The 121,896-nt window shown below is 36.3% G+C and overlaps 1 protein-coding gene across 12 annotated transcripts; it reads right to left on the reverse strand.

Annotated features, from left to right (window-relative positions):
- Positions 1-59,675: 59,675 nt before the first annotated feature.
- Positions 59,676-114,271, reverse strand: PCMTD1 (protein-L-isoaspartate (D-aspartate) O-methyltransferase domain containing 1). 12 transcript variants are annotated; one of them, XM_088130995.1, is made up of 7 exons: positions 113,955-114,254; positions 101,719-101,814; positions 101,107-101,530; positions 100,243-100,345; positions 69,401-69,572; positions 63,289-63,412; positions 59,676-61,996 (listed from the first exon to the last, which is right to left on the reverse strand). In XM_088130995.1, exons 3-7 carry the CDS (start codon positions 101,411-101,413, stop codon positions 61,626-61,628), a joined length of 1,077 nt encoding a protein of 358 aa, XP_087987121.1. In that variant the 5' UTR covers positions 101,414-101,530; positions 101,719-101,814; positions 113,955-114,254; the 3' UTR covers positions 59,676-61,625. The 12 variants fall into 12 exon arrangements, 11 of the variants coding, with proteins under 11 accessions (XP_087987121.1, XP_087987124.1, XP_087987123.1 ...); XM_088130998.1 differs by lacking the exon at positions 113,955-114,254 and adding an exon at positions 113,384-113,877; XM_088130997.1 differs by lacking the exon at positions 101,719-101,814.
- Positions 114,272-121,896: the final 7,625 nt, after the last annotated feature.

The raw sequence follows: 121,896 nt of genomic DNA on the forward strand, positions 1-121,896 counted from the left end.
AATAAATAAACTTGTTTTCAAGTCAAGTTAAACCTACTTTTTTTAAAAGAAGAAGAAGAAGAAAAGCGAAAGAAATCAGTGGTTATTTTAAGACTCTTAGATCTCCAATGTAGTGCTGTCAATATCTGTGTCTGCAGATATCCCCTGTGGATACTCTAAGCTTTATGACCCATCTGATTTTATTTAGTTTTGTGTTATTCTTCCAGTTTTAAAAAATTACATTCTACAATGCAAATGACAGATTCAGATAGTATCTTTATTTGTAAGACACATGACTAACAGGTGATTTTAAAAATTAATTTTTAAAAATTCTTTGTTTGGAAGTAGACCCACATACCAGAAATAGACAAGGGCATTGAACTTAGTTGACAAAGAGTATCTGGGAAGGCCTACATGACAACTTTACCTATTCATCCTCTGGTAAGTGGCTGTATTGTGATTAGTCAAACCTTTCATGGCAACAAGTTTTGACAGTGCCCATAGCATGTTCTCAGAACTGCAAATATTTCTACAGGCCTCAAAGTACTTAAGTTAAAACCCACCCACCCCGCAACTCCATATTCAAAGTGGATTTTTTTTCTGGCACTTAATATTCTCACAGAAAAAAAATCAACTCATCTAAGAAACCTGAGACATTTTACATCTGCAAAAGTTTGAACTCTTTCATTCTTACACAAATTTACCTGGTGAAAGTCTTCTGAATTTGTTTTCCAACTGAACTTGGAAAATCAGATAATATCTTCACATATTACTCTATCAACCAAGCCTAAGGTGGATTGCGCTTGTGCAATTTATTACTTGAATGTGGGGAAGTGGGGGAGGACTGCAGAGAACTGAGAATAGTCTGCAAATCCCACTTTCTAAAACCTGATTGGAGAGTGCTACGTCTGAGAGAAGTAGAAATAGCTTTGATCACAGCTGCCAGGGAAGTAGCGTTTCTTTCTCTAAGCCTATAATGATTTTTTTTCATTCTATTTCATTGCTGGATTTAAGCTACATGTGGATTCAAGGAGGCCTGTCACCCTTTAATAGCCTGCTTTTTTTTCTTTTTGAAGGAGAGGAACAAATTATTTCACTCACATTCAAGAAGAAGGGAGCAATTTACAATCTACAGCAATATACCAAGGCACTGGTCCCATACACAGGAAATGAAGGAGAAAGCACTATTTTTAAGTTAAAAACAGAAGATTATGATTTTCAAAACTGTTTGGGGGGCAGACTTAGAAAAATGGAAAGTGGCAGACAGACCCGTTGGAAAGAATTCTTACTAAGTTTATTTCCAAGCTGGGAATAAAAATTCGCAGGCAGTTGCCTGAAACAGAGATAAGGTTTATTTCTGAGAGCACGACATGCAAAGTCAGCTGTCGGATGTGGCCACGCCTTCAATTTCCTGGAAGCCCTGCCTTTGTTCTTTTGGAAGTGAGTGAAAGTGTGTCCGCCAATTCTTAGAAATTGCACTTAGCCGGAGTTCCAAGAGGGAGCGCTCTGAAGTCAGGCACCCTGCTGAGTTGTGGTTTCCTGTAATTAGGTATCCTGTTGAGCTGAGGTATTTGCCTATCTGGTGCTGCTTGATTGAAAAGCTAATCTCTTCGGGAAGAGATTTATTATTATTCAATTAAGGACATTTTTTAATTAAGTTCAAGGAACGTTAACTCTTCCTGCCACGTTTTAATATTTTGTGTGAGCCCATTCTAATTGTAAATTTTAAACTTTTGCCTTGATTGAGGGAGGAAAACTGTAAGGCAGGAAACAGCAACGAGGAAGACAGTATGGTGGGAAGAGGGCTTGATTTCCTTCTCACAGACCAATGTGAATGGAGTTCTAGATTTAAATAGATCTTTGCTTAATTCCTGCCTATGAAATGCATGGGGCACAGTATTCTGCTTGTGGGTCACTTAAAATGGATCCTGGACTAGAAATCATCCCATTCCCATGTTTGTAATTTTTGTTTGTTTGCTTGCTTGATTAATTGATTCTACTTTGCAAGAAAACTCCATTTTCTTATGCTAGTGCTGCTTCAGTATCTTATATCTCTCTCTTAATGGAATAAATTCAATCAAATTAAGGACCCATGAAATGCATGGGTCCCCGCTAAAGTCCCCACACAAAATCCATATTATCCATGAAGCTTTGAATAAAACCTAGTTCCCATGCCCTACTAAACCTGTGAAAATGAACATAGGCACATAGTGATTCTTCATTTATCCTTGTTGCTATGGCCTCCCTTTGTTATTCCCTATATATCAAATTGTGAGGTATTGTGTGCTGTGTGGGATAAAACCTGTAATTCTGTAGCTTCTAAGCTATTGCATTATATATATATACACACACACACACACACATACATATACATACATACACATACACATACACATACACACATACACACACTATACACACACACAGACATACACACACTATACACACACACACACACACACTTTTTATTTTATATTATATATATAATATTACAATATGACATACCAGTCAGTCAGTATATTACAGTCTTAGACCATTACAAGCCAATATAATATGCTTGCCAAGGCTGCCTACCTTGCCAAGGCTGCCCAATATAGTTTCACCAGTCTTGCAAGATGATTTACATGTTTTTAAAAAATGACAGATAGCTTTAACTCACAATGACAACTTGGTAAAACTCTAAGAAAGGAATACACCAGTTGCAAACATGTTTTCCCCCTTGAAAGATCAAATAAATATATGTAGTGCCAAATTATTATATTCCCCATCTCAATCCATCTCGCCTGGGACAGCTAAATGAGAGAGAGAAAAGAGTCTGGACTGATTTACTGAGAAATAGACTTATAAGTTTTCCTTATTATGTTTTTTTTTTAAAGGCTTGACTCAGCCTGACCTCCTTACATATCCAGGAGTGATTGAAAATTGATACCAACAAAATTGGCAGTTAAAACCCAGGTATCCAAAAGTTCCTCATAGAATCTACTGTCTGGCCCAGAACTTCCTTAGGTAAATATATTTACAGTCATGGTGAAACCACTAACAAACATTTCTCCTGACCTTCTCCTTACCTGAGTTTGTTACAATCAGAGATTCCCTGCAACAGTAAACCTCTGTCATGATTATAACACAAAGAGTGACTGCTTCTTGCCTCTATCCTGGACCCCTGGCCTCCATTTCATCCAAGGATCCTCTTTTCTGTTCTTTCTTTGCTTGAAAGTAAATAAGAGGCTTCATGCTGGCAATAGCAACTAAGGCAACTGTGTGTGTGTATGTATATATGGATTTTTTTTTTTAAAAAGTGTGTGTATAGGGGCATACTACAAAGCAGACTACCTCTACCTCTCTCTCTCTCTCTCTCTAATCTATCTGTCACACAAACAGTTAAGGCCAGCACAAAGACAGAAATACTTCTGGTATAGCTAGATAATTTATAGCTAGATTATCTCACTAGGAAAAGCAACGTGAAGACTTAACAACATAAAAAATAAAAATGCTTCAGCTGCAAGTATCTGATCAATGTATAAAGAGCTACCAGAAGGGAGGTGTGAAAAATAAGATGACCACAAGAAGATAGTAGAGGAATAGAATTTTCTGTATCTCTTTGCTGTCATCCAGTGGTCATCCAGATTTTCATAGACCAGAACTGCTAATGCAACCTTAAATAAAAGTTAAGGAATTTATATTTTGCATAATTCTAAAATGATGTATCAAGAGGCTATATAAAATAGAATCCCATATTAAGAATTAGGATTAATTTAAGAATGTAATGTGAGACATAAATAGTTCTTTTTTTATCTGATTGCTTAAAATAGTCCCTTTTGTGTCTGATTACTAAATATGGAGGATAAGAAGTTCTATTATACTGCTTTATTTCCTGTTTTAGCCCAGAAATTGAGTGACCTTGGAAGATGTGGTCTCACATTATTTTGAAAGTCTATACTTCTACAATATTCTCTTTTCCTTACTGCTTTTAGTGATCTAACTTACATGAAAGATGTCCCGATGGATTAGCATCCATTTATGAAAGCCTCTCATCTTCCTAAATAATCTGCATACTAAAGAAAGAGTATAAGTCATCTGGAGCTGCATGCTCTTTAGATACTTTGAAGTCCACTGGAGATTGTTTTGTGGGCATCTTATATGTGTACGGCCCATCTCTCAGCTGGAGACTAAAATTTATTCCTTTCTTGCTCCATGATTCTTTGAAATGTTAAGTAAGAGTTATAACAGGAAGCAGCATTAATGACTATTGAAGGACATTTGACAGAACACACATTTCATTTTGGCTTTTTAAAAATTATTATTAATATAAACTTTCCCTCTTACATAGATGAAATATGTTGGACAATATAGACCACTTCTCATCCTCATATACACATTCCCGTGGCTCCTGGCTGGCCAAAGAGCAACTCATGCTATCTAAGGCAGAGCAACAGGCAGTGCCATCAACCCTCTTCCCATAGGAACATGTAGAACTATATGGCAACCAAGACATTTCAGCACTTCATTGATTCCCCAGCAATAGAAACACAATGAGTATTTCATGTCACCTGTGCTTTACTCTGTCCAGTGGTGGGGTTGGCAACGCACAACCTTTCAGTGCTGCTTCAGGATGGATATTTTCTCTCTACTCATACAAGTTGTATGTACAGTACATACAATGCATCCACCTATAAAAATTACAAGATAAAAATCATATGGATACAGACTGTATACGAAAGAATTTTAAAACATTTAAGTTTATTGATTTTTCTGAGTTTTACAGAAGAGCTTATTAATATATGGAGGCCAGAAGAAATCAATGAACACAGTTCTAACCATCCATTAGAACTCTGATTATCACTAAATCAATATGAATATATACTTTAACTGAAATAATACGGATTGTAAAGTGCCAATTACATTACAATAAACACCACTTTATACTTTTATAAAAAGTTACATGGTTAATGTAGCTAAGATCTTTTACAGAAAAGGTCAAATCTAAATTAAAAATTAAAGAAAGTAAAGGTATGAGAATGAAATCAAATTCAAGCACACTTTGTATCATCAACATACTCTAGCTAATATATACTAATAACTAGTATATATAACTAATATGAGTTATATTAGTTATATATACTAATTAGTTAGTTAACTAATAATTAGTTAGTTAACTAATAGTTAACTAATAGTTAATTAGTTAACTAATAATTATAACTAATAATTAGTTAGTTATATTAGTTATATTAACTAGTATATATAACTAATATAACATAACTAATAGGAACACATCATACAAAGCAAGCATGTGGTGCCACAGACATATAAATAAGAGAGTAGTGTGAAGAGCTGGTTTTTGAAAGGGCATCAAGGTTCTTAATGAAATATCAACAAAAAGGTTCTTCATAAGAGCTCAATACGAAAAGAAAGTGATCGCGGCAATGGAAAAGTAAATGCCAATTTCCAATGTTCTCAGCAAATAAAATGCATCAGCTTTAGGAAATAATGTAGCATTACATGATACACTAATGTTTCAGACTTTGGAACTGCAGGTTACTGTTGCAATTGCTATTCTTGGGTTGGCAGAGTTTATTCCTGTTTTGTTTTGTTTTGTTTTCACCATGAGGCATTAGAGTGAAACAAGCTAACTACATTACTACATTACCTTTGTTGACTAGAAAGGTTCCGCAAAGTGAAGATCTGAATATGCACTTGATTGGATGGAATTGCAAATACTTCATGGGTTCAAAGGCTTCTTCGACCAATATAGCATTCTGAACACTGAACTACTTGATCCACTTGTTTATCTAAATTATTTATTAAATTGTTACCACCAGAAATAAAAGTAATTGTTTATGAACCTCATCATCATTCGACCAGTTTGTGACTAGGTATTTGCTATATTGTGTTGCCTAAATGCATCTTTTGTTCCCTCCAGATCAACTTTCCCCAGTCTCCTGTCGTCAGCCTTATCAAGTAGTCCAGACAAGAAGCACATCCAGAAGTACTAGCTCTACTTTATTCTAAGGCTACATTAACAGAATCTTGCAAGTGTGAATGTACATTTCTCCCCATCACCTTTACAGCCCAAGAAACTAGGGAGGGTCCCTTCTGAGACATTTGCCACACATATTCCTTCTGCAGGCTAAGTTACCTCTTATCCAACCATTGGCCTGGCTGTGGCTCTTCCTCCTGTCCCCCAAGATCATTCTCACATACCATTACATGTGTCTTGCAAATGTATTGGGACTGAAGCCCCAGAATTCTCAGGTAGTATGGCCAAAAGTTACTATACAGGTAGTCCTTGCTTAACAACAATAATTGGGACCAGAATTTCCATCACTAAGCAACACGGTTGTAAAGTGAGACATCAGTGACTGTGCTGCTTAGCAATGGCGGTTCCGGCACTTCCAGTTTCTGCCATTAAACAAATCTCACACTGTCATTAAGTGTGACATCACATGGTTGTCATTTGTAACCTCCTGCCAGCTTCCCCAATGACTTTGCTTGTTGGAAGCTGGCAGTGAAGGTTGCAAATGACAATCGTATGACCATGGGGACACTGTGACGGCTGCAACTATGAAGACCAGGTCATAAGTACCATTCATTCAGCTCTATCATAAGTTTGAATGGCCACTGATTGAGTGGTTATTAAACAAGGATGACCTGTATGTCTTTTTCTTTCCTATCATATACAGTATTAAGGAAAAAAAACATTGTCAATAAACATACCATATACTGATGTTTATGCATGACAGAATGCCTGTGAACAACTATGTTTAAAAGAGACCATTCTTTCTAGGAGCTTTGATATATAGGAAATCTGATAATCCAGAATGTAGTTTGGGAAATGAAATACATAAAATCACACTGTCTCCCTAAATAAGGTTGTTAAGAATTGATCTCCCAGATTACAGATGAACAATTTTGGATAAACATGGGTGGCACTAAACTATTTTTAGGGCTAAGGGTTGCATAAAGTTAGTAGGGCCACATCATATATGGCAAACCTGGATTTCTGAGGCTTGCCAGAAAAAGTATGCCCTCCCTCCCTCCCTCCCTCGGGGTCACAGATTGCCCATTCTTTCCCTACACCTGTAAACTTTCCACTATGAACAAAAAGACAATCGTTTGCAATATCTTCTATTCCATTACAATGGGTTATTTCAGGAAAAAAGTAAAAATAAGAGTATGGCATTGTAATGAGTAACTGTAACATTGCTGATTATGATGAACATTTGCTCAAATATTATAAGAACTAAAGTTTTATTCTCAAATTGTCCTTTATCTACATTCTGCTGACAGCTACTGTTATTTTAACATCTGAACATTGTAGTGGTTTTTTTTTCTCCCGTAGGCAAGTATTCCATCTTGTAGAAAACAATGTTCTGATGGGGTCAGCATGTCTTGCTAGTAGCAAAAGTCACATTCTCCATTTCAAACAAGATCTAGGTAACTCAAAACAAACATGAAAAGGAGAAAAACCCTTGTCTTACTTTGCCATCCCAAGGGAATTTAGACTTGGTAATTCTTATCAGCCAGATAACTTAATAAAATGAATCTTATTGACTCTTTTTTGCTTTTGATCATCCATTTGCTTCTGCTGCTTTGAAGTGCAAATGTAGTTCTTAGCCCTTCTCTTCTTCTTCCCACTCCCCCAGATCCGTTCCATCATTATCTTTGCACTGATCTTTTTTGCTTCCTAATCTGTGAATATGTCTGTATGTGTACATAATCACCCTTTACATAAATGGTTATACTTGTCTGGGGAAAATCCTTATACCAACAGTACAATTTAAGATAATAATGTTTTTGTTTATTTAGAAATAGGCTTCTTACGTTTTATGGCAAATTGTGCCTTCATACTAAACGATGTGACATCGGGCTGCTTCCAAACTGATGGTTCAAATATATTAGTTTGCTATTCTAATGTACAATTAAAATTGAACTGACCGTACACACTTCTGGGAGTCCAGTTGCTTGTTTGTTTGTGTTGTTGTTGCTTTTCTGGGGAGACATACATGTCTTGCTGTGTGAAAAAAGAAACAATGTAATGTGACATATTATTGTTGCTATTCTTCTTAACATTTGTCCAGCTTGGTTGCAGGATCTGCTGTTTTTTGCACTAATGCATGCTGCAACAAGGAATTCTGTTTATCAGCCATCTTATTGCTGAGTCTGACAGCGGTTAGGGCTGAAGGAAGTGACTTGCCCAGGGTCACCCAACTGGCTTCTGTACTTAAGGGAGGAGTAGAGCCTGGGTCTCCCTACTCCTACTCCAGCACCTTAACCACTACCCCACGCTGGCTCTCTATGTGACAAAGTATACAGTTTTATTGTAATATTCTAATTTCACAAATAGCTGAACAACTTCACAAATTTACATATACACAGACCTCCTTTCAAGGTTAATTTTGCACAACAAACCTAAAGACATTTTGCTTATTTCTTTACTGCTCTCTGCCTGAAGCAATCCAGGAAACTACTTTTGTAACAATAGATCACTGTATTGGTGAAGCAGCATAGATCATGGTCCTTGCATAAAGATATGCTTTCCAGAAAAGGAAAAAAGTGTGTGTGTGTGTGTGTGTGAGAGAGAGAGAGAGAGGGAGGGAGGGAGGGAGGGAGGGAGGGAGGGGGAGTGGAATGTAATGACCAAGACTAGATGGTCAAAGTCTCCTTTGGCATGAAGTCTTTCATGCACAAATAATTTCTTAAATTCTTAACTCAGCCTATGAACAGAATAATGAGAATGAGATATTTTAACAAAGTGGTGCAACTAGAATGGGACAGAGTAGGTCTACCTGTCTGATCCACATGATGAAAACACTCTGAAAGTTGCCAGGTTTGTTTTGTGTGCATGTTGCACTCATCAGGTGTGGGTCAGAAAATGAATAGTATTGTCTGAATTTTGTTCATACAATAGAACATATTTACTTTTTGGGTTTTATATATGATTAAGGACCAAAATAAAAATTGATTTCATTTGGTTTTAGTAACTTGGACAGCAATAACTGCAATTAAACGTTTCCAAAAACTATTGATCAGTCCTGCACATCGACTTGGAGGAATTTTAACCCATTCCTCCTTATAGAACAGTTCCAGCACAGGGATGTTGGTGGGTTTCTTTGCATGAACCACCCACTTCAGGTCCTTCCATAACATTTCAATAGAATTAAATTCAGAATTTTGACTTGGCCATTCCAAAACATTAACTTTCTTCTGCTTTAACCTTTAATTCTTTGGTTTGGGTTCACAAACTTTTAAGCACCACTGTAAATAAGCTTAATTGTTACATTTGATGTTTGAGAGTAGGCTTATAAAAGAGATTTTTAAAATAATAAATGGCACAGCTAAAGGAATAGAGACAGCTTTACATAGTTTAGGGCCCTGCAGTCTAAGGTGGGTGGAATGATAATCAAGACAGTAGTAAGCTTACTGTATTTTCAAGCAAACTGGAACAAAGATCAGTGGATCTATCAAGCAAAGCTGGGAAGTGTGAGCTTTAGCTGTCTTCAAAACAGGGAGTGAATTTAAATGCCAAAGGAGAGTGTGATTTTAATCATCTGGTAGGCATCAAATTGGAAAAGCTGTCTTTTTTATTAAAAAGAATCTATGAAATGAATATTTTAATTTATTTATGACAGAAAGATCTGACACAAAATATTTTCTATACTATTTTTTGTTTTCCCTCTAGCTCTTCACAGTTTATTAGAAAAAGCCTCTTTTTCTCCTGAAGGTTTTAAACTGTGCTCAAATGGATCTTGTATAATTTATTTCTCTGCCACTTTTCATCTTTTTTTTTTATTCTATTATTATGGCCTACTTTTTATTAATCATTCTGCTGGCCCATGGAGAAAGTAACTTCATGGAAAAACTGTGATGCCCTTCACAGTTTTATTACTCCTTCAGACATTTGAGTACAGCCTGTGCCACAGGAATTGACAGTTTATTAAAGTATCCTTGATGTCTCATGCCAAAACATTAAACAAATGCAGTTTTGCATCTGGTCAGGGCTCTGTGTGGCTCAATGCCTCACAAAACAGGCTGAGTTTACATTACCAGGTTCTTTCTTTTTCCCATATAAATAAATAAATAAATACATCAGACAAAAGTCTTTATAGCAAGTTGGCTGTAACTTAGCTGTGACAGGTAGATATAATCCCCTCTTTTTCTAATACTCAGGCTATGAATCTGAGTGTTGTCCACTAGAAAGAAAAGAAAATTCTAATTCAGCTGAACAGTTGTTAATTCTTGGTCAACAAACATTCTAGGTACGCGCTGTTCCTTACAATGCTGATCTGTACTATATTTTTAGTTTAACTACAGATGTGATTTCAATATTTGACAATAAGCAGAAGAAACTGAATAACTCTATGAAGTAATTTTATATGCAGAAGCAAGTTTGCAGAAATGTCTCCAGAATCACAGGTCTTCTGCCTATATTCAAGATGAACTGTAGAAATGTCAGGCATTGACATTATCACTTTAAGAATGTCTGGTGAAATAGATGCCATTCTGAAATTCTGACACCAATAATTTGCAGAATGTAGCTGATGACTTGCTGAAAGTACAATATTTTTGGCCATCTTTCAATACGGTATAGCTATCCTGGATGTTGAGAAGCAAGGCATCAAGGTAAACCATAAAATAACCCCCACACCGTAAGGCATCAGAAATGTTGACCTCAATGGTGGTAAAGTACATCTGACCCCAGGCTTTGTCCTTCAGCTATAATATTTAGGTTGGACTTGTGCTATCAAGTCAAAGACATCATTCACAGGTATCCATAGTATGCCAGCACATTTATGGTTAAGATAAAATAATGTTTTGTCAGCTTTCTCACTCAAAACTCTTTCCTCTTTCTGAGTTTGATGTATTACTCCTTTATTATCTGAATCCTAGGCAAGTGGTTCTTGAGGAATTTCATCAAGTAATCTTCATCCATCTATCTAAGCCCAGAACAGCCAATAGAGCATGTTCATTTTGAATGCTACTGTGCAAATAAGCAATGGGCATAAATTATATCAGAAAAAGATGCTCCTGGATTCTAATTTAATAATACTGTAAAATACTTTGTCTATAATTTCAGATTAAGTCAGAATCACTTTTTTTAGCAGGTGAGTCAGAAACTCATATACTGCTATTAATCATTTCTTAAACTATAATGTAGAATCCACCCAATAAAGTGAGGAAAAATAGCAGTAAATCAGTACACCAAGATTAGCGCCCAAGAATAATCTGCTACTAGATTACTGAATAAATCCAGAAAATAAAATGCCATAATAATACTTGTTGCTATATATGATTCTCTGCTAAGGTGCATGATCAATTATCTACAAACTGTCATGGGTAATGGTATTTTAGTCTTATAAGTCTTGGAGAACACACCTGTCATCATTTATTCAAATTTCCAAATCAAAAGAAGGTTGTAAAGTTCTTGGTGCTCTCTTCTTACAAAATGTTCCAAATACTAACCCATCTTGGTGCTCTCTGAGCTTGGTTATTTGCTTGCAGATGTTTCATTATCCAGCTAGGTAAAATTATAGGTGCAAGCTTGAGCTTGGTGCTCACACTGATGATGTTACATACTGTAGTTGGGTACTGAAATGTCTGCAAGCAAACAACCAAGCTCAGAGAGCAGCAAGGGCTCCATAGTTCAACCCTGAGCTTCTCTTCCATTCAAAAGAAGGTTGTCACCAGGAACAGCAGGCCATATAACAAACATAAGCAATAAACATGAATATGTATATTTTCTTATTCTACTCATGTGTTGGTATTATAAAATGCAAACAGAGTATTGTTTGGTGATTTGAGGGAAGGCTTTTATTTTTGTTTTCCTGAAACCTGAATGGGGCTAATTTCAGCCACAATTGTATCAATCTTTTTATCACTCAAAATAATATATGCTGTTTCCTGGCCATATCCTTCTGCCTTCTCCATAAAGATCCATCTTTACCCAAAAGATTAGATGAACAGAAATATGACATCTGACATGGCAAAATTCTAGAACAAATAAGAAAACATTTCTGTTTTGTGGGAGACACTGCCTCCTCTGAAATCTACCATTTTATGACAGGGGAGTTTCAGAGGACTCCATCATGTAACCACTGAATTGAAAATAATCAAGAAGTTGGATTTAATAAATCATGGTACAATAAACCATACCTTAGCACATTATGTGAACCAGGTCACAGTCTGTAGGTGTTTCTTGAAAAAAAAAGTTTCTGAAGTGCTATTGTTATGCTTTTCACACATTGTGACTATTTGCATTCTAATTTCTACAGTAAACTTACCTTCAAAAATGGTAAGTTGATTTTCATGGTAAATAAGCCCAAAATAGAGAGTACTACACTCAGTCAATATTTTCCCAGTTTATGTTGCTATTAACAATATTATACTGAACTGCACGGCCTTCATTTTTTTTTCTTGTTTAATGATCATTAAAGTGCACTAAATTACCTCCAGAACATGACAACAGAATCAGTCAGGAAGATAATCAATAGGACAATCCATCAAACCTTTAGAAAACTGAATTTGGTTTAATGGGGACTTGTTGTTTGTTTAAAATGCTGAGAATGGAACATGAATGCTTTGACTTGTACAACTTCTCTTTGCCAAGTCACTGAGACCAGGGCCAGTTATAAAAACTATTGAGAACTCCAGATAGGAGACTTCCGGTGGAGAACAAAATGGCAGAAGATCCCTCCGGCTGAAGCTCTGAAGCTGGAGCGTTAAACATGGTTAAACATCTCAGGATTTTTTTCGGAGACATGAAGCATTCTCCAGGCAAGGGAAAACTATCGAATCGTGTCACGTGTCTTCTGGTCAGCTATAGCTTATCAATTGAATGTGGGTCGCAAACAAACGGTGAGCAATCAGCTGGGAAGCAGGTGGATCAGCTCGTCGATGCCGCGTTTAAAGCCTCTTAAAGAGACATTACTTCCGACCACCCCACCTCTAAAATCACTTTTGTTGTAAGTTATTTAAATAATTTAAAGAGGCTATCTCCACTACAAAAATATTTCTTCTCTTATTTTCTGGGACTTTCAAAGTGCATTGTACTGGATTTGAAGGATTGAAATAAGAGCTTGCAAGTTTTAATGTTTTCAAATAAGTTTTCTACGCTTTCAGGAGACTACTTTTATCTATATTTTACTGTTGCTTTTAAAAAGGAAGACTTTTTCATATGTTTTCTTTTTCCTCTCTTTCTTTTTTTCTTTGTGGAATTGAGAGAGATTTACTATTAAATTATGGGAAAGTTTTGGTTTGGTGATTTTCACAAGTTATGATTGGCTGCAGATTCAACCCTCTTTTGTTTGTTGCTAGTCTGTGAGAAAGCAAAATCTGATGATTTCTCTAAGCTGGGATTGGCTGTTGATTTGCCCCCCCCCCCTCACCTTGCTGTTTGTTGTGGCTATCCAGTTACGTTTGCATTTGGGAATTATCATTTTTTGCCATAAGAGGGAGCGAAAACATTAAATTGGACACTATTGAAAGGAAGAAACAGCTTTCCTTTTTTCCTTTCTCTAATATTTAACTAAGGGTGGAAAGGAGAAGAAAGAGAAATAATAGCCACCAAAAAGTATATAAGGCATGGATTTGGTGAACTTGACTGGATGAAAGGCATGTTTGAAGAATATACTCTTAAAATCACACAAACCATTACTTAAAGGGTTAACCAAATATTTTTTGGTTAACACTTTGAGTAATCGTTTGTGTGATTTTAAGAGTATATTCTTCAAACATGCCTTTCATCCAGTCAAGTTTGCTGATCTTGATAAAAAGCTTGACCTAAACTGGATAAAATCGAAAAGGAATTGGAAGAAGCAAATAAAAAAGTTAATGACACAGTTAACTTGTTGGAAAGTGAGAGGGACAAAGAGTTGGACAAAGTTGTACCACTGGAACTGAGAGATAAAGAACTTTGTTTAAGATCTAGGGAAATTTTTGAGACTAGAGGAGAAAATTTAATAAATATGATGGATGAAATAGAGAATTTTTTTTGTATAGATTCTAAGTATGCAACTGTATATGTTAAATCAAGAGATATGTTGGTCTTTCAGGTACACTTTGATTTTAAATTTCATACTGAAAACATGGATATAACTAGGCCTAAAGAAATATCAGTGAGGATTTCAAGGAAGGGAAACAATTATGCTGTTTTGATAGATACTTTGAAAAAGAATAAAATCCTCTTTTGTTGGGAAAAATTAGAAGGGATTGGGTGAATTAAATTTTAAAATAAAAGAATAGTTAGAATTAGAAGGCTTTATATCTTAGTGATCTACTTATATGCAATTGTTTAAATGTTTTTGTATAAATAATGAATATGTTATTCTTAAAATGTATAAGATGTTGTTATAGATGAATCTGGAAGATGAACAAGCCAAGAAAGATGGAAGGTCCCACAAATACCTACAGCAGAAGAATGGATTATCTAATGGACTTGGTTTAAATGGCAAAATTAATAGTACTAATACGAGATAATATTGTTTTTTAAATTTGTCTCCTTATGGCAAACCTTCTTACATTACATGCTGGGGGGGGGGGACGGGAAACAAAAGTGCTGATTGTGGGTTTTAATGCTTAGGTGGTTTGTGTTGATAGAAATAATATGAATTTGGATTAATTAGTGGTAAGAGATTAATTTTTTTTTAAGTTGTATTTATATCTATGGGACTATGGGAGATAGTCGGAAGTCGCTTTCTATTCTATTCTATTCTATTCTATTCTATTCTATTCTATTCTATTCTATCTATCTTCACTATTTTAGTTTTGTCTTTTTTCTTTTAGTTCTATTTTCTATCTTTACTGTATTCTCTTTTTTGTTTTTAATTGTATTCATAATATAATAAAATTCTTATTTAAAAAAAAGAGAGAGAGAGAACTCTGGATATACTTCTTGAGACCAATAAACCTGATCATGAAGTCACTTTTTCAGACACTGTTGGTTGCTGAGATCATCAGGAAGGGCCCTGCTACATGTACCTAGAATTTGAGCGTCTGTTTTTGTACTTGTTTGCAGGTAAACTTTCTTTGTGATGATGCCGACACTCAGGAATGCTTTCCCCAGTAAAGTTCATAAGGCATTACTATTGCATCTTTTAGGTATCTATGTAAGATTAAAAAACAAACAAACAGAGTTTCTCCATAGGTTTCTGTCTCTGCTTTTGTTTCCTTTCTCCTCTCCTTTTTATTGTACATGGTTTTATATTTTAACCTATTGCTATTTATTATGCATTTTAGTAGTTTACAAATATAAAATGAATAATGCTTTGGTATAGGAAATATGTCTTAAATATAGATGATGATGATGATGATGATGATGATGATACCATCTAACACATCTGATAGATATTAGGTTGGGAAACACTGATCTAATTACTGTATCTGTTTATCTGGTCAGGTAAGCTCCTATTAGAACAAAAATTCCCAGTACTTGTTCCTCCACCTGGCCTTTGGCTTCTTATAACCAATTAATGCATAGAATCTCATAATTTTCGATCCACTGATTGAAGACTCATTTCAACAAAATGAGAACAAGTGTGTTTTTCAGAGATTCTTCTCCCGGTGTCCTTAATAGCTTTTCCAGAAGATGAGTCTAGGGAAAGTTTGGCAGAGGTTATGGGAATTAGAGGAAAGGGAAAATAATTGTTTTGCAAATAGCTCCTATGCACATGGAATAAGTCTTCCAACTTGTCTGAAGATGGAAAACCTCTATATGTGCAGGAGAATGTGGGAGTCAATGGCTAAAGGCAAGGTTTAACAAAAAAAGGGGGGGGCTTTTTAGGAAGGAGAACTTGACCTATTATTGTTGCTTTGAAGATGGAAAAGCAACTGATCCTATACGGCCTATATGCCTGTTCTACTTTACCCCCAGGATATTGTATTTAGAAATTAATGGTAAAGTACATTACAACAGATAATTGTAGAAATTCTCTCTCTTTGCATATCTTATTTTTGTTTGTATTAGAAAGATTCCCCCTTTCTTTGTGCAAGATCAAATCAATTTTAAAAATTGTTATAAAATCAAATAAAGTTCAGTGAGAACCCATATGCAGCTGAACAGCAAGTACCCTGATCAAGAATACGGTTGTGAAGTTTCAGATACTAGACAGTATTATTCCATAATCATTAACATTACTGTCCTGCACAGCACAGTTGTAACATTTCAATACTTCTGTTCAGTCCATTCACAATTAAATTATGAGACGTTCTGAATTTATATCCAACCAATTTGCACAGCAAGCTTTCATCAGACAGGGCAGCTTCTACTATTGATGCATGCTTAGTTCATGCTGAACTGCACCCATTATTCACTCTCAAATATTGTCATTCTTTCCTGTCTCAGACTTATGGTCCAGCTATCATTGAAAGAAGAATGGCTCAATGTAATGACAAGAATAATTAACTTTTTTGCCAAACATATTGATTGTTTCACATAGATTGTATCTTTTCCTAGACATCTTTGTGAATACTTCTTAGAATCATGGGTTTCCTGAGGCTTCAATCAGTTTTCTGTCACATATATTATGGGCAGAAACACTCATCTGTTCTGAACTGATTCTCCAGCCAAACCAAGCATCTATTCTCCATATCTTGAATGGATCACAGATGAGCAATGAATGGAAGAAACTATAGCAGCAGGAATGGTTTCCAATGCTCTGGGCGTGCTGGCATTTCCTATGCAAATAATCTGGAGCATCATGCCGTTGCCTAGTCAGCATAATGTTTTTCTCTGTCCCCACTGCAAAGCTCAACAGTAGCTATTTATTTGTTTTAAGGTTGCTAAACTAATGGTAGAGGGAGAAAGGATGAAACAAATTGTAAAAGCCGTTTCAAAATATCAACATAGTCTCATAAGCCTTGGAATCAACAATATTTCTGCAAGCATTGTATGAAATTCTGATACTGATTTTCTTACCAATTACGCATTGGTTTCTGAATCTTTGCCCATCTATATTTTATTTATTTATTTATTATTTGAATTTATTGGCTGCCCAATCAGCCATGGTTAAAGAAAGCCTTGATTGCACAAAAGAGAAATTCTGAAAATTACAAACTGATCCTGGCAAATATTTTCAGACTGTGACAATATTTCTTATTATATGATTAGTAAGTGCTGGATAATCGGGCTGTGCAAAACCTGAAAAGGGACTCTGCAAAGTGTATTGGCACAAGCAAAGCAGTCTTCCTTAAAACTTTAAAGCATTTGAATCTTTTGCAAGTATCTTATGGCTCCTGCTATTCCAAGTTGTCTGCACATTAGCCTTTGCTTCTTTGGCAAGAAGTTCATGGACATAAAGAGAACTGAAAATAACCTTCAAAACAGCCATTTCAAGCTTTGAGGAGAGGTGATACAAAGCTAATGTGTTTTGTGAAGCATCTTTTTGAAAGGATGCCACTATCTTATTGGCTACTTAGACAAACTCTAAGACAAGGAGGAGGGGCACTTTTGATATTACTGAATGACAAGACCTAGTAGTCACAGCCACAAGAATATAGTGAACTATAGTTCACTAACATCTGTAGGAATGAACATTTCCCACGTCAGATCCTTCAGAATTTTTGCTTGATTTTCTCACCTGATAAAATGTAGAAGTTTCTGGTTATTACTTTTTCATAGGACAGCAAAGAAACCACACACATTTTTATGAAAAATGTGTCGGGTTCTGAAGCAGCATTGTAGTTACCAATCTACATGCAAGCCTGGTTCCATGAGGCAATGGATTTGTTCCATTTATTTAGTAGGACAGTACAAAGTACCAATATCAAGTGTAATCTTTGTTTATAATAAGCCTAGTGTTTTCTTTGGAGGTATATCCACCTGCCCAGAAAAAAGGCAGAGGTAAGCATATATGGTAGAGTATATCCTGGGAAACTAGAGAAGGTGGTTGAAAGTCACCTCACAGTTTGTACTCTGTGGCAGCCATTTTGTGAGAGTTCTCATAGCAAGTTTTCAAAATTCCAAATCAGTCCACTATCACCAAAATAGTCCTGATCTACCATATCTCAAGGAGTTGAAAATAAAGCATGTAGTCCCAAGGCATATATAGAAGCATACTGAAGCATGACACATTAATTTTACTGTGCGACTATGATTTAAATAGGAGTGGAAATTGGTTTTATTTTAAAGAATAATTTCTTCTTATAAAAACATGAGATAAAGTTTCTATAGTATGATACTAATTCAATGAAAAGTTGATATGCAGAAGTGATTAGTAACTACTTCTTTGAAAGGTCATATATAATGTAGCACTTGACATTATCTAAAGTATTTCAATATCAGCACTTTAGTAAGAACTTGTTTAGTTACAGCCATTTTACCCAGACCACTGAATTTATTTCCTAAACCCTTTGCAATTTCCTCCTTCAGGAGTAATAAACCAACTGTATCTACTGACATTTTTCTGGGAGATTGATCTTTCCAGTCATATGGCTCTCAGAAATGTAGTACTCATAGTTACATAATTTATTTCATGCAGAAACATTTTCAGAAGTCAACTATCATTTCAGCCTGTCTTGGACCAAATCAACCTATGCAATGCTAGGCAACAAAATGTCAATTTGAATATTTTGTCCTTCTAAATGGGCCATGACCAAGATGATTTTCTAGGTTGTCTGTGATTAAAAAGAGCAAGATTATTCAGGAGTAAATCCACAGCAACTATCTAGCTTTGAAAGAAAGTTTCGTAATCAACATATCAGAAGCTGGTGAAGGTCAAGAAGGATCTATTCAGATGAGTTAACATTGTCAGCCTGTAGATAAAAATCATCCTTCTCTGTTACCAGAACCATCTCTTTGCCACCACAGAGCCTTACAGGAATGGGCTAATGGAAGATATTAGATTTTCCATAACATGCAGTTAAGGAGGAAGTTTAAATTGCAACCATTATTCTTTAGAATAGGACAGTTATTCAGCAAAAATACTAGATTGTCACCAACAGACAACAATGGAAAAGTTACAGAAACATACATCTATTCAGTTCACATATCATATCAAGCAATTGTTTGATTATGCATACTTTACTGAATAACCATAAAGCTATAAACCATAATCCATAAAGCTATGAAACTAGGGTGAAGTTCTTGGTGGCCATAGCAAACCATTTCTGCATTATTGCAAAGAACATTGTATGGACATGGCTATAATATTCAGATGGGTTTGGGTGCTAGATGATGAGATCCAAATTACTAATTACCAAATAAGGGCATCACACTTCCACAAGTAGACCTGGAAGTGATGTGGTCATGCCAAATCTGCAAGAAAGTCTGCTCACTGATGGTGCTAGCATTGAAAGAGCAGTTTGTTGCTTTACAAGGACATACACTGTCTGAATGTGGAATATGAGAAGCATGAATCAAGGAAAACTCAAAGCAGAGAATGTAACATATGAAATTGGGTGTTTTAGGAATAAGTGAATTTTGATGGACTGGAATGGGCCACTTTCCTTCAGATGATTACATGTTATAAAATCAGCATAAGGAATTATTTAATATATTTAAATTACTTGAAAGAAAAGCTGTGGATTTATGTAAAGACTTAAATGACATTGTCAAAACTAAACAGGGGAAAAAAAACCCCAAAATTTCAAAGTGGAAAATATTCAAACAAGAGTATCTAGAGCAAGCTGACGTTTTGACAAAATGATGAAATGTGTGTTGTTGTGATGTCACAACTGAAGTTCTACCTCTTACAAATTTATGTACAACATTCATTATCCGCCATCCCCTCCAACTTACCTTGCTTGCAGACAGCCATAGATCCAGGTGGCTTTCAGAACAAGCTATCGTGATATAGAAGAAGGAGGAGGAGGAGGAAAGTATTGGACAAGAAGAAGGATGCCTGATGATTGAAACGAACAATGACAAGGAAAGGTATCAACAAATATTGGAATAGTACAAGAAAAATAAGTGATGTTTTTAAGATCAGGGAAATCACAGGAAAATCTACATCTAAAGTAGGAATACATGGGAGTCATTAATGGAAGAAATCTGCCAGAGATAAAGTAGCTTAAAGGAAGATGAAAAGAGTATACTCAAACCATAAATGGTATTATTGAATGACAGAAACATGTAGGAAGAGTGCATTCAGAAGCCAACTAAAAAGTGAGATATTATAGACAATAGATACAATAGATGTCAAATAGAAAACTGCCAAGGATAAATGAAACACCCACTGAAAGCTGCATGAAAAGAAACAATTAAAGTTCTAATTCAATATCAACAGATATGAGACAAGACTGTGTGCTCTATTATGGGAAAAGATTGGTCTATATACCTAGACCATAAAGTTCTATGTCAAAGAAGAAAGATGCAAGGAAATAAACAAATTACTAAACAATTGCACAAATTCATCATGTAAGCAGATGTTAATATCTTAGAAAAACCAATAGAGCTATACATGGCAATGTCAAAAGGACAGGCAGTTTCAGAAACAGACATGAAAGATCAGATAGTTAGCATAATGTAGCCCGTCTCTTAAGCAAGTACACTGTGATATCTAATAGGAAATCAAACAATGAAAAACATTTCCAAAGCATTATCTTGCCCCTGGTATTAGAGTGCCAATAATACAAAGATCCTTCTGATGAAACAATGCCCTAAAATAAGCTTTCAGAAGAGATGCTCATCTGATGCCTAGACTGACTTTTTGCTTACTGATGGAACAGTGGAAGGACATTTTTTAAAACATTTCCTTTACTGCTTCTGTGTAAAAGCATATACTATAAAAATATTATATAAATATCTTATATACATATTTATATATTTTATATATTTATAAATTTTATATAAATTTATATAAATATTTTTATATGAATATAAATAAAATATAAAAAAATATTCTGCTTTCTATAAAACCTCTAGGGTAATTTCTCAGCCATGTATGTAGTGAACTTCCTGTCAACTACTAAACATGGTCGGATGCTTCATGGTTAGACAAAGCTCAGCAAATCTGTCCCTAAGGGATTGTCCCCCTGTCTTCCAAAAAGTGAAAAGCTAAAGATCTAAAAAAAAGTTCTGTTCCACACAAAGCTGCATTAGAAGAAGAATGAACTACATTGTCTTTAAACATTATTTAGAGTTATGACATGTTCCACAGATGTACAATAGATGCATTCTGTGGAAATAGTTTCAGATGTTAATTATAGTTGATCAAACGTGTTTCAAACAGTTGATAAAAAGTATTTAATCAAGACACAAAAGCATAATTTACACTAAAGAAAACAGCCAGTGAGCGAATCCCAAACTTAGCCATGACTAAATTGAGTTGATTTCAGTAGAGACGTTATAAGGATTTACACTGAATTTACCCATATGGTGATGAAATTTGTCTTACAGATAGTCCAGAAGTTAGCAGCTTTTTGGTGGCTGATGGTGATGATCCCTCAAACCCCCACTTATACATACCCCCACACATGTACCTATACATATATACCTAGTCATGTAAATGGCTGTGCCTCTCTGCGTGTATGGGGGCAGTAGTAAGGGTATTCTTTCCTTCTGTTTGGATGATGATAATGATGAATTAAGTAGAAACACTGCCTCTTTTGGGGGAGTTTTTCTAATATGACGTATCAGTAGTACCCAATTCTAGTATGAAAAGATACTAGAATTAATTATTTGATAATGAAATTGTCAGTTAAGCAGACTGCCTTAACAACTGGTCAAGCTGATACAAAAGAATGTTTGTCAAAGACAGTTAATATGAGTTATATCTTTGTTCTGCATGTTGCATAGACTGCAATTAATAGGGGGTTGTCTGAAATTGCTCCTTAACCTAGCTTTTTTGTAAAACCATTAATTTCGCTTATACAGTATCTTCTGTGTAATTATGCATAAGTTATTTAGAAATCTTACTAAACTGTTTTAGCTCTCATCACAGAAAATATAATAGTATAGCACAAACACTGTGTTATCTACTGAAGAAAGAACAATCATACTGAATGTTCCACCTAAAAAATTTTGAATAGTTAAAAAATAAATTTTAATCACACTTTATGTATTTATTTTTATTGCTTTTAAAATAACAGAAAAAGAAAAAAAGGGAACAAAACCCCCAAATACATACATTATTAAATAAAAACACATAACAAGTACTTAAAAAAGAAATAAGTGAAAAGAATACAACAGAAAAATATATATAAAGTATAATATGTTGTTACAATAATAAACAGTTACAATTCTATATATAATTTTCTAATATAAACATTATGTTAATAAGTGTGTGTGTATGTATGTATGTATGTAATGCATTTATATAACTACCATGCTTTTTTTGTTTTAATCTACTCTATTTTGTATAAATGAGTCCCATATTTCATTGTACTTGTCCATACAAAGTCTATGTCTATGGGCAGTCTGCTTGTAAATAGCAAGTGCAATCAGGTCTTTAATCCATTGAATAAATGGGGCCATACGTTTATCTTTTCAATGCTGCAATATAACAGCCATAGTAAGGGCACAGAGAATCCCTTTATGTTGTCCAGTTGTCAAATTCCATGTACTAGGTATGTAATTCAAAATAATATTATCTTCTGAGAATTTTAGTTTTTGTCGCACAGTCACATTTATATGATCTGCTACTCCCAAAACTTAATAACTATAGGACATTGCAAAAACATATGTTTTAAAGAAGCATTGTCCTTATTACATCTGCAACAAGATGCTGTCTTAGACAATCCTTTTCTATACAAACATAATGGAGTCCAATAAATTCTAAATGTTATTTTTTTGTTGTAGGAGTCATAGTTTAAGGTCCATTGACACTCCTTCTATGGATGTTAAGACACTCTCCCATTGTCTAGGCAATATAGGAACCTCTAATTCTTTATTCCACTCATCTCTTAGCATCTACATATCAAATTGATTTATTGATAGCAAATTTTTATATAAAAATAATAGTAGGTTTTTTTAGTTTTAAAGGATTTAACAAGTTCTTCTAATATCTCAGGTGTCTCAGAAGCTGAAAATGCTGCTGGTCCAAACAATGTTGTTAATAAATTCTACTCACACTTTGCTTGTCATCTGGGTATCCTACAAACAAGCTTTATGAATAGATAGGGAAGCAAGAAGAAGAAAAAATAATTAAAGTCACACAAAAGCTCTGTCATATGAACCTGGTAAATCATTTTACTCAGCCTCACAGTGGCCAAATAATGTTATATGATGTGAAGAGAATGTGAAGGGAGCTGGAAAAAAGAGGCAGGGATCCAGGATGGGTGCATTTGCTTTTTGCTTTTGTTTTCTTACTTTTTTTTCTTTTCTTTTTTTTTTTTTTTTTGCTAATTCTACCCCATAATGGCTATATCTGATGGCTTTGCCCTGTCTTGGTTCCATTTATGCCATCTGCAAGCCTTTCTTGGCTCTTATGCTTCCTAAAGCGATTATGTACCATCAAGTCAGTGTCAGCTCTTGGCGATCACATAGATAGATTTTCTCCATGTCTATCTGTCCCTAACCTGGTCCTTCAGGTGCTCCAATGGGGCACCCATCCCACTGTAACTGTTTCTATCCACCTTGCTGCTGGTTGTCCTCTTCTTCTCTTTACCTCCATCTTTCCCAGCATTACAGCCTTCTCCATAATATGACCAAACTAGGATAATTTGTGTCTGGTTATTTGTGCCTCAACTGAGAACTCTGGATTGATTTATTTGGTAATCCATTTGTTTGATTTCTTCTCAGGAGTCTTCTCCAACACCAAAGTTCAAAAGCTTCAATACTCTTTCCATCTTGCTTCTTCAAAGTCCAACTTTCACTTCCATAGAATGTGGAATACCATTGCTTGTGCTGTTCTGATCTTTGTAGGTATAGATGGCATCTGATTATCTTTTCCAAGGCCTTCATGGCTTCTCTGCTAAGCTAGTTTGCAGGGTATGTACTTGTTCCTTTACTATTGATGGTTGATCCTAAAAGGCAGAAGCTATCCACCATTTCAATATCTTCATTGTCAATTCTAAGGTTGGACCTGTTGTCATTAGTTTGGTCTTCTTTATATTTAATTTTAGTCCCATTTTGTTACTGTGGACCTTGATTTTAATTTCTAGAGCTTGCAGATCCTTTGAATTTTTCAGCTATGAGAATATTCTTAAAGTGGGAGAATATTTTTTATTTAAAACAAAGAATCAACATTTACTCATGCACTAGAAAGATGAAATAAAATGCTTAACATCCACAGTCCCAAACTTACTGTGCTCCAGTTTAGAACTGGGCATAATACATTGACATGTTTTCCTAAAACAGCAGGTAAATGCATCATTATTCTGAGTTCAATCCAGATGTGCAGAATTCATGAGCCAGAGACATACAAATACACAGTATACACACACAACACACACACACACATACATATGCATGTATAGATAATTTATAGCTTCCATTTTTTCCCTAAACAGCAGCCACTCCCCCTTTCATTTAGAAAGAAGCTTTTTATAGATTTTATTCTTCAGTTCCATTGTTCCTGAGGAAGTCAAGCCAATTTAGTCCAGACAAGTTGGCATGTGATCAAGGGCACCCATGGAATATGGTAAACTCGAGATGGTGGTCATAATGGTGTGTTTGAAGCATTTAACCTGTGTTGCACATAAAAAATAGGCACAGCTTCAATTGCACTGTTACAGCTTCCAACTTGTCTTTTCTTTTATCATACCCCAAGGACACCCCTGCATGGGATACTGGGGCATGAGCAGGATTTTTTTTTTTTTCTATCTTGAATTATGACCTAGGATAAAAATGAGGTGGGGGGGGCGGGGAGATTGGTTACAATTGATAATTAATGCTAATGTGGAATTTGGTATATTACTGAGTAGTTCCAGAGAAATTGATATTCATAGCCATGGCTGCTACTCTTAATGTCCACATCTGCCTGATGCTTGTCTTGTTGCCTCTTCCAGCAGTTTGCAAGGCAGTCTTTCTAAATTATGGGAATGCAGTTAGATACTATTGTCAGCTCTCTCCTAGCCCATTCTTAACTTTATTGATATGAATTTCTATATAATTTATAGATATGAATGATACGAATATGATATCTGATATGAATTTCTATATGATATATCTATTATTGTGATTTTAATTTTAATTTTAACTGTAATTATTTTATCCATTGTATTTTTTCTTATTTAAATCACCATTGTTAAAATAAGGAGAAGCATGGAATGCAAACTCAACAATAAAGACAATATTAATATAATATGGGGATTTTCAGTCTAAGTTTACAAACAAGAAGCAAACTTTTAGCACAGCAATTAATGATTTAGCTCAGTAGAATTATTAAGCTTTTGAACTCATTTCAACCAAATGCAACTTAAAGCATGCTGTTTCCTTGTAACCGTGAAATAATAAAAATTCAGTCTTATCCAAAGTATTCAAATTGGATAGTCAAATGTTTAGAAACAAAATAAAATTATTCGTTGCAATTTGAAATGTCCGCACTTTAAATGTTGAAGAAAATGTTCATGTCTGATTCCATGACCATAAACTTACCTGCATATCTTGCTTTGAAAAATCAGATATAATGCGATTGCTAAGAGTGAATGCCAACTTGATGGCACACAATCATAATCACATTTTAGTATTTAATACTTAATATTTTAATTTGGCATTTTATATTTAAGTGCAAGATCTATTTCAATGATGTCATTCTTTACATGCATTTAATACTTATTGTATCACATTAATATAATGCTAATTTAATTTGTGTCTCCCCTACGTAAAATTAAGATTCAGACACTTGAAACAGTGTCCCTGAAAACTGTTATAATAAGTCATAATTTTCATAAATCTAGCAATAACATGTGGCAGTTGTTCCAATATATTTAGTTTATACTCATGATTCAATATAACTTGAAATAGCTGTCAAGGGTGAGCATACTATTATGATGGCAATTGCTACTTAGAAAAGAACTTGTGGAAATATGAAAAGAGCAGTAGGTTAAAAGAGTTTCAAGCAGATTTATTGTAAATACCCTAAAAGGATGTTTTATATCTGAAAGTCATTATGGACTCTTCAAATGCTGACTAATTGCCTAGCTACTTTACATATGGGAGATGAAGGGAATGGCTCATCACTTCAGACGCCTTTTTGTCTAGATAGAAGAGAGGATGATCCCAAGAGCAGCTGCATAGATTTATTTCAGTTTAATCTTTTGAGCTCTAGAAAAGAAACACTGAAAACTCTCTTTCTAATCCCCTAATCAAAATGAATATTTTTATTTTATTTTATTTTATTTAGCACAAAGTGAACAATATTATTAAAACACCCTTAAAAGTGTTCCACCAGTGTTCTGAAACTCTCTCTTAGGGTGACATCACAAATTCCAAATCAGATGTGACTTTCCTCCGCCCCCCCGCCCCCAATGGACACTGCTCTTTCATTCTGCTTTGTTCAGTTGGAGATGTTGGTGAGATGTAAGTAACATTTTTCTTAACTATATTATGTTCTTCATTTCCAATTACTCCCTCTGGAGAAAGTGCTGATTTATTTTTCTTTCCCAGCTTGTCTGGACAGACCAATTAGCATACACAGAAGTACTAAGAAAGTGAAATGCAAGGGCCAGTTAATGCTTCCTTTAACCCACAAAATTCATCCCACGTGGCTCCTGAAGGCCCCATAGTCTTTGCAAAAGTTTTAGCCTTTAAGGGGACATTTAAGAAGTGGATGTGTGTTATCATCCAGAAGCCAATCAGAAGCCAATGTGTTCTTTAGAATTTGAAGATAATAAACTCAGACCAAGGTAAAATGCAAAAAAAAAAAAAAAAGGATTTTATTGAATAAATATTAAAAGACTTCATACAGAAGGAAAAATATACCAATCTGTACCCCTCCAGCTTGCCAGGAATCCAAAGAATGGCAGGAAGCAAACCCCTGGAGCCAGCAGTTCCACAGCACTCTCATAGGACTTTGGGGCTATGCTGAGATTCAAACAGTCTGGGAATGTTTGCCACCTTTTTATTCTAAGAAGGGAAACAATAGTACCTGCACATGGCTTGTTAATACATCTTACCAAGCACTTGACATAGACCAGTGTTTCTCAACCTTGGCCATTTTAAGATGTGTGGATTTCAACTCCCAGAATTCCCCAGCCAGAATTAAGAATAAAAATACTAAATTCAAAATAAAATACTATTGTAAGACATTCCAAACCTAGGTAATGGTGCAGTGTGTCATACAAAGGGTAGCACAAAGCTGGGCAACTTGGGCAGATATTGTTTGAGTCTTTGAAAGAAGTAACATGAAATAGAAATCACATTTCCTACTTGAATGTTTCTTCCAAAATCTGATATATAAAGGTCTGTCTAGAGTCCTTATACAGGGAACAATTTAATAGCATATGGCTTACAGTTTCTATTGAGCCACCACCACATGGTCTCGACTGAAGGTGCATAGGAGTGTCGTTAAAATGTCAAAAAAGGGCTGTTGAAGGCAAGGCATCCAACCTGGCTAAGGCAAAGGCCTTATGAAATTTCAAAATAGTAATGGATGATAAATAGAAGGCTGGAACACACCCTTTTGGGAGCAAATGAGAACTATTGGGGTCTAGCACCTTACTTAAATTTGTTTGGAGATCTATATCTCAAATTTGTTGTTTAAGGACAGTTTTAGCATTATCAAAACCTTTCCTGAGCTGCTATTTGCACCCTACATGACAGAATACCTATACCAGTATTTTAACTCCCTGGGGAAATAAGATTCTCCTCGAGCTGGCTATGCCAGCATATGCCCATGAATAATGGAAACAAGCATATTAATGAATTATATCATTTGATATGCAGTAGCATTACTTTGTTGTATACGTTTCTGATGAAATAAGTAACATACAGGTAGTCCCCAGTTTAAGAATGAGTTCTGTTCCCAAGGTCTGTCCTTAAGTCGAATTTGTATGTAAGCCAGAACAGTATTATTGAAGTAAGATCATAAGCACAGTCGTGATTTCACTTAGTGATCACTTCACTTAATGACTGAGTTGCCAGTCCCAGTTGTGGTCACTAAACAAGGACTACCTGTACACACACAATTTCACATGAACTCTCTTCTGGGACATTGTCTCGGGTTCTACTTATTTAACTCTAAGATACAGTATGTAACTCTAGGATATACCTACGCATCCAGGCTCCTCTTGCATGGTGTCTGGGTCAGTGGCCCTTCAGGATCCTGGTGGTGGCAGATGGGACCCTGAGCCACAAGCATGGTCAGCCAAGGCAGCAGGCGGCCACCCACCTCAATCAAAGCTTTAAAGGCCTATGCCTGTGCCCCACCCTCTGCAGCCGCTAGCACTGCCTCTGCCGCGCACGCTGGGGGAGTCCTTTTGTTTTTACAAAGCGGCTGGCCGTTCGTGAGGCAAAGTAAGCAAAAAGGTGCAGGTGCATTTTTTAGTTAGTGAGTTCATCTGAGGAGGAGCAGGAATAAGTCTACACCACAAATCCACCACAACTGAACGCTTTCCCAGATGTGAGGGAGTGAAGTTGGAGTAGCTGCCTGTGCCTTGGAAAGGTAAGCTGCAGCCAGGCAGAAATGCTTCACACCCCATTTCCCTTGTTTTCCTGACTACTCACAAGCATCCAGGCCAGCTTTCCAGCTGCCTGTGATATTGAGCCACACCCTGGTGTTTTCAAGGATGTGCTGACATCCACAACCAGCCTCAACCCCACCCAGGCTCTTAGTTTAGAAGAGCAAACATTAAGAGAGGGTAGTGGTGGTGGTGGTGGAGGAGGAGGAGGAGGAGGAGGAGGAGGAGGAGGAGTGTGTGTAAGAGGAAACATAACAAGCAAACAGCCTACAGACAGGGAAGTCTATTACAAGCAGGCAAGAGGACTCGTATTCAGCTACCAAGACCACAGCTTGTGGTGAGCAGCTTATCTTGGTGGGAGTCCTGCCTGGAGCATGGAGCTTTGCTGGGAGCTCAGTAGCAACCAAAAGAGGAACAAGCACACTGAAGCAGCACCTTATCTCAACTAGTGCAGGAATATTTGGAAAAAGCTTAAAGGTTGTATGCCACTCTACAGACTTTAAAAACTTTATATATTTATACAGACTTTATCCATTTTATAGACTTTTGCTTGAACTAAATATTAAAGGACTGAGTATTAAAGACATATGTGCATGAGAACATCAGCTTGCAAGTCCTAGATGGGTGAAGAGCAGTAGTCTGTTGTTGGGGAAAGGTGTGTGCTGTAATAAAGCATTTTGTACAGATAGGCTATGCTGTGGTGTGTCCAGTCCCTGTATAACAAAGAACTTTCACACCAGACTTCACCATTCAATCCTACCCTGCTTTTCCTAGTCAGTATTTGTGAAGAAAAGACTGAGCTTTTACTAGAGGGAACAAGGAAAGATATAAAACACAAAAGAGGGTGCGGGCTGATGCAGAGATTTTGCATTCAGCTTTTCTTCTCTGCAGTGCCCAACTCAAACACTTATCCACCAGTCACTCCCACATGTATAAATAAACAGCAGGGTTGGGGAGAGTTCTTGCATGCCTCTCCTCAATTGGCTGGTGTTGCGCGCTGCTCTCCGGATTGGTAGGAGTATTCCATGTGCCCATCACTGGGTAGGGCATTCTCCCCACCCCACAGATTTTGCTAACTGTTTTGTCCCCTGGTAGATTAAATTTGGCCAGCTGGCCATTAAACTTTTAAGGTCTTTTCTGATTGGCCAAGCCCTCCCCTCCATCATGCGGCTTGCCTTCCCATTGGCCAGGGTGGTTGTGGAGTTGGTAGCCTCATAAAAATGAAGGAATTCCCCAGTGCATGCTTTTGTGGATGGGCCCCCCCCATGCCTGTTTTCCAGAAGTGCTTCCAAGCCAAGCCCGCCTCACTCTACTACCTCCATTTTCTGCTGCCACCCCAAACAGCGCTTCCTGCACAGCCTTTGCCTGGGGAGCTGCTGCTGACTCTCCTGCCTCACCTGGCAATGGAGAGCACCACATCTCGCTGTCCCACTGCCTCCTACCTGGCCAGGCCCGGCAAGGTCCCTTCAGCAGATGAGGTTCTGCCCCCTTGCCATGCTTACTGTGTGTGCCCCAGGGCTGCATCCTCACCCAGCACCTTGATCCTAGGCCAACAGCAGGAGGAAGAAGACGCAAAAATCAGCTGTGGGCAGCAGGGAACAGCAGGGGTAGGTGGCAGAGTGCAGGGCAGCCAAAGGAGCAGAGATGTGGAGAGAAGATAGGCAGGTGGGGGGAGTTGAAGTGCCCCCCTGGGGTTGTAAGTGTGAGCGCACTGCCAAGTGCCTGAATTTTTATCACGTGACCATGGGGGTGCTGCAGTGGCCATAACTTCAGGGACCATTTGTAAGTCCATTTTTTCAGCACTGTTGTAACTTCGAACAGTCACTGAATGAATAGTCATTAAGTCAAGGACTACCTGTACTAAAATTCTAACTGGCTTACAAGAATAAAACAACTAAAGAATTCATAGATTTTTTCCTTTTTAAAGGAATTTAGTATAAGAACCTTTATTCCTCTTCATTCTGTAAAACCTCATACGTACTGATAAAAGTTAGGAGAATGTAGGAGAGATACAGTATGAAGGAGTTTTGTTATTCTGACATTCAGTTTTTAAAATGGAACAGTCCATTTTTAAGAACACTCACTTCAATTTTGCCAGCACTCTGTCATAAACTCATTTAATCCAATGTCTACATAATTCTATATTTTAAAATAAGAACATTTATTCATTTTGATGCTAAATGCTTGCAATATATGCATATCTATACAATTTTTAAGATGAGATATGCATTTCAAATTGTAGAGAAATATAGAATCCAAAAGATAGCTGCATTTCAAAATACATATTACTGCAAAGTAAACGTATGCATTTATAACACAGACTACATAAAATTATCCAGTTTCCCAAAGTGTGAGCTATAATCTAGGCAAAGGATCAATAATAATAGGATAGAATTAGTCTCCAAATTTGGACTGTCACTATACCCCTGAACTTTAATTAATTTTCTTTTAAACTGAACTAAACATCACTTGGTTACTTTAGTACCTTGAAATTTCCTTTCTGATTTTCCTTTCAACTGATTTGGCATTGTTGTTCTAGTTGCTCCTGCTGCTGATCCTGTTGCTTGTTAAAAATTTGGGGCAAGGATTGTGTTTTCATTTGCACATGTCCTATGCTGCGTACATCTTCTTCAGTTAGAAGTACTGTCAGTGCCAGGCATGCTGAAAATGTATGACTCTCTGACAGTATTAGCTCTAAATAATTCTATTCAAATAGCAAAAAGAGAGACCAGGTAAGGACTTTAAAAGGAAACAAAATTACCTTTTAGAATGCAAGCACTTAATGCTCGCATTCACTCTAATCCAATTATTATTGAGAGCTTCACATGGAGACTGAAGCAGGCAGGTAGAAGTTTCAGTGTCGAAAACAGCTCATCAAATTCTGTGAGATGAACGAGACCTGAGGAACAAAGCATTTGTAGCTACATGAATTCATCTCGGCATGTGATATTCTTAGTATTCACCATCTACTTGATCTGCTTTTTTATAATTTTTGCAGTATGTATTTGGCCTGTGTAGATCTTCAAATGGTATTTCATTTAGTTAACAGCTTGAATAAAGTGCACCTTCAGAGCACTTGCTATTTGGTCAGATCCAGCCTGTTCTGATCAAAATGAAATTTAAAAGGTGAGTTTCATTCAATCTCTTATCTACCTGCATCTTTTTTGTTTTGAGCAAACAATTTGCAGGGAAGTTTTCTTTTAAATATATCAAATTATATAGAAATTAGTGCAGGATATGTCTGCTATGCTGTTTTAAAATTTGGTTTATTTTAAGTTCTTACAACTGCATTGTTTTGGACATACTATATTATAATTTATATCAATACAGTAGTCCCTTCTGTGAGGAATATGTGTGTCAAAAACCTCTGTTAACATTTTTTATGCAAAGGAATGGATACTTCAAAGGAATGGTTACTGCCTTTTGTAAATATGCTAAAGTTTATTCGGGGGGGTAGAAGCAGAAATATAAATATTAACACATTGGTTTTTTCCATCTACACCTGCTGAACGTGAAATTCTAGAAATGCTGAACAGAATTTCTGAATTAGACTATAATTTAATATTGATTCATTGATTCATTCATTGATTCATTCACTCATTCAATTTATGTGGCCACACACTTATCAAGCAATTAAGAGAGTAGTTGGTAGACTAGCACAAAGTAGATTACTGAACAGAAGGGTCAAATGATTAAATCATCAATAACAACAGTCAGTAATTAGGACAGGTTAGGACAAGAATGAAAGACTGGTAGCAATAAAACAGGTGGAGAAAATTAATATAAAAAGAAAAAAAATGTATCTCCAAAATGTTGCGACTGGAGGATAATGTAGCCCAGTGTAACGATCTGCCACCCACTGCTCCCAAGTCCAGTAACTTTCCTTGCAACCAATATTGATTCAAAAGAAAGTTCATTTATTGAGAACAAGTGTACAGTTCCAAAGCATTGCTAAGACTGAGCATCTGCGTGCCAAAAGCTGTTTTTTCTACTTTTTCCCTCCTTCACCCCCCTTGCCTCCTTAGTCTCCTGATTCCCCCGCTGGTACGGCCTTGAGCATTCCAACGCCTGCGATGAGGAGCCATCGGCCTCTAACGGTGCTTCATACATTTTCCCGCCATCCCCCCCCCGCACCTTTTACAATGGCAGAACCGCAGCATGTAAAAAACAACTACCAACTACCCAACTCTAAAATCTACTATTAAATCTTGCGAGGATTCTGACACCCAGATTCCAAGGATCACTCCAATTTTTTAAAAAATTGTTTTATTGTATGTTTTTAAGTCATAGTACATTACATTATTTGAGTACCGTGGTGTCTATTTAGTATTGACTAGAAATCATTAACACTCTAATATTTAGATAACTTAAACTTTTAAAGATAAAGAAAAAGAAGAAGTTGATAGAAATGCTAACTTTGATTTCAGAAACATCGATGTTAATAAGCATAAGGTTGTTTGATTTTTACATCCAGGGATAAAGGTTACATTAATAAACAACTGCATATTACATCCAAATATTTGTTATACAATAAAGGTGCCTGTCTTAAGCTGAATTCTTAGTACTAAGATCTCCACTGTACTGTTGCTTATTATTGTTTGCACATATTAAAGAAAAAACTAGACAAAGCAAAATAAACAGCAACAAAAGGAAAGGGTAAAAAAAGAAAAAGAAGGAAGGAAGGAAAAGGAAAAGGAAAAGGAAAAGGAAAAGGAAAAGGAAAAGGAAAAGGAAAAGGAAAAGGAAAAGGAAAAAAAAAGCTTGCTAGTTTCTAACTTCCCCCCTTTTTATGCCTCTATCAAACTGCAATATTTTTGAGTATTTAGGCCTACTTAGAAACCATACTGTAAGTGTTCATATTTGCCATGTTGAGTAATATATTGTATATATGGGAACTATTCTTCCTTGAATTTGGTTAAACTTCTGTTATGAATAGATGCTGTTAGTTTTGCCATTGCTGCATATTCTCCAAGTTTAAGTTCCCAATCCAGTATCATCAGAATTGTATATTTCTTCCAATGTTGGGCAAAATTCATTCTCCTGAGTTAGAGGAATTCAAGAAAATATTGTCACCAAAATAAAACACAAATTACAGGGACACACAAATTGTTTAGAAAGGGATTTCCTAAGAAAGAAAAGCAGAGACATCAAATTGCCACTGCATAAGAGGGAAAAGAAATGCTGTTTGGAGAAGAGCTATCAAATTACATATATCATGGAGGTGATAACATAATATAAAAATAAATGTAGCAAAAATTTTAATTCAGCAATTTATAACTACATTTTTTTTTCTTCCTAGCATTTTTCCTGCAGATGCAGGATTGAGTTTTGGTTTTTGCTTTTTTTTGGATCAACCAAATGTTGATCCATTGTTTGTGACAAGAATTGACTGGCCAGCCTGTCACCTGAGCCTGATATCATGGGCTGAGAGAGAGAGACTGGCCCAAAGTCACCCAACTGTCTTTCATGCCTAAGGCAGGACTAGAACTCTCAGTCTCCTGCTTTCTAGCCTGGTGCCTTAACCAGTAAACCGAACTGGCTCTCAAATGTATAACTACAGTATTGAATGGAAAATTGTATTTTAAAATAACTTTTGAACATAACTATTATGTTCAATTAATTATGTTATTATCAGCACAAATCAGTCCATTGCAGGATCCTTCTCCAGCGCAGTACATTGTTAGATGGATGCTTTTCAACTTCCCAATCTAGGGTTAATACAGAATAACGGGCCCAAAGTCACCTACTGGCTTCCATGCCTAAGGGAAGACCAGAACCTGCACCTCTTTGTTTACTAGCCTAGCACCTTAACCACTAGACCATATTGGCTTTCAGTTCAGATAATATAGCTCATTTAACAGAGGTGTACAGATTACAGTCAGTCTGCCTCAATAAAGATTAGAAGCATAACACTGCTTTGCACTGCAGGGACACTGGTCTTGAACTTCCACAGGAGCTGTACATCATGCTATGTAATATTCTAACTCTTAAATTCAGAAAGAGTCACAACATATAAATCCTGTATCTTTTGTTTGTCCTACTAATAAGAGTCCAATTTTCAGAGAAACCTTTTCTTTAAAAGACTGAATTAAGAATGCAACCCCAAAGATACTTATGGGAGGGAAACTCTCACTGAATGTAATTGCATTTACTTCTGGGGGGAAAACTGCATAGAATTAAATCTAAGAGAATTGAAATATTAGTAACTAATATTCATTGAAGAAAAATCACCTACTTAAACAAATGTTACCTGCCAATTCTCTCTCTCTCTTCTTTCCTGCAGTGACATCCCACGTGCAGCCACACTGATTGAGGTACAATTATATGAAGACTCCAATTTGCTGTGCATTCATTCATCAGTGTCAGAATGACTTTCTGTGAGAGAGTCACCTCCAAAAAGCCATTGAATCTCATATAAAAGAGTCTATTAAGCAAGAGGAAGGTTCAAGTGTAATGAAGCAGCTTTCTTTCACAAATGTTAGCTGGCAACTGAATTGTCCTATCAGCTGTGCCTTATTCTCTCCCATTATTGCATACTGGAATAAATGGCACTGAAACACATGGAAAGAATAGAGTTTCCTTTCCTTTCCTTTCCTTTCCTTTCCTTTCCTTTCCTTTCCTTTCCTTTCCTTTCCTTTCCTTTCCCCACCTCCCCTCTCTTCCCACAAACACACCCACAAACACACCCAAACACATGCACTCTCAGGAACTCCCCCTCCACCCCCACCCCCACCGCTGTCACCTGCTGGTTAGGGTTCCCTTCTATTCACCCAACCCACCAATCTCCTCCTCTGGCTGTTACCCAGAGGGGAAATCAGTACACAGTGGGAAACCCACAGTCCACAATCAAAGCACCTAACCAGCAGATGGAATTACACTGAAATGAATGTCTGCTCCCTCTCTGGAACTACCAAAGAGAAAGGCAAAGACTCGGGGGGGAGGGGGCATGGTAGTCTGCTATTCTACTGTTACTGCCCCCCCCCCCCACAAGCCACCATCAATGCCTCCAAAGTTCCAGAGTCCAGGTAGGCATAGCTCTCAACAGTTCTTGGCAGCGGATATCAAGCTCATACAGTCCCCAGAGGTAAAGATTCTGGCAGCAAAAAGGATTACAAATCCAGGCCTATCTTCCAGTCTGCTCCTCTGGCCAGTACCAAGCCCACAGGCACAACAAGCACAACAAGGGCAACAAGGCGCGACAACTATGACCAGTGCCAGACTCATAGAGATGGCCAGTGTGGCAAATGCAGCCAGCATGGCCTGGGATGTAAATGTGGTCCATCCTCCAGCCCATCTGTCCTCTGGCCTGTCCTCTGGCCCAGCCTAGCTCACTCCTCCAGCTCATCCTCTGGCCCATTCCTCCAGCCTCCAAGCCCCAAATGGTGCCAGGTCTATGGGCATGGTAAATGCCACAGCCAAATCAGAACATGGCCAGTGGAGCCAAGAACAAAATGCAGCCTGTCCTCCAGCATCTTCGGCCCCTCCAGCCTCCAGGACAAGGAGAAGGCAGGCTTGTCCTCTGGCCCACTGCTCCTGCCTCTGAACAGGAGTGATGCCAGGTCTATGGGCATGGCAAATGCCACAACCACAGCTGAACGTGGCTGGCATGGCCAACAGCAAAAACAGCCCATTCTCCAGGTCCTCCTTTGTGATCCAATCAGCAGGCATAGGGGATCAAAAAAGTCAAGCTGAGGGCCATGGTTGTATGATCAAACCCCCACCCATTTCTAGATACATTACAGAATTTTTTTCTTGACCTTTTTTTGACAGATGCCCTTGGATTTAGTAGAAGTAGAAACACTGTTCAAATATTACTTTTGTCTGTCTATTGTATTTAGTTATCCTATTCCAAAGGTCTGGCTTAATATATTTTCTTTTTCTGAATGCTGTATTTTTTAGTCATCACTAAGTCAGTTTTCAATTCTTCAAGATTTGTAACAAAAGAAAGAAATGTGACACAGGCCATTTCTACCACTCCAGCTGAATCTCCTGCCTTTACCTACATGTCAGCTTTGCCTATTCCAGCTCATAGCTAGATATAAAGAAATGCCAGACTCCTGAAAAGCTTCAAGTTCCTTCGATCTGTCCTGTTCAGTTTACCTAATTTTGATAGAAGATTGGACAAAGGTTGCATTTTCACAACATGGTTAACTTAGCCATTTTTTTCCCCACTTAACTCTATTTTCTGTTTTGGATGACACTAATACATAAAACTCTACTCATAGTCTGCATTCACTCAACCTACTCGGCTAAAATGTGGCTGACTAGTTTGTGGATAAATGTGCTGCAACTGATCTTTAGACCTTTTGAGACATTCTAGACTAGATCAGCAATAGTCAACCCATTGTACCTCCAGATGGACTGTGATTCCCATCAGCCCCAGCCAGTATGTTCAATAGATATGGATCATAGGAGATCACGTCATCAGCGTGACAGATAATTTAGAATGAACAGGGGGCAAATAAGATAAATCAGAAACAGGGGAAGATTTGTGGGTTGTTAATTTTTTTATTCTTTCAAAAAAAAAAGAAGCAGTATGCTTGTGTTCTGATGTTTGCAAAGAATAAAAAATGCACTAAAGTTTTAAAATGAGGGAATATTAAAGGAAAGAAAGAAAGTTTCTTTGGTATCGATTAAATAAGCTGACTTTTAGAAATCAATCCTTCTCCAAAGTTGTTAGAATGTTGAGAAGAATAGAGGATGGGCAACCTTACTGACCTGCCCATTCCGTTATGCTCTTGTTATCCAATCTCGTGACTCTTCATGGTGGAACAATAACTTTTGCAGTAGTGAGCCTCCTCTACTTTCATGGATTCTCAAGTGATTAGGGCAGGTGTGAGACTTTCCTGAAAATGAAACCTTAAAGGAACTCTATGAATAATCAAAGAATGCATAAAAATAATAGAAGCATATGAAGCACTAAATAGCTTAGTGCAGATCGACAGAAATTAAAAACCTGGAAACAAATTAAAAATACATCAATGAGAGACACAGAGAGAGAGCGAAGGAGAAAGAGAGGGAGAAACTGATAAGAACAGATATTATACTTAATCTTAGCCAAAAGGCTAAGAAGCACTTCTTCCCAGGGAGAAAATTCCAGGGTGTCTCCATTTATTACTTCTTTTTCTCAGTAATCAACTTCCCAAATGCATCCATTAATAGAAAAAAAAAATGGTGGAAGAGTTACATGGATATGGAGAGGCCACTTAGGACTGATACTGTGATCTACTCTAATGGATTCTAAAGGCTAAACATCTGGAGCACACCAAATAAATCCAATATTTGTTTCCCCTCTATAATCATCTGTTATGAAAATGTATTAAGTTTCTTCTTAGTGATCACCAACCTAAAATAAAAACAAATGGTCATTGTGTGTTAGAAATAAACTTAAGGCTCTCCTTCACATATACTGTCTTCTATGAGTCTTGTGGAATAAAAGAATAGGGTCTTCCATAAAAGATTACCATTGCTCTAGTATAAAGCTAGAAATGTATAGGAATGCCCTTGGAAACGAAAACTGAATGTGTTTTGCAGTACTTGAATGTAAAGATTTTATGTTTTATGAAATATCACAACTAATAGTTGCGGTGACTCCTGAAATTCATCCTATTAATTATTATTTTTTGATATCTATTGATACTTTTTATAGGACAGTTTAGGTCTTGAATATATTTCACATATTTATATTTTACATAGTCATGCTATTAACTGAAACTTTTTAAGAAAAAGAACATGGAAATGTTTTCAACAAATCAGAAGTTCAACAAATTTTACATGTCTTCTTATTAATGGAGTTCTTTTTTAATTCTCAGCTTGCTACTACTTTTATTACAGCAACTACTAAGCCACATTGAAGTCAGAATCAAAAATGTCACTAATTACATAGTTTTGTACTGGAGATGGAACTATAAACTTATCACAGTCCTTCTGGATCTAATCTCAATTCTATGAACATAAAAGGAAAGGCAGCTGTTGCCCTTTTTGATTCAGACTGTTAATTGACCTACTCAGTGTATAATGAAAAGTATAACACAGGCTTTTAATGAAATTCATCAGTTTGACAGTAATATGTAGACTTGATTCAGAAATGTTCCCAATCCAAATTTCTTCCTGGATTTTAGTGGTTTGAATTATCTAGTCTGCATTTGACAGTACCTTCCATTATAAAATTATTATTATTATTATTATTATTATTATTATTATTATTATTATTATTATGTACTACAGACTTTTATTAGCGTACAGTTTCTACATCTTTCTGGTTCCTCTCTTTCAGAAGTACATTTTCTTTATTTATGTTAGAGGGGCATATGTTCAACTAAAAATCTAAGGGGTGGGGGGAGGATCAATAATCATGCATATATTTTTATTGCGTTTATACCCCATTTTTGACTGAGAATTCAAAAGAGAGTATATAAAGATCATCTCTAAGTCCAAGTCCAAGTCCTGTCTGTCTGCTGTCTGTCTGTCTCTCTTTCAGTTTTCTGCTTGACTGAGCAATGACTCTGGGCAGCATACAATATTAAAAACAGTTTAGGCTCTATGACTATGGAGCTCAGAGTGCTCCCAGGATCCAGTTGTCAGTCAAGAACATTATAATCAGCAGAAAAGAATGATATACAGTATGTCCAGAGAGCAATAAAAGCATAACCTTTAATGCCACATATTCCCAAAAGGGGTCTAGCACAGTGCCTAAGGGAAGAGCCAGGTTTTCAAAGTTCATTTAAACAAGGTCAGGTTAGGGGGCATTCAGTGTCTGAGAGGATGGTGTTCCAGAAGGCAGGCACTGTGATAGAGAAGGCCTGCTTCCTAGATCCCATCAGGTGACACTGTTTAACTAAGGAGACCTAAAGCATGTTGACTCTGTCTGATCACGCAGGATGGGTAGAAATGAAAGGAGACCGATAGTCTCTCAAAAATATAATGACTTTATAGATCATAACAAGTACCTTCAATGTCACCCAGAAGCATCCAAATCAGAGCTCCTCATAAAGCAAAGACTACATGATCATAATGTGGCATGTCCAAAACTGCTTATGCCTCTGCATTCAGGACCAGCTGCAGCTTTGGAGTGGTCTTCAAGGACAGACCCATGTAGACCATGTTGCAATAGACCATATGCAAGATGCCAAAGCATGTGTGATGGTGAGGAGGGCCTTCTAGTCATGGAATGGATGCAAAATAAATTTGTTCAAAGGGTCTCTTGCCAACAGCTACCCCCTGCTCCCCAAGTTGCACATCAGTCCTAACTGATGCAGTGTGACCCCATTCAAAATTTAAGATGGAGAATCACCAGATCTGGATAGTTCAAATATCCACAGCAGAGATTTCTCCTGCCCTACCAGAACTTCTCAAAGGGGAAAGACAACTGGCATTTCTCATAACCAAGCAATGGACAGATATATTTTATCCCCTTATGGGACAGTCGCATACATCATTATCTACCCACAAGCGTAATTCCTGTGAAGCATTATTCTGTAAATCCATGACCCCTATTACTAGCTTTTTTTTAACGACAAATCATTTATTACTTGTTAGAATAGGGCATTAATCAAATAATGGCACAACAGACTCACCTTCTTCAGAAGAAAAGAAAATGTCTCATTTGTTTGTTTTGTTTTACTGAAAGTAAATACTGGATGGGAGAACTGGAACAGAAAACAGCCAGAACATCTAACAGCACTTTCTTTCCCCCCAATGTGATCTTATTTTGCCCAGAGGTAATAATGGAATAAGACTAATTAGGAAAAAGATACATAAATATGGTTATTTTGTAAATTACCCTAATTAAGAAAGTCACAAACAACTGGAAGCTTTTGTCAGCCTTTATTTCTCTCAAATAAAATGCATTCGGAATCAGTTTGTCTAGAGGAGGACATTCTTCTAATGCTCTGTTAAAAAAACTTTTTTGTCTGATAATGACAAATGTTGAAGCTTCTCTTTTGATATCACCCAGGCAATAAAGTAAATATTATGGGGTTTGTAACAATGCAGGTTGCTTTTCATAATACATGTCTTTAAGGAGACTTCAGTTCACCACCCTGTTTCAAACCTGCATGCAGACATCCCTGGAGAACATTGTAAATTCTGAAGCTACTTCCATAGGAAACTTCATTATTTGGTGTTCTTGTATATAAATTAGTAATGCTGTGAGATTGTCTCCTCCACTATCAATCTATCATATTTAAGCAGTCTTTAGGAACTTCAGGGCATATTGTCTTGAGATCTCATCATCCCCAGTTAATATAGGAAAAGGCCACTATGAGGTTAACTATGATTTAACACAACTAGAGAGCAGAAAAGAGGGGAAAACTGCCATAGGATTTCATTTCATCTGCATTTGAAAGTGAACTAACCTGATTTGTGCCATCTGAACAGAAGTGCAATATGGAACATAATTTTATTTTGTTGTATGTTGGGGTCCCTGGTAACAATACAATTGGTTGGAGAGGTAATGTCAGGCTTGTGTATTTTAGGGTGTCCATAGAAGGGTGGGAGAATGGGTCCACTGCTTTTCATCCACCACTTTCTTGTTTTGTGATCTGACCTTTCTTGGTTAGGTCATTAAGGATTCTCTTGATCAGATTGTCTAATTTCTGTATTGGGTTGTAATTCTTTGGCTTTTTGTATGTATTGTTATCTGTCCATGATAACCATGGTTTGGCCTTTGTCTGCTGGGAGGATGATGATGGGTTGGTCCTTCTTTAGGTTTTTGAGGGCTGCTCTGTCCTCTGCTTTGAGTTGGTTCTGATTCTATGTTCTTCTAGTATGGTTCTCCTGTGATTTTAAATGCTGCTTCTAAGGCTGCAAAGAATTTTAACTGTTTAGCATCACTTATATTATAGTTGAGGCCTTTCTGGAGGATATTGTGTTCTGTGGTAGATAGTGGGCAACTGGACAAATTGACTACCCATCCGAGTTTAGGTATATCTGGGGCTTAGCTTGAGCAGTTTGGTTTGGAATTGCATATAAACAGGGAGCAAACTCTATCACGCAAGCACTGATGATGCTCCCTAGTTGGGTAATGAAACCTCTGCAATCAAACAACCAAGCTCAGAGAGTGCCTCTAGTATTGTTACCTATGGTTTATTCCAAACTTCCTCATCTTCTGAGATTCTGCTGTTAGCTGGGGAATCCAAAGCAGAAAGTAGAGGCCATTGGACAAGAGTGCCAGTGTCAATTAAAATACATAGTAGGTACAGGTGGAATGATTTTTTTTCCCCCTACTTTGCTTTGTTGTACTGTCCAACATTCCATGATGTTCAGTAAGCATATTGTATAGCATTATGTAAAGTTGTTTGGTGTTGTATATGCTATTCTATTATTTAACTGTACTAAATCATAAACTTTATAGAAATGGAATTGTATCTTCTGACTGTAGTTCAGAAGAGGCTCCAGTAGCTGGAGGCAGTCCAGTTCCCATGGCTTATCTTTATTCCATAGCACAGAGAAAGTTTCAGTTTCTGGTTAACGGCACTGTGAATAACCTAGGACTTGCTCAATTTCACTGTAAAAAGTTGTTTGGGGATGCAAGAAGCTTAAAGGGGAACAAAGAGGATAAATTATTTCATTAAATGGAGCACCAAAATATTTTCCATTGTTGTAACTGCTATCTATGGAGAAAGAGTATTTAGTAAACAATAGTACCCCATTCCAGTGTGGTTTTTCAGGGCAGAAACTAACAAGTAAAAAAGTATTGTTCAAGTTATCAGCAAATCCGTCTGAAGAAAGATGGTGTTCCCCTTTATTTAAAAATGCATTTTTCTCCCTTTCCATGAGCTTAAAGCTTTAGAAGTTCCCTTTCCATGTTCTCTGGGGAAGTAAGCAAAGAAAATTAAAATAGTATTGTGATAGAAGACTTGAACGAGGAGGTCCAAGGACATAGGGAGGGGGAGAGGAATCTAAAACATCTCCTCAGCCCACAGCCTAAGCATGTGAAAACTAAGAGGATGAGACTGGCACCACCCTAAGGAATTCAGAGTGTTTAGTTCATTGGTTCTCAACGGGGGCGGTACCGCGCCCCGGGGGGCGGTGGGAGGATGCTGAGGGGCAGTGAACTTGTTTTGGGCGGTAGGGGGGCGGTGGGCATGTTTTGGGTGGTAGAGGGGCGATGAGCATGTTTTGGTATTCGAACTTAATTTTAAAACTCCCCAAAAAATTTATTAAATCGATTATCCGGTTTACACCATTTGTACCAGCAATAAAACGAACTTACGCAACGGCTGCCCTCACGCACTTCTAAGAATGGTGAGACGAATTTGTATTCTAGGTAGGCTGACCTTGAAGAACTCGACACTACAATTCTTCTCCGAACCCAACCAGTACAGCACATGCGTCAGCTGCTTTCCCGCGCGATTAATCGCAGTGCGTGCGTTGAGCGTCCTTTCAATATGAATGTTTGATTTGACCCGTGTTTCTTGAGTTGCTTTTCGTTCGCTTCATTTCTGTTTTTTCCCCTCAGTTTCGATTTACTTTCATTGTTTATTTGGCCAGTCGGCTAGGTAAGTGCGCTTATTAGTTCTTTATCGTGGTTGTGAATTATTAATTTTGAGAAACTAATGAAACTTTGAAAGCCAGCTTCCAGAATGGTGATCGTCTCACAGAATTTTGGCTTCAAAGTAACATCAATCGCCTCTACCCAGGACTGTGGACTATCATCAAAAAAAATGTTAGCGTATTTTTTGCTGTTTTTTTAATTATCTAATTAAGAATAAAGAATTTTTAAACATTAAAGAAGCATTTGCAAAAAAAAATTAAAAAATAAAATTAAAAATTAAAAAAAATAAAAAAAATAAAAAACGAGCATCAAAAAAATAAACGTATTTACAGCATTTTGAAATAAACCTATTTACATAAAAGAGCATTTAAGCATTTTTTTTGCATTAGTCATTTTAATTTTAATAAAAGGAATGCAATTACCTTCCAGGGCAAAAGTATCAAGTTAAATCGAACAAATTTGGTGTGTAAGCCTACTGAAAAAAATTACTTAAAATTTTTACCTTTTATAATTCAGTAACTCCCCCCCCCCCATACCCTAAATTACAGGATTTTCACAAAGGGGGGCGTTGAAAATTTTTCCGCTCCTTAGGGGGGGCGGCAGCTTCAAAAAGGTTGAGAATCACTGGTTTAGTTGCTGTCATTTGGGGGTTAGAGTTAGTCTGGCAATATTCTGTCTAGTAGGTGTAAGCTAATAAAATAACCGAACTGTTCCTGAATTGTCCCGCTGAGTTTCTTGGGCTAAACCTGACACCAATCTCACCAGACTCCTACTCCTGTCGAGAGGGAAAAATTTTTAAGTATGGCAATGGATCCCCGGGGGCTAATTTGACACTCCAGCTTTTGGCGGTGGCTTTGTTACAACATCAACAGCAGGTCGGTGCGCAAATTAAAAATCTACAACAGGCAGGGGTCAATTAGCACAGCAACTCGGACAAGTTGACCAGCAGCTTCCCGTTCCACTGCTGGTGTTGTTGCATTCTCCTGGAAGCATGCCTGAGAAGTATGGAGGCGAGGTGGAACAGATGAGAACCTTCCTGGTGCAGTGCAAGTTGTTCATGGACAGCAGACCGGTGGAGTTTCCTACGGACCACATGAGGGTGTCCTTTGTGCTGAGTTTATTGAAGACAGCTGCTACTAAGTGGGTGACCCCCCTAATAAAGGCAGGTGATCTGGTGCTCAACTACTATCAGAATTTCATTGGTGCCTTTAGGAGGCAATTCAGGGATCCAATAAGGAGACTAAGTGCCTGTTGGGACATTCACAAGCTCAAATCTTCCATCACAAATATATGTTTTAGCTTTAGTTTCTTCTCTGATTTATTATGAGGTAGTCAGTTAATGAATGAGAGAGTTCTTTTCTTTCCTCTTACTCTGCAGGATCTCACTCCAGAGTGCCTATCATTTGCTATAGTTGAGGGCCATCAACTTCACTTGCCTGCTGAAAATGAATTCCAAAGCTTTTTGCAGTTTGATGGTACTGCTAAATAACATCCACTGAACACTGAATAGGCATAGGCATAATGATGGGAGCTTGCTGGTGGCTTATTTTTTTGAAGGCATCTAAATATTTTATTTCTTTGGGAGAATATACAGGTAGGGATGTCAGTTGCTCTCGGTTATTAGAGGAGCAGCTGAAAAGGCATTTTATAAGCCAAATAAATTAAGGCTACTTATGTGGTTTGCAAACTAACCCCAGCATCTAATGTGAGCTTAATACACTAGCTACAGTAAAGATAATGACTTGTATTTTTGTTGCACATAACAAGCTCCAGATTGAATTAAATGGCTCACCAGGAAAAAAAAAAAAGATTTACCATATTGAATCCCCAAAACAATATGCCAGCCTCAAGCTAGATTTGATTTCATTATTTTTAGTATACATAATAGAACATGTTCAAGTAGAAGTTTATTTTTGAAAATTGTGGGGGTTTTAAAAAAGGTGATTTTTATAGTTCCCATAAGTGGCAAATCTCCCACTTCCTCCCCGCCCCGAACCCCCCAAATCCTTTCAGGATGAGCTTGTATATTCTGCAACACCATCTGGAATAATGGGCAGACTGGGCTGTCACACCTAGAAATGTTTTGAATGGCAAAACATAAGTGAGTTCTTCAAATATAGCATCACATATTATAGTGTTGATGCCCAAGGTCTACATAGCGATGATCCTTTTTAGGATCCATTACTTATTATAACAGATTCTCACCAAATTTAGCCACAATGCTTCACATTTCAAACACTTTATTACAAATGGGCAAAGTGGGCAAAACAGTGCAAATAAGCAATTTGGAATTGGCACCATTATGTTACATGTCATGAAAGATAGTAGCTGGTAGCTTTTGCATCATTCTCATTCACAGTTGTAGAGGAAGAAAGTGCACAAATAGGGAAGCACTGAGTTTAGTTTAGGGAGTTAAACACTATAACTAATACTTGTATGGAAAATGTTGGGCTTTGTACCTTGGAGGACACAGACACAAATCAAATTAAAAAGGACACACAATCCCACAAATGTGCATAGGTTGAGATGTTTTCTGTTACAAAGATTGAAAATTTCCCCATTCCTGTTCAGATCATTCAAAGAAAAACTAGGAGACACCTAACACTGTCTCATGTCTACACAAATATCTAAAATGGCTGGAATATGTAGCAAAACACACTGTTTATGGAGTTTTACTAGTATGGTGATAAACTTACACTTCATATTGACTGTATTATGTGGAAACTGTGAATCATCATACTGTCCAGACTGAGAGCTCAAGTGTTGAAGGAGCTGCGTAAGACATCTCATAGTAGTAAAGATGAAGAGGTTAGCTAATAGTTTGGTTTGATGGCTAGGAACAGTCCAACATATTGAAAAGCTTGCAATGAGCTGTTAAGGTTGCCAACATGTCCACAAGATGCCAAAAAAATTCATGTAGGTTTTGTCAACAGTAGGTTCACAGGACCATTTATGGACTGAACTTTTTTTAGTTGTGGTGACCATAATGACCAGAAGGGTTTCCAATGAGTTCAACAATTTATACCATTGGTGCCCTAAGACAACTCTTTATGAGGACAGATGTTAGTGAGTGATAATGGAACACAATTTGCAACTGAACAATTTCAGACATTTCTAGAGAAGAATGGAATCAGACATCACCATATTATCAAACCACAAATTGACTGGAGGAAGAATTCCAGTGGGAAAAGCTTACATATAAACATTTATCTGACTCTTTAACTGCCCCTTTTCCATCTGAAATTATTTGCTTTACAAACATTTCAATGTTATTAGACAGAATTTCTTCTGAGAAATTGTGGTCTCAAGGATTGGGGTGGAAACTTCAAAACATATGCAAGTATATGAGCCAAACATAGATTTCTCATCCTCTGTATCTATCTACCCTAATAGTCTTACTAGATCACATACCCATACTATGTCATTCTATCATACATGCACACCATATTGACAGAATTTTTATTAAAAATTCAAATCTTGCCATCACCCTGACTGGCATGCTTGTTATACCTTTTCTTTCAATTTCCTGCTTGCTAGCTAGCCCCACAGCTATGTCCACTAGGTGTACACTGTAAAGCAGAAGCCACACATGCACTGTACTAAATCAAACTGAAGAATGAAGTTAATGAATGAACAGACAAAGGAGACCACCTACTGGGGGTTGAGTCATGGCAACTGGACTTCTTTTCTTTTGGTTTGATATGTTTCGCTGCTTGTCCAAGCAGCTGCTTAAACAAGCAGCAAAATGTATCAAACCACAAGTAAAGAAGTCCAGTTGCCATGACTCAACCTCCAGATAATTCCATCTGGATGATGGAGAATCTTCATCAACATGAGACCACCTACTGTTGACAAAACTGACCCTCTTCACAGTTGCCTAGAAGTGAGTGTGGTAAGGAGAGAACTTTAAAAACAGCAACAACAGCCAAATGAGTAGTTTCCTGGCCTGTTGTTGACTGTGGTAGGTGATCATATGTTTAAATGTTTTGCCTTATGGATTTTACAGTGTTGAAAGGTATGACAACTTTCCATGCTTGACATCCTGGAGGCCTTGGAGCATGATCACTCAGAAAGGCTGTACTGAATTCCTGAATGTAAAATTCATACCTAAGTTTGGATGAAAAAGTTTTCCAGAACTTTTCAGAGCAGAAGTTATAGGTTCTGCTTACAGAAAGTAGTTCATTGCTTGAGTCTCGCATAGCCTCTTATATAAAAGAAAGAAAGCTGCTATTACCTGTTCATGTAAACATGTGGCAAGAATAATCAGTTTTGTGTCAAAAAGGAAAGAGAAAGATTCAGAGAAGAGTTGCAACAATGATCAAGTATATACATACAGTATTTGAGGCTAAATAATGTAAAAAAAATAGCAGCATGAAATGTACAATGTATTTAGGAAAAGAAGATGGGTTAAAAACTTGAAATATTTTAGTTCTTTCTTTAGTTCTTTCATCCAGTTCTTTCTGTTTAGTTAAATCTGATCTCAAGGAAAACTGCCTCATTAATTTATGACTTTTTTTATCTGTAGTCTAATTCAAACAAGTAAATGTTGTGTCATCTTTCACCTTCCCTATACTTGACAGCTACCTTGAAATATTTTTTTTCTGTTGACAAGAATTACAAATTCATTTATTACTGAATTGGCACTAATTAAAAAAAAAAGTCTGCCATATAACCACATAATATAGAGTTGATCAAGGCAAATATTGGGTTCCTGGTAAGACATAGGAACCAAGATATCTTAAAAACAATTTTTTATGTGATGGTAACCTGTCAACCTAACTCATTATACTATGTCATTCTTCTCTAAACTGGTGTTTTCCAAATCTGTTGAGGTATCAACTCCCCAAATTTTGGGAATTGCAATCTCAGTTTACAGGATATCAATTTCATAAGTGGTGTGAATAGAAAAATAAGTCAATTTTTACTTTGCTATCAGTGGTATGTAGTGAGCAGGAATGCATATGCATATCAAGAACTTAGTTATTTGTGAATTTGTGACTTAACTTTTCCTTTGTTACATCAAAATACCCCAAATCAATTGGCTTGTTTCATTGGTTGTTTACTATAAGGTATTCATTGGTTGTTTACTATAAGGTATACATGATATGAGAAGTCATTTGCTTCAGGGCTGAATTTATTTTCCACTAAGCATTAGTTAATAAAAGGCTAAATTGCTGCTGTTCAAATTTCTGATCAAGAAACATAAACTAAAAAGCACATACAAATTACAAAAGTAAAAGAAAGAGTACATCTGAAGTGTTTACTCTTTCCTAGAGATTAGAGATGTAGAAGATGCAAGCAGTACCTTTTCTTTAAAAAACAACAACTCCCTCTACATTACTATCAAAAGGAACGCCTGCCCATGTTAACAGATTCACTAATAAACTCCACTGGCAGTTCACCATAGGTTTCTTCCAGTATAGGCTTGTAAAACTAATTGTACTGCACTACTGGGAAACTCTTATGTGCCAGGTCCTGCTAGAGAGTTTAAAATTGCTGCTTAGAAGAGAGCTGTCACAATAAAACTGCAAATAGTACAAAGGTTTACAATATGAAATAATAAAGAGAAAACCTTAAGCTATATAAAAAAAGATTCAACGTTTCAGATGTATTATGAATTCTGCAAAGTTAATAAAAAGCGTTTAGGATATATTTATTTCTTTAGTGCCTTCAAGTCATTCTTGACCCTTGGCAAGAGTCTGGGAAAGTCCCTGCAGTTTTCTTGGCAAGATTTCCAGAAATGGTTGGCCATTGCCTTCTTCCTAGGACTGAGAGAGAGCAACTGGTCCAAGGTCACCCAGATGGCTTTGTGCCTAAGGCAGAACTAGAACTCACAGCCTCCCAATTTCTGACCTGATAACTTTAACCAGTTTACACCAAACTGGCTCTCTTTTGACATGCACCTGCTCAAATTTCATTCTTTTTATAATTGTTTTTCTCCCATTAGGTTGGCCATGGGTGTGACATTTCATATTTTTCTCAGCTGTTGTCTTATGATTAATGAGGAGGTTCTGTCATTTATTATTTTAAATTTCTAATGGTGTGATTGTATTCATTGTGATTTAGAAAGGCCTATGGGTTTCAATGGAATTTAATCAGTTCATCTTTTCAACTAAAAAACCCAAAACACTTTAGTTTTGTTTATAAAGAATGAAACAATAAAATGAATGCAGTAAAAAGAATGTGTAACAGTCTAGAATAATGAACAGACTGTTGAACTTGGCTGGAGAGACTTCTTAAAAATCTCCTGCATAAAATACATGTATTCAGCTTGGGTTAATCACCACTTATTTCTTCATATAAGCTCAATTCTGGATCCAACCCACTGAAGATGCAGGTGAATTCTGTATGTTTTCATCTCATTCTTAGTCCTTTTTGCATAGACATAGATCTAGCTATTATGTTACAAGTATCATGCATACACATACACTATGCCAGTCTGGTTATAAGAGCACAAATGACAAAACCCTCAAATGCAAACTGACAATGATGATAATGTCTTTAACAATGCTTCATGAGCATAATACATCAATCCTACCTATAATGTGTCACAGATCATTGTTTACTCATACAAGAGAAACTTGAATCCATTCATAAAAATAGACTGAAGTTCAAACCAGTTTTTCACAAGGATAAGAAAAGAAAAAAATGAAGGTAATGAAAAGAAATTGAAAATAGTTCACATCTCTCCATCATAGTGATTCATCAAATGATACTATCACAAAAATGACTCCATAGAATTAGATACCTAGAATTCATAAAAATGATATATTTGTATGGGCCAACTAGTTTTGAGCTTGTAAAGCCTGGCATACCTTGAGACATAAAGGATTAAGAACAAAAATAAAGTGCAGTAAGGTGAAATGAGTTCTTACATGTTTAGACCTGCATGTCAGTTAGTCCACCTGTCCTGAGAATCAAGAGTTGATTTCAGGTATCTAATTCTATGGAGTCATTTTTTGGGTAGTATCATTTGATGAATCACCATTTATGATGGAGAGATGTGAACTATCTTCAATTTCTTTTCATTACCTTCATTTTTTTCTTACCAGTTCTAAGCCACCTCCTCCCTCCCTCCCTCCCTCCCTCTCTCCCTCCCTCCCTCTCTCCCCTTCTTTTGTAGTACAAATAGCTGGTCCAGGAAGATATAGTTGTTGTTTTTTTACAATTCCCTCCTTAGGCTAATTGGGAAACTATCAGAAACATACAGAACTACATTATCCTTCAATCTAGAGGTAGCTCTAAATTAGAGATCTTTATAACTTATAGTGCATCCTATAGGTTAATTAGGCATTGTGCGAAGGATTTTTTAAAAAATCTCCTTTGAAGATAGTCCAAAGTTTTAGGACATAACTTCACAATATCTTAGCAAATGAGTGTTTTATTTTTAGATCTCCAAGTATAACTGTAGAAAACAATAACACAAACAGGGCCAAGGTTAATGGAAAAGAATTGCTGAAGAGGAAGGAGAGATGCTAAGCCCCTCCTATTTTAGCTGATTTCTTCTCTATGAAAGCCCTCCAAAACTAATTTTAGATTCTAGTTGGCATAAAAACAAAACAAAACAAAAACAGTAGAAGGAAGAATTGGCAACAAAGCAAAACTTAAACAATACTTTGAAGTCTATTGAATTTTCCCTAAAAATACTATTTGCCTTAAGAGGGACATTCTGCATGCCGAGAAAAGTGTTTTCTTCACAATGTAATTGACTCCAAACTATTTAAAGCTTTAAAGGCTAATACCAGTATGTTAATTTTTTAAACATACCATGATCTGTCAAAGTGAATAAAATATTATTAAAACTCTATACATGGTGCCGTATCTAGTCAAAAGATTGCAAAATTGTTGTTGTTGTTTAGTCGTTAAGTCGTGTCCGACTCTTCGTGACCCCATGAACCATATTGCGCCAGGCCTTCCTGTCCTTCACTGCCTCCCTGAGTTTGCTCAGTTTCATGCTCATTGCTTCAGTGAGGCTATCTAACCATCTCATCCTCTGCCGTCCTCTTCTCCTTTTGCCTTCAATCTTTCCCAGCATCAGGGTCTTCTCCAAAGAGATCTCTCTTCGCATTAGGTGGCCAAAATATCTGAGCTTGAGCTTCATTATCGATCCTTCCAATGAGCAATCAGGGTTGATTTCCTTTAAGATTGACTGGTTTGACCTCCTAGCAGTCCAGGGGACTCTCAAGAGTCTTCTCCAGCACCACAGTTCAAAGGCATCAATTCTTCAGCGCTCGGCCTTTTTTATGGTCCAGCTCTCACAGCCATACATTACTACTGGAAAAACCATAGCTTTGACTATGCGGATCTTTGTCGGCAAGGTGACGTCTCTGCTTTTTAATATGCTATCTAGGCTTGCCATAGCTTTCCTCCCAAGGAGCAAGCATCTTTTAATGTCATGGCTGCAGTCTCCGTCTGCGGTGATCTTGGAGCCCAAATAAATGAAGTCTGTTACTGCTTCCATTTCTACCCCTTCTATTTGCCAGGAATTGATGGGTCCAGATGCCATGATCTTAGTTTTTTTAATGTTGAGTTTCAAGCCAGCTTTTGCACTCTCCTCTTTCACCCTCATCAAGAGGCTCTTTAGTTCTTCTTCACTTTCTGCCATTAGGGTGGTATCGTCCGCATATCTGAGGTTGTTGATGATTCTCCCTGCAATCTTAATTCCGGCTTGTGATTCTTCCAGCCTGGCATTTCTCATGATGTACTCTGCATATAGGTTAAATAAGCAGGGTGACAGTATACAGCCTTGTCGTACACCTTTCCCTATTTTGAACCAATCGGTTGTTCCATGACTGGTTCTGACTGTTGCTTCTTGGCCCGCATACAGATTTCTCAGGAGACAGGTAAGGTGGTCTGGTACTCCCATCTCTTTAAGAATTTGCCACAGTTTGTTGTGATCCACACAATCAAAGGCTTTTGCATAGTCAATGAAGCAGAAGTAGATATTTTTCTGGAACTCTCGTGCTTTCTCCATGATCCAGCGAATGTTGGCGATTTGATCTCTAGTTCCTCTGCCTCTTCGAAACCCAGCTTGTACATCCGGTAGTTCTCGGTTCATGTATTGCTGAAGCCTAGCTTGTAGGATTTTGAGCATAACCTTGCTAGCATGTGAAATGAGTGCAATTGTGCGATAGTTTGAGCATTCTTTGGCGTTGCCCTTCTTTGGAATTGGAACATAAACTGACCTTTTCCAATCCCGTGGCCACTGTTGCGTTTTCCAAACTTGCTGGCATATTGAGTGCAGCACTTTAACACCATCGTCTTTTAGTATTTTAAATAACTCAGCTGGAATACTGTCATCTCCACTAGCTTTGTTGTTAGCAATGCTTCCTAAGGCCCACTTGACTTCACTCTCTAGGATGTCTGGCTCAAGGTCAGTGATCACACCAGCGTGGACATCAGGGACATTAAGATCTTTCTTGTATAGTTCTTCTGTGTATTCTTGCCACCTCTTCTTAATCTCTTCTGCTTCTGTTAGGTCCCTGCCTTTTTTGTCCTTTATCATGCCCATCTTTGCACTAAACGTTCCTTTCATATCTCCAATTTTCTTGTAGAGATCTCTAGTCTTCCCCATTCTATTGTTTTCCTCGATTTTCTTGCACTGTTCATTTAAGAAGGCCTTCTTATCTCTCCTTGCTATTCTCTGGAAATCTGCATTCAGTTGCTTATATCTTTCCCTTTCACCCTTGCTTTTCGCATTCCTTCTTTCCACGGCTATTTGTAAAGCCTCATCAGACAGCCATTTTGCTTTCTTGCATTTGATTGCAAAATACAATATATCTTAAGACAAACATTTTATATACCTGCTTCATTCCTGCATTTGAAACAATGCAATATCATCTCTAGTTTCTAGGCATTCACAGAAAATATTTTGATATTATTCTTCTCAGACTCAGTTCATGAAAATTTCAAGCAAACTTGAATAAATGCAGTAACATTATTTACTCATGCAGTGACAGTGTCATCAAAGCTGAACTACAATTGTGATAACTGTGATAAGAAAGTAAAATGCTAGCTTTACTGTTAGTTGTTAAATTCTCCACTTCACTGGAGTCCATCAAGTGAAAGGAGTCTCAGATAATATTACAAAATGTTGCCTCAGTCGTTACTCTAACTCTATCCATGAGGAGTTAAGACTGAAGCAAGTATGAGTGACTTTGTCAACAAAATGGCAAGTGGAAGGGTGGCAAATATTCTTGCCCATCCTTCCCTAGCAAGGCCTGGACATACAGGCAGTCCTCATTTAGCCACCAGAATCTGTTCCAGCAAAATAGTTGCTAAGCGAATCATGTGACAGAGAGAAAGAGAGAGAGAGGTGCTATGAAAATTGCTGGTTGTTGCCATCTCATTTAGATAAAGTTCTGTCATGCAGCAATGCCAGCGTTATTTTCATTGACATGCATTGTTTTCAGAGACAGAAAGTGTACAAATTGGTTGGTATTTTTTTTTACTACAGTTTATTATAATTGTATTTGTGAATGGTCACTAACTGAGGTAGTTGCTAAACAAAGACTGGCTGTATTTAAACAAGGGTGTTAGATCAAAAACCTACCAATAAGGGCAGACAATTATGGATTCTTATCTGGATGCTGGTTCTATCACTTCATCTCCTGGAGGTCTTCAACAAATGAAGAGGTTCCTTGGTATTGGCTGACAGAGGCCTAACCCAAACTAAAGTCTGTGAGTTGTTTATTTCTACTTTAGGTAATATGTGTCTCTACTGGTCATCTAGATTTTTGCAGCCCAGCTATAGCACCTTTATTAGGCACCAACTGTGACTTTTACTACTTGGTGTGTCCTTGATAAATGGCACTATGAAGAAGAAAAGTCATTTCATGCTAATCCACACAAGAAATCAGCATTACTTTTGTAACATGATGTTTATCCTAATACTTGACCATGCAGAACATATTTCATGTAAATTTGTTATTTACATGGCAGTAATTTTTGAGCCATCTTTTTGCAAGTTATAATCAGGCTTACAGGTGGAGATTGAGGGGGTTGCTACCTCTACATTTTCTTCAGTTTCCCTTTTTTTTTTTCACCCTTGTTAGGCCCAAGAAAGAAGCCTCCAAATTCTTCAGCTGCTCTCCGAGACTTTGGGACTAGCAGTGTACCTGGCTATAACCACTATAGAAATTATAGCCATTTTTTGTTAAGTGTCCCATTTACACTTCAATTTCTCATAAAATTCATGAACACCTGGCAGCAGTTTCTGCAAAGCAGCTTTAAAAACTTCCTTACATTTCTCATTAGGGTGAGTAGTAATTCACATAAATATAAACAGGATGGGACCCAACTATTTCCCACTTTCCACTGCAATTAAATTTTTTTAAAAAAATAATAATAGGAACCCAGTATTCTGCAGAAAACATTTCCCTATTTTTTTCTATGCATTTTGTTCAGTTTGATAAGAATCTCATTCAGAGATTGCTTTCAAAGAGTTAGGTAGAATGCACTTCTTTAGTTATAAGGGTTTCTATGAATGTTCTTGCATTGTCCTTATATAATAAATCTTGTTGTTTAGTTATTTTCCTCTCTTGCTTCCTCTCTTTCTTCAATTAAATTCTGAGGGAATTCATGAACTGCACTTGGCATTGGACAGTTTCCAGCTAGAAATCATGGGACTTAAAGATTTCAGAGTTGTGTAAAGATTTTTACTGTTATATAATACTTATTATTATATTATTGCAATACTATAATAGTATAATAATACTATAATATAATAATACTATAGATATGATATGATATGATATGATATGATCCTAATAATTGCAGATAAACCAAGAATTTTAGGTATCCGAATCTATCCAAAATTTAAGTTTGGCTTGTGCATGGGCTTATATATATAGTAATTGAACATAGCAACATCGGAACATAGCAACTTCAACAGTAGCATTCTTTTCCCCTTGCAACAGTATAGCAAGGTCACAAACAGCACCAAGAGAAATTTAACATGAACTCTCAATCACTCTGATAATATATTTTGTAAACTTCTCACCTCTTTTTGCCTGGCATACTCAACTCTCATTTCCATATACTGAGGCAGGGAGAAGCACAATCTTAAATAAAGCCATTTTTGCTTCTTTCAACTAACATTCACTCCTCAGAAAAGACCACCTACTACCCACTATCTTTTGACCAGCAATTACACATTTTCCAATCTTTAGAAAACATTCTACTTGCTTTAGAAAACATTCTACTTGCTCTAATTTTTCACCATTTATATATAACTTACAATTGTTCTATTTTCAGTGCTGCTGGCTGAGAACCCAAATGATCTGCAGCAAATGTTAGATTGTATAATCTGACAGGGAATGTGCTTCTGAAAACTGATGTATCCAACTCTGATAAATCAATTTTCAGATCCATCTTCTATGCTGGATTATACAATCTAAATTTACTGCAAATCATTTGGGTTCTCAGCCAACAACCCAGCATCGTCTATATACTGAAGTACATATACCTTCATTGTACCATCACCTACACCATAACAAGCATTTCTTACACATTTATCCAGAAATATATTAAATAACAAGAGGATATAACTCTTCCTTAGCTTACTCTCTCGGCATTCCGTTTATTCTCATGCATGCTTTATTTCCATCATATACTTCTCTTGTTCCATTTAGCAATTGACCTGAACCTCCATATCTGTGCAAAACTTTCCATAATTTTAACCTATTCATTTTATACTTTCTCTAAATTAACAAACATGCAATAAAGAATAACATTAAAAAATCAAAATTTGTTTTTTCTCTTTAGCCCATATGACGTACGACTTGAATAGATAAATTAACTCTGTGTGAGAAAGAAAGAGCTACAAGCTGGCAAATAAAGATATACCATCAAATCAAAGGCCTACAAGAAAACGTAGGGGCTGTACAAATGGAAGAAAACTCATTTTTTCCCCTCCAAAGCAAAGGTAAATCACGACAAAGAAATAAATACGACAACCATTTCCAAAGTTTGCCATGAATGGTCCCAGCCATTTGTTTCATAAAATGAAGAAATCTGGAAATAAATGACTATTCAAACCCAACATGATTCAGTGGGAACAAAGTCAGGCAGTGATTATGTTCTCCCTTTTTATTGACAGATTATTGCAGTGCAGTGATATTGGCTATGTAACTGGATATGTATTTGCACAAATGATTTTTCCAACTGTTGAAATCTGCAGTTACGGTAGTTTTATTAATTATGCGAACCTTTCCTTGCTCACTCAGTTTTTCTTGACTCCATATTCTTCTGTGTGGCAACATTGCCCCCTTGTGGCTTTATAAAGTTTTAAAAGGCATTGTTTTTGCTTTGAAATAACTGTCCTCAACTAACTGGAACACAGAATATTGTTCGTGGCTTGAAGGTTCACTCTGCAGCAGAGGCAGCATATGGATGCATTAAACCAGAAGGATCCGCATCCACCACAAAGAAATGAGAAACGTTTGGCAATTATTGTGTTATATTTAACAAAGGGAATGAAAATGATCAAGTCCATTCCATTGGCTTGGCTGGGAGACTAACCGTTAGTTGTTCCTCTCTTTGAGTCACTGTATTTATTTTTATTTATTCAGTTGATAGGGGCATTCCTATTAGTTGCAATAAAATACTATTATTATTGTTGTTATTGTTATTGGGTTTTATTGTTTTTTTTTTATTTTATACTATTTTTACTGTATTTTAATTAATATTTATTTGTTGTTTTTGTTGTAAACCACCCAGAGTCACTTCCTCATGAGATGGGTGGTGACCAAATTTGAAATATGTATGTATGTATGTATGTATGTATGTATGTATGTATGTATGTATGTATGTATGTAGGAACTCCTGGCTGCATTATAGCCATTGCAGCATTACATCTACATCCTATCTATAATAAAATCAGTATATTTTACAAAATCAAGTACTGATTTTGAGTGTTCAAGAATCCCCCTCCCCCCCTTTTTTTTTCTTTTGTTAAGGATGAGAGCAGGAATTATCTCTTTACTGATTGCATTTTACAAGTCCTGGAGAATCAGTTTGAAAGTAATGTTAACACAAGATACATTAAATCTTGCTTATGAGACTGCCAGCCCTGGTTAAGTGGCAACTATATCTGCATCAAATAGCATTGTCAGAAACAAAACATTGAAAGCCAATACTCTGAAATGCACATATCATCCTTCAATAAGTAAATATGTACAAAGAAACTTTTTTTTTATTGGACAATATTTTTTATCCACTCTTGCAGCAAGCTGAGGAAGATTCATTCTCAGAACTGCTCAGTAAGGCAGATAGGAGAGTCCAAAGCCACTCAGCAAACTTCAGGGTGAATCAAAATTAAAAATAGGACTCCTTGATAGAGAACAGTACCATCCTTCCCATCCAAGGCCAGTGAAATATACGTACATAAAACAGACCCCGCAACTCGGTTTATTTTCACCTTTATCTGGAATGATGGTATTGAGTTATAGCCACTTTCAGCAAAACTGGGTTATACCTTTTTTCCCCTGCTGGCAACATAACTATAAAATTACTACATTTTTGAAAGAACAGCACATTTCAATTTCAGCTTCAGATTAGTTTACAGAAGAAAACCCCACAATCATGAATACACAAGTCTTTTCCTTTACTCATTCACTTTATTACTCATCAGGTGCTTCTGCTTACCTACCTGGACTGCCACCGTTCTTTTGGGAAAATATGTACTGTGTTAATATAATTTACCCTGAGCACACACAACCTAGAACTGACTTCCATTTTAGGAGTCTGAAGAGTGTTTAATATAAACAAGATCTGGAAGAATACTGGAAGAAAACTGCTTTTAAATATATTTTTAGAATATCCTTGCTGTTGAATACAAAATTATCTCATTATATGACTAGTGTAGAATTCAGGTTCTTTGCAGAAAGCCTGCAGGCCAAAATGGAGACCATGGAGGAGATAATGGCTGACATTAGGACAATTGCACCCATTTATCCTAAAGTGTATTTTATGGGAAATGTTTTCTTTGGGTATCATTCTCATCTAAGTATCATAACAAGTGGCAGCACATATCTTGCCTTTAAAAAAAACAAAATCCCTTTTGAGATCAACCAGAGGAGCACATGAATGGGAGACAACTAGGAAAATTAGGCTATGGACTATACTGGAAAGTAAAGTAAAATATAACAATCCTGTAAGTATGCAATTACAACACTTCTGTATTGTTGGCAAGAAGACAACATGGATATATTGATACAGTGACTAGTGCAGCTTGAAAGTTTATATGAAAGTAAAATAAGCCAAAAACATATTGTGATGAGGAGGCCACTTGTTCAATTTAATTTGTACAATACTACTACTGAATCTAATATAGAAAATATGCAAGAAAGGCATTTAGCCATATAGACCTAATCAGAAGAAAAGAAACATACAGGTAATTTGAAAGCAAGCATGTTACAAGCCTTGGCTTGGCTAGAATCTGACGATCTATCAGTAAAATCCGTTAACTAGAATCATAAAATTTGATGTATCCAAGTATGCAAATCTCAAGAAAGTGGCAACAGTACTGTAAAAGGTATTTCACAGGTACTCCAAATACTGGAAAATTTACCTATATACAGTAAATCTACTTGAGAAATGCATACAATAAAATGTTTGACACAATGTTTAAAATAAATGTGTAGAGAAGATTGTGTTATCTAAGATTACTTATGTATGGTATTTGTCAGATGTGTGACATTCATTTAGACAATTCAATTTTAAAAAGTATAGAGGGAATGGATTGCAAATCTCTGAAATTAAGTTGTGCATGGTTCAGATAAACATTGAGGTTGATTTATTAATGATTTGATGTGATTATATCATACTGATCTAACTTAGTAATAATCTATACTATTCTAGGGGACGCGGTGGCGCAGTGGCTTAATGCCGCTGAAAGTTGCCGGCCAGAAATGGTCGACACTTCAGTGGTTCGAGCCCAGCTCCGCGCGGCAGAGTGAGCTCCTGCTTCCTCCCCAGCTTCTGCCAACCCAGCAGCTCAAAAACTTACATGAGTAGATAAATGGCGGCGCCTTGCACAGGAGATGGGATCAGTTGCCAGTAACGTGGAAGCTGCGCACGCCCGAAAAAAGCCGTGAAGCAACGGAGACCCTGCCTCCTGTGCTTGCCAGCTGGGCTCTGCTCTAGGAAGGAGGCAATGGCAAGCCACTTCCGAAACACCTTGCCTTGAAAACTGCAGGGACTCGTCCAGGCAGTAACTGCAGAGTCGGTAACGATTGAGTGCAGATTAAAAAAAAAATACTATTTTAATTTTATTTAACCTGTAACAGAGCTCACCTTTAGCAAAAACAGTGACATTTTGCTTCAGAATATTTTAATTATTAAAAATAGCTCTCCCTGCCCTCCCAGAGTTTGGTTTAGTTAAGGAGTGGACAAACCATGCCAGTGGCCCATATGATTCCTAGCCCCAGCAGTTTGGCAACTTTTGTTAGTGATAAGCTATTTTGGTTTTGCTACACAAATAAACATAGCATCTTTGCTGCTCAATTTTCCCAGTAACAGGGTTATGTTATCACACTGACATTTAGATTTCTAAATGAGCATTTCCCAATGTGGACAGGTAGTTCTGCACAGAATTAAACATAATTGAAAAATAAGGGAATCCTTGTCAGCACAAACATGCCAGACATTTTTATTGGAATTATGACAAGAAATTTAAGTTTAATTCATTCTGAATTTTATTCTTTTATTTTAAAATACAAATCCAAAAATGGGAAGTAAACTTATACACACAAAAAAATGCTTCCGTAACTAAAAAATAAAATAAAAACAAAAACAAAAAAGCCCCATAATATTTATAACTCCTCTATTGCCTATCTGAACAAGTTTACAACAGAAAATACATTAAAACCTGTATAAATTTCTGGGAAAAGTTTTTTACATTTTGCACCCTGAAAATTGAGAAAATATGAAAAACCAAGACTAGAAGATAATTGTTTTTCAAAATGCCTTAAGCTTCATTCCAGATAATAAAATACATTGCATCTATCAATGCTTCCCACCACTGAACATTCAGAATTACTGCAGTAGTTTCACTATATAAGCCTGCCATTTGTCAGTTTGTGTTGCTGTGAAATAAGATTGGCAAACGTTTCCAGTAATATATGCTATTTGTTAGTGTTAATTTTCTGAAAACCACTCTAAATTATAACCCCTGAACCTTTTTCACCTGTGGAATTTAATTTGATAATTGCAAAGAAAAAAAAAAGGGGGGGGCATTATTTGTATATAAAGAACAAAGCCCATATATTTCACAGACTGCTCAAGATCTTTATAATACTATGAAGTGAACACTAGAAAAAAAGACAGATTGAATTACGCAGTTGAACTGGTTTATTTCTATTAGTTTAGAATGTGAGAACATCTATAGCATTTATCATCTATTTAATCTGGTTTATGTATGTACAATAATAAACTGTATAGGAATCTTCTCCATAAGGAATGCTTTTAATTGGCCCCAGGGATTAGGTGTTCTCAACAACAGTAGATTTTAAAGCATATTTTGAACTCCATTTTATTTCATTCACTTAATGCTAGTAGAAAGATGCTCTAAAAAATAACCCCTTTAAATATTTAATAAAAAATGCAGATGGAACATTATAGTCAAGCAACGTGAGTCCCCAAGCTTGCAAAAAGGAGTATCAATATCAAGTGTAAAAATGAAATACATCTTCCCTTATCTGCAATAAATAAGGTACAGAATCACTTAAAGTGCATTGCTGAATAAATCCTTGAATTCTAATATTACTGCTATGCAAAAAAGCAATACAAGTAAAATTTTTACATGTTCTATTCTACAAAGACATACATATAGTAGCTGAATCCTAAATTACAATCTTTTATAAATGAAATATGTTTTCTGTACCATTAAATTTAAAAATAAGTTACATACTTTTTCATAAATGCTGGAAAGTTAAGAAATCAATCATTGGCTGGTGTTAAAGAAAAGAATTTTTAGAAATGTTATAGTCAATATGTTTCTTTAAGGCTCAGAGAGAGAAAGGGACAGAGAAGCAGTCACTTTTTTTGACATTTTTTGGCAAGAGATATAAAAGAAAATATCTGTCATTTCTAAATTTGAATGCTCATATTACACTAAAGCCAGCTCATTCAGTGTCCGCAGCTATTGCACTTGTGTATTCCTCTGAACACACTCACTTCAACACAGTAACGATGATTGGAATATAACCATGGTAAAATAAAATGTTCTAATTCAGTGAGACGACAAATGTCTGCTCATTTAAAAACTTGCTTAAGAGAATGCAGATTGTTATCTGTATACACTTGTTTTGTTTATTCACTTGTATAAAATATCACTAATCCTCATCAATACAAATTTGTTAGGGAACAAAAAGATTTATCATGCAAACTCTTAATTAATGCTATATACTGCTGTGGAACACATTTCTATCCAAGTTAAAAGAATATTTTCTGGAAAAAGAAAAGGTAACAAAATAGGATTTAAAATAGGAAACTACTGCTGAATCCAAGTCCTTGTAGCAAAGTTAAGACAAGTTATGTTTCGATTCATCACAGCTCTATAGCCTTGTTGAAAGATTACTGTACTTAAGTAAATGCTACATTTCGAGGATTAAAAAACTATCAAGTAGGCATTATTATTTCTACTTAAAAGCAAGGGTTATTTTTCTCTGTAGTATGTCAAGTAGGCTTTTAGAGATTCAGGGAGCGGTAGACTCATAATCTTTTCCCGCAGCAGGTTTCGTGGAGGTTCCTCTGCTTTCAAGACTTCATTTTGATCTTTATCATCATCTTCTTTGTGGTCTTCTTCCATCTTTTCATCTTCTTCACTATCTAGAGGTTGAGGAATGAGTTGATTGCCAACAAACACATAGGTATTAATCCTGCGTCTACGACATCTTCTGCGTTTACGCTTTGGTGGAGGCTTCTGTATAATACCTTTGGCTTGCATTTCATCATTTACAAAGTTTCTAAGGGTGCGCCTAATGTAGATCCGAGCCAAATCCTGTAGATTCCTAACAGCACAGGGGGCTATAAAGAGACGGAGAAAAAATTAAATTAAAATAAAATAAGTCATGGTGCATAAATTATACCATAAAATGTTCTGAAAAAGTGAATCATTAAAATATTGAACTAATTTAAAATATGTAAAGGCAGCAGTCACTTTCCTGATATCATTTCTTGATAACTTTGACAGAAGTTAAAGGAACTTGAAAGGTGGTAGCTCTTTTATAATTTCTTCCAATGGCTTCTTTTGCTCTTTGTATATTATTAAACCAGACACCATCATGAACATTTTGAAATAGATGTCTCTCTATACCCCAAAATATTTGTAAACATTTTTTAAAAAATGTGTCCAATATAAAGAAGTCTGTAATATCACGCTTGATCAAACAAAAAATCTGAAATAGCAGAACAATAAACTATAGAAAACTACAATAAATCACATAGTAGAACTAAACTATAGTAAAACAAAAAAAAAATGGGTAAAATTTTATATTCATTTATTTTCATCATCACCTCTGTCTACTAATCAGTTACTTGCTATAAATTGTTTAGCTATCCAACTCAGAAAGAAGTAGACTGACTGCCTGTAGAATTTATTCTAAACTTTCTCTGTTATTTTTACATACAGAAACAGGCAAGAATATGTCACAGTAGCAGCTAGGTCATACTGTGCCATCCATTAAATTATGTTTTAAGCAGCTAAATGTTATTTAATTCATATCAAACTACTTTTAGTAACTAAATCCCAGTAACAATGAATTCATAAATTGTCTTTACCCAGAAGCAGGCTAAGTTTACATGGTGCATTACCCTCCCCCATCAGCAATCCCTAACTACTTCTGTTAGCACATTATCAACTGAGACTTAAAATTAAGAATCTAAAAATAAAGCTACATAATGGAACCAATAACAATATGGATTACAAATATGGTATCCTAGTCAGCTAGAGTTGTTCAGCTTCAGGAGGAAAATAATATAGACACAGTTGTTAAGCTGGATGGGTGGGTTCCAATGGATTGCTTGCATAAGTAGAAGATATGTTCATAGGATGTATTATCAGTTTTCTTCCACCAGCAGAGCCCTCTGTAATATTTATCCAATTCTTCAGGATCTCAGAAATATTTTGTGGTTAAAATCACTTATTGGTTAGAATGTGGCCCAATGTAGAGAACAATTAAACTGAGATTAAATAAGTGTCAATATGATTTTTTTTTTATTCTTTTCCAAAGACTCTGAGTTGCTTAAGTACAGTACAATGTTTACTTTTAGTATATATTAGTTGTACTACAAGGAAACACATAACAAATAGTACTTACGCAGCCCCACGCTATCATGTTTGCTGGTGTCACTTTTGCTTGGCTGTACAAGTGGAGCAAACGATACAGCAAGGATGTTTTTGCTTTCCCAAGTATTCTGTCCAGTTCTCAGGATCTGGGTTAGCTATATAGAATTATTGAAAATTAATCATACAAATTTAAGCTGTTACATCAATACCTGTATTTGCTTTTCATATAGTTGCCTTGCTCTAATAGACTGATAAACAATAACTTATCATTATGTAACTGAACCTGGTAAATCTTAGAGTCATGGGTCAAACATTTTGAAGAAGGGTTGTGGGTTCCAAGAAACATTTTACTTCTTAAAAACTTCTCCAATCCACCCAAAGTTTGGTCAATGATCCCTAGTTTTCAGGGTTTTAGGAAGTAAACTGGATGCATTTAATCTCTGCAACTATTTTGCTCTGTTCCTCCCAGAGGGGGGCCTCAAAACCCTCCGAATAAATGAGGGTTTTTTGTTTTGCTTTAATCACTTTGGTAATATGATATCATGGCCTTATCTCTTGCTGGTCCTTTTTCCCTTAAAAAAAAAAAAAAGGACAGCTGCCATCTGCAAAAAAATTGGCTGTAGTAAGCCAATTTCAAATCTTTGTTATGAAGCTGAATAACCATAGCTATTTAGCATAATAACATGCATACCACTCATAATGGGACAACAGAAACCTGCTAAAGTACCAATGATTATCTCTCCAATAAGAAGTGCCATAACACCAGGAAGGGTTATACTAGGCAACCCTTTTAGTCAAATTCCATCTGTGATTACAGGCAGTCCTTGTATGTAATCCAACTTATGAATGTCCAACTTACAGACAACTCGTACTTATAGGCTGCCTATTACTAAAAATGGCAGACGACATTCTCCTTCTTCGAGCTGCAAACCACTGAAGCCACACAATGTTTTCATGAACTGTTGAAGCTACACGTTTTTAATATACAGGCTGCTTTCAGCAGTTTTTAGCAGTTCATGAATACATTGCACAACTTCAGTGGTTCATCAGCTTGAGGAAGGAGAATGCTGTCTGCCATTCTTAGTAATAAGCAGCCCATTTCTAAGTACGAGTTCTGACTCACATACAAATCTGAGTTAAAGAAAGACTTAGGAACAGAACTTGTTCTTAACCCGGAGACTGCCTGTATAGTTACAAGGATCATATTCTCTAATTAAACATGAGTTTAGTAAGGCTACCCATTTAGAAAGGAATATATTATTTGATACTTTCCAAATAACTTGAACTTCAATTTCAGTCAGCCCTAGCTATCATTTCTAATGCCAAAGATTTGAGGAAATTGCAATTTAAAATAAATGGAGGGCAAAGGTTGCCTCAATCTGGATTAGAATTTGGAGGAAACCATAAACTATGATGAGTTGGAAATAGCCATGCTGCAGGAGAAAGAAGGATGTATAAATGTAATTATTATGGAGGTTCATCCACATAATAAACTATAATGTACAATTATGTTTGAATCTGGCAGTTAGTTGTTTTTGGAGAATCATACTTTAGTTTAATAAGCCTCATCTTTTGCTTGTGGCCATAACTCTTCTGCTCTTCTTACTTACTTGGTAAGGAAATCAAGATTTTTTTTTTTTAAAAAAAATGTTTATGTGTAATTGTGGCTATCATAGTTATCACAACTATAAACTCTGTGAGAAGCCTCATTTTGGAACTTTTTAAGACCAGTCTAGAATATTGGTGCCCGCCACCCAATTTTCCTTTAGTTGCTCATGATGTGTAAATAATAACTTATATAAAGGATGGAATTGCACTGAGCAAAAGGATAAAGTGTTGCTTTGTACAGACAATTGCTCAAAATAAGCTTTTTCTTCCTTTGTGCTCAGTTTCATATATGGATGACTCACGTACCAAAAGGGGAAATGCTGAGGAAGCCAGGGAATTCAGCATAGCCTTCTATTAGAAAGATACGCTATGGGCTGAACATATCTCTAGTGTCCAACAGACATAGAGGGCTGTGATCATACTACTACGTAGAAACACTCCAGCATCACTCCAAGAAAATCTGTAGAGGTAGTAACTGTTCTGGTGGAGTGTTCATGGACCTTACATGGAAAAAGAAATGTGGTGGGTTTGCAAAAAAACTGCATGGTTGAGAGAAAATCAGGACTTTACTACAGGAAAAACTCTCTAGTGTTTGTTGTCCTGCATATAAAAAGCTAGAGCATTCTGAATGCCCATAGTCTACAAGACATTTCAAGAAAGAAGGGATTAGAGAACAACACAGATTCTGAAAAGTATAAGAAAAAACAGTGAAAAATAAAAACTAAATTCGTTAGAAAAAAATAATCAGAGTATATAGGACTATCTTGTCTCTATAGAAGATTGGATATGAAGAATCAAGATAAAGGATATAGGCATAGGCTTATATTTGGACAAGAACTTTGAAGTCTAATATAATTGGTGAAAAACCAAGAATAAAAATGGCTTAACCATAAACCCTTTGAAGAACCTGTAGATTCAGAAGACTTTTCACCATTTGGTATGAAAATACTGAAAAACTCTTCATAGGGCAATGGAAAGTTTAAAGAGCCATGAAATAAACCTTGATGCTGAAGCTTCTCTTGGAGAAGAGGTTTTTTCAATATATTACATAATATTGTAGTACTATTGAATATTTTAGGAAACTTTCCTATTTTGCAGCACAAAAAGCTTAAGTAGATTATTTAGACATTTCTTTTACAATCTGCTCTACCTTTTATGAGAAACAGAATAAAAATGTAGCAATTTGATGTTGAGGATGTCAAGATAGGTAACCCTGCTTTCTTTAAAGGCAGTATTTTGTCTGACAGCTGAAGGATATTCAAACAATTTGCAATTTAAGATTATCTGATTTACTGCAAAATTATCAGAATGCAATTTGCCTCATTTTGCTCAGCAATCACAGAAATACCATGATGCTAGCCAATACTATCATCCAAAACCTACTGAGTATGACAAAGGCATTTAAAACCTATTGCTTAGGATTCTTCATTTTGGGGGGAAAACTGTAGAAGAAAAAATAAATAAAACAAACAGGAATTTTTCAGTTCAAGCCAGATAAGTACCAGCCCTATTTTTTTTAAAAAAAAGGTTTAAGATCTTTTCTAAAGGACAACAGAATGGTGGTATTGATCTGGAATAAATTTCTGGTGAAATAAAGGCATATATGTTGAAAATCCTATACAAATGATGGTTTATATACAGTTGTGACAGGTGTGTACCATTAATCTGGTAAGTTCTCTAGCCACATCTCAAAAATGCTGGTGGTCATGACCCACGTGATGAGACACACACACACACACACACACAGACTGGCCATATAAGTGCATTTAAAAATGTTATTTCAGTTAAGAAACTGTCTGGCAGTATACAAAAATATGTGTTGGGTTCCTAGATTGCTGATATGACACTGCTGAGTGTCTAAAGTGCACTGAGTGACATGCAGTGTCTATTAGAACAGTCAAATGTAAACTTTTAAGTCTACAGTATGTGCTAAATGAAATCCCATTCAACAAGCTGTATTTCAGAGGATTTGTACTTTATTCTGGGAATAATTTGTTATCTTTCTGAAAACACATTATAATAATGCTCCCATGCCAGTTTTGGTCTTTTGTGCAAGCCAGAAATGGTAACTAAGCACAGTCCCTGACTATGCCATTGCCTTTGGTCTTAAACCAGATATTGTATATCAATCTGTGGATATTCAAACACCAGACAAAAACTTCTTCATAAATAAATTCCCATCTTTAAACCTGGGAGATATTCAGAGGAAGCTAATGTATTATAAAAAAAGCTAGTTTTCTGCATGCAAAACTTTAGCCCATAATATTCTACTCATCCCATTAGGATTAATAAAGTGAATCTGCTAAGTGGATTTGTTCTGAGTGGCCCCAACAATAATGAAGTGAGTAAAAAAAAAAAAGCCACATCCTTCCTCAAGAATATTATATGTGTTCTCTAGGCTACTCAACTAAAAGGTATAGTGTGAAGGGCTTTTTTTTTTTCAACAATTCCCTAATCACAATAATAGAAGAACATAAAGCTACTGGAACAGAGTTGTCAGCAAAAGCTAACTAAAAGAATCAGTCGTTTTGGAAGGTGAAATTTGCTAATAAATGTGATTCAGCATCATGGTTGTACTAAATATTGTTCCAGAAATGCACTAAAGATTGGTCTGAAAATGTGTGCCCTCTTTGGAGAGGAAGATGATAGGGTTTCAATTCCCAACATTCTTAACAGAGGGTGAGATGAAAACTACAGACAACATAGCTTCTAAATAGCCAGACACCTAATGATGGGACCAATCTTGCATTAAGGTATGTTAGGCTTGATAGTAAAGCAGGTGTGGACAAGGACTTTGGCCCCAGAGTAGAAAGGAAAGCAGTAAGCTAGAGGAGAGAAAAACAGCAACATCAAGGTTGAAGGAATATGACACTAGAAACTAAGAATACTGGTACTGACATTGTATTAAGTTTCCTTAGTATGCAGGTGTATGGGATTCACTTAAGCTTTCTCGCCCTCTGCTTTAGTAAGTGGATGAGAACTAAAAGAAACTTCAGTATACATTCTTCTGGTTACTTGGGACTCCTAGGTACCATTGGTGGAATACAATTTATATCCTAATCAAGACTGAAGAAGGATGAATTCAAGAAATTGTTCATCTTTGCTGCATATATAAACAAGACTCATTCATATCTTGGCTTATTAAGCCAAGATGAGATTGCCCCAAATAAATTGCTTCTTAAAACTTTTAGCTTAAGAAAGAGAAAATTGTAGATGCAGAACACCAACATTACATATATTAAAATAAAACACAATCACATTTTAAAGCATTTCCTGAATTTTGAAAAATATCTTATATACATTAATATGTAGCACTTATGAAACCAAGACAACTCAGATATTTTTCAATGTTTTAGTGTGCTTATATTATTGATTGAAATTTGATGCATGGCAATACATGAATCATTCAAGACAATAAATGAATACACATCTACACAAAAATATGCATGCATGCGCACATACACATAAAATCCAGAATATAATTACATGTAATTAAAAATAGCTGGTAAAGCTGATCAAAATAAAAGTACAAGTATTAATTGTTTGCCAGATTTGATACTTGTCACAGATGGAATTAAGAGCATGTTACTATAATTCTCATCAGTAATTTCCTTCAGTTTTTTAAAATTTAAATATTTTAAATTGGTGAAATTTATTAGTGTAAAAGTATGGTTTACTACTGAGCTATAGTAGTTATAGTTCAGTTAAGATTAAAGTCTAATCTATAACTGAAGCAGCCCCAGTTTTATTCTTTTTCTTTACAATATTTGCTCATGAAAAAGTGTCAGCCCAGGTGACCACAATCTTTGCTCTCTTTCTCACTGTAATGCACACATTGGGGAAAGAACCTGGTGGATATAAGCAAGTGGTAACAATGTTTCCAGCTACTTCACCAAAGGCTTTTGTTTACAGCACTGTTCAGTTTCTGGCTTGGCCTACCCAATAACTTTCTCCATCTGCCTACTAGTACATTTTGGGGACCATCTGAGAAGCCAGGTACAGATATGAGCTTTAAAATATCTCAATTTAAAAAAAAGTAATCAAAATTACAAATTAGTAGCATCAATTTATTTTTAAACTGCTGTATTTTCAGCATGTTAATAGCTAGAAGATAAGTAAGATTCATTTATGAAAAACAATGGGTGATTTCAAGTGTCTGAGAGAATGGGACATTTAAATCCTGTTTTCCTAAGCTTTTTCTTTTGGGGGGCTGGGGGAGTGTGCCTTGACAACTCAGTTCATGGGTCACACAATATTGTATAACAGACTAAATCTATCAAAACTACACCTGAAAATCCACTAAAAATCAACTACAAGTGGGCTAGAAAAGCTGCCCTGAAAGATCAAGCTGTGCTCAACCAGAACATTTCTTGAACATGAAAGGGAAGACTATGAGTTTTATTGCTTGACCAATTTCTCCACTTTAGGGTTTACATTCTGTTTACAGTAATGAGGCAGCTGACAGTAGAAGGATTAAGAATTATTTAAATGGGCCAAAGGAAATGTATATATGCACAGAAAAAGGTTTAAATCACCTGATCCTCTATAGGCATAACCAGAATGCCTCCAATTTTCAATAAAATTTTCATGTAGTTTTCATGGTCTTTTTGCACACCTGCTCCACAATAAATCCGGTCATACTGATGACTGTCTGAGGCTATCTGCAAGCAATTGCCAACTACAAATGCAGGTTCACAAAATTCAAATCTGTGGATAAGCAAACATTTCATTTTAAAAAAAAATCAAGTTAGAAAGGTATTATATTCTAAACATTTGCTGAAAGTGCCACTGAATTCACTGAAATATATCTGCAATTAAATATACAACAAACATATTTCATGTTCTATATCTTTACATTATTGAAATGTACAGTTGAATGTGCTTTAGTATTGTTTAAATAACGTGTTATTTTCCACAAAGTATTTTGCAATTTAAAATAAGTTAAAAGAATATAAAAGATGGATTTTTTAAAAATAATGAGAGAAGAAAATAAATCAAATGCATTACAAAAATTTGTCGTTGCCATTCATACAGGGAAAACCAGGATGAAAAGATGGGTCTTCAGTAGACACCTAAATGAACATCTGCAAGGAGAACACTCTGAAGAAAAGGTGCCACCGCTGAAAAGGCACATTGCAAATGACTTCAACATGACAATCTACCAATTCATGGCATCCACAGTAAAGTCTCCCTAGGCAATCTTAGCAACTATGCAGGTTTATAACAGGGAAGACAATCTGCTAGGTAACTCAGTGCCAAGTTATTCAATGCTTAATATGCCAATTATAAAATGTTGAATCTATCCCAGTAGCTAATACGTAAACAGTGAAGTTTGCTTTAGTATGTAAATAATATGGTTATGGTTAGATGCCCACTGAAAAGCCTGGCCATTGCATTCTGCACCAGATGCACCTCCCAGGTTAGAAAACAAGTGTAGAGCACATTTTAATAATACAAGTGGCTATCTTTGCTCAGGAAAAAAACTTACCAAGCCAGCAAAAGCTAGACAACTATAAGTATCAAATCTAATCAAAAATTAAAATCATCCCATATTCTAGAGCAGGTAGTGCACTGAATATCTCAGATATTATATGAAAAGCAATGTGCAAGGTGGCATGAAACTAAATTATCTTATAAATGCTTTACAAAATTGTTATCGAAGGCCAAAATGAAAATAATATTAATACTATTAGAAAATTCTTATAAGATTCAACATTCTTATTTCGTGATTGGGTAGTGAGAATTATAGCATTTAAAGGAATCATAAGACATCCAAAACATTTGATACTGTTAGCTTCCTCTTCCCCAATTTTGAAACCAGTCTTAACCATTTATACATTTAAAAAAAATATATATCAAGTTTATTTCCAAAAGAATAGTAGCACTAGAAGTAGTGATCCCAAATTACCTTAAAGGAACACTGATGCAAGCAGTATATTCAAACATGATGACACCCCCAGTGCTAATGCTTGTATTGAAAGTTACAGCTTTTTCCTGAATTACATTAAGATTTCATATCTTCTAAAATCATTATTGCAATGACTTGTTAGCATGAAAACTACTTTCAGAATTAGAATCTATAAATATCTAGCAGACATGGAAGTCTAATATTTCCACCAGTATTTGGAAAGTATGGTAAAATTTCAGTTTAACAGAGTATTTGGGGGAAAGGGTATCCATTAAAGCCAAACGTCTGTTAAGTTTGAATTTATGAAATTGATGCAATTTATGTAATTATGTAATTGATGTATTTACACAAATGACATAAAATATTATGTGGTTATGCATGCAATTTGTATGCAATGCAAATTATGGCATTGCCCAAACTACTTTGGAAAAAACAGTCTTTGTTGTTTAGGGGTAATTTTTTTTCCACTGAATCCAAAGTCTGCTAAATGGAGGTCCAGAGACTTGAAGTTTTACTGTAGATAAAGTAATTAAAAAATACCATTGTCTTACAAAACAAATTAGAAATAAGAGTTCTGGCCTAAGAGAAGACTAATTATTGTAGTAAATGCTTCTTTCATGTACTGTAATTGTATTATATTGGAAATGTATGAAATAGCCACATTTACCATGGACAAAATTTAAAATTCAGTATTTTATATTTATTCATTTCAATGGGCTGAAGTCTGCTAAATTAAGGAGGCATTAAAGAGATGGTGACAAAGTGACATGTTTGCATCCTGTCACTCCTTCCTTAACTTAAGCCCATATTATCCTGAAACTGCATCGTTACCATGCAACCTAAGAAAAGTCATGATTTCTTTAAAGAGCGGCTGTCTGGTACAGAAAATATGCTTTTGTTGGATCTTAAGCACCTTTCTTGCTTTGGATCCAAATAGCACAGTCCTTCTCCCAAGCTATGGAATGGCCTCTCTTAAGAATTGTGCTTAGTCTCTATTCTTTTAGATTTTAGGAAATGACTCAAACCTTCCTGTTTAGCCATAACTTTTCAGTCTAAATTAGTGATTTTAACTGTTTATATTCTATTTTCACTGTTGCAGGGGGTATGCCACACTTCTAAACTGAAACCACAAAGGTGTTTGGAGTGTGGGAGTGCTGATACAGAACCTGTCTGCAACTCCTTAAACCTGCTGCTTTTTCCCCACATGGTTGCCCTCTGCAGATACAGCACAGTCCTGGAAAATGACAAGTTTGGTTTAAGGAATTGCAGACAGATGCTCAGTACATACTCCTGCATGCTACAAGACACCTTTTTTACTTTTGAATCTGAAGCACTGCACAACCCTATTTAGTTGTTTTCAGTGATCTCTGGGTAGAAATACAGAATAGAATCATCATCATTATCATCTTGTACAGTACATGTAGTAAAGATACATTTTGCCATGCATAGGTAAACTAAGAAGCCTTGTTTCACAGAACACTTTCATAATGTACATAATGGCAAACAATACAGATATCAGATGATATATTCACAGTTTATACAGAGAAGAATATTAGTGCAGGAAATTCATCATGCATGAACCTCCCTCAACCAGCTGCGCTGACAATTAAATTGGTTCATACTGTAATGTAAATCAACTGCTGACAATACAAAGCACAGATGTTAAGCAAATTAACTTGCCATATCCTCAGCAAGCTTCTCTTTTCTTTCATCAAAAGTTCAAAAGATTCAAAAGAGTGACAACAGAAGAAAAACAACACTTCCTTCCAACACTGAAGGAAGATAGGTGAAATTCCTCACTGGACAAACACTGTTTGGCATAATGGTATTTAGTGATTTTATTAGATCCAACAACTATAAATCTATTTGAAGGATAGCCTCTAATATGACTCCATGTCTGCCAACTGCATACAATAGGTGTATCAGTCCCTAATCATGGTTGGAGTCTTGCAGCCCACTTAAGATCTCTTACAATGCCCCTATTGGGAGTCAGGTGCTCCAAACAACCTCCTCATCAGAAAATCAATCTAGGCAAATATACTTACTTATCCAGTAAAATAAGTTGTTACATATTAATGCAAAAATAATGGCAATCTCAATGACTTGCTATGAGAAAGAAAAAAGCTCAATTATAACCAGCTGCAGTTATGCCACTGGGTAAAACTGAGCTGATTATTGCCCAATAAAGAAATCAGACAAAAACACAAGAAAATGTATGTGGTAATATAATATAAGGACACACATTTATGCTCCAAAGGCTGATTAGAAAAATGGATTCTCCTGTGTCCTCTTCCCATGGTGTAGCTGCATTCAGCATCCTACATAACTGTGTAGTCTTATGGACTATGCAGCTGCACATTGGATGTTCTTCCCAAATTTCCTAAACTCCCATGATAGTGCAAATGAGAGATTATTCAAATCTGTATTTAGACTAAATGAACACAAGATACTAGACTGTTGTTTTTAACATTCTCTTTTTCCTCGTGATCAACGAAACTATGTAGAATTAGATACAGTATCTGTGAGAGCTACTTGGCAAAGCTGATTGATTTAGTGCGACATGGTCAGGTCTTACCGCGTGCCTACACTTTGTAACATTAAGACTAAAAGTTAATGCTAAAACACATGTATATTCATGTTGCAATTGTGCAGATACAAAAAGTAACAAAATTAATGTATTTACACTTTTGATTTAATCTCAGCAATCCAGAGAAATGACTTATTTAAAAGAAAATGCTACAGAAGTAGGGCAAGAACTTTCATGCCCTATTCACTGACCTCTTTCTTTATTTAAATAATTTATTAGAGCACAACCTGCTTTCAAACAACTTGCTTTTAAGAACATAGTCAAAGATTGATAAAATGGACAAGGCACACTGCAATCCATTCTGTGACATGGAATAGACAAAATAAAAATAAAATAAAAATAAATAAAAGCAGAAATTAGCCAAATGACCAACATGAAACACACTTTAGAAAATTAAGCTGGATTTCTCAGATTCACAAGTTCAGAAGAATCTCTATTCTTTATATAAAGGCAGATGCAAGTAAAACAATTACCTAGGAGCTCCTGAAGCCAAAAGATGACCTGTCCTTATGGCTACCACTGAGTAAATATAAGTTCATTAATCAGTCAGAACACATCCATTTTTCCCCACTTTTGTATGCATATGAATCATTAAATGTATCCCAGGGAACATAATTAATTTCGTGCCTTATTTTCTAACTCATTCATTGCAGCAAATTAAAAAAAAAATCTTGATCACATGGCCTTCTGAAATACTATAAAAAATGGATTGAAACAAATTTCAACATGTATTCCTTCAAGACCTCTGGTGGTAGGTAGGTAGGTAGGTAGGTAGGTAGGTAGGTAGGTAGGTAGGAAGGAAGGAAGGAAGGAAGGAAGGAAGGAAGGAAGGAAGGAAGGAAGGAAGGAAGGAGGATTTTATAGTCTGACAATGAAGAACCTATAATCTGACAATTCTAATCTAGGAAATATAACATTAAACATACAAGAGAGCACTATGAATGTCTTTTCCTAGACTGTCCTTACATACCTTTCTACCAGACCAAAAGAATCATATTTCTAATGCATTTCCAGATACAATTTACCAAGTCTATTCTGATTTACTTTAAATGCTACTTAAATTGACAGGCTTGGAAATATTCTTATAACTAATTAATGCCATACCTATACTTTATAAGCCTCTGAGAGTCATCAGACTGTGACAAGGTACAATATATTAAATATATACATAAATAAATATTTTTATACTCTATGATTTATATGAGATATATTAATTTAAATATGGAACTCAAACACGTATTCACAGTAATTTCTATAGTCTTTCATGAAAGTGGCAGCCATTGTTATACAACCTCTAATTAAATCCTCCCACTGAAACAGATTAAATTCAAGAATATTATTTTTTCTGTGACTTAAAATTCTACTAAAAATAATTCCTACTGCAAAATTCCATATTCAGCTGTTAGGATCCATTACTAACAATATAAAACATACTGAACACATGGACACATACCACGTGGTATGGACACATACCAAAACCTATGACTACTAAAAATATCTGAATTTTAGCTTGATCTTTCAATCACTAATTGTATGTTCTCTAAAAATAATAAATATTTACTTTGTAGTCTATACTCAAGTACCAGATAGAGATATTACTACAATGCTAATCTATATTATATTAGTAAGTAATCTTATCAGTGTTAGTGCACTTCAAGGACATCAGCTACAGTAATCTTGAATTCTCAATATATTCTAAAATAACTAGAACCCAAATTTTCTATAAAAGTATCATTCGCTAAAGTGGTCCTGTTAGGACTGATTAGCCCGAGGCTACCAGAGGAATTCTATCTGGTCCATTATTTTTGGAATAAATTAATGGCTTCTGATGGGTGATGATTTAGGATGGTCTAGTATGTCAGGAAGATAAGATCAAATCTACATACAGTCTATTGTCTTTAGGCAGCATGAATACATGGTTCCATTGATCTACCACAGAAGGCTGTACAAGATTTAAAAAATATATATTGTTTGTCTAACATAGAAATGCAACACTTTGCTGCAAGAGGAATGAGGCTTTTCTCTTCTGCCACTTCAAACTGTTTTTCACAGCTATAATCTTTGTGGACTACAATGCGTTCAAATAAATTGTTGTTGATTTCAGACTATACAGTAAGGATTCTTTTTGAAATATGCTATCTTGGGAGCCAAAACCATCAAACTAATTTAGTTTTCCTCAAGATGTATCATATTTTTAAGATTCTCAAAAGTCTGCAGGGTACGAAAAGTTTATCATCAAATAATTTCTTGTGCTATGTACATAAACATTTTTCTAACTATTCTAAACAAAATGGAAATTTCAGTTACATAACTGCTTTTATGTAGCTCATTTAAATAAAACTGCCATATTGTGTGCTTGCTATTTTTCCTGCTTGTTAATAAGTCACAGCATTTCTAAAAGAAAATAACCTGCAGTGTCTGAATACAATAGTATAATAAACTATATAATAATTGTACATGACAAGCTCAGTTTGAGAGAAAAAAATAACAGCAAAGCAGATGGCAACAATGACTAAATGGTTAGTATACTGGCATATCACAATGACTATTGTGCTGAACCAGAATTTTGGTGAATGAAGCTTAAGTATTAGATTATCTTCAAAGATTCCCACGCAACACTGGGCCAGTTACTACTTACTTCTATTATTTCATAAAATGATAAAATAGGAAATAGATAACCTTTTATACTACTTTAATACTTTATACATTATTTAAGTATTATTTATTAGACTTATGTTCCACCTTTCTTCTGGGAGTTCATGATGCTACCCTCCTTCATTTTTTCTATAATTGGCCCAAGTCACCCAGTGAGTGTATGCAGCTAAGGATGAACTTTATTGAGACTCCAAAGTCCTTAATTATACCACACTGGCTCTCAACGGAATATTTGGTATAAATATAGTAATAAATAATTATTGTATTTGGATACGGAGGCAATACTGTTAAGAGTTCCATAGATTCTATAAAGATAATTACCTCCCGTCTTGGTAAAAATTACATTTCATATTAAAACATGCTAATTTATATTGACACTACCCTCATCTGGTTAGCTCTTTAAATGTTTTCAAAACTATTCTGTCCAACATGAATTTAAACTATGTATTTGTCAATTTTTCCTCTAGATATATTCAAAAGCTGCTATTACTGATGCTGTGTTTGAAAAGTTCCAGTTCTAAGTACCGTAAAATACTGGCTTCTGAAAACATCAAAATGTATTGCTTGCCAATTAGCTGTAGTACATATGCTGATTTTTATTTCCATATTTAATCTGTATTGACTGCATTTTGTAGAGCTTTGTCCTGAAAACTGAGCACTCTTTCTTTCAGTATGCTAACAGTGCCTCATCTTTGGCTAGGTTCCATCACCATCATGAGCCAAGAAAAAACTCTTAACCAGAGAAAAGGTTCCACAGGCTTCCCCCCCCCCCCCTTTTCCTGGCCAAAAAGGGCCAGCAAAAATACTGAAAAAGCATGAGAGGATTTGAAATAGAAGTTTATGGTATCTGTGGTAACATTTTGCACACGAAATACTGGAAGAACTTTATTTTATTGTGTTCAATGATTCAAGCCACAACGTATTTAGTCATACAATTGTATACAGTAATGTATTTGTTGACTGAAGAGGTTTGTCACATGGAGAACGTATTTTTTTAATCCTGATTTCAATGCCTTTATGTAGGAATTTTGAAAACTGGAAAAAACAATTGTAACATATATAATTCTGGTTTGCAGGGTGTCCAATTATTCTGCTGTTCTTCTTTATATCTGGGTACAGACTTCCTCATTTTGATTAAAACTGGTAAGTCCAATGTGCTTGCAAATCATGATGTAAATATAGGCTTCCACCACAGAGTCTTCTAAGAGAATCCCAACTGAATCTTTCCAACTGAAGCAACATGGAAAATATTCCAAGGATTATCTTTTGTTTGCTTCTATAAACAAATAAATTTATCACAGTTCTCATTTCATCAATAGCAGAAGCTTCCCAAATGTGAAAACTGTAGATTTCCACTATTTTTTCCCTCAAATAATCAATAAATTAGTTGTAAAATGGCAAATTCATTCAAGTGAAATTGGATAAAGGGCCTTTCTTTGCAGTTAAGCAGAACTTCTTTTTCTAGCCTTCACTGTATTAATAGAACTAAAACATACTCCTGTTTTACTCCTTGGAGACTGATGAAAATAAGTGGACTTCCTTTCCTACTGCAGATATTAGCGATTAAAAAGATTATCTTATTAGTAAGATTTTTCCAGTAGTAAATACTACAATTGTTCTCACTTACCATTGTAGAAAGATGACTCTTTCATACCCCAGAGATGAACTGTTGCTTTTCTTGCCCAGAAGGGATCATATCAGCTTTTGCACTTGGGGGATTGGTAGAGTGCTAGCAGGTGGGCAATCTAGCACTACCCCGTGGCTCTCCCTCCAAGACGGATATTCTACATCTAGAAGCTGACTGGGAGCAGAAAAGACAACACATTCCCCTTCAATAAACAAGTGAAGAGGAGCCCTGGCACTGCAACATTTGTGCATTAGATAGCCATAAGGTTCCTTCCATTTTCAAAATTTGAAGTGGCTCATGTCAATTAAAAAAAGAACAACATTGCTTATTAATTCTCAAGATGAGGGCAATGCAATTACCTAAATTTACAAAGTATTTATCTTAAGGACAGTCCAGATAAAACAGTAAGTTGTGTTTTGCTGCCTAAGGCAATGTTTTTTACTGAAATTAAATTTAAAAAGGAAGAAAATATAGTCTTCATACGTTTTTAATGATATCTCCATTTCAAAAGGGAACTAATTATTTGAAGAAATGGATGTCAAGCATAGCAACTAAAATTACTGCTAAAATGCCCGCATCTCTTGAGGATAAGTATACAATTTTGGAGATTTTTGTAACTTCTATGAAGTTGAACATGTAGAAAACTTTAAAACATAGATTTAAATGTCAGAAAAAGACAAAAAACATTATTTGTGAATAGACATTTCTGACACTGTTTTTAAAACCCACCTTGTTTTTTTAGGTACCTATATTTAGTATATTATTATCAACTAGAAAAGGATAATAAAAATTAACTTAAAAATACTATTGTATTGTTGCAAAGATCATGAAATCTATACCAAAGAATAACACATTGCTTCATTTTCTGATTAGTTGAAAATATTGCTTTTTATAAAGCAGCAAAATTACACATTTCCAAAAGTCAGTCCTTGATGTTTGGAATAATTCACATATCCAATTTCTCAGAATTATTCTTTTTGCAACCCCCCCCCCCCAATATCTGATACAACCATAATTTTTCAAGAGCAGTCAGATTATAATGTTTTGGATATAGTTCAACATTACATTAACATCTTTAATATTTAGGGATTTTGCCATAGATCTATTTATGTACATCAAAGTACTATTCCAAAAGCATACCAATAGTTCATAAGATCAGATCTTATGGGTCAGTTATCCTTCAAATTGTTTACATCTCCAACAAAGAAAATATGATGTCCAACACATTATTTGGAGAGTCCAATAGATTTGAAATACAATTTAGTCTCAAATCCATTAACACCAATTTAACATTTTTAAGGACCTGCAACCATTTATGTCACATTATCCGAGATTCCAATTCTTTAGTCCAGGATTGATAAATTCTGGTAGTATCCATTTTAAAAACATTCATAAAATTTTGGTAAAGGTATGTTGTGGGGTTAACTTCCATCATGGATTCCATCAGATATGAAAGCACCTCAGGTATCTTTGAAGTGGCCAAGGAATCTGAGCTATATTATGCCATCAAACTATGCTTAAGTTCAAAAAATATTGCCACTGTTGTGAGTTAAGTAGTCCAAATTTGATTTGAAGCTGAGAAAAGCCTTTAAAATAATTGTTACATAATAATTAATATAAAATACTATCCCAGCTTCTGCCTATACTTTCAAATAAAACATTTTACCACCTATTTTTTAACATGGAGCTCTTCCAACGAGTTAAATATTTTCTCTTTATTTTTTTTAAAAAAGATATAGTTGTAGAAGAGATAATATTAATAACTGGACAAAGAAAATCTCTCAAGTTATACAATTCATGCTTAATATAACATTAATAAAAGATAAACATACCAAAGTACATTGAGTTGTTTTTGTGATAAATGCCAAATAACCACTGTATCATTATTTATAAATACTAAAAAAGAAGAAAAAGAAAAAAAGACCACTAAAAATAACATAGACAAGTATTTAATTTCCAACTTTCCCCTTCTTCCCTGTGTTCCAACCGATTTACAGTATTTATTAACATACATTTTAGAAACCATACTCTAAGTGTTTATATTTGCCCTGCTGCATGATATATAGTACTGTATATATGGAAGCCATTCTTTCTTAAATTTAGTTAAACTTCTATTATGTATATATACTGTTAGTTTTGCCATTGCTGCATATTCTCCAGGTTTAAGTTCCCAAGCAGATATTTTGAGTACTATGTCACTTTTCCAATGTTATGCAAAGTTTGTCCTCAGAGCCATGAGCATGTATATGAACAAATTGTGGTATTTTTAGTGTCATATTATGTAATTATACTTAATAAAAAGAGTTCTGGTTTCATTTCAAATTTGATTTTTAAGATTTTCTAAATGGTGCTGTTCATGTCTTTCCAATGCTTTGGGGTGTTGTTTTTTTTTCCATGTTCACCACGTGGTAAAATCTTCCTTCTGCCTCATGGCATTTCCAACATTTATTGCTGCATGATTTATCTATTTTGGCAATTATTGACAGAGTTGTATGTTATCTATAAAACATTTCATACCAGTTTTCTCTTAAATTATATTTTGGGGTAAATGTTATACATTTGTTCCATAATTCTTTCCATTGCTATATTGGGACTATTTTGTAAAATTCTGTATTCAATTTTTCATGCTTTTTTTTTTATTGTTATATCTATATATCATATCTAAATAAGAGTTTATATATGCGCTTTTAATAGGTGGTTTTAATTCTGAGTGAGCATTTCAAATTCTGTTCTAATTTTTAAGGTCAGATTTTATTCTTTTAGCAATTTGTAGGTATATCAACCATTGTTATGTTCTAGCTTTCACTAAGAAATTCTTCCTGTGTCTTTAATCTATTCATGAGGTCTGGGTGGACCATATTTGTATATGTAATTACACTTTTTCTGTAATTATCTCCAACATGAAAAGCATTTAGAGGAGAGATTAACAGAGAAATTGTTGGACTTACTATTTTCCTCATGAAGCTCCATACTTTTATCAAGCTTTGTCTTATAATGTGTCCTTTTAGGTTTTTGACCTCTTTTGTATCCCTATACCAGAAGTATCTATGAAGCCTATTAGCTAGGCCAGCTTCTTCCAATACTGACGTTCTACTGTTCAGGAATTTAATAACCAAAGAGTTAAGTATTCATGAGTCTCAATATCAAAATATCAAAAAATACATCCCAATTAACCCCAAAGATTTCTTGTAGCATGCACTCCTAGAAATAAAAACCTGTTCTATGTATGTTGACTGAAGAACTTGCCATGACCATAATGGGAATAAATAATAATTTTCCAATAAAGCCCATAAAGGATGATGTTCTACTAAATTTTCAGTTAACAAACCTGGCTGATAAAATATAAGTTCTGTGATATTTTTTGCAAATCTATTAAATTAAAACCACCATCATCAGATGGTAATCTCAATTTGCTGATGAAATCCTTGGTGATCTATTTTCCCAAATACGTTTCCTAAATAACTTTCCACTCTGAAGAAAACATACATTTGGAATTAACACTGGGATGCTTCTTAAGACAGAAATCAAATGAGGTACAATATTCATTTTAATAACACTAACTTTGCCCCGCAAACTTTTAATCCATTTACTAATATCCAAATCAATCTTTTCTAAATGTTTCAATACATTTATTTCTACATATTTAGAAATATTTTTAGATATATAAAGTTCCAAATATTTAATATAATCATCAGAAATCAAACATTTAATTCTTTATATACATGTGTTGATATATTAGACAGTAAAGGAAGATTTATCCCAATTAACCTTATAGCCAGAATACTTCCCAAAATAGTGTACTGCCCATATAGATTAGACAAAGAGATAGAATATTTATCTAGAATTGCTAAAATATCATCTGCATATAAAAATAATTTATATTCATAACCTACAAATTAATACCGATAATATCAAAAGATTGTATTACGGTAATAGACAAAGGTTCAAGAATTAAATAAAAAAGTAATGTGAAAGCAGGCAACCCTACTAGGTGCCATATTATAATTCAAAGGAGTCTGAAATCATTCAATATGTTATAACTCTTGTACAGGGTTGCAAATTTCAATCTAATGAATGACATACTTTGGGAAATCATATCTAATCATTACATGCTTTAAGAATTTAATCCAAACCCAATCAAAGGCTTTTTCTGCATCAAGAGATACAAGTACTGCAGAGTCCATTCTATCTTTATCTGGGTCCAGTATATCTAGTAATAAATGTGAATTATCTGATACTGGTTGATTTTTAGTGAGCCCAGACTGGGAAAGTTATATTATATATAATAAAATCTTCTGCAACCACCTAGACAGTAAGGTAGTTAGAATCTTTGTATTCACATAAATTAGCAAATGGGCCTATAACTAACACAAAAATTAGGATCTTTACCTAATTTTTAAATCAATCTTATATAAGGTTCATAAAATGATAAAATAGTTTACCAACATGAAAAGATTCATTGTTGTTTAGTCGTTAAGTCGTGTCCGACTCTTCGTGACCCCATGAACCATATTGCGCCAGGCCTTCCTGTCCTTCACTGCCTCCCTGAGTTTGCTCAGTTTCATGCTCATTGCTTCAGTGATGCTATCTAACCATCTCATCCTCTGCCGTCCTCTTCTCCTTTTGCCTTCAATCTTTCCCAGCATCAGGGTCTTCTCCAAAGAGATCTCTCTTCGCATTAGGTGACCAAAATATCTGAGCTTGAGCTTCATTATCGATCCTTCCAATGAGCAATCAGGGTTGATTTCCTTTAAGATTGACTGGTTTGACCTCCTAGCAGTCCAGGGGACTCTCAAGAGTCTTCTCCAGCACCACAGTTCAAAGGCATCAATTCTTCGGCGCTCGGCCTTTTTATGGTCCAGCTCTCACAGCCATACATTACTACTGGAAAAACCATAGCTTTGACTATGCGGATCTTTGTCGGCAAGGTGACGTCTCTGCTTTTTAATATGCTATCTAGGCTTGCCATAGCTTTCCTCCCAAGGAGCAAGCGTCTTTTAATTTCATGGCTGCAGTCTCCGTCTGCGGTGATCTTGGAGCCCAAATAAATGAAGTCTGTTACTGCTTCCATTTCTACTCCTTCTATTTGCCAGGAATTGATGGGTCCAGATGCCATGATCTTAGTTTTTTTAATGTTGAGTTTCAAGCCAGCTTTTGCACTCTCCTCTTTCACCCTCATCAAGAGGCTCTTTAGTTCTTCTTCACTTTCTGCCATTAGGGTGGTATCGTCCGCATATCTGAGGTTGTTGATGATTCTCCCTGCAATCTTAATTCCGGCTTGTGATTCTTCCAGCCTGGCATTTCTCATGATGTACTCTGCATATAGGTTAAATAAGCAGGGTGACAGTATACAGCCTTGTCGTACACCTTTCCCTATTTTGAACCAATCGGTTGTTCCATGACCGGTTCTGACTGTTGCTTCTTGGCCCGCATACAGATTTCTCAGGAGACAGGTAAGGTGGTCTGGTACTCCCATCTCTTTAAGAATTTGCCACAGTTTGTTGTGATCCACACAATCAAAGGCTTTTGCATAGTCAATGAAGCAGAAGTAGATATTTTTCTGGAACTCTCGTGCTTTCTCCATGATCCAGCGAATGTTGGCGATTTGATCTCTAGTTCCTCTGCCTCTTCGAAACCCAGCTTGTACATCCGGTAGTTCTCGGTTCATGTATTGCTGAAGCCTAGCTTGTAGGATTTTGAGCATAACCTTGCTAGCATGTGAAATGAGTGCAATTGTACGATAGTTTGAGCATTCTTTGGCGTTGCCCTTCTTTGGAATTGGAACATAAACTGACCTTTTCCAATCCCGTGGCCACTGTTGCGTTTTCCAAACTTGCTGGCATATTGAGTGCAGCACTTTAACACCATCATCTTTTAGTATTTTAAATAACTCAGCTGGAATACTGTCATCTCCACTAGCTTTGTTGTTAGCAATGCTTCCTAAGGCCCACTTGACTTCACTCTCTAGGATGTCTGGCTCAAGGTCAGTGATCACACCAGCGTGGAAATCAGGGACATTAAGATCTTTCTTGTATAGTTCTTCTGTGTATTCTTGCCACCTCTTCTTAATCTCTTCTGCTTCTGTTAGGTCCCTGCCTTTTTTGTCCTTTATCATGCCCATCTTTGCACTAAACGTTCCTTTCATATCTCCAATTTTCTTGTAGAGATCTCTAGTCTTCCCCATTCTATTGTTTTCCTCGATTTCTTTGCATTGTTCATTTAAGAAGGCCTTCTTATCTCTCCTTGCTATTCTCTGGAAATCTGCATTCAATTGCTTATATCTTTCCCTTTCACCCTTGCTTTTCGCATTCCTTCTTTCCACAGCTATTTGTAAAGCCTCATCAGACAGCCATTTTGCTTTCTTGCATTTCTTTTTCTTTGGGATGGTTTTAGTTGCTGCCTCCTGTACAATGTTACGGACCTCCGTCCATAGTTCTTCAGGCACTCTGTCTACCAAATCTAATCCTCTAAATCTATTCATCACCTTCACTGTGTACTCACAAGGAATATGATCTAAGTCATACCTGAGTGGTCTAGTGGTTTTCCCTACATTCTTCAATTTAAGCCTAAATTTTGCAGTAAGAAGCTCATGATCTGAGCCACAGTCAGCTCCTGGTCTTGTTTTTGCTGTCTGTATAGAGCTTCTCCATCTTTGGCTGCAAAGTATATAATCAATCTGGTTTTGGTATTGACCATCTGGTGATGTCCATGTGTAGAGTCGTCTCTTGTGTTGTTGGAAAAGAGTGTTTGCTATGACTAGCTTGTTCTCTTGACAGAACTCTATTAGCCTTTGCCCTGCTTCATTTTGTACTCCAAGGCCAAACTTGCCTGTTATTCCGATTACTCCTTGACTTCCTACTTTAGCATTCCAGTCCCCTATGATGAAAAGGACATCTTTTTTTGGTGCTAGTTCTAGAAGGTGTTGTAGGTCTTCATAGAAGCAGTCAACTTCAGCTTCTTCAGCATCAGTGGTTGGGGCACAGACTTGGATGACTGTGATATTGAATGGTTTGCCTTGGATACACACTGAGATCATTCTGTCGTTTTTGAGGTTGTACCCCATTACTGCCTTTCCCACTCTCTTATTGACTATGAGTGCAACTCCATTTCTTCTAAGGGTTTCTTGCCCACAGTAGTAGATAAAAGATTCATTACTCATACCTAAAAGCATAGGGGCAAACAAATCTGCAAATTATGTATACTATTCTACATAAAACCATCTGGACCAGGAGCTTCACCATTTTGCAACAACTGGATTGAATTCAGTTCCTGCTTGACTCAAAAATTGATCAGCTTCTTACTGATCCCCCTTTATCATCCAGTCTATATAATGATTTATAAAACAGAAATAAAAAGCCCTGTTTATGAATGGATCCTGAAACTAACAAAGTCTGCCCACTGTCAATAAGCCCTCAATTCTGTTACTTCAAACAATGAGCCAACAACTTAACAGCTTTTTCACTTGACTTCCAATATTTTAACTTTAGTCTGTTTAATGATAATCCTTCCTTACTTACATAAAAATGACCCAACTGTAACTTGGCTAAAATAAATGCATAAACCTGTCCCATACGATTTCTGCATAATCCAGCAAATGTTTTTTAATCAAATTTTCCAAATGTTCATACAAAAGAATTTTTCTTGTTTCCTCTTGGAGGTATAGGCAATAACATAATCTCACATACAGACCTTATAATATCCCTATAGTATGTAAAGTGGGTGAATCATGATTAACTGTGAAAAATTGTAAAGTTAATTGTCTAATATAAATTAGGAATCTACCATTTTATAAAGAGAAGTATCAGAATACCTCCTACCATAAGATTAATTTGCCATTTTTGAACTGAAGAGTTAATTAATTGGAACATTATCAGATAAAATATAGGATAAATAGAAGAATCTAAAACATATTCCAGTAGTGGAGAAATGAAAAAAAAAATCTAATCTAGAACACATTATAAGGGCATAAGAAGCAAATATATAGTATGGAAATTAAGTTTACACCAACAGCAATCAAATAAAACTCTTGTAAATAAGCCTGGAGCACTTTTCAGTTCTGATTATAAAGGTATTTTTGGGGTGGAATAACTGTGTTGAAATCACCTATCACAACTAAAAAACAACACATTGCTTGAAGCTTTGAGAAGCATCTATGAAATAAATCAGAATCATTTTTATGGATTGATAAAATTTAACAAAAAACCAAAATTAAAAAATTAAAATCAAATATCCTCAGATTAATAATAAAATGCCTACAGGGTTAGTGTATCCTTGCATCACTACCATGTTAACTTCTTTACTGAAATCATAACTCCAGATGACTTAGTGCTATTACCACTGATTATGAAATACCCAATCAACCAATTTCAGACAAAAATGGTATTACATCAGGTCTAATAGGAGATTCATGTAAAAATATAACTTCAGTTTTATATCTACTTAATATTTTAAGTATATTTCTACACTGAAGTGTATTTCACATACATTTCATTCCAACTCAGTATCCTTGACCTCAACACATGAAGAATTTAAATGTAAAGTAAGTATTCATATAAACCACAGATAATAAACTACCTTGACAGGCAATAATTGTTACTATTACAGATATATGACTACAAATCAATATTAAATGGGTAATCAAAGCAGTAATTAAAGAGGATAAGCCTAAAATTAAGAGTATAAAACACCAACACATAAACCAAAAGAACTTAAACCAACAAAAGCATCCATAAAATTATTTCCATGAAGAACAAGTTCATCACCAAACCCCACCTCTTCCTGCTCACATGTTAATATTACTTAAAATCAGTGTAATTGCAAAAAAGCCCAGCAGGGGCAATACAAGCCAACCAAAAAGAAAGCAGCAGAAATCTAACCACTAAAAAAGCTAGAAATTTAAAATGACAATGACCATACACTGTGCAGTGAAAAATGCCAGAGCACCCTCAGGATCCATAAATTGTTTAATCTGATCTGAAACTGGGAAGCAGGAAATAAGGGGGGAAAAAAAGTAATTGATTTTTCTTAGGCCAAGTTTAAGCCAAAGAGAATTCCTTCCCCCCTCCCTCCCTCTCTGTTTTTTTCCTCCAATTTTATTTTTTAACAAGATCCCCAAAGATAAACATGTACTGTACATTTTGTACAAACTTACAAAAAATAAAATCAAGGAAACAATGAAATACTAAGGACAATTAATAAGTGACTTAAAAAACCTGAAACAGAACCAAGAAACAGAAGAGAAAAAAACCCACTCAAAATTTAAACCCCCCCAAAATTAAGCATACCAGTATTTTTACCCATATAATTTCTATATTGTGTTTGTGTGTGTGTATAATTTCACTCATTTACAAAAATGCCATTACCTAAGAATATTATTCTATTCTTGTAAAATTTCATGAAACCTGTATCAAAGAAGAACATATGTTTCAGTTTCTGATTAGTTGGAAATATTGCATTTTCCAAAACAGACAAATTACACATTTCTAAAATCTAATCTTGAATATCTGGAACAATATCACTTTTCCAATTTCTGAAAATAATTATTTTAGCTACGCCCCATGCCCAGTACAACCATAATTCCACAAGGACAGTGAGATTCCAAAGTCCTGGGATATAATTCAGCACCACATTAACATCTTTTAACATTTAAGGAATTCCCCATGAATCTACTTATGTACATTGAAATGCTATTCCAAAATGATACCAACAGTTCACAGGATTAGATGATAAGTGTCAGTGATCCCTTAAATGCTTTACATATCCAACAAAGAAAACTTGAAAATAATAGGAGCTGAACTCCTGGGAATTCTCATACTGGTTCTAGTTCAATAGCAAAATCATAATCAGAAGATAACGAGAGTAGATCGTGTAAACATTTTTCCAAAAAATCAGGCAGAGATCTGAATCTTCAATATCTGCAGGTAAATTGAATATTTCTAAATATCTATGAGTCAAAGCTTTTTTATGCAAATCTATATCCTTTACTTGCTTTGGAACTGTAGATGGAGCAGCATCAGTGCGTGTTCACAGGAGCAAGCAATTACTGTTCTCACATTTTCCAGTTCTTGTTGAAACTTTCTGAGTTGAGCCTACACTGTTTTCATATCATCCCATAATAATTTCATGTTTCAATGCAAAGTAGTAATGTTCTTATTCAATGTACCAATATCTGTACAAATACTAGTCATTTCAGAGCATAATTTGCAGTGATTGGTCTCCATTAGATCACACAATATTTGCAATTTTTCCATCAACTGTAAAGTCGGTTCTTCTTTAAAAAGAGCCCCAGCCCTAATTCTGGAGAAGAAGAAACTTTGTCTTCATTTTATGAGGCATAATTAAATCAGCACTTCTTTTGTAATGAGTACAAAGTGCACTATAAGTTTAAAACAAAACTATAATGCGATGAGTATGAGATGTGCATACTATATTGTGCAGATTTTTCAAGTAGCAGGTTTCTTCTTTCTGTCTGAGGTTTGAGAAAAGCAACCACTGGATTACAATCCATAAAGACCCCTTGTGATTTGACATGCTATTCTACTGATTTATTAATGCAAGCAAAAAAAGAAAAAACATTAGTCTTGTGGAGAATTAGTCCTTTTCTCTTACCACGTGCATGTAAAAATCTAACCCATAGAGAAAAATTAAACCACACACACACACTGAAAGACACTGAGAATGATATAAACAAATATTGCTTAGAATTCTGATTGAAATTGCCGAAACAATTCCAAAATGATACAAGGTTGAGCCATAAGCGTGTTGGAAATATCAAAAGCCAGAAAAGGAATCAAAGGATCAGGTGAAATGGTGTTACAACTTCAAAAAGGCCTTCTACTATTCAACCTGTGAGAGCTGAACATAAATTCCCATTACATATATAAAATTTGACTAAAATTGTAGAATGTAACAAATTATAGTTTTTAAAGAACTGCTACAAGAGTTCTAGTAATTTGAAAATCAAAGAAAGTGCTGTACACATTAAAATGCTTCTCAGTATTTCAGAAAGCCTTTTGACAGTCAAGTTAAATCAATTAAAATGTATCTTTTCTTAGTTTTGAAAAAAGAACCAAGTAATGGATAAGAAATCCCACAGAACCATCCACTGCTGATACACTAACTATTCAGAAACATTAGAACTTCCAAATATGGTATATTTATCAAGATCTCCAAGGTTTATTTTCTTCAATCTATATTGTAATTTGTAGCTGGAACTCCATTTTTATTGCTAAAAGGGAAAATCTCTCTCAGTTGTTTGAGGTCAGGTTTCATAGCCAGACTAAGTGACAAATCATAAATATCTAGAAGTGTAACTGTTAATTTTGCTTTTGACTAGGTTTGGCAAAAAATCTCCCGGATGCAACTCAGCAAGTTTAGAATCTTTACTGCAGGTAAGAATGAAGTCTCAAAAGCAGTGCAAAGAAGGCTAAGCCTTTATATAGCTGTGCTCCAGTATTTAAACTCTAACTTTCTTCCTCTTGCCTTTATAAGTTAACAAATATGTGGAGGTTCTTTGGTAGTCTTAAGACAGCTAAGATATGTTTACATAACATTTCTCTCTAGCCTATGAAACTCTGGCTCCTGTCTCACTAGTTTCAACCTATGTAGTCTTTGTCCTCCCCCACCAACCTCAGAAGCGTCAAATGCCTCTCCCTGTTTCTGCTCGTGGATAGCTAGAGGGCACTGTGCCATTTCCATATCTTCTTTGGCTGGGACTGAAAAAAAATCTTGTTTTAGGCTTTTCCACCCCTCTTGTTCTTATTAAGGACAGCATGAAGCAGAAAATTTATATTCTACTTTCTTCCTTCCCCCTATTTCAGAATCTACCTCTCATTTTCTGGTGGGGCAGTTCTCACCCCCCCCCTTCCTATTCATACAATTGTCTCCCTCTTTCTCCTCACAGAAGTCCCCCTCCACTTCAGGGTCAGAACTGCTGGCATGTGCAAATATCTAATTGTATCAGCCATCAAGTAGCTGCTCTTGTGAGCTCACCGCAAATGGAAACCCTTGAGGGAATCATTGTGTCATCTGCCACCTGCCAAGTATATTCAGTCTCCAGATAAACCTTCCAATAAATTAAATATTCTAGACTGCCCCTTCTGCACTGGGAGTTTAAAATATGTTCTAACTCAAATTATTGCTCCTCCTTCCCTATCTGAAATGGGAGGTTGCAGGGCAGAAGCATGCGAGAAGCAAGATGGCATTCTAGGACTAGAAGGAATGGTGGAAAACTGGACACATTTTCAGTGTGGCTGAAAATTCCAGGAAAAAGGCACAGGATTTATCTGTGGTATTACAGGGAATAGTCTAATAAACTTGGCCTCATCCTTTTAAAATGGTGGTGTGGAGGGGAGTAATGTAGTTGAAGCCAGACACTGGGGTGGGGAGGGGGCAGGCATCCTGATGTTCATGATTCGCAGAAAACTTGTAAGCAACCTTGAAACAATCCAGTTGATCCTTAAGGAAGGACTTAGAAACTTCAAGTTCCTGGAAAAGAATGGGAGGCTTTGGAATTGGGAAGGGTTGGGAAGCATTTGGTAACAGATACAGATGATAGCAACAGGTGATCTGAAACCGTGAAGTTTGAATGTGGTATGAACTGAATTACTATATAAGAAGACTCACCCACAATTTACATAGCAATGAAGGTAATACTCTAAGGTGTCATTTGTCCTCTCCATTTCTCTTACTCTAGGTGATGAACAGAACACAAATGGAGCTTTACATCCAATAGCTGAAACTGAGCTTTCCCAAAATGTGCAGTAAATTGTGGGCCTCTATGAAAAAAGAGGTGAGATCCAGAAGCATGGTTTGCCCAGTCTTCTTGAATGAACAGACATGCTGTCTCAGGAGTCAAGGAGAGGCCATGACAGGGAATGAAACAGGCCATCTTAGAAAAGAGAACCACCACTACCACGAAATTGATGCCCAATCCCCTGACGTAAGGGAGGTAAATAGTCAAGTCCAAAGAAACTATCCCAAGATGGAGAGGGGATCCAATAATCCAGATGCCTTTCTGTCAGAGGCTTGGCATGATAGCAAGTATGCATGACAACTCATACTCCTTGACTTCAGCTCTAACAAAAAACTACCAAATGTCACAAAGAAGATTACTTGTTTTAAATATTCCAAAATGCTCACTGACCAGCTGCTGTGATATACTTATAAGACCTCCCTCAAGGAAGAAGGAATATAAATCAAGCTGTGGCATAATTCTCCATTTCAAAAAGAGAGAGAGAGAGAGAGAAAGGTCCCTGAAAGTCAACTATCTGAACTCACAGATTAATCAAGATTTTGCTAAACAGAGATTCAAGCTATTAAGGAAAGGAAGGAATATCCTTCTCACTGGATGAACCAGAAGTTGGAGGAAGAGCCACATTTTCCAGGTACAGAATGGGGTTGGAAGAGGGTCACAGGGTAAGAAATATTCTGGTTAATATGGTAAAGCATCAGCTTGCTTGTTTTGTGAGCTAAGAGATACAAATCTTAAAACATAAAACTTAAAACAAGGAAAAATATGCCCACCTCACTTGGCGCTGTGCAAGTTCATGAGAAACCTGCAAGTGTTCCAAATTCCTGTGGTCAGTTCCAATCACTTTAGGGTTTGGGGGGCCTGCAAATAGATGGCTCCAATGTTAAAAAGCTTCTTTCTTGGCTAATCTTGCTAAAAATATAGTTCTGTTCATCTGAAATGGAATATACAGGGGAGGAGGCTGTCCTCAGATTCTGGAGTGGATTGCAGATGCTTAGCTCCTAAGGTAAAATGTGAAATTACTGTCTATATGACAAAGGGATGAGTGGTTTCTGAAAGACAGAGGATGAGCTGAAAAATTAATGTCTGATGAGAAAAAAAGCTTGTTGGGCATCAGAATACTACTGAACTCCTCTCTTGCTAAGACAAGTTAACAATGAGGATAGTATACATAATTAAGAATATATAGAATAATTAAGAACATATAGTAATCAATTCCGCCATGCAAATGCTGGATATCCTAGATAGTGCAAGGAGCCTCTCCTTGCTCTATCCAGATAGAATAGATTTATCTTAGCTAGATCCATATAAACTCCTTTTTAGAAACTACGATAGCATAAATGGTGTAACACAGGCAGATTTAAAGGCACATTTCTGTTTTAGCAAAGAAGTTGTTATCACAAACACGTTGAAGAACTGCTTAAAGTTAATTGTCATGAATGGCAGAATCCTTAGAGTAAATCAGTAAATCATCTAAGTCAAGTCAGCAGTGGTCTACCCTCTCTTGAAGAAGCCATCTCTCAATAGAAGAGAATATGCCATCTCTGTCTATCCAGCCACATTGGAAAGCTAACTTCCCTGGCTTCAATGTTCCATTACTAAGGAAGGTTAGTGAGAAGATAATGAGGCTTCAGCCACAGAAATTCCCAAAGGAAACAGATTATCTTGATTAGTCAGGATTCAAATCCAGGTTTAGGATGAAAGCAGTATTAGTTGTTCCAGTGGATGACCATTGGGGTATAAAGGGTGGAAATGTGCCCAATAATGGGACCCTCTTAGTGACTTTTGGTATCACTGGTCATAGTATTTTGCTGGACTCTTCTGCAGCAATTGGCAGTTAGAAAGAGTGTTTTATGGCAGTTCCCTTTCTATCTTGGTGGGCAGATACAATCAGTAATAACTAAGAAGGTGCAGTCAGGTCTGTGATTACTCCAGCATAAGAACCACAGGGTTCAGGCCTCTCCCTGTTGCTATTTAATCTATATGAAGCTGGTGGGAAAGTCATCCATTGGTCTGGGTATGGTACTTAGCTTTATGCCATCCCAGGCTGGGACAGAAATGCTGTGAAAGTCCTAACCCAGTTTCTGAAGGCTCTTATTGTCTGGCCAGGTAAAACAAGCTCAAACTTAAGCTCTAGCAAGACCTATTTGCTTGTCCAGAAACACATTGGCTCAGATAAAAACCTGTGATCTCTCTAAATTATTGAGTATAAATGCTGGCACAAATTTTCATGGGCAGCTAGTGGAATTATGCTAGCCCCCAGCTGTACAGATTAAATTTCCAAAGTCTCAGATACACAGGTGAAGGGGAATGAAGGCAAAAAAATAAAATAGTGGGGTTGTCTAATTTTTCAAGTCTTCCACTGATGGCCAAGAACTGGATTAATATTGTCACTGTCTCTGGAAATCCTTGACTGAATCTGCCCTGTATTTCATTTCACAGTTCTTTTCTCAATTGGCCACTTAGCTTCTTTCATTCCAGACTACATCCTAAGGCTACTGCTGAAACTCAACAGCATATTCTGCACCATATACTTATTTTCATAACTAAAATAGTCTATGATTGGTAGTCACTTGCTTGACAGGATTCTTGAAATTAGCTCTCCAATGTGTTACAAAATTCATGTAGTTATCTAAATTAGAAGGCAGGTTACTCATTTGACAGCTCCCTCAGCCATTAGGCTAATGATCTTATGTACACAGGTTCAGCCTGATGTGCCATCAATTGAGTAGCATGACCTTACTGGTCCTAAAAGAGCAATGTTTTTATGGCTCTCAGAAAATGTAATACGGAAGATATCCAGCAGATAGTTCCAAAGGAGGGGGTGCATCATGAGCCCAAATTCCCTAAACATGGGAATTTCATCTTGGAATTCCCTTGGTGGGAGGGCCTTCAGCAAGGCTCCTCTCCCAGATGGTACTGGATAGGCATACCCAACTTGGAGAAAGTGATTTCAGAGACATCCAGGCCCTAAGCATGCAGAGTTTTAAAGGGATTATCATTTGGGGGTGGGGGTGGGGGAACATATCTACTGTTGCTACTCATGTCTTCTTTTATAGTAATTTTATTAAGGATTACAATTTTCAACAATAAAAATACAAACTAAAAAAACAGAAAAACATAAATAGAAAAGAAATAAAAATACAGTAAAGAAAAAGAAATATATAAAAAAGTTACTTCCTCCTTTCATCACAAGAATAAACAATTTTAGTAACTTATAACTTTCTCTTAAAATACAACAAACAAATCCATAAAACCTCATCATTTCAGTCCTGATGTCAGCAAAAGTCCATTAAGGGTTACCAGAGATAACGTATCTATTTTAACCTTGATCAAATAAACCAACTTCATATTCCTTCCTTTTACTTCTAACAATTTTGATTTTTAGTCCCTTCAAATAATGTCCTAGAACTTGATTTCATTTTTTCTTTGTTCCTTTTCACAATATTCTTCAAAGCTTTAATAAGTCCCTTTTTGTAAGTCCAGGTCACTCTCGGTTTGTTATTTATATATCCCTTTTCATTATTAAGAGATCAGCCGGCTTCTTCTGTATGTCCAGCATAACATCTTTTTCCATGTCATTCTTGTAGCCTGTCATTTTAAATCCATTTTCAAATCAGTCTCAATCATGTCAGGTAATACTTATTCCTCTTTCATAGCATCTTCTAAACACAGCCTATCTACAGAGGCAGACAATTAACTTCTGGGTCCATTGTTCCAAAAATATCCTTCAATATGTCCAATGTTAAAATATTTTGCTTCATTCTGTATTAGTAAGTTGAGTTTGAGTGTTCTTTTCCTTCAATTGTAATTTTTAGTTCCTTCTAGTTCTCTCTAGTGCCCGATTTTTAAAGTCTTATTTTCTTTAAAGAATTCAAAACAAAAGCATTTTTTCACAGGAAGGATTCTTTATCATTAATTCCAAAATCTTATTTCAAATTTATCTGGACCCTTACTCCATTTGTAAAACTGAAGTATTAATCACCCTTTTGCTGTTTATTCCAGAAAAAAAATATTTTTAAGTCCTTAAACTTGTATTTAAAACTTATTTTGCTAAGGATTGAAGGAAACTCACCCAATGCTCAATCCAAAGGTTCCTGATAGCTGAAAAGCAGTTAACAAACAATTTCTGAAAGTGATTAGAAAAGGCAGTATGCGAACCCAGTGTCCTTTTAAAGGTGCCAACCACGGTGTGAACAAGATGGCTATTTCCTCGTCTCCCAGAGCTCTAAACTCACCGGAGAGCATTGTCTTGCGGTGTTGTCGTGAGGAGCAACTGTCTGGAGCACTTGTCTTCAGTTTGCCATTTTTCCCCTGGAAGTGCTACCCCTCATCTCTCACATGACAGGAGGCTTGTAATACCAACAACAGTTCTAGAACTTCCCCCAGCAATTGCTCCAATCCAATCAGTTCAGCCTCTTCAGTTCTGTACTTTCTTTTCCTAACAAACAAATCCATTTCCTTAGATTTTTCATGAACTCTAAACCAATTATAATTCACTGTTCAGTTCTTGTGTTGAATTCTGAGGACAGGGAACCTTCTATGTAATTCCCCCACTAATTCCCTTTACTGGATGTGTTCCTGCAGGGAGCCAAGGACTGCTAGTAATAATCACAGAAGCCAGGTTCCAAAATTTCCCAACAAAATTTGGCATTTAGCAGCTGCAGTATGATAAACTGCTGGCAGTGGTGGCAGCAACATTGCTAAGGAATCTGAATGGCTTCTCCACTAAAGACTAGCAGCAGTCTTCTTTCCTCCTTCTTTAACTTTATCCCTCCTTGCCTTGCAGCGGCAGAGATGCAGGAAGCTGCTGTTTTCCAATGATCTCTTTCCCACTAATTCAATCTATGTTCTCTCTGCTACCTCTGTTGACTTTCTTTAGTCTCATACCAAACAAAACAAAACAAAACAAAAAAACAAAACAAAAATCCATTTGAATTTATCTGTTTAACACTCTCCTCAGACATTCTCTGCCTCCAGTCTTATTTATAACATTCTCCTTCATTCAATTTCCTTATTCTTCCTTCCTTCTCCTTTGTCTCCATAGGTTTCTTTCCATATTCCACTCTTTTCTGAACTTTTTTCTTTATCTTTTCTTTTATTGTCTCCAACTTCACTGTATTTACAGTTGTCCATTCAACTTCCTCCCACAAAAGTTTTCTGGCTTTGTTATATGACTCCTCAGCCTATCTGACTCTTCCATCCCAGAATGTGGAGATGGGTAATTGTCCAGATTTGGTTGTAAAATCAGAGACAAGGAAGCAGTCATTCTTTCTGGCACTCCACTCAAAATAAGGGAAGTGTCAGTTCTCCAAGGTAGACTAGGAAACCAAAATCGCACAAGGTAATACTACTTTTATTACAAGGTTATAGTAACAGAATGTTGCACGTCTGAATGCCCTTCCCTCCCTCCCTTTATTTTCAGGAGAATTAGGGAGGCTCTTGTCTGAGACGCTTACTTGGGTTATAGATCTGGTCCAGACTCAAATTTCTTTTATCTGACCATTGTCTTGGTTGCAGCTCTTTCTTCTATTCCTCAGAGTATTCTTTCTGCCCATTATACGAAGAGAGAATCTTGATGTTAGTAAAAATGCAGTGGGCTTCTGGACAGTAACATCCTCAGGCTGCCATTATGGTCTCTGAAGAATTACTAGGAACCATTATGAGCTACTTATCAGATAGTAAAATAAGCCAATTAGTGATGGCTAGGGAGTTAGATAAATTGGAATAGGGATGTTTTAAATAAGCTGCATGCATATTATAAACAATAAGTAAGTTAAACAATAAATAACTAGGTTCAGAAATGCTTTCTATCAGCTTCAGTAGGTTAAAAAGCTGTATTCCTTAAATGACAAGATATTTGATAGCATGCACATATTTACAATGTGGTTATATGGAACAGTTCCTTCTCCAGGAAAGAACACTCAGAAGGTCCCCTTTATCTTCATCTTTAATGCAACACATCTGAGAGGTTCTCATCCTCCCTTTATGACTATACCCATTCTCTGAAGTGAAGTGCATGTCAACCTAAATACTAAAATGCAATTTGTGGAAACACGGGAAAAGAGGTTGACATTATGTTGCTTTGCCTTGCTTTGCTTATAATATATTCCACTATGTGTATATTACGTTTGGCAAGCATTTGGCTCCCTTTTGGTTTGGTTTTCTATGTTTTTCCAGTCCCCATTATAGTTGATTGCTTGCTGTTCTGTGATCCAATTATCTTAACATATTGTAACAATTGTTTTTATATGTTCTGTCATATTTAAAACTGCAAATACCACTGGTAACCAGAAAAGCAGAATAACAGTTTTGCAAATAAAACAAATTTCCAGAAAAATCAGAAAGAATTGTCTTTATTTTTCCAATGTTTTAATGACTCATTTTTCTTATTGCTCATGAAAGTTCTTCAGTGTTTTTTGTATGTGTGTGTGTGCATGCTTTATTTGTTGGTTTTATTATAGATAATGAAGTTTATATATAAGCTTGGGAACCTAGCCTAAGGCTAGAACATACAGTAAAAACTTTTAATAGTACACTTACCTTACTATATATACATATATTTACAACAGATTAACAACATTTTGTTCTAGATGAAAGGATGAGAACTCTGCATGCTTAAGAAATTAAACCAATAATAGTGTCTCCCTATCATCATTAAGACTTCTGTAACAGCTCATCTTCAAAGATTTAATTTTCAAAGCAGCATATATTAGAATATTTATATGACCCAATGGGTTAAAATGAATGCACTTTAGGGTTTATTTCTGACCCAAAATTAGCTTAAATTGAGAGAATTACCCTGAATAATTCCTGCTGATGTCAGTAGGGATATTAAAAATGCTAATTTACCATTCCAATTTGACAGAAAAGGAATAAAGAAAAGAAAAACATGTAACTATTTTGCTCAAAGCAGATGTTTCAATCACACTAGTGAAACAATTAACAAAACTAAAACCAAAAAACACAGTATCAGTGCATACTGATCTGTGCTTTAGATCCTATGGTTTGCCTATATTTAATGTTCAGCATAATAAATTAATGGATATGAGTTTGTGCAGATGCACCCTACAGTCCATTTAATGTGAAGAACAGCACATTTAGTCTGAAAAGTTCTAAATAAAAATAGTAGCAGTTACTAATGTAATGCTAAGCTAGATATTAGCAATTAACGCATACTTGAAAGATGTGTCAAAATACAACTGTGAAGTAGCTAAAGTGCTAAATGCTTCATAATACACAAAATTTGAATATAGCATGTATTCAACATACTACATAAGCTGTAATGAAAGCCCATAGATTACTTACTTACTGATTTTAGACTACTGCAATCATATAATTCTTGACAGTTTACAAGAAACAATAACATAGTGCAATTACAGAAACAGAATACAACAATAAACTCATCAATAGCTTAAGACCAGAACAATATATAAGTCATCCCTGCAGCACTATCCTAACTAAACGTATAAAGTTCTCCAGAAGAACTCAATTTTAATCTGTTTCTGGAAGGTCAATAGGATCAGAGCAAATCTAACTTCCAGTGGAACACTGTCCAATAGTACAGGGACCATAATAGGCAAATATCTCCTCCTAGCCTTGCTTCCCCTGAATTCACACTAGTGGGAAATTATCAACATTTTTTCTCAAGATGTTGTATCATGTGGGTTGAAGAAAGCAATCTTGAAGGTATCTCAGTATTAAGCCATATAAGGCTTCATTGGTTAAAATCAATAGTTTAAATTGCACCCTGAAACCTACTGGCAGCCAATCCAGGACTCTCACCACAGGTTTAATATGTTCATAGCATCTAGCACCAGTTAGCATACTGCAAGTTAATGAGTGGTCTTTAACAGCAGTTCTGTGTACAGGTCACTGCAGTACTCTAACAGATGGTGATGAGAGTATGAGATGACATTGCAAGGTGCTCATGTTCCAAGTATCTCTGCAATTGGTGCACAAGTCAGGACTGGTTAAAGAATTTCTTGGCCATGGCCTCCATTTGCCTATCCAGCAGTAGCAGTGACCCCAAGTCACAGAATTACTCCTTCAGGGGCTGTTCTGCCCCTTCAAGAAAACAGTGGAGCCATAAGAGACCATTAATAATAAGCAATTCCATCTTGCTGGGTTCAACATCAGCCTGTTCCTTCCCATCCAGACCCAGTAACTTCCAAATACTGGGACAAGACTTTGCCTACACTGCCAATATGGCCCAGGATGATGATATATAATTAAATATCACCAGCCTATTAAGGATACCACCACATGAATTGACAGATGACTTCTCTCAGTGTCTTCAAAGAAATGTTAAAAAATAGTGGGTAGAGGATCAAACTTATGGCACTCCACATATAAGAGGCCATTGGAATGACTTTTTCTACAACTACTGGCTAGAACCACCCACTGATGAAGCACAGTGCCCCCCACCTCGATAAACAATCCAGGACACAACAGTCAATGGCATCAAAGACTGCCAAGAGGTCTAATTGGACCAGAAGGTACACATTCCCCCATCTAAGTCCTTACAAAAGTCATGGACCGGACTAACATGTGGTTCCCATCCCACGTCCAGGACTGAACCCTGACTGAGAAGAGACCAGATAATCCATTCTAGGATGCTATGCCTCCTAGAATGTCTCTGGTTTTCTCACCAGTGGCTTCTAAAAAGGGAAGGTTGGAGATAGTTCTCCAATACAGCTAGATCAAGAGAGGGCCTTTAAGAAGAGGTGCACTACAGCCTCTTTCAAAGATGCAGAAAATACCCTTTCTGAAGGAATGAATTGACTACCTCTTAGATACAGCTAACCACATTTCCCTCAACTATCCAAAAGAGCCTAGAAGCACATGGATCTAATCTATACATGCAGATGACACATTAGCAAGCACCTGTTCACTTAATCAGTCTCAGTTAATATGGCAGATGTTGCCCAGTCACCATTGTGGATCCTGTCCATGAAGAATCAAGACACTGTAGAGTTTGTAGATAAAATGCTATACAAAACAGTTACAGATGCCAGGCAGAAGATCTACTGATGACTCTTTGTGTCACACAGAGTTGTTACTCTACCCAAGACAGCCTACCAATACAATTAGGGAGAAGTAAGAACACCTTCCATTGCCTTGGTGTGGACTCAAACTTTAGCTTGTAACCATGTTTGGTCAGGTTTACTTTCAATCTTCCTCCATGAGCACTCTAAGTGTCACTGCTAGGGTTGTATTTCCAAGAATTCCTCAACAAACCAAGAAGGCAATCCAGGATTTCCCAGCACAGAAAGGCCACTTGCGGGCAATCATATTGAGCCCAGGTTGCCTCTTGTTGCTGATAGCTAAACAGGCAGGTGATGGAACTGCCTATCAGATTCATGGGAAATTCCCCAAATACCTGCTGGAATTCTTTTGGATTCATAAGAAAAAGCAGCAGAGATACAGGTGCTACTATTTAAAATATTCCTTGACTGAAATTCAAAATAAGTTGTACAACCCAATCTTAATTTGAAATTCAGTAATATTCAGAATGCATTCCAGTAATTCTAAGAAGTAGAAATATTTACATAGAGAACTATGAACAGGTGAGGGGTGAGTAAGGGATACAAGAATTTCCCCAAGTAACATTAGAGACCAAGACACATAACACTTTTAAAGATTGGGCAAGATTATTGATAAGACAACTCCAGCACCATATCAATGAATTTCATACATTTTGAACATTTTAAAATCATGTTGCAGGCTTTTAATTGCAGCTGCAATAAATGGGTATGACAAGTTTCTTTAAAAATATTCATAAATGCTTTACCACCACCACCAAAAAAAAAAAGATTTTAACATCAAATTAGCCATCAATATACTTACCTATCAAAACTATCACTGTATTTTATGAAGCTCTCCAGTTTTTCCTTAGCATATTCCACCACATCAGGATGAAGTTCTATTCCATGATTTATTCCAAAAGGGCCTGTAAATTAATATCCAGCAACCATGTAAGACTCATTGAATCAATGGGTATATTTTTATAAAACTGAACACTGATGTGAATGCTAAGCAACATTATCTTTGTTTGACAATTATATACCACTTGGTAGATAGTGGGAATTTATGTATTTATTACAAAAGGGAAACTGTGCTTAACCTTGCTTTGCAACCAAAGCCACTGTCTGTGTGGTTATGTTGGCAACCTCATTCATGATACTGGTAGGTGCAATTTTTATTCAAACTACATAGTTCTGCTTATAAAACAACAGAAAAAAATCCAGAATAATGCTTAGCAGATTTTTTTTTTTTTTTTGCACTGAAGGAAGGCAGGAAGATGTACTTCAAAATTCCTTCTTCATTTACCAGGGAACATTTATTGGATTATGCTATTTTTCCCCACTTTCTCTCTCACTTTCTTAATAATGAATAAAGACATAATATCCAAATTTAAGTCACAACTTAAATGTCATGATTACTATATTTTTAAAACAATTGAAGGGTTTCTTATTTTCTACAAGTGGGCAGCACTGCCATAAAAATTATGCTATAAACATCTGCAAAGCCACAAAGCTCTTGGTAACTTAAGGAGTTTTGATCAATTACGTAACAAGAACATTAATTTGAAAAGCTACTTGCTAATATCTTACAAGTTTGGGAGGGGCATAAACATGCTAGTTATAAAACTGAGAATACCAGTAAACTAAGCCTATATAAAAGAATGTTTAATAATTTTTAAAATATTACCTAATATTAATCCCACCATTGTACTTAAATATCCGGTTCCACTACCCAGATTAAGAAAAGACAATCCAGGCTGAAGCTTTAATGCTTCCATGACTTCAGAATAAATGCATGGTGCTGATAAATGTATATTTCCATGCTTCCAAGCCAAGTCTTTATATGCATTGTCTCTATAGCCTTCCAGATAGTAATTGCCACGATCAATAGCTCTGAAGGCTTGTTCTACTCGCTCAGTGCGAATATATTGTGCTTCTTTCAAGTTATCAATCAAATCATCATTATCTTCGCCTGCACTCACAGCTCCTCCCATGATGATTGTCTTTTAACAATTCAATTAATTTTGAGAGTACATTGGTAGGTGCTTGTCTGATGTTTCCACATAGAAGATCCAATCCAGTCTGGCTCAATACTGCTTTGCAAGAGAATCCTAAAAGATTTTTAAGAAGACATACTTTTATTTTCACAAGTTGTAAAAATGTAACTAAATTCAGAGATAATTGGATAGGAAAATTAAATAATGTTATTTGATGTCTAATATTCTGGACATAAGATTGCTGACTTAAACCAAATACTCAGTATATGGTACAAGTCCTCAGAATTTGTAGAAAGCCTTACTAGATGAAAGTAATCCATATCAGCCACCCCAAATGGAACTAGGTCAAAACAAAGCTGGTCTGGAAATGTACAGTTGATCCTCCGTTGAAAACAGGTCTATTAAGAGAAAAGAGCATGTCTGTATGTTAATTGTCCATTCAGAGAAATGCCCAGATAAATAGTAAGCAAAATTGTTATTTACAAAGAAAATGTTATAGTATCCAGCACCTAAACATGGCAGGTTTTATATATTTTTCTTATTGACTATGGAATACATTATTTGACATTCAATCTCCTTTTGAAATATAGCCTCCATGCAGAAAGCACTGGAAAAGATAATATTGAACTGGGTATTATGATTTTAAAATCTATTTGGATTAGGTTTTATAATAATAAAAGGTTTCAGTTAAATCTTGAATTTCCTTATCAAAAGCATACTTGTCTCCTTATTTATTATAAGGGAAAAAAAACAGAACAAAAAGTGTGTGAAGAATTGTGGAAGGAGACATGAATCAGCAAAGTTAGTTACATTAAAAATCCTTTAAAATGAACCTTGGTCTAGTCCAAAGTTAAACATTGTTACCTCTGGGAAAGTTAAAGATAGATTTAACCTTCTTTCACTCAAAACAGTGACACTTGAAAACCCAGTTAATTAATTAACAGAGCTTTTTTTCCCCCAGGAAACTACACAGAGGTTGTTAAAATTATTCAGTTTCTATGGAACAGTAACAATAAACTATATGAGAAAAAAGTATATATAACATCAAAAATGTTTGAGGTTGTAATTTACATGCATCCTGAGAAAACAAAGTATTTGTTGAAGATTACAAGAAGTTCAACTATATTCATTTTTTTATTATTGTTATTATTATTAATATTCACTCAAGAAAACAAGAATTGACAATTTCTGGTTAGTTGACTATTACATAACCTTGGTTCCTTGCTATGATGAAAAGTAAGCTATATTCTGTTAATAATATGGCTTAATTTTTTAAGAATTTCAAAGGAAAGAATTTCTCTATCACCACATATTATATACTATTAGGAGAGAACAACTCAAACACACAACACAGAAAGGAAACAAAGCCACACAATCCTTACTCCAGATTCTGTTTAAAGAGACTCCATTCGTATTTTCTTAAAAGGCCAATTATAAAATTAAGGATTGCTAATTGTTTTTCACTATGGTGTGTATAAAAAAAGGTCACTATGCCAGTTTAATAATCAAAATAAACTGTCAGAATATCCTAGAAAAAAGAACTGGGCAGCAAATCATAAGATATCATTCTGTCATATGTGATAGAAAGTAAATGCTCCTGCAGTTTGACTGGAATCTAAACAATCTAATCTGCACAATTGTTAATGTAATGTGACCTATTTCATCATATATATAAACTAATATAGTAAAGGACCTCAGGTTCTAATTTTGTGCTTCTGTTTTACTTTTTTTTAAAAAATAGATGTTTTCTCAATGAATTGTGTCCAATGCAGATTCTAGCAGAATAAGTGCTTGGCAAGTGAATGTTCTGCTCCCTCCATACTACAGTTTCCTGTGCCTTCTAAAATTCTTCTGAGGATTGGAGGAATCTCAGAAAAGTCTGGAATATAAGAATCAAAAATGTGCCTAAGACACAAATAATAATAATAATAATAATAATAATAATAATAATAATAATAATTATTCATCTTCTTCATCATCATCATCATCAGGCATAGCCATGTAACAATTGTTTATTAAACGTTTACCCAAGACTCTAGAATATAGTAAAGCCTCAATTCACCCTCACATTTAGCAAACTTCAGATGCAGTGGACAATATCAATTTGCCATTTTCTGCATGTATAGAATCCCATTAACCATTTAATGGACATTCATATCTAACAGGCACCTCTTCCTCCAATTAGTTTGTTAAATCAAGAGTTTATTGTACAGTCATTTGGATTATATTTGTGTACCTATTATAGTACTTTACTAGCACTTAATTCTGAAAAAAAATCAATAGTTGGAAAAGAAATAGTGCATGTCATACAATAGAATAGAATGATTGGGAAACCCAACTTATAAAAAATAATGCTTTTAAAAAATTATTAATAGTGAAATACAGAAAATAACAATGCCAGCAGGAAAAAAAAAAGATAAATAATGGTTACAGTGAAGGGTATTTTTCCGACTATAAGACGATACTTTTTTCTAAAATCCTTACACTAAAAATTGAAGGGCGTCTTATTCAAGGAAGTCAGCCGAGGAGAGAAACGCGCAGTGGCAAAACTGCCCATACTTTGTCTCTGCAAACAGGCTTCCTCCTATTTCTAGCCTCCAATCACAAGTGAAATAGCTTGAGTCTGCAAACAGACTTCTTCCAATCACGAGCCTTATGTAACTGACGTCAGCTGATGCTGAACAAACCAATTGGAGGAAGTCTGTTTGCAGAGACAAGCTATTGGCAGTTTCACTCGTGATTGAATGTAATCAGATATGCAAAAGAGCCTGGAAATAGAGCTGCAGAGAGACGGTTTGGACCTCCTCCCACCGAGTGTATCAGGTAAATGGTAACTAATTACTAAATGAAAATGTGTTCTGCACTATCTTTAGAATATTGATTTCTTAATTTTGGGTTGGAAAAGTGGGGGTCGTCTTGTACATGGGGGCATCTTATTGACGGAAAAATATGGTACTATGGTAATTAAAATAAAGGTGAAAAAAGAGGGAATATAGTTAATTAACAGGAAAAAAAGAAAAAAATCTATGTAATCTATTGGTATCTATATAGATTAATTCAATTCTAAAATTTATCATTAAATCGATAATACAGAAACATATTAAATCCTTACTATACAAACATAATCTTTTTATTTTTAGAATACAAAGATTCTATATCCTGAATCCATTCCTTAAAATTAGGATACATTTCTTTCCATTTATGTAAAATGATCCTCTTTGCCACAATGCAGCCTCAGTAGAATCAAAGCTCGTCGTGAGAGAAAAAAAATCCATGTTTTAGGAATATAGTTCAACATCTTGTTAAAGTAACAATCACATTTCTTTCATAAAAGCAATGATTTGAAACTAAACTAAACCAGAGCTATACCTATAGCTGAACAAGACCAGATCATATGAGCAAAAAGCCTTCAGTTATCTTACAATGTCAGCATAAAACATTCTAATATCGAACTCTTTTAAAAAGTTATTTGGGGGGACCAAAAAACAACAAATAATATTTTCTGATGGATTAATTTCATGTTTTAATTTATAAGAAGTATATTTTATGTTTTACCTGGACATATTGATTCTCCAAAACTGGATATTCAAGTATAAAACTAATACATCCTGAAAGGGGTAATAATACCTAATTTTTCTTTTTGTTTTTCATCAATAAAAGGAATTCATGGTGAAGGTATATAGGTCACGTAAAAGCTATGATCTACATGACCTTAGATAACCAACATTATCTTTATTTAGGCCAAAGTTTTTTTTGGGGGGGGGTTTGGAAATTGGAAATGTTTGGCATTTAAAATACTGGAAATCTAAAATCCCATCTTTTTCACTATTGTAAGCGTGACTTTCTGAAGCAACAATTGTGTTATGCTATTTCTTAAAACAAAACTGTTTCCTGGATAACATGGACTAAAATAGTTGAAGCCAAATTTAACAGGGCCATTTAAGTTTTAGGATATGCTGGGGTAAATAGATAATCTTTAGCTATTCTTTAAAATCTAATGTGAGGGGGTCTGCCTCAGTTTCATTGGAAGTTATGGAAAAGACCTTCTAAAAACATGCCATAATAACCCTCACACAGGAAGGACTGGCAGCAGATGTCAGATTGTGGTGTGATCAGTATTAGGTGAGGTCCTATCTCAGATAACTAGGTCCAGAACTGTTTAGGGCTTTAAAGGCACTTTAAATTCGGTCCAGTATACTTAAATTATTGGCAACCAGTGCATCATTTACAGAGCAGGGGGAATGTACGTCCATCCTACAAAAAGGGCATTACAACAATCCAAATTAGAATTTACCAGTGCACGCACTACTGTTGTCATGCTATCTTAATAACTGCTTTTTACAAACAGCTTCACATTTAGTTTAAAAAATGCCAATTCTGGTTTGAATAGTCTTAACAAATGTCTATGAAAATCTTAATTTCTTAATTTATGTAACAAGCAAACAGATGCAACTGCTTGGCCAACTGATTGAAGGACAATACCTATACTAACTTTAATTTAATCAGAAATTAATGCAGATAACAGTTGGTTGCAGATATCATGCAGGTCTAGATATGGTTCGTGAGGACATCTCTTCAGGGGTGGAGCTTAGGACACAGTACTGCAGTCATTCTAACAAAAGTAGTAAGCACTCCTGAGGACACCATTGCAAGAGGAAGCAAAAAATACACAAAAATAATGTATATAAATGATCAGGACTATCAAAACTTGAAATTGGGACTGAAAATTTGAACAGTCAAATTGACAGAAACTAGTCACTGCCTTAGCAGGGAGTAGCATCTGGATTCAGAAGCTCAGCAGATTTGGGCCTGGTTAGTAACTGGACAGGAGATCTCCAGGGAATACCAGAGCTATAGGCTTTTCCAAACTATGTTTGAAAACTTCATGGGGTTCTGTGAATCTAAAGGCCAAAAAAAAAAAAAAAAAAAGACTCAAATGCACCCAGGGTTAGCCACAGAGGATTTCTATATATAATTAGCAATCTGAATTATAAATTCAACATACACCTGTTAAAAGACACAAATATCCACAGAAAGCTGCCATTTGTCAGTCATAATGGAAGTTATGAACTGGCTGAAATTTAAACAAAACAGCAATATGCATGACTGAATTAACTTTTGTTAGCTAGCATAGTATTTTGCTGCAGTAGTAACCTTGGTTAATCTAAGAAAATAACCATGATTGGCTCTACTTAAAATTTGGTCAAAAGACCACCCAAAAAAAATCCCACATCTATATTTTAGACTGAGAATTTTATTATTTTTTTTTAAGGATGGCTATGGCAAGCCACTTCTATGTAGTTGCCAACAAAATCCCATACAGTAACCAGAAATTGAACCTGAATATTTACCCAGAAACAGGACTTTTTATTTTAATATTGCTTGTAATTAGAGATGTCAAAAATAAAAGTTAATATTAATAAATTGTGCTTCTTCTATATAGCTTAGAGATGGTCAGATTTGTTCAACATGAAAACTAGATGCTGCCAAACAAATTGAAGTCAAGGTGCCAGTATGTAATTAATGAAGTATTTTCAGCAACTTAGTTTTAAAGCTTCCCCCATTCTGACTAGTTGAAAAATTCTGAATAGTATATACCCCACCTATAAACAAGCTGATTAAGAGGTATGCTTAGAGTATTTCAATCAGGCAGAACAATTTTTCTCTCTCAGCTTTGTACCCACCCATGACTACTTCACATTTGGCAGTAACATATACTTGCAAATCAGTGACACAGCCATAGGCTCACACATGGCTTCACAATAAACCAACATATTCATAGCTAACCTAGAGCAATGCTTTTGCAATGCTTACTATCCTTGAGATCACTGATGACATTTTATCATTTAGACCTATAGAAAAGAGTTTCTCATCAAATTCCATCATGACCTCAACAATTTCCACCCTGCCATCAGCCTCAGCCTCAAGCTATCTACAGAACAAGTGCATTTCCTTGATGTCATGGTAAAAACTACACAATGGACACATAAACACCACATTATTTAGGAAACTTACAGATCACCTTGCATGCCCATGTTTTCACTTTCTATCTGGAACACATCTGGTGGAAACAACTTACAGAAGCGACCTTCCCTGCAGGCTTTCCCATTGACTTTGCTTGTGGGAAGTCGGCAGGGAAGGTTGAAAATGGTGATCCCCTGACCATGGGACACTGCAACCGTTGTAAGCGTGAGCCAGTTGCCATGCACCTAGATTGTGATCACGTGACTGTGGGGGTGCTGGGACAGCTGGAACTTCAAGGACTAATCTTAAGTACCACTCTTTCAGTGCTATTGTAACTTTGAACAGTCACTGAACGAATGGTCATTAACCAAGGACTACCTGTATGCTCTTCCTCTAATACCATCTTCTGCCAAGAATGCTCTCTGGATTTTACAGGTACTTAGGACAAACAGCCAAACTTTGTGCAAAAGAATTAATGGACACATCAGACATCAGGACTCAAAACAAGCACAAAGTAAGATCAGAGAATTTCAACCTCCCAAGACAGTCCACTACAGAAGTTTAGCAACAGAACTGAGCAAGAGCTTGCTGAACATCAAGCAATTTCAAGCTATTTTAGAAAATCTCAACAAACCCAATGGGCTTTTAACACATGATTACTGTTTACTGATAAAGTACTTGAAATCTGTCTCACATGTAACCTGCATCTGCATTGTTGAAGAACCTTGCCTTCCCACCCTTTCCCCCTGACTCATCCCAATTAAATCCTACATCAGTTTAGCTATTCCATGCATCTGATGAAGTGAGCTGCAGGTCACAAAAGTTTATGCCTTTTAATAAAATTTGTTAGTCTGAAAAGTGGTTACCAGACTCCTCCTGATTTTTGTCTCTCAACTATTAACAGTGTCTTTCCACTGACAAACAGAAGGCTCTCTTTAACAGGGATATGGAACTTTTGGCCCTCCAAATTTTTGCTGAAATCTAGCATCCTTCATAAAGGATTGCAAAAGTCTCTAGGACAGGATTCCCCACTGTGATTCTAAAAGTTACACAAAAAATAAGAGGACTTCTGGGTGACTATTCCCCAGTGAGAGTTAGCAGCTGTCAAGGGATGTGATGTACAACATTCCTTTTGTCCTAAAAATGCCAAGAGCTGAAGATAGCTCATGGGCTCAACAAAGACTTATGTTTTATTAAGGACTATATCATAAAGCATCAGAAAAGATGATAAAATTTGTTTACATCATTATCTAAGTATATGGCTGTACAATATTTGCTCGTTCTGAATATTATAGGGTTAGACATACTCTATTCCAATCTATTTTAACATAAAGTTTTTTTGTATCAAATTACTGTATCATGAACAAAATGCAAATGACATTAAATTCTAAAAATATAAAATGACTAGTCCTGACAAAATATGCATTACTGACCAAACTGTAAACCTCTTTAGGCCATGGAAATAACAGGAATAGTTCACATAAACTCACTAGATAATATACCACTAAATACACTGCAGGATATACTTTATATTAAGCAACAATATGAAAAACAGAAGACAAGCACAGCCATTCTATTATCAGCTCATACCAGATGAGCAGGAACAGGTCTGTTACAAAATTCTACCTTGTCATCAGATTATAATGCTACTTAGAGTGCCCTAATGTATTAGCTTGTGTTGTTATGCTGGCAATGCTTGCACAAGAAGCAAACATAGAAAAAACAAAGTTTGCTGAAATAGCAATAATATTCTGCCTATCAGAAAAAACTTTTGTGAATATTTAAGATATTTCCATGGCTATCAGCTCGTCACCATATCCAATTTAGCGAATCGCTGCTTATAAAAAGCTATAAATGATCTGGTCTATTTCAAGGAGTATCTACACCTTTGTCAATAGGAGTAACCTGTATGCATTTAAAACCTGCCCTTGAAATAATGTTCTTACTCAATTTCACCAAAGAACAGCATTAAGAATTATAACTACAGTATTACAAAAGTAAAATGACAAATGTGTTTTTGAAACACAGTGAAAAAAAATTAAAGTATCACTGAAACACAGTCTTAAATAGGAATGAATTTACCCAGCTTAGCAGATAATCAGTTTTGCCTCAATATAAACTGCCAGCTAACCTGAATTGCCTTAGTAGGTATTTCAAACCTGGAAGAAGCTACTAAGGTCCTCTTTCACCAATTTTCTTCAAATAGTGTTATCAACAGTAGATGGCAGCTTCATTCAATAAACAAGAATTTTTCTGGGTTTATCCAAACTTTCAAATGGCTGGCCTTGGAGTTTTATCAGGAAACAAGAAGCATATATTTTCCAGAAACAAGATTTAATTTGTTCTTATGCTTATTCTGTTGTTTTAACTTCTTTATGAGTTGTTTGGAAAATTTGTATAACTGTGTTTTCAACAGGGGTTTGGTTAACATAGATACCAAAGCAAAAAACTACTTAGAACAGTCAAAGGAAACCCACAAAAGGAAGCAAAATGAAAACTACATGAAGAATGTAGTTAATTCAATATTTTGAATTAATATTTCCATTTATGTTTATAACCAAGGACTAATTCCAGATACAGTATTTCAACTGGCTGAGAACCTACTGTTAGATGTCCAAAGTTAACACTTCATTTTAGCTACTTGGCAATGTACTTTTACTGATATTGTAAACTTATGCAATTTGCTATATGATGCAACTTCACTGGCCTACATTACAGAGCTCTTGTAAAGATGACTGAAAACATGTGAAATACTTTCTGCAGCTACATTTCTCATGATTGCTATTTTTTATCTAGCTGCTAAATGTATAATGTATAATACATTTTGAGTAATAAATATTTAATTAAGCATGAAAAAAAATCTTTTCATGATTTTTTCTTAATCGAAATACAGTTTTTTTAACAAACTTACAGGTAGTCCTCAGTTAATGACCACTCATTCAGTGACCGTTCATAGTTATGATGATGCTGAATGAGTGTTACTTATAACCAGTCCTTGAAGTTCCAGCCTTCCCAGAGCCCCCGCAGTCATGTGATCATGATCCAGGCACTTGGCAACCAGTTTGCACTTACAACAATTGTAGCATCCCAATGTCATGGGATTGCCATTTGCAACCTTCCCTGCTGGCTTCACACAAGCACAGTCAATGGGAAAGCCGGCAGGGAAGGTCACAAGTTCCTTCTGTAAGTCACTTGCACCCTTGTGGCTTTTTCTCCCGAGGAACACGGCTACACAGCATGAGATCCCAGGGATCTCGTACTCCATAGCGTGCATCCCCACAGTACCCCCCGTGCAGCCTCCCTCACTCAGCAGCAGCCATCCTTGGCCCCATCACACTTGCAGCACAGCAGCCACTTACCCACCCGCCAGCCTGCTCGTCAACCACCCAGGACTTGCAACTTCCTGCTGGATTCCCCACTGACTTTGCTTGTGGGAAGCCGGCAGGAAATCATGAGGAGATCCTCACTTAACGACCCATGATCCTCACTTAACAATGGCAACAGGGACTGCTGGGATTGCTGTCACTAAGTGATGTGGCCACGTGACCTCATGCTTTATGACTGCATTGCTCAGCGATGGAAATTCCGGTCCCAATTACCATAATTAAGCAAGGAGTATCTGTACTACTTACTTCTCTCTCATATTACATAAACTTTTACTGAATAAAGTTTAGTTGTTCTTCACAATAGAAGAATGGAAGAATGACTACACAGTGATCAAAATACTACAACTAAAAGCTGTCTGAACTAGAGATGCAAGATGTAAAGAAATAATGGAAGAATGAGGTACAAAAATCATGGAGAGAAAATAATTTTACAATACTTGCACACACATGTGCATATTTTAATGCTTATATCAATCATGAACATAAAATCATACATATATTTTACTACTTAAGGGGCAAAATACATTGCATAACTTGTAAATGATAAAGAGCAGTTGCTTTGGGCTTATTTCACCCTTACCAAAGTGCTATATGCCAAGGCTCCTATTTGCTTCCCATGTCAATCTGCCCTCTTTTTTAGTTGTTTCTGTTAAGAGTATGAGCCTACTGACAGGGACTACCTCTTCATCTCTGTAAAATAGTAAGACAGTTCCAGACACTGGTAGAGACTTCTCAGCCTTTTGGCTAACATCAAGTGTAGCATGTGTGTGTGACACAGTACTAATTTATGAGAGCTTAACATATAGTTAACAGTATTCAAGTAATAATTTGACAGAGCTGCAAACTGTTACATTCCACTTGGAATCCTATACATATTTACTCAGAATTTCTAGAGTTCAATTTAACTTGTTCCTAAGAATACAGCTTAGATGCATAACTGTACAGTTTAAGAACCTATACATAACTTAGTTTATACTGTCTGGAAATGAGAATAAAATGAAAATAAAAAGTAATCACATTGTAATAACAGGATTTAATTACTATATGAATGTTTGAAAACAGAAAATCTAAGAAATTATAACTGGCATTTTTAACACTTCAGAATATCACTGAAGAGTTTGACAGTATCAACATACAAAAAACAGCTCAATCCTAGGCATGCATATGCATAGTCCTGGAAAAGTCAGTCCTGTTGAGCTGAATATTATTTATCCTTAAAAATAATATCATAATTCAAGTTTCTAATTAGACAAATAATCTGGAAACTTAACAGTTTATCTATGTGCTATCATAAATTGTGCTTGCTTTTAAACATTAGACCACCTCAATTGATGAGGATATCCATAGTTACTAATCATCATGGCAAAATATTAGTTATGATATCAGAGGTGTTATATATCTTTCAATACTAGCTGTGTAGTATTTGATAAGGAAGATTCAATTATGCTTAAGGACTTTGTATAGACAACTGTTTCAGCATTGTAAGAAACATATGCTGAATTAGGTAGGATTTTTGTCACAAAGCTGCAACTTTTAATTTGCAACTTTCATTGAACTTCAGAGGCAACAGGAACTGGGAATATTGCACAAGTTGGAATAAGCTTTTAAGCTTGCTTTAAGAGATAAAGTGAGAAAATGAACGTGTATGGCAAAGAAGAATTTGCAACATGAAAAATAATTCCACGGGAAAAAAATAAGACGACTTGTAACACTCTACTATTGTACCAGATATAGCTAGCTTTCAGCATTCCACAAGTTTTATATCTTTTCAAACATCAAGAATTATATACATAGTAGTAGTGCGATAACTTTATTCCCTGGATGCAAGAAAGTTTCAACTATGTAAACTGGATTGTAATATATTCAAATAGTGCACTAACTTAATAACTTATTTGAATTAAAAATATGATCCTTCCACCAAACTTTTTTTTTTTAAGAAATGGGTGCAGGAAGTCCTGAATTTTTTTCTGTAATTTTGTGTTTTTACACTATTTTACTTGATCTGCTGGGATCTCCATATATCCTAGCCAGAGCATTACAACATTGAATTTTATTAATACTGTATTAAAAGACATTTATCTTGATTACATTATGTATCAGCAGCTATTGAAGGCTGGTACATAATGTAATCAAGATAAACATATTTTAATTTGGGAGGCACTTAATTGAGCACCCAGAGAAAGCTAAACACTTCCAAAGTGCGGGGGGACGGGGGAGAAAGAAACCCAGTAGGCCCTCAAGTCACAGCAAGGCACCGCAGCCCAGCTTCTTTAAATCTGCCTACAAAGGCAGCCTCCTTCTCTCCTCCAACCCAACAGCAAGAAGCTCTACTACAATCGACCCCGAGTCCGTCCCTCTCTCGCTCAGTAGAGGCTTCCTGTAAACCGAACGAAAACGTGACAAGCTCCGAGCAGGAGCAGCCGTGCTTGCCGGATGCGAGAAACTCAACCGTTTTAGCTCCACTGCTAAGCCATGGCGTGTCCTATCTTGGGCAGCCTGTCGGCGACGTTAAACACGCGCGTGAACTTGAGCGTCTTGCAAGGAACTGTGGCAGGCATACAAGGGGGCGGAGAAGAAAAGCGAGAAACGAATTTCTTTCCTTCTTCTCTTTTCCTACCTTGTGCAGGGGAGAGTCGGGTGCTCTCCGCCTCTTTGTCGTTGGGTGGCTCGTTTGATCTCTTCCTCTTTGGCACCTCCTCAACACCAAGCCAACTGGCAGCCAAAAACAGAGCAAGGAAGCGGCGGCGGCGCCTCCAACTTGTTTATCCTTTTATAGTCCCAGCAACGCGGCAAACGCTCGGGGCAAAAGGGGCCGCCTCGTTAAGAGCTGGAGGTGGTGGCAGGATAGCATTCGTCGCCCTTCCTCTGCCCTCAGCCCCGAGCCCTTTCAAACGATCCAGGGTTCAGGGACTAGACCCCTCAGAAACGGCAGGGGGGGCGCGAACGGTCTCCTGCGAGGAACGGTAGCCACTTCGGGGAAACCCCCCCCGCACTTTCCCAGAGTCACGGGCGCTGGGGGGGAGAGGAGGGGCCAAGGAAGCGCCAGGGGCAGTTGGTCCCCCGGAGCTTTCCAACGGCCTTCAGAGGGCCACTCTCGCCGGCCAGGTCATTCGGCGCCCTAAGGGCCGCCTCGCGCCGCACGCGCCCGTTGGCTGCCCTTTTTCTGTCAGTGCCCCCATCCGACTCACCTTCCACACGTCCTCTGCGTCCTGAAGGGGGCTGAAGCTTTGAGGGAATGTTGTTGGAAGTAAAGCGGAACCAACCACTTAGGAAAGAAAGAGACGTTTCGGCTCCGAGTCAGAAGATGATGCTGCCGACAGAGAGAGAGAGAGAGAGAGAGAGAGTGGGTTGCGGGGGGGAGGGGGGGGAGAAGGTTCCCCTCGCGGTCAGCCTCGTTCCGCCGTCCGCGATCGCCGATCGCGACTGTTTGTGTTGGCCTGAACGACGCCAAGGAGAAGGGGGGAGGGGAAAGAAGCCAAACAGCTGAGAGGATGTAAACACTGAGGCCACGTGACCCTATCTCAGGGAGGTAGGCGGAGACGCTCCACCCTTCCTTCGGACTGGATACCGGGGTGTTGCGTCGGCTCCGCAAGCGGAGAGACTCCGCCCCGCAACTCGGCGACCAATGAAGGGGCGAAAGGGTTGCGTCAAAAGATGCGAACGTCAATCTAGCAGCCAATAGCAGTTCGCGAGTTTTAGGCTTTGTTTTTGCTTGCTCTGTCAAACTGCAGCCCTTCGGACAGAGATAGGGAGCGGTAACTTGTGAATGGAACCTGTTTCTTTTAAAACATGGAAAATATGATGCAGTAGGCTCCGGTATTAAATTTAGCTTTAGGCAAGTTTTTTTCTCAGTTTCACCCAAAAGAAAGGGAGCTTATTTTATGCTAATGTTATGTTATGTTCTAAAAAGATAAGGAAGGTGTTAATGCTTTTATTTGTTTTGCTTTCGGTTACCAGGGTCAATGACAATAGCAGTTCATACCAAGTTTCCCTAAAATCTGTTCCCGTGAGTGGAGATGCACATACTTATGGTAGATAGTGTGCCCCACTTTCATCCCTGCTCTTATGCTTTCAAGGACAAACTTATAATCGAAAGGATTTTAAAAAGATCTTTCTCCAACTCTTTATTGCAATGGCAGGCCCTGATTCATCAACTGTATATGTGTTAGTAGTGCTGCTATTAAAAACATATGAGCAGAGAACATTTTAAAGATTATCGAACTTCTTGGTATTATTCTTAAGCATATTCTTCCTAGAGGTTAAATCAACTATAATAGCTATGATGTACTTGTTTCATTCTTATCACATTTAAGTCCTTCATATATCACATGATACTTATATGCCTGTGTTTAAAGGACAAGGTCTGCTTAGTCTGATTGTGAATACAAACAAGTATGAACTGAAGGCTGATTGTCAGACTAGGGAAAATAAAGGGTGGAACTTGATTTTTTCTTGAATAGAGTACATATTTTCCCCAATTTCATTTACTTCATATATCTGGGGGCCTTTATAAGTGAGAACGCTGCATTTCTTAGGACATCAAAGATGAAGATTCCTTCCTCTCCTCTCCTCTCCTCTCCTCTCCTCTGCTGCTATTGGAATGCATTCTTGTTCTATTTTTTTTAAAGAACATTTTTGTATAGAACACTTTCCATACATTCTATTTTTTTCAGCACATCACTGTCTTTCCCCTGTGTAAATATACTGTTGAAGATCTTCCAAGTTAACAGGCACTTTGTAGTATATATTTACAAATATAGAGTGAGATTCGAGATTTGCTAGATAGTAAACAGAGTCTCTTGCCTATACGAAGGCAGGAAAGCACCTTAATGTCCACAAGTCCCAAACTCACTTTTCTTTCCTTTCCTGTGTCTCAGTGTCAGCTCTAAATTTACTTTTTTTTTTCTCAACATAGCCACCTACATTACATAATTTGGAAGTATAAATAGAAGATCTCCCCTCTTCTCATATGGTTCTTTTAATCTGAATTCCCCAAATGTTTATACATTAAGAAGAGTTGGCTAACTATTTCATTTCCATGGTAACGTATCATCAGTAGTGGGTTTTTTTGGGGAGGGGGGGATTGCTGTAGCATTGACATCAATAAATATTTGATTTGATTGATTTATCCAGCAGAAGAATATGGTAGTCCAAAATTGGTTTGACCAATTTAGCAGTCAGTAATTGATTGGTGGGTGTTTCTAATCTCAAAAAAGTAAAAGTAAAGTGATGTTTGAACTGAGTTTGACTCCTGGTGACTAATATGTCTTGGCATGCTGAAATGCTTTGCCATTGTCTTCTGCTGGGATGATTTTTAGATTCCTAGGTTCACCAAAAATACAATTGAATCAGGACTTTTCTATGGTGTTTTGTCAGTGATCCCATGTAACTGTATATGTTGATAAAGTACTATAATAAATAAATTTATATATGGTTGCATCACTTAACCCTTGTTAATATCTACATTTCCCTAGTCTATACACAGTTGGGATTAGGAGGAATTGCTACAATGATATACAGTGGTACCTCGGGATACAAACTTAATCCGTTCCATGACTCTGGACGTATCCCGAGTTGGTCGTAACCCGGAGCAAATTTCCCCATAGGGTTCAATGTAAATCCGGTTAATCCGTTCCGCCCTCCGCCCGAATTTGGTCGCAACCCGAGGCAATTTCCCCATAAGGTTCAATGTAAAGTACAATCCGTTCTGAAACATATGCATTTTATTTTTACACCACAAAAACATGAAAAACAGTGCAACTGGCACAACATGAAGAGGGAGAATGGGGTGGGGAGGCAGTTATTGGTTGGAGGGAGAGTCTCCTTCAGGGGTTTCCTCTCTTCTTTGCCTCTTAGCTGCAGGTTCAGTTCTGGGGAAAAACCTGTCTAAAGTCTGTTGTTTTTTCCTGTGCTGCATAACCCTCCAGAAATGAGAGAACACGTTATCGTTCATAAGATTCAGCACTCTGCTTGTCACAGTTTCTGTTGGGGTGGTGCTTCTCAATGAAATCCTGGCACTCATTCCATTTCTCCATGATGGACTTTATCGGATCACAGCTCACCTCCTCCCCCTCCTCCTCTTCCTCAGTGGAATGCTCCTCGCCTAGCACCTTCTGTTGCTCACTCTGGAGCTGAGCAAGTTCTTCTGTGGTCAGCTCCTCCTTATGGTCCTCAACAAGCTCCTCTATGTCCACATCATCCACAACCAGACCCATGCTCTTGCCCATGGACACAATCTCCTCCACTACCTCTGCATCAGACACTCACGTCCAGCAACACATTCTGGCCACAGTTTCCTCCAGGCTGAGTTTAAGGTCCGGCAGGTGACATCTTCCCAGGCTTTGTCAATGAGGCTGATGCAGTGGAGGACATTGAAGTGTTTTTTCCAAAACTCTTTGAGAGTCAAGGATGTTTCTTCGGTGACATTGAAACACCTGGTGAAGAGCGCCTTTGTGTACAACTTCTTGAAGTTGCAGATCACTTGCTGGTCCATGGGCTGCAGAAGTGTCGTGTTGGGGGGGAGGAACCTGACCTTTATGAAGTCGTACTCAGCGTCCATGTCATCCACCAAGGCTGGAGGGTGTGCCAGGGCATTGTCCATCAAGAGAAGGCACCTTTCAGGCAGCTGGTTCTCAGACAGGTATTTTTTAACGCTGGGTGCGAACACCTCGTGCAGCCATTCCATGAACAACTGCCTTGTGACCCACGCTCTCGGATTGGCCCTCCACATGACAGGCAGTCTGGCCTTGTTCACATTGTGCTCCCTGAATGCACGAGGGGTCTGGGAATGGTACACGAGTAGCGGCTTAATCTTCAGGTCGCCGCTTGCGTTCGTACACAGCAAAAGGGTCAATCTGTCCTTCATGGGCTTGTGCCCTGGCAGTGCCTTTTCCTCTTGCGTGATGTAGGTTCTCTTTGGCATCTTCTTCCAGAAGAGCCCTGTCTTATCGCAGTTGAACACTTGCTCAGCGACATACCCTTCCGCCTTCATGAAGTCCTCAAATTCTTTCTTGTAGGCTTTTGCAGCAGCCTTGTCAGAACTGGAAGCCTCACCATGTCTTGCCACACTGTGGATGCTACTTCTCTTTCGGAATTTCTCAAACCAGCCTCTGCTGGCTTTAAATTCCTCACTTGCTGCGCTGGTAGAGGGGTTTGTCTGCAGCAAATCACTGTGCAGCTTCCTGGCTTTCTCGCAGATCATAGCCTCACTCACACTATCACCTGCCAGCTGTTTCTCATTCAGCCACACCAACAACAGCTTTTCCACCACCAGCACTGGCGTCCTCTGCCTCGTTAAGATCGACACTCCTTTTGCCACATCAGCTCCTCTGATGGCATCTTTATTCTTGAGAATAGCCGAGATGGTCAACTTCGCCATCTTGTACTCCGAGGCCAGATCAGTCACACGAATGCCACGATCGTGCTTTTCTATAATTTCCTTCTTCAGTTTGATCGTCACTTTTCTCTTCAGAGCCTTATTCCCGCCAAGCTTGCTCTGCATTTTCTTTGGAGCCATGCTAACACGCACACCAAAAACCTTCGCAAAACACCGCAAAACACACCACAAGCCTCACCGAACATCTCCTTGCTACCGCGACCTCGCCCACAGGAAGCCGCGACCGCGTGGCAGCAGGGAAAATGCCCGCGGATCCGGTTCGTAAGTCGAGGCGAGTTCGTATCCCGAGGTACCACTGTATATCAAATTACTGCATCAATTGTTACTGTAAACCAAATTGAAAAACTAGCTTCCTAAACACAGAGCAACACTTTTCACAGTGTTATTGCGTTTATTCTGTTCTTCCTGTCTGGTTCTGGACAGTCAGGACAAATAACCAGTATTGTGTGAGTGTTATCATAGGAGAGGCATATTCATACTTCTGTGCAGCCACAAAGTTAATTAAGCCAACTTTGGAACTAGCGTTATCATTCTAATCCTATTTCACATGGTTGTTGGGTAGTATTGTACCCTTTGTATTGTATCCTGAGTGCCTTAATTTTTTCTAAATTATTAGAAAGAATTGGACTATACTGGTAGATAACTCATTCTCCAACAATCTATGCGTATGTGGTTGAAATAGCATCAGCTATGCATAAAAGGATGTATTAGAAATCTGGGAAAAACACATAATGAAATTATTATTGCTGGTCGCACAGTCAGCCAGATGTTTAGACTGGATTTGGTATTATTATTATTATTATTATTATTATTATTATTATTATTATTAATTTATATGCCACCCAACTCCCAGTGACTCTGAGCAGTTTACAAATTGTTAAAAACATTAAAACAAGAAAACAACACAAAACAAAAAATAACAAAGATGGCAGAGATAACAAACATAGATGGCAACAAAGAAAATGAAGAAAAGGGGGCTTCAATCACGCTCGCCAAATGCCTGGGTGAAGAGCCATTTCTTCAGACCCCTTTGAAATACCAGTAGAGTAGGGGCTGTTCAAATTCAAGGGGGACCTCATTCCAGAAGGCAGGTGCTGCTACAGAGAAGGTGCCCTAAGTATCCCCACCCTGCCAGATCGGATTGGCTGGGCAGATACTATGGGAGACAGGCAGTTCCTCAAGTAACCAGGCCCATGCCATGAAATGCAAACAGTTTAGACTTTCCCAGGGGATGGGTATTATATTTAAGCATCTGAAGAGAAGTTGAACTTCATGAGGTATTTTTGTATAATACATAAAAACACAATTTAATGACACCCCACCATCCCTGAACCCAATTGATAATCATTGCTTCAATTGGCTATTACCATAAATGTCTGAGTGTATCATTATATCTCCAACCTGGGATGCAGGTTACAGTATGTTGGCTTGCAAGATAATATATTGATTAAAGATCCTATCTTGATAGAATATTGTGAGTATGCTTGGGGTAAACTGGGCTTTGGATGTGCTTATGCCATACTTGCCAGTGAGCCAAAACTGACAGGTAATGTCCTTATCGATAGCAGGAAATACTGCACATAACATGAGTATGTCTAAAACTACTAACCTGGTTTTTCACCATTTATATCTGTTAAAAAAAATATGTTAAGGCTTTAGATGCCTAAAGTCAAATGGGTGGTGGAAGTCAGTGTCTAAAAGATCATCTGGTGATAAACATGGGCTTCAAGTAATCTTAACTCATCACAAAGTGATGATAACACAGAACATGGAAGATTGTGGCTTGGAGTATAAGAAGAGTAAATGGTAAAGAGCATGATTGAATTTCTTTAATGAATTAAAGAAAGAAATATATATATATGTAGCTGTAAAACTAAATTAAATTAGAAAGATGTCATAGTTCTTGAAGGTAGTCTAATACTGTGGAGTGAATTTGATAAATACACACAGGGAAGTGAACATATAGGTTTGATTATTAAAGAAAAGGCTGTGTCAGAAAGTATGAACTGATGTGGGACCACAAAACAGTAGGAATTTATAGTTTATGATAGTAGAATGTTATGCTTCAATGAACGGTGATAATGAAAGATAATAATGAATTTGGGGGAAAGTTGTGTAACATTCTGAATGAATGTGATCCAAGGCTGAAAAATATTCTATTAGGTAACATTAGCGGATGGCTAGAAATGAATGAGACAATGCAGAAAAAAAAAATGATTAGGCCATTCAAAGACTCAAGAACTAATGAGAATGGTAATTGCTTGGTGAATATCTGCTTAAAGAAACGCCTTTTTGTTTCAAATAAATGACTTAGGAAAAAGCCTATTTATATGTAAATATGATAAAGAAATAAATTTTTACCTAAAGTATGATTGTTTTGATTGTTTATTATGAAAGACTGAGAGAATTAATGAAGGTACAAGGGTGATTAGAGGTTCAGAATGTGAGACAGACCGTTTATTGGGAGAATCAAGAGTGAAACTTGGCAAAAAAATGGACATAGAAGACAAAGAAAGAAAAGAAAGAGAGAGAAAGTAGAATGACTACAGGAAGACAGATATAAGTCTGCTATAAAAAGATTGCAAAGGTTACATTTCAGGCTGAGCCTTATTTTTAATTTGGTTTAGATACTTCTATATTATACTTACAATGAGCCTGCTATCTTACAGTGAACCCCCAGCCTTGTTTTTCCTAGCTGATACCATCTCTGCTTGAAACTAGACTGTGATATTGGTTGATTAGCATTACTAATAAATGTAAAACTAGAATTACAATGTAAGATATGCATCGTGGTTGAGCTACTGGATTTGGATGATCATATCATTAAACATACTTTTAATGGAAAATGGGTTAAGTTGTGTTGAAGCTTAGCACTTTTTGTTTATGTTACTGTGGCCTTCCTATGTTGCCTGTAGCATAATAATACTGGAAGCTTAATCATAGGAAATAGGGAAAGACAATAAGTGAAAAGATTGGCTACTATCTAGAGGGACTAATGGACTGAAGCTGAAAGGGCATGAAATTGTACAGATGTATTGCTTTAACTACCAAGTATTTGGAAATGCAGCATCATGTACCACTCATGAAGACCTAAAGCTGAAACATTACCTGAAGGAAGCCAACTCCAGACTGGGTGGAGTTATGGGACCCAATTGAAAGTACAAAATGGAAAGGTGAAATGAATGAGAGGACCTCAAAGGCAATGGAGATTTGAGGACATACCTTGCTGTTGTCATGTTGTTGTCACTTGTTTGGCAAAAGAAATTAGGCATCTATTTCCTGGCACATGCAATGAGAGCAACATATGAATAATAGTGTTCTGATGCAAACTACTGAGAAATTTTGCTAAAGCTGTTAATTAATGTAATAGCTTAATTCATTTATTGTTTAAGAGAATAAGCATTTCTTAGGGGTAAACTACTGTTATAATATTTTATATTTTACCAATATTTTTCATTTGTTGTATAATTATGTTTCAATAGCTCAAAATAATGACAAAGCAACATTCATTAACTTGGGTGCCTATTTTCAATCTACTTTCTATCTCTTAAAACTTCTCTGTAAAACTTCTCTTTAAAATAATTTATGCTAATCCACACATCCCAGCTCAGTGTAGCAAAACTATTTATAAAACATAATACATTATATTGATCTTAAATATTAATCTGTATTTACCTCTCAAAGTTTTATAAATACTCTGAGTCAAACCTACAATTCATGGAAATGTCTAAGAA

Source organism: Python bivittatus, unplaced genomic scaffold (genome assembly GCF_059951505.1).
Source record: "Python bivittatus isolate LINGU-HERP-01145 unplaced genomic scaffold, Pbiv_v1 ctg000840_np1212, whole genome shotgun sequence".
Taxonomy (NCBI): domain Eukaryota; kingdom Metazoa; phylum Chordata; class Lepidosauria; order Squamata; family Pythonidae; genus Python; species Python bivittatus.

Coding starts and splice junctions, on each gene's coding strand:
- PCMTD1 (XM_088130997.1), bottom strand. CDS start 101,413: ATGGGAGGAGCTGTGAGTGCAGGCGAAGATAATGATGATTTGATTGAT. Junction 100,346..101,106: donor AATGGTGGGATTAATATTAG/GTAATATTTTAA, acceptor ATTAATTTACAG/GCCCTTTTGGAATAAATCAT. Junction 61,997..63,288: donor ACATGATAGCGTGGGGCTGC/GTAAGTACTATT, acceptor GTCTCTTTATAG/CCCCCTGTGCTGTTAGGAAT.